This window comes from Eutrigla gurnardus, assembly GCF_963514095.1.
Source record: "Eutrigla gurnardus genome assembly, chromosome: 20".
Taxonomy (NCBI): Eukaryota; Metazoa; Chordata; class Actinopteri; order Perciformes; family Triglidae; genus Eutrigla; species Eutrigla gurnardus.
In genome coordinates, this window is record NC_139931.1 from 3,306,680 (window position 1) to 3,439,041 (window position 132,362).

Sequence of the window (132,362 nt, forward strand, 5' to 3'; positions counted from 1 at the left end):
TAATTGTAACATTTAAAAAAATAAAAAAGGCTTCAAAAAGCTCAAAATCCAAGATGGCGTCGATCAAAAACAAAGATCGCCAAACCAAGAGGAACCAAACTTTCTAACTCCTTTCTTTGACAAAGGCAGCCAGATCCAGTCAGTTCTTACCTTTCACAATAAAAGCCCCAGACATACACCAGTGGATTTCACTCAAAGCAAACTCCCTTCCAGTAGCTATAAAACAATTAACCTCCGACAGCCTGCCAGACGCAGCTCTGGGTGAACAGCATCCTGCTAGTTGATCCGTAGCCCATGATAAACTATTCAAACCTGTTATTGAAAAAGATAATTAGCATTGCCACCGGTATGATATGAAATATTGTCAACTGAGTGTTTTGCATTTTCTTGTAATGTATTCTCCCCCCGTGTGTGTAAAAGCCTTGGAGGTCTTTGTTCGAGGAGCTTCCCTCGATGTAGACCCCGACAATGTTTCATCCACTATGTTGCTGCTCGGTGCATAACGAGTTCACGCGGCACCCAGGGGTGCTCGGTGGACTTCATTGAGACACACGTCGGTCCGCTATGATAGGTTTCATCTCCATTTCCAATTCAATGACGAATCTCAACGCTGATTGCGTCATCGTGGCCTCCGTATGATCGCCTTCCCACAAAGGAGCTGCAATTCTGCCTATCTTTGAGTTTCAAAATAAAAGCTCAGAGGACAACGTGTACTGCCGCTTGCTTCTTGAACAGACATGAGGTCGGCCGGAGAGGTCAGCGTTTTCACCGCTGTGCTGAACTGTACAATGTCGTGCTAACAACTGTTTCATAATACCACGCGTTCTCATTTGAAAGAGGTTTTGACATTAATTCGAGAGTTCAAGGTGTTTTGAATATTTTGAAAAATGTATGAAAACCTCGTTCAGTGAAGCCTCGGGTTTCTTTGACCGTGATTAATGAAAACTCAGAATGTTATTCGAATGTTACTCATCGAAAATCAAATATTTGAGTTTGAATTTCAGGTGATATTTCCAGTATTAATATTTTTCATTTGACCGGTAATTTCAGCATAGAATTGATCTTAACCTTAACCTCTTTAACCTTCACCAAAACTTCACGGCTGCCATCCTGAATAATCAACTAATCATGTAGATGAAGAAATAAATCCACACTCCAAAGTTGATGAAATAATTACATTTGATATAAACGCAGAAACCGAATCTCTAAATGAAAATAATTAGTGGTAAGATGCATGCTTCGTTTCAGCACTGCTCCATTATTTACCATTATTAGTTATATAAATTATAATTCATGGCTTGGAGATGTTTGTGACTGACTTATGATCAACAAAAGTAATTTTTGAACCCATAAACAGGTTGTGATCTATCGCAATACATAAAATAAACAGCTGAATAATATTCAGCCAGCAGAATATTAACAGCCATTGATTAGCACAAAGCTCCGTCCTACTTACCAGACCTTTAATGCACATGGAAGACAAACTGCTCTTACACGCGTTGCCAGACAGTTTAAATTCCCTCCTGCTTTGATTAAGTGCAGCGAACGCCGATCAATACCGTCACGCTCTGCCGTTTAAAAAATTGAGATCACAGCAATCTGACACATAATTTCCCGTGTTGTTTATAGGCCTACGCCTGAAATCATTGCCTGATGACCAATATGCCGCGCTGCTTATTTGGAGAGTTTTACAAATGCACCTATTTGTTTCCATCCTCCATCACTGTCTTTTGCGTAATGTCTTTCCATTAAGCCGGAGGAACGTGGACGTCAAGCTCGCGAGAACAGACATGCGTCATAAATAAATAGCGGCGGATTGATTAACGGAAAAATAATGAAGCCATCTTTTTCCAGCGAGCCTACGGAGAGATTGATTCCTCCACCGCAGCACAAAGCAGAATAAGAGCTAATATTTCATAAAGGAACAACAGTGATGATGCTCACACCTCCTAATGAAACTTTACTTTTCACTCTTCAGTCCATTCCGTCTTCACCCCTCCAAGTCCAGAGTCCTTGAGGTGCACTAGAGGAAATGTTCCCGCGGAGACGAGTCCTTCTGCCGGCTGAAATCTAATCCGGCTGCATTCGAGGTTCGGCTGTGAAACGAAGCTCCCTTCTCCAACTAACAACACGTATGCTCTTAAAAATGCAGCACATATCAAAGAAGTGGGCAGCGGCAACATTATGGGAGAGGTGTTCTGTCCTCCGGAGACTCATTTGAATCATAGAACTATTTAATTTTTGGACTGGGGGGGGATTCAGCTGGAAGAAACTATTTCTGTGATGATGGGGATCAAGCAGATCACATGAATTATTAATCAGGGACATTTTGTCCCCCGATACCCCGGAGGAAAAAGTGGCTACCGCTAACACAATCCACATCTCATTTATTTTATGGAAAGTTATTAAAGTGTATACTTAAAATCAAACCGTTGGAGCGGGAAGAGAAACTGGAAAATAATGAATGTCACAGCCCAGATGTCAGAGAACAAGGCTCGCAATCAGAAAACACAGATTTACTGTTATGTTACATATATGCCAGATAGTCCACACAGGCTGGGTGAGACAACAAACACAGGACTTTCACCCAGGAGACCGCTCTTCGTGTCCCGTGCTGGAACTAAATGGGGCACCTAGCTTGAAGCTCTAAACTAACCAACTGTTTGACACGTTGATGTGAGTTTGTGTTGAATGTTTTTACCACGTTTGCCATCTTGATTTCAGCATGTTAGCATGCTAACATTAGCATATTAGCATGTAGACACATGACACAGCTGGGGCTGAAATGATATGTTATATTCAGGCTCGTAACTAGTTTGGAGTTCTATTCCACTGGTATAAGAGTTACTAGTGTTAGGATTTACTAGTATTAGGAGTTACTTGTATAAGAATTTATTAGGAGTTGCTAGTATTAGGATTTACTAGTATTAGGAGTTACTAGCGAAGCCCATAATGCCCCAGAGTAGTATGTTTTTTATTTAACAAGATACTCAGGATTCACTGAAATATTGCATGTTAGATATTTTAACCAGTAGGAAGATCAATATTCTCTGTAATATTTTGCAGTTTTGCATCTGCTTCGGGTCACAAAGTCACCTTTGTTTTTACTGCACTTTATCGAGACACACAAAGTTGAGGAAACGTCGGAGAGCAGCAGAAGATCTCTGAGAACAATTCAATCAAATGATCAGCCGTGTGCGTTACCTCCACGCGCTCTGTGTTTTCCCTTCATATTCACTAATATAACAGCCTTGAGAGAAATATTCGATCAGCGTGGGCCAGCGTGCTTGTGTTGATAAACGTCTGTGCCACATTACAGTGTGTGATGTAAACTCATTGCAACAACACTTTTGTTTTTCCTGTATCAACGCCGCCGGCTCTCGGGGCCTAAATTTCAACCCCAGAAACATCACTACAATTCAAAAAGCTTTGCACTCCAGAGGATAGAGCTGTTTTCTGTCGAGTGAGGATGCGGACGGCGCCCGCAGCACTCGTCTGTGATGGGGAGAGCTGATGAAGAAGTACAACGCCATGGCCAGCGGTCAGCAGTGTTTATGAGGAGTGTCATCGCGGCTGACAGCGTTCCCCGCTCTGTGATTCATACACTTCCAATCACAACGGGCACCTGCCGAGGAGTAACAACCGGCCCGGAGGGGGGGGGGGGGGGGGGGGGATTGTTCTAGAGCGAGAGGTGTCCTCGATGCCAGCAGACGTAATGACACCCTGTAATGTCTGGAATTCTCAATTCACAACATTTGCCAGGGACCCGTTTCAGACGTGTCAATCATCTGATAAAGAAGTCGTTTTTTTCTTACAGATACTTCGCTCCTATGAAAACTGAATATTTACAATCTTTCAGATGGACCTTCATACGACTGTGATGGCGTGACGATGGCGAGTTTAACTGAAGGGGAATCTACGACGGCGTATTCTACTGTAGGAAATTTTTTTTTTGCCACTTTAAAAACGAGTTTATTACGATGCTAACGACTGCCATTTATGCTAGCTAACTTCCCATGAATGTACGTGTTCATTTTTGTAATTAATCCATCACAACGTGTGACGACGCTTCGTTAAGGTCCTTAGGGTGATGATGGTTATTGTTGGTTTTCTTTATATGGGGGCAAATTGTCATCTTATGGGTGTTTATTGATCGGGGCGGTTGGGCTAAGATGCTAGCTGTAGCTTTCACTTGTTATCATAGCAACGGCAAACATCAGGTGAGGCGGAACCAAGGAAATTTGCGACTTAATAACTCAGAAATGTGCCACTTTTTTTCTCTGAATATTGCCCTTCTCTCTTTCAGCTCCGTTTTCTTTCATTGGCCCGAATACGCCGTCGTAGGATCAGTCATAGTATAAACAATAAAAAAAAACTCCTTATGAATCCTCCTCTCTTAATTGTTGTGTTGCCCATTAAGAGGCTGATTCATCCCCACATTTCACTCCTATGACTTCCTGTTGCAGTCAGATACACCATTAAGGGTTGAATCACACACCTACTGGTCTGTCTGTGAGACGGACCAGTATCACTCTCCCACTTGAAAGCCATCTTTAATTGGAATCTTCATTAGTCATCCGGGCTACAATCGCCCGTGGCACCCCATAAAACAGCCTCTGACACAAGCAGAGCTTTTAATGATTATATAATTAGCTCATAAATTGGTGATATATTCTGTTCTTGATTCTTTGGACAATTACGTTCACACATTTTCTATCACATTTCTCTATTAAATGGCTCAGTTTTGTGTTTGCAAAGCACAGATAAGACTAATTGGACAGTTGAGAATCTTATGAATTGATGGTATGGCTTGAGTTGCTTTTCATTTCAAAACGTGGTGTGAATTGATAAAAAGACCCCGTGCAGCTCTCGCCCGTTCTCTGTGACCTTCGTCAAGCTTCTCCCTAAAGTTTTTTATTTTTGCTTCTTTTTTTTTAGTTCCTTTTGAATTTGTGGGCAATTCAGAAACTCTTGAGCACACTTCACTCACACACACAAGGTGAAAATGTTGCGCTATGGTTGGAATATTAAATGTTTTTCTTTGACATTATTATAAATCAAGTGACCGCATTGAATCACATCCTGTCACTACTTTCAAGGTGATGACTGAGGCTGTTTTTGTAGAGAAACGAATCCGTCGTGTTCGGCCGGATTTTACGGAAATAATTCACCCATTTGACAAGAAAATAGTAACAAGTTCTAAAGTTACAAAGGATGCCGAAATCATACATTTAAATGTGGAGGTAACGCACGTATCGATACCAGCTGCATGTTTTATCAAGGGATTTAGTCCTGTGGTAACATTTCCCTGCCGTCAAGCTAATAAATGATAGAGCTTATCTTATGTTACCGTGGTAACGCAGTTCACTTTGTCAACATGATAGCTCTACTTGAGGGACAACGGAAGTCGGACGGCGGCTGACAGATCCTGTTTTTTGTAGTTTCACAACCATGTCAGAGAATTACGTAAAAAGTCGTAAAAAGGTTCTCACGAGAACCCGTGTTTGGTTTTGTCCGTTCTGGGCTTCTGTAGAAACGTGGCTCGTTCGACAATAAGGGAAACACATTTCTTCCTCTCAGGTGGTTAAACACTTAAACAATATATAGTGTTGAATATTATTGTCCATTTCTGCTCACAGCACATTTCCTTATTTAACACGTATGAAAGTGTTTTCACAGAGACAGTTTCTGTCCTACAGGGACGCTTGTAAAGCTCCAGCTGAGAAAATATGCATGCAAAACATTTTTGAAAATGTTATGCTAATGAATATCTTCCTTTAAATTCAACACTTGGAAATGTTGCTCAGTCAGGGTCGTAAATAGTTGAGTTATATTACTTTTATTATAGAAGAAGGACACATGGTGATATTGAAATAAAAAGGACAATGAAATAAATGACATCAGACTTTGACTACAGTGTAAACATGCATTTTTTTATGCTACAAAATCCTGACTCACTGTTGACTAATACTAACCAATAGAGTCACAAGGCTTCTATCTTCAGATTGCTGCTGTGACAACTTTAGACTTTCTGTTCTTCCACCATGTCACACTTTAGCGATAAGAACTCAGTATATCCTGGAAGAAATGGAAAAAGCAAAGCAGAGTCTTTATCTGTGGACATAGTGGATAAACTTAACCTCTGTCTGGGTGTTATCAAACTCCAGTGAGCAGCACCATATTTCTTGTCCGTGTGAACATTTTACCCTCCGGTCTTCTCTGAATGGAGCGCTACTGTATATCCCGAATCTCACGTCGGGACAAATGTTCCCTTTGCACCCGGCGTGTGCTGCCTCTGATAAATCCTTTAAATGACTCCGTGCTTGTTCCCGGAGTGAAACATGGCGGTCGCTCGCACGATTCACCCCAAACACAGGGTAAACCAAACGTGACTTGTGTGGAAACCAAACTGCAGTCCACACATGTCATGACAAAAATAAAAATGTGCATTTTCATTCATCAAATGTCAGAATTCTACGACGGCGTATCAGGGCCACTGTAGAAAAAATAAATAAATAACTGAGCCGAGAGAGGGGGGCAATTTCTGAGTTTATAAAGTCATATATTTACGATGCTAACAACCGGCGTTTATGCTAGCTAACTTCCCATGAATGTACACATTTATTGTTCTAATTAATACATAACAACGTGTGACAACGCCTTGTTAAGGTCCTTAGGGTGATGATGGTTATTGTTGGTTTTGTTTATATTGACCAATTTGGGTGTTTATTGATCGGGCGGTTGAGCTAAGATGCTAATGGAGGTTTTTACTTGTTGTCATAGCTACTTGTTTAATCTGTACACATTAGAAATAATCTAATATCTCAGCTCCATTTCTTTTCCTGATACAAATACGAATAATACGAATTCTGATCGGCATTCAATTCAAGAACGATTGCTTTCAAGTCGCTGCACTGTACAAAAGAAAGGGCGTTTGAAATGGCGGCGTAATGAAGACGTACGGGTTAAAACTGGTGTGGTTAAAAGTCGAACGCGTCGGGGAGGAAGAGAACGTGTCAGACACGGTGAAGGGCTAATTAATTAGAACGGGATTTAAGAACGGTTAAAGCGCCGGCTGATCTGATACGCTGGGGACGGCGTTTCTGTTAGACAGTCTCAGAGCAGTTAAAGGTTCTCCACCCATCAGTCTTAACCAGCGCGCTGAAATGAACCAGAGCACGGAGATTTGCACTTTCAACCCTAATTAAGATGTGTTAGGTGGGTCAGACGGGGACGATTCAGGATCAGCAAATGTGGACGAATGGAAGAGGAGGAAGGGATTCAGGTCGGAGGCACCCGAAGGGGAGCCTTCAATCCCAATTCTTTGCGATGCCTGCAATAAACACTGACCCTCTTGTTTTTCCCGACATCTGATGCAACGTGTGAAACTGAAATCCCAGCGCAGCAGAGCGGAGCGATTGTGGGAAACCGTCTCTGCATGTCAGTTATTGGTAAATCAGGTGGAGAATCAGAGACAGCTGCCTCCACTATTTCTTTCTTGTGCATGGAAATGCTCCTCACATCAGATATGCCCACTCTTAGACGGATCCAGTCGGGCGATGTGTCATTTCTGTCACCGGGATTCTTCTACTGCATCTGGTAAACATGTGGTAAACGAGTATTATGATGTACTCATGCTTTTTGTGTACCGATGCTTTATCTGAAAACGTTGATATATTACAGCTGAATCACGGTTTCCACCTACACCATTCAACGTTTATAAGTCTGTTTTCCTACATGCTCTCTGTCTAACATGCGGATGTTTTGCAGGTTTTCTCTTCACAATGTTCTTATTTTCGGACTCCCAGAGGAGTCGCAGTGCATCAACAATAGGTGGATCGGCCAAGTGTCAACATGTGGAGGTGCAACGGAAAAGAAGTAGGTCAACAAAGTCATTATGATCTATATCTGGTAACCGCGCATGTCTGTGCTGCACATCAAGTCGATATTTCACTGAATAAGTCAAAACTTTGACCTTCTGTGGCGCTAATGACTGAATAGTCAGGGGATCACAGTCCTGATGGTTCATCCCCTGGGGAACACGAGATGCCTCTAAATATATTTGGAACATCTTTTGCTTGATGCACATCATCTAAACACAGCTTTTTTATTTATATACATTACCATGACAATAGGTACCTCGAGGGTATTCAAAAATGAACTATTATTAATAATAATATATGTATTAATATAAGAAAGGGACTGGGAATGGGATGGACAATTAAACACACATTTTACTTGCTATTGTAGAAGCAAAAGTTCCCAGCAGAAAGCGTGTGTTCATCTCTATTGCCATGAAAAGGCATACTTGTTTGAGGATTGGGAAGAACAGCATAACCAGGTTTGACCCCTTATTTAATTATTGCATAATTAGACGTCCATCAAGCAGAATGTGTGTTAATAAGAAGGTAGGTTTCTAGGACCTGCCTGCCGTTGGCAGCGCTGATACCTTCTGCCCCGAACAGCCAAACTGATTTCACTGCAGAAAACTTAACAGCATCTTTTAAAAAATCTTATTTGCACATTAATAATTGCATGGGTTATTGGCCCTACCTACAAATCATGACTCTGTGCAAGGGGGGAGATTTACATATGCACGACCAGCAGAATGCAGATGTATTCCTCCGCCAACGCTATTAGGGGTGTTTCTCCATTCACTGCACATGGTTCGTGAACACTGCGGCATCCTAATGTGGTCATTTCGGAGGTGTGGTGCCGCTCGGGGCCCCGGGTCACAGTCTCCACGTCTCATCTGCTGGAGGAGTCGAGGACGCGAGAATGATTTGTTTGTGAAACACATCATAAAGTCAACTGGAGTTAATGGCGAGGCCGAATTGGTAACGTCTGACGCTGACTCATCTCTTAGTGGGATGTTTTATCTTTTGACGAAATGCAACGAGCAACATATGGTGCCGTTGGCAATCGCTGGAATGTCAACCTAAAAAAAAAACGCAGCAAAGGTCGGAGTGTAAAGAATCAGACCTAAGCGGCTCCGTGCCGAGTCTTGTAGGACGGCTTTCCAAAAGTTGTTTTATTATGAATTTCAAGCCAATGATCAGTGATTTGTGTTCAAATAACTGTGTTACATAAGTATGGAAGTTATGTGCCAAATAAGTCAATATTTGAGTTAAAGTCTTGGTGTTGATGAAGTACGGAGTAAATCAATGACATGGACAGAGGTCTCCTGGGTGAAAGTCCTGGTTTTAAACCCGTCCAACCTATGCAGAATTTGTTACTCTTTATATTACTTCAAAGGTCTCATGATTACGTGATTTACATATGAATAGGTATATATTATGAAGAAATTATAGTAATTTTCTTTTCATACATTTCAGGTGGAAACATTGCCAGAACAAAAGGTCAGCAGGTGTCAGAAGGTGTGAAAGCTTTCGAAAATCTCTCGTTTTAATTCAACTGACAGATTGTTGCTTTAATAGCGATATTATTTTTCAGGCTACATGTTTTGCACACGATGCCAACATTTCCTATCTACCTACCTAACGTGGACACATTCCTGCATGGCTCTTACCCACAATGCACCCACACAGACGCAGAGAGGACCTTCTCCAAACGCTGCTGCCAGATCAGATTGACATGGAGCGCAGCCTTGCAATTACACATATCTTAGTCAACAAAACATGCAAATGCTTCATCTTGAAAGATTTCTTAATACTGGAAGACGACATTTTGATACGAAGCCAGTGGCACAGTAAAAAAAAATAGTCCCTTTTATAAAGTCTGTAATCATTTTTACGGATCATTCAGATATTTTCATTTTAAGTAGAAGCTGCAAAATGTTACGTTTTCTAAGAATTCATGCTGTGCCAAGTTTCTGATGTGCTCTGCTGCGTATTTGTTTATGTCTTGGAGACAGAATATGTGATTTATAGTTAGACTGGTGGGGGTGGCAGCGAGGGAAGCTGTTATGTTCTTCCTTTGCTGCTTGTCGTGCGCCGCTGCTGTTCTCTCCAGCTCGCTGTATGTTCACCCCGATATGCACCCGCAGGCAGTACGCCTTTCATTATTTCTTTTGAAACTTTCATCTGAAGTCTCTGAGGGATTAGCCCTCTTGATTCCTGACACAGTCAATGAAAAACAAGCCTCATATACGGGGATGGCTTACAGCCAGGGAAGCCGTGCTCAGCCCTCCCTCCTTCCTCTCAGTGTGAAACTGTAGAACGCTTTACACAACAAGTGGAGGCTCCTCCCGCTCACTCTGACGTGTTGAAATGCAAGTGCAGAAAATAATAAGCATTTCATATTTGTGAGGGAGCTGTTGAAGAAGGTTGATGTCTCTCTGGATAAAAGTAGCTGCTAAATAAATGTAATTTAATTTGAACCTTTCACTCAGTAGCACTATTCAAGCTTCAGCTGCTATTATGTTTTTTGGTTTCCCAGCCTGCACTTAGGCGGTTTAGTCTCCGCGCTCTCATTATCCTATTTCCAGCAAGCAAAATCAGGCAAACTAGTGTTTCGCAGCATGATGCCACAGTGTTGGAGGGGAATAAATGGCTGGTAAAAAAAAAAGGGATGTTTTCCTTTCGCAGCTAGAAAGAGAACAATTCAGAGGTGGTGCGAAATATACAAATAGTAAATTAGTGTTTGTTTTATCTTTCTGTTCCCTGAGAAATTACACAACACAACTTTAAATAGGTATTTAAGTGGTAATTATCAATATTCTGTATTAAAACCCACCATGCACTACCTGCTTATACCAGACAGTAATACCACACAGGCACAGTTAGCGACGAGCCGATAGTGTAGGGACCAAAACCAGAGCTAAAAGTGAATATTGGACTTGCACTCATCGGATGGCTACAATGCTAAACAGTTTGGATGCTGGTGATGATAGCTTTAGTAAATGTTCCGACCTCGACACTGTAAACAACTAAACAGCGTTTCCGAGTCTCTTTTGGGATTTCCACGTGTAATGACGCGATTCCCCCTCGTTCTCCTCTGAGCATACTTTCGTCAGCACTTTCATTACTTTGCACTTTGCTACTAAGCAGGTGGAGCTAATCTATCTAGTTTGCCCTTCAGTTATGGTTTACTGTCCAGGGGACTGGACACAAGTGTCTCCAATAATCCCTTAATTAGGCAATGATGGACTATTCATTTAGTATGCAAAGCTGCAAATCTCCCCGTCCACTGAGCGGAGCCCTCTGCAGTCATACGGAGGCCAACGCTAATGATCTCAGCAAGTGGCAGCAATCCATTGGAGCGCTGCAGCAAGTGCACATTAATCTTGCGGGTGATCCAGTTGATGAATGACCCTGGCCCAGAAGCCCTGGCAGATCCCACCTTAATTATGCTGAGGGAGCCACACCTGGGAGGCACCGGGGGGACGTCTCGCTTAGTCAGGGCCGACGACTCGGGAGGCGGCCCGGGGTCCGGTCCAGGCGCCGCCTGGTTTAGCTGGGACACATGTTACGGAAAGGGCAAAGGGATGTCATCAATTGGAGACATTCTTCCACTGAAAGTGAACTATTTCTTCCAACAGAAGACTTTTACTGCTCTAATTGTACGCTATTATTTGGCTGTGCTCTGACATGTTTAAAGGGGGGGAGCACAGCGGGCAGAGTGTTGCATCAGTCTAACATCAACACCCTAAAGATAGCACGCCGGCACAATGGGAGGATGAGTGCAACAGAAAATCCGAATTTGTGAGTAAACAATAAAAGGAAAAGGGAAAGCAGAAAATCCTCTGCAAGCTGTTTGACATCCACATCTATAGGATTCTCTTTTTGGGGAACGTTCAAGGTCATATGAAAATAGTTGGGATTTTCATATTAAGAGGCAAAAACCACCAACGGAGAGTATTCCACTTTAGACATGTATAATTCATCCAACGCCGCAGTAATGACAGACTTGTTTTGAGTTCCTGTTTGGCGTGAGAGGAAGCTGCTTGCTGTTGTCAGCGAGCAGCTGAGGAAGTGTTGGGAGGAGATGAGAGGAGGAGATTGGGGGAGTGTTGAAATGAGTTTTTTGCTCCAAAACAGAGTATCGGTCAAATCCAGTTTTTTTCCACTGACACATATTAGCTATTGTTTTTTTTTTTGTTGCTTCAAGGCATCTATTTTTAACAACACTAAACACGCTTGGAATATTCTAAATCCACCACACACCGATGGTGAAACAGGCCGTATTAAAACACTTTGCGGTTAATGTGTAAGGGCATTGTGGTGGCCTCTCGCTGATCGTGTTGGGAATAGACGATCCACTCCGAGCCGCCTTGATTTACGCCGTCTTCCTTTCCCCCTGCAGTAATAGTCGCCTGGTCCTCACGTCCTCATAGGATGCTATTGAGCATACGACCCGTCTCATAGAGGTTATTGGATTTCCTGGCACAACAATCTCCAGTAGGGATAATTTGTCTCTTTTTTTCTTTTTTTTCTTTTTTGCAGCAAAGCCACTGTGACTTCTCCAGGAGCAAATTTGTGAAATCTCATTATCTTGCGTTTTGAAGTGAGGGTCGATAGGTAGATAGGTAGATAATGGATGTTTAATTTTCACATCCCAGATATATGAATAAGACAAAGCATTGAAACCTACCTACCTACCTACCTACCTCCCTACCCATCCATCTACCTACCTACCTACCCATCCATCCATCTATCTATCTATCTATCTATCTATCTATCTATCTATCTATCTATCTATCTATCTATCTATCTATCTATCTATCTATCTATCTATCTATCTATCTATCTATCTATCTATCTATCTACCTACCTACCTACCTACCTACCTACCTACCTATCTATCTATCTATCTATGTATCTATCTATCTACCTACCTACCTACCTACCTACCTACCTACCTACCTACCTACCTACCCATCCATCCATCCACCCACCCACCCACCCACCCACCCACCTACCTACCTACCTACCTACCAATCTATCTATCTATCTATCTATCTATCTATCTATCTATCTATCTATCTATCTATCTATCTATCTATCTATCTATCTATCTATCTATCTATGTATCTATCTATCTATCTACCTACCTACCTACCTACCTACCTACCTACCTACCTACCTACCCATCCATCCATCCATCCATCCATCCATCAATCTACCTACCTACCTACCTACCTACCTACCTACCTACCTACCTACCTACCTACCTACCTACCTACCTACCTACCCATCCATCAATCTACCTACCTACCTTCCTACCTACCTACCTACCTACCTACCTACCTACCTACCTATTTAATTGCTACATAGCAAACGTCCAACAAATTGGTATAACTGCATCCACCTACAATAAAGTTTGGACCCGAAAGGTCAGCTGGAAATGGGACAAAGCCCAGAGGAGTTCTCTTAAGGGCCAGCTGAATTTAATACACATCCATCACTTTTTATCCTCTAATTAGTCCGCCGTGTGGCAGCCTGGTCAACATCGGAGGGAAGCAGAATTATTGATCAGGTAAAGGATAGTATCTATCATTTCACCTCCCCAATCGACACTCCGGCCATTTGGAAACAGGGGAGAGGATCGGGCGGCGGGCGGGGCGCGATGAGAATCATGATTGCCATTCAAAACAGCGGCTATTTGTCCGTTCTCCTCGGTTAGTCCATCGACTAATAGACCTGTTGTCTGGACTCTGCAGTTGCGACAAGCAGCCGGATAATAAACACCACGGCGGTGGGGAAAATAGCAATCTGCGTTCAGAATCATGATGGGAGATATTATACATAGATCACAGGGGTTTCTGATCGTTACAGGATGACAGCTATTGCACTGTACATGTAACTGCAGAGACATATCTCTGTATTAGCGCCTTTATGGGATAACACATAATTGATATAGATCATAGTTAAACTTTAAAAACTACTTTCGATACAGAAATAGACATTACATATTATATCAGACTTCATTTATTGAATATACTGGCAATATCCATCGCAACCCAAACGATGATGATGGTATTTAGTTTTGACTGGATATTGTTCAATTATTAATACATCATTACATGTGATGATTATTCAAATGTAGCTGTAAATATCTAGAAAAACGCTACTTCCAATTTCTCTTCATTGTTTTTTATGCTGACGGAAGCAAAAACGACACCAAAATTCTACCGTCTGAAGCCGATTCTCTGCTCAACAAAGACGTCATTTCATGTTGTTTGGATTTCTCCTTCGTGTAATTTATCTCTAGTGGGAGATGAGTGGGATTTAATATGCAAAAAAAAAACTGAGATGATGCAGGACATGTTGTTGTCATGGATATAGTCCTAAAGACAAAAGCCTATGATTCCTCCAGGAGAATTAACAATCTGATCCCATAACTGCCGTCTGCAGAGAGGACGTGACGTGATGAGCCACGCCAGCTGTGTGCACATCTGTATACCAACAGAAAGGTGTCTCCCTTTAGAGGACTGAATGTTTGTGGCTCTTTTACAAAAATGCTGATTCAGCGTTGCGTTTGATTGGCTCTCATGTGTCGACGCGAGGCCACGTGGAAACCTCACCGACCCACCGGGACGCATCCGGATGAATTTGTCCACTGAGCTGATCCGATCTGTGATGTTGGAACGGACAAATCGATACCGTCAATCCCAGCGTCAATGAGTCATCGCGACAGCTCCCCCCGCCGAGCAAGTTCAGCGATTCAAAAACTGGCTTTCTAGCTACAATAACGGGCTAAAGTGATGGATAACTTAACTGGTTTCAAAGACGGGAGTTCAGGAAGTGCAGCTGTGCAGGAAGTAAAACCCGAGGACAGAAACCATCCAGATGTGTGCATGTTGGGCAAGAAAGGGTTTGTGGTTCTCGATGCATCAGAGGATTCGTTGGGGTTTGAGTGTTCGTGAAGAATGACCAATAAAGACACACACATCAGAGGGAAACACACACACACACACTCACACACACACACACACACACACACACACACACACACACACACACACACACACACACACACACACTTCATTTACAAATGATCTCATCAGTGCAAATGATCGTCGCTATAAATCACGTGAAATTGTACATTACACAGGAACAAGCTTAATAGCTAACTAATTCAATAGCTGTCGGCTCCCACAATTAGCCATAATTTGTTATTACTTTAAATGCCCCACTTTGTCCCCGTTTGGCCTTCAGCGTCTCCGTCGCCGCGTCGCTTCCCGTCAACAACGTGCACATCACTCACAACCGCAACGGCAAACATGAAAACCTTTTTTTCCCCCACGTATTCATTTGCTCACGTGTCATATCAAAGTGTTTTTTTGTCATTAAATCGGATAGATTAAGATCTAAAAAAACTCTGCATTTTGTCTAAATCCACTTTCCAGACGACGTCGCCGTTGTTTTAAAGTTGCATCGTTTATTCAAAATATGATCAAAACAACTTTAAATCAGTTATTTCTGTTTGTCTCATTTGACTGCATCACAAATCTATCAATAGGAAATTTAAATCTTAAACTCTTAAATCCAAATTCCTTGTAAATAGATAGAACTAAAAAGTCAGAAGAAGTAGAACATTGTTAAACTATAGTGACTATAATACCCAGAATGGCAGTGGTGTAAATGTGAACAGTTATTGTACTTGGCAGTGAAACTACTGTGTCTCTAAAGTCCTTGGTTCTATATGGAACAACAACAGTCCTTGTTGTTCAGCTTCCCTTCACATGTGCCTTAACCACATTCCTGCTTATATTCGATACGCTAACAAAATACGAATGTGTTCCCGGGTTTGTGTGATACGGATCCAAGGCCCAGAAATAACGCGTTGGATTGTCACATCCCTCACCGGGCGTCTCCATGTAGAGGCTCGGTGCAAATAGATGTGCGATCCAGCTTGCTGCTCCTGCAGAGATTCATTCTTTTCCCTGGAGTTGAACTATAAGTATATACTGTTGACACACACATACAGTCATCTTTTAACAATCCTCCTACATTAATTGCCCAATACTGCATAGGAAATCTGTTTTTTTCATCCCAATCTTCCTGCAGAGCAACGCTTCAAAACATTCATGAGGAAATGCCTTCAAGTATCACTCGAGGCACTTTCCTCATGAGATGTCCTGCAGAATTGTTACCTTCAAGAAATGCAGACACCAACTGTAGACTTCACCGAGCTTTCTTATGCATTTACTACTAGAAATGAGCTTCCATGCGGTCATTGTTTTGTGTCCCTCAGTCGTGGATCTTAGCGGATGGAGGTCACATCCTCCGTCTAATTGCAGTGTGATAGAGCGTCTCTGCTGCGAGCCCCCAGTAGAGCACCGGGGCGTGTTAGTGGCCAAAGTGCTCTGACTTAAATTACACTGTAGCAGTCGGGACGGCTGTACCTGCCAAGAGCTCCCCACAGTTGATCTCGGGGCCCACCGGACGAGAAGGAGTTCGCAATCCGGTCATTTCTTCTGAGACTAGATCTCCAGGTGGAGCAGCAGCAGCTGTGATGGTGTCCTGATGCAGTTTCACAGGAACTTTGAGATTTGCACATTGTTGTAACATGAAGCCATCTCTGGAGTGATGATGAATCACAATGTGACGGTGCTCTGTGGTTCGCCACACAAGCAGTGTTGTATAAGATGCAGTCTGGACTTTAACCTGGTCTGCCTCCAGGCTGCAGCCTCCAGAGGAGCGACGCTGACCACCAGTCGCTGCTTTGGATCTGCAGCCGGAGATATAAAACACACGCTGTGTACCGACGCCTTTATAGTGATATTTAAAAGAAGTGGTTTTAATATTGTTTACCCAGCTGTAGTTCTGCTGAACGTCCCTTTGTAGTACACAAAGATTCCAACAGGGAAAACAACAGCAGCAGCATTGAATGCAGTAAAACATGGTGGACCAGATGTATCATGTGGGTTTAACACACACACACACACACACACACACACACACACACACACACACACACACACACACACACACACACACACCGCACTGGAATAGTGTGGAGTCGGTGCTGCAGCCTGCCAGATGATATTTATAATGAATTACATGAATAATTCCGCCTTAACTGTGAGTGGATATTGTCCGGATTGGAAATCATAATTGCAGTGGAGCCGCAGACACATTGTGTAGCGAAAAAGACACATTTTTTAATTCCAGGTGTAAATGTAATATGGATAATTCATATCTGAATACAATCTGGACACGAGGCGCATGATAAAGAGGGGGCCACATCCACCCCGGTGCATGCTGGGTAGATGGTGATGTGCTGCTGAAATGATCCTGATTAGGAACCTGTTGCCTTTATGCAAAGCATCACGTGTTTATTTGATATCAGCCAATAAATCCTCTCCTTCACAAAGTGGCTGCCAGAAATTTAACTCACTTTCAATAAAAGTCCATCCTTCCTGAGTGACTGCTTGTTTGTAAATGCAAATAGACACAATCTGAGCGCTCGGCTTTCCGCGGGGACCGACAACGCCGCGCCGGTTTATGAATGGCTCAGATAACACACACAACAAAGGGAAGATAAAACGGGTCAATATATTTTTTCTTTCTGGTGCTCCGATAATAAGTTATCATCAGCGTTGAGCGGCGGCAGCCATCTTAATGACACTTCACTTGTGTTGTTAACGCGGACACGTTCGGCTGCAAACCCCGCTCCTTGACCGGAGTGTCTGAGCATGCTCAGAAGCGTCCGACGAGGCCGACTCTCAGACACGTAGGACGTCTGAGAACGCCGAGGATTCACAAACCGGCGGCGGTTTTCGCTGTTCGAGAGCTCTCGGCTTCTCCGAGTGGCAATTTGTGAAAGCAACAATTTGATGGAAGCCATTGAGCTCTCCTACGCTCTCTTGACTGCCAAACACCTGCGAACCATTGTGCTCCCAACACTTGTCCACGCTCCCCTCCCCCACACATACTCTCACCTGCGTGGCTCACATGGAGGTCGAGTTTACCAATAAAAAACATCATATTCCATCTTGGTTGGGGCTTAACATTGGAAATCAAATGAGAGTTGGCAAATAATTATGATCAATTCTGGATTATTTGTCTTTTAGAGCCAGTTTTCAACAAAAATAAACAGCAAAAGGTGATAGTGATACTCTTATTAGACGTCTGCATTAGTAGACTGATACTCATTAATATGCAAAAACAACCTCCATCACCTTTTAAGTTGAAATTGAACTTATGTGGTTATTTAAAAGCAGTTTTGGAGCAACATTATGATTTATTTAGAATCGTGTCTTCGGGACGCCTGATGAATGTGAGGGCCTTATTCCCTCTTTAAACTCTGTTTTTGGTCTCCACCACCTCCTGAGGGAAATATCACTCTCTTTAGCTGCCGAACGCTCCATCATGTCCACCACTTAGCTGCTGAGTGTGTCTGTTAGCCGGTGCTGAGCAGGTACAGTTGGTTTTTAAAGCCATTCTACAGCTGAAAAAAAAAATTACATGAGAAGTCAGAGTGAACCAAAATAGTAAAGCTGAGAGCGAAACATCGCCGCAACACGACAACGCTCTGCGATGTTGAGTTTGAGTGATTATTCTCTTCTCTTCACATTGAAGACAAATATCGATAGCGGCTTTAAGTTCAGTTTCATCTCCATCAGGGTTCACGAGTCTTTATGTCGACGGGATGAGAAGATGCATCGCCTCTCTCATTGGACGACATAGATTTTCTGATTTCGGTGGAAACAGAGACACTGCAACACGCCTTTGGCTCGTCTGCATAGAAGACATTTACAGCAGACAAATGGAGTCCAGTAACACACGTATAAATATTTCTCAAGTTAAAATACCAGATGCAGCGGGCGTTAATGGTTGGAGAGCCGGCGGCTGCTGCCTCTCCTGGTGTGTTGCAGGTGTGTGATGAATGAGAGTCTCTAATACAGGGAGACGTTTCAGTGGCATGCCATTTTAAATCCTCATATTGCAGCAACAACGTGCACAAGTTAAGGTCTAGTGAATATTCTCACCAGTAATTTTCGTCTGCACCCATGTATAATAAATTCTGTGTATAATACACCAGAGCAGCATCCCCCATCCACAGCACGGCCACATTCAGAAATATATAAAAGGAGAACTACAATTTAAAAAAGCAGCTTTCCTCATTAGGCCCATCCATCTTGATTCAGGTTTTTTTTTTTATTACATTTATCATAATAAACTTCTAAATGAGCGTTTTGCTCCACAGAAAGCCAGCAGGGTGCAGACATGAGCTTTCTGAAAAATGTAATCTCAAAACAATCTTCATAGTAAACTTTACAGAACAATGGGTATCGTAATTAACCCTCGGGTGTCACAGCGCCGTCGTGTCTCTCTCCCTCCGCGTGGACGAGGAGACGCAGCTCCCCCCCCCCCCCCAAAACGACGACTCCTTTCGCGCGAGGACATCTGACGTCTCGAGCCCTACTTGTGCACGCGGGTACAAGGGAGAAAGTGGGTGTACGCACACTAGTTGTGCTGTGTGGCTCCACGGCGCCTCGGCTCAGATGAGCTCACCCAGCCGATGCGCGCGCGGCGTTGGACCCGACCAATCTGAGAAAGGCGCGAGGACGGCGAGCAAAGCAGACCGGGAGTCAGTGGGAAGAGTGGATGCGTCTGTGCAAAAGGCTGCGGACTTTCAGCTGCGCAAAGTAAGAGAGCAGAGAGGGGGAAAGGGATCCGAGCCTTGTTAGGGGGGACTGGATGGATTGTAGGCTGCCGATGTGAATCCGGATACTGGACTTCGGGCTCATGAGGAGAAGAAGCCTACTTTCAACACTCTTCTTGTTGTAAAATGACAGGATTTGCTCCATCATATTGTGTCCAGTTGACGGCAGGCAGCTCGTTTGGAAGGGCGCCAGACCTCCAGCCCCTCAAATCTGCAACTTCGCTCCAATAAATTGTGACATTGTCTGTCAGCCTTGGAATAAGAAATCGATACTCAAGAAAAAAAAAAAAAGGGGGGAGAGGACGCGATATTCTTCCGGAATTTTAACGATCCACGTCCTTATAAATATGCGATTGGCTCGGATTGGCTCGGTTCGGTCCGGCTCCACGCTTCTTGTAGCTGGAGCGCCGCTGATAGTGACTGATTATTGCTGTTGATTTTGTGTCCATGCAAGACTCGGGGTGGAAACATGTCTGGCCACTTCTCTGAGAGGATCACTGCTATCAGAGATGGCATTTTGGTCCAGCACTTCGGTCTTCACCTCTAAAGTGCCCCGGAAAATCTTATTCATGTTCACCCTCTCCCTCTCCGTCACCTACTTGTTCTACAGCTTGATGAGCTGCTACAACTCGCTGCAGTTCCCGCTGCAGGAGAACTACGCGTACCAGGGGAGGCTGGCGACGGAGGAGACAACTTTTGTGACATTGAGGGAGAAACTTTACTCCGCGTCGCAGGGCTTGAACGGATTCACCGAGGCGGGGAGGACCACCGCGGCGGCGTCCGCCTCCGTCAAGGATCATGCCGAGGCCGAGCAGAGGACGGTGGACTGGATTAGGACTCAGGCGTCTCCGACCAAATCCGCGGCGGCGTATCACACCAGCGCGCTGGAGAGGGAGCGCCAGGATTTCAGCACCACGGACAGCGAACTCAGGGTGAACTGCACCATGGATTATGGGGAGAAGAAACTTCCTCAAGCCATCATCATCGGGGTGAAGAAAGGGGGGACGCGAGCCCTGCTGGAGGCTCTCAGGGTGCACCCTGACGTCAGAGCCGTGGGGAACGAGCCACACTTCTTCGACAGGAACTACGAGAAGGGGATGGACTGGTACCGGTGAGTTCACCACCAAGTCCGAACAGTGAATATGTGTGTTTTACAGGTCTTCATGCTCTTCCTGCAGGTAAGGGAATCAATTCACAAGAGAGTGAGATTGACAGGTAATCAATCAGTCACAGTGATGCTGCCTGCTGTGCCAATGCAAACTTTTCACTTTCAGCTTCATCACATTTTTATAAGGGATTTCTTTTTCACTTTTCAATGATGGGATTTTGTATTCTGCATTTTTTTTCCACTCCCGCAAGTTCAAATTTAATTCATCATACGGGACATGATGGCTGCCTGGAATCGTAGGGAAATCCATCCAACAACCTTAAACAGCAGTTTTGGAAAGTGGATAATAGTGCAGATATCATTTATAGAAACGGGTAAACCTCTGGAATGGTCCTTTAATAGACACTCACTGATTCATGTGAGTTTGCACCTCATTTCTGAATCATAATCCTCTCGACCTTTAACACGATACAATTGTATTGTTCACACACACACACACACACACACACACACACACACACACACACACACACAAGGACACACGCACACACACACACACACACACGAGTGCCACCGCATCGTTTCAGTCTCTTTTAAAAGTCCGATTTTCCGTCGGTTTGACATTTTGTTTTACATTGAACACAAGTGTTTTGTCAGATGTTAAATCTGAAATACAAAACAACACACTGAGAATCATCATATGATGTCACGTTTAATAATTAATATAACGTCGGCCTTTTCTAGACATTTTTTTAGTATATTCACAGTTGAGGGAGAATACTTATTTTAAGTATTTAAAGGAGAACCAGGAAAGTCTTTTGCATGTTTACTCTGTATTCTCTCCTTCTTCATCACAGAACATCCAACACTTCAACCAGCAGAACAAACTGCATGTAATCCAACGTGTAAAAGTGTCGCATTATCTGGAAGACCATTTGTCTTTGCTTTGCAGCCGATGTGTTTGCACCGCATATCACGTGTGCGATAACTGACATTCACTGAGTTCCGCTTTATTAGCCAGAGAACAGCCTGTTTATCATCGCCGTGTTTATTGGAGGAAAGAAAAAAAAAATCAATTTGTAGGGTTCACTTATGGTCAATTTGTCTTAGCTCAGGTTAGGCGTCGTTCTCATGACGTTTGACCAGAGGGAATTCAAGACTCTCTTCTAATGAAGTCAATGAGCTGACGAGGACGCCGCCGACTCGGAGTCCTGTCCTCTGCGTCTCTGTTGCGCCGGTGTTTGGGTTTGCCGAGCATCTGCTTTCATCTTGCTGCATAGACATGGGAGCTCTCGGCTGTTCATTTCGCCTGTGTTAATGCAAGCTGTTTCATTACACTCACGGTGAAAGGCTCATTAGACAGGAGGATGACATGCTTACATGAATAATAATAAGAATGCTCGTGTGTTTTCGGGGCCCCTGAGCCAAAGAAATCCCTAAAGGAGGTTTTTATTTCATATCTGCCATTGTGTGGAGCGTTCACCTCCGGATGATGCACTCAGGGAGGGAGACAAACACATTGCCTGTTGTCAAAGTTGATGGTTAAATGGTAGAAAATCACAACACTTTTTTTTCCACCCTCCACACAACAGACACTGATATAAAAATTCATTCCGACCACGTTTGTTTGTTTGCCTCTAAATGATGCATTATCCCACATCTCTCTCCTCTGTCTGTGCTGCTCGGGCTAATGTGGACTTAATGGAAGTGAAATTATGATCAGTTACAGATGTTTGCAAACCATTTGACATTGGCGTAGTTGAACGAGACCAGTGATCTCGTAAAATGTGATTCATAAATTTGGGCCTGTCGCCGTAACACCTGCTCCGCGTCGTGATGGATATGACAGACGCCGGCGAACGCAGCCCAAAAGGCATCTCGTGAGCGCTTACATGCGCTGAAACGCTCGTTGGGTCTGCGAAGCCAATGATGTCTCCGTGTTATTGCGTTGACTGGAGCTATTTGTCCCTTTACATATCAAGCTTTAGTGCTGTCGTGTGTCTGTGTTGTTGCTTGTGTTTAGTTGATTACTTTTCCGTTTCTTTCTTGCGTACGGATCTGAAGGACGGCAGGGTGAAGGAGAGTTCCTTCGCTGTGAATTAAAGAACGTTGAAGCTAATTAGATGTACAGTGTGGATACGTTGAGGTTTGCCTGCAGCCTTGGAGGCTCACTGTAAGCCATCGGGAGCAGAACACAGTAAACACACTGTAAACATGTTTGTGTCAAACAGTTAAATGATTATATTCAAGCAGTTGGTACATTTAAGTACAACTTACTAGTTTTGCAGTTAAATCAACAAAAAAATCTAAGTTAATGCCATTGAAGTTTAATCAGCTATTGCCTTTAAGTAGTATTGAGGTTAAGTTATATCAACTAAAGGTTTCAAGTTGGAGTTGAGTCAAATAGCAATATGTAATTGAGTTAACTAATTGTCTTTGTTGTCTTGACAAACAAGTTTAAGGCAGCCTGGTCACTCAAATGTTTACGTTGAAACAACTAGTTTACAGTGTAGCTGCCTTGTTCACACATGATAGGAAGTAACATATGTTGTATATTGTTGCTGCTGTGATCCGATGTCATGTGTCGGGTGCTGCTATGTGGCCGCGTCTTTGGCAGAAAGAGCTTTTAATCTCAATGTGACTTCCTAATTAAATACACTGCTGTTACATGGGACGTCGTGGCGATAATCCTGGCAAAAGTCTGACACGCTCAGACGTCAGTGGCAGTCGAAGAAACAATAAGGACTTATGAGCTCTTTCATGTAGGCAGCTGTGCTCAGGCCTCTCTGGTTCCACAGCCGCTGTGTTGGGAGTTAAATAAAACCACCAGCGTCTCGCTGAAGGAAACACAAGCAGCAGATTTACAGTCTCATCATCTACAAAGGCTGGACGTTTATTATATTAAAAGGAGTAATCATCATAACTGCACTTTATCAAGTATCTACTTCAAAATTCAATTACAGAAAAGCTGATCGGGCTTCAATGACGACCACAACTGAAACATTTTCTGTGCTTTTATTTTTAGCACAGTAAATCAGAATGGCAGAGTCGGATTTACTACTTTAAACATAACATGTTTTAAAAGATTCTCTTTGTGATATTCAACAGATATTTGCGATTCAAAGTGTTCACATTTGGTGGTCACAGCTGTCGCAGAAGCACGATGCCCACCTCTCCCTCAGGATAACACTGTTAGCTCAGGCTGCTAGCCGCCGGCTCAGCCGGCACCATGTTACCAACTTTGTTGAGGCACTAGAAATGCTCTGAATTTCAAACCGAACCTCTTTTAAGTCTTACTTTTACACTTAATTTACAAGAAAACTGGCCCATTACTGACTCAGTTAGCATGCGAACATGAAAAAATCCGTCGTTCTTGAAGAAGATGCAGAAATGCTTTCAGTTTTTTTTACTTCTGCATGTGGCACAGAGGTTTTAAACTCCCACAGAATAAACAGAATAAACACAGATTTCCATGTCCATAAAAACGTCAGCACAAATCCAGCACCCTTCTAATATTCACATCAGGATTCCAAGTTTAATGCGGGTCGGCTCTGAGCCCCCGTAGACGGGCCCAGATTGGTGATTGGTGCTGCTTCCCTGTTTTTATCACTCTTGGACAGTTTGTGCTGTGTGTTTTGGGCTTACTTGAACAAGCAATTAGCAATGTAGTGCCATCATTACCATACACAGAGGACTTTCACCAGCCAATTGGCGCTTCTAATGTTGCTTCTATTTCTGAGTAAAGAGGATGAGCCGCCACAGCAAGGATTTAACTCATCGGTTCTCTTGAGCAGACCTGGTGAGAACGCCCATCCTGGAAAAGGAAACCTCTGATGCATGATGACCAATACTGCAAATGGTATTCCAGCCCGGCGCCTGCATTCGTACGCTTTAACGGAAAGATAATGCGCCTAATAAATTGTGGTGAAAAATGTCATTGCCGATCGATCATACAAGAAGCTTGGTGCTGCTGTGGGTGAGCACTCTCAACAGGAATTCACACTATTCACAGAGCAGCCTGATGAGGGCTTATTAGTGAGCTTGACTGCTTGGTATTTTCATCATTATTGCAAAATGCCAAGCAAATGCAGTTTACATTAGTGCAAACAAATTGGGTTTCGAAGGAGCAACGGCAGAGTAAAAAAAAAAAGGAGAAAGAACAAAATAAAATAAATAAAGATATTGAACTTCTGTCAGAAAGGCTTTGCTATGATTATCACTGACAGGCACATAAACAATGTATGATCAATTACTGTGGAATCTTGTTGATAGAACACTCAGTTTTCTTGTTACACTATAAAATCAGAACATTCATATTTTTATGCACTTTAGTTGAGTGACAGTAGCACACAAATGCTACACTGCAGCCTTGGAAGCCAGCAAACGTGGATTCCAGAGATTAGCCTGCGTAAAGAAAAACTAATGTCATTGAAGACTGACAAGTGCTGGCTAACACCTTCATGTTAACACATGCTAACCGCTATCAGTCACAACAGAGTTTAACTCTAAATTGACTCCATTAACGAATGTTAAATGTCGCAGTCAATGAATACTGATGTCCAAATCGAAGGCTTCTGTAACGTTGCTAATGTTAGCTACTAGCTATTTATCTCTCCAATAGAAATAATTGTTTTAGAAGAGTTTATTCTTTTTGTGAGTGAATCAATGAATGTGTCCAAATTGCGCTAGCATTGGATTGCTTATTGAAACGATGTAGCTAACGTTAGCTGGCTAGCCGCAGATAACGGTAGTCCTTGGGGACCAAACAACAAAGAAAATTCCGCTAACGTCACATTTTCTAACTAATCCATCCAACACATTTTGTAATGTAGCACACTTGCGTTAATATTACGTTCATAAAGTAAAGTTTACTTCTATCGGCTGTTCAACTCGCGCTCATGTAAGTTCAGTGTTACTCAACCTGGCAACCCGCGAGCGCGTTAAACCATTCTCTCCGATAATTTCAATTCGGACTGCAGTACTCATTTCAAACACTAGCTGGCAGTGTCATATATATCGCTCCTTTACTCGGCAGACTTGGAAGTGTCACTCTACCACATTGTTAAAAATAACACCGTTTTCAAACGTGTCAGATTGTCCAATTTAGATTGATTCCAGTTGAAAAGTGTGTGATCAAATAATTCAGCGGGAGGAATGAGCTTTTCTCATCTATTGAGGCTCAATGGAATTCTGCTCTGCATTGATGTGTGAACTGGACTGTCAGCAAAGTGGGAGCAGTTACATCAGTCTTTTCACAAGGAGGAAGAATGGCTTTTTTTCACACTCAGAGCTCCTGGTATGGAGCAATTACGCTGAGGGATATGTAATAATGTAATAATCATATAATTATATGGAATTATGTTGTTTTTTTTTAGATTGAAGCATGAAAAAAACATTACGGTTTCAGGATCATGCAGATATATGTGTCGGTATAGCTTGGAGCTTTAAGCATATCCATATCTGCCAGAGGTGCAAAGGGTGAACTGATACGATCAAAGAGAATCAATGCAAGAGTCCGAGACGAAGCTACGTCGATGCAGAAACACAGATCCAAACCAAAAACAAAAGTGTGTGTGAAATTCATCAAAAATCAATACGTCTGTGAAACATAGGTCTTAAAATTTCAGGTAACTCTGTCCAGATGTCCTTGTGCTTCTGGTGTGTGTGTTTGTGTGTAAAAAATATAATCACATAACACAGAACAATAGACTTCTGCTTATGTTTGCAGGCCAACCCTGAAACTTATCATGAACCTGGATTCCTCAACCACAAAAACAATGGAAGTTTCTTTTTTTGTTTTTACCAGCGAGATAATCTTAACAAATGAAGCCCACGTTAATGATTTTTGAGAGAACAATCAGCGGAAGTACAAAGTGAACAATAGACTCTAAAGGAACTACACCCCCGTGTACACAAGGAGGCTGTGATGGCGGATTATTTTAGTATCAATTAGCCACCTATTAAGACATGTAAGATCTTCAAATCGTCACAAGAGACGTATTTTATATAATAGAAGAAAACATTAAAACCTTTTTAAGGTGGCGTGAAATACGGATCTTATTTCAGGCGTCTAAACGAAATAAAAAAAAGAACTCATTGAATTCGGAAGAGCAAAAATGCTAACTCACTTTCTGGATGAGAGCGCTCATGGGGAGAAATCAAATTTCCTTCAATCAGCTTTGAAACACAATGAATCTCCGTTTTTTGTATCTGCTTGTAAATCGTCTGGAGGGCCCGATCCACACCCGGAACATTACCGCCACATAAAACACATTTTCCTCTTAACAAGCCTTTTTTTCAAATCCACTCAAGCAAGTTGTCCATCCATCTAATATGTATATGAACAAGCCTGTTTTACAATCACTTCAAGTCCCAATTATTGTGTAAAAGCCATAAACTAAACCTCGCTCATAAAGTGTCCCAGTATAAGACTTTACAGGATCTAAAATTGATTTATCCACTGTACCTCATCAAATAACGGTACACTCCCAGCAGCCAGGAGAAGAGTCTACATGGTGGCGAAGAAACCCGCGTCCCGCTCTGCAACAGCAGCATATCTCCTGCATATCAAACCCCAAATATCCTGAATAACTTATCGCTCTGTCAGCCTGCTGCTCCTCGCTACAGCTGCCACCTGCTGTAACGCAGAGTTTCACCACAGACTCTATGGATTTGACCCAGTGTAAAAGGATTTATCGCCAAGCTCACCTGTTTATGAGGTGAACGCGTCGTTCATCAAAATCATGGTCCCACAGTCGGGACTTGGCAGCGGTAAATTCACCAGCATATTTTAAGGAGAAAGAAAGACGACGCAACAACAGCAGGTCACATACAAAACTTTAGTTTGAAGAAGTTTCATCGCAGAAATGAACAAAAGAAGACTATGACGCTCACTCTAGTCAACATGACTGCAGAGATCTGCATGTGCACAATGTTTCCTCCTTTGTCGCCGCTGCAACAGGGAGATAAATCAGATACTGTGAACCAGAGCCAAAGTTTTACTGAGGTTTGCAAGCTCTAATATCTCTGTGTTATTAAAATGACACTTTAACCCCCTATGTAATAAAAGCTGAGAGGATGTGCCTATAAATCTTTAGAGCCGTGTTTTTATCCTTCCAGGGCTGCTGAGGAACGAGAAGCAGCTTTTTACTCCAGCATACTCAGAAACTATTTTACTTATATTGTTGACTTAAAAAAAAAAAAAAAAAATCACATCCCCTCGATGCTTTGCAAGACCTTAAAAAAATATTCCTTGCCATTTCTAAGGACTTCCTACATTGTAAAGATGTAATGTGCTCTAATCAATAGATCCAGGAAACTTTTACCTCCAGGAAGGTCACACTATAGAGTGCATTCCCTCCTTGCATTGTCAAAGAAACACATCTTTTTCTTCGCACTGCCAAATATTCACAGCTCACTCTTTTTAAGAAAAAGAAGAGCAACATTAGTCTATTCACGGAGGCGTTGTTGTCAGTGTGAAGGAGTGGAACAGTGTGTGCTGCAGGAAGGGCTTCAGTGTAGCTGCAACCTCCGGTCCCGAGGACGGACCCGGTGACAGGAGGTGTGTAATGGAGACGTGGATCCACTGCAGAAGCCCGGCAGCAGAAAGTCTAAATCCAGTGTTTATCCCTTGTTTAGCCCTGCTTTCCCTCTCAGCCGCTCCACGGGCAGCTTAGCCCTCTGACTCCTGCCACCTGACTGGGAGCCCACGCCTCCACTCAGTGGGGAGATGGGGGGGGGGAAGAGCAAGGTGGGCCAGATCCCCCGAGTGGGCAGGATGCCATCCCCTCCAGCTGGGGCCTGAGCGCTGCTGCAGTGCCCCCCCTGTCCCGCGCCTTTCCCCCCCCGCCGTGGCAGAATCTGCCTACGCCTGATAAGACGGCGCCAAGACTCACAAGGACGCACCTCCGAGTGCTCCGTTGCCAGTGCTGCAGTTGTGGAATTAAACTTTTTAATTAGCAGCGTACCCCAGCGCTGTCAGGAGAGTGGACTGCTTCAGTACAGTTATTTTCATTGCCCACCCCTCTTTCCACTTGATTACACTCGCCGGCATCATGGAGCTGCGAGGTTGCCGTTACCACAGGAGCAATCATGTTTATTTCTTGTTTGAGGATCTGTTTAGATGCAGCACAGCGCAAGAAAATGACTCATTGCATCCCACAGCCGTGAAGAGCGGCCCCTCTCCTCACACACGGCGCCATAGAAAGGGAATTATAATGCTATTAAAATCTGCCTTGTTATTTACACGTTAAAAAAAGGTGTCGATTGAACAAATCACCTATTTCTTGGCTTCGTTAAGCTAACTGGAATCCAGCTACATATTTAGAGGCACATTCACCAAAGGATTGAGCAGCTAAACCTGCACAAATAAAACAAAACCTCAAACTCTGGAAATAGAGTCAACTATTTAGTTTGGAAGGTTTTGAAGCCTCGAGGTCGCCAGCTTGGATTTTTGCAACCAGTGAAGGAAGTGACCATATTTGGACTGCAGAGGAGCGACGGGTGGAAAACTCATGAAACCTCTCAAACTTCACTATGAAGCTTTTCCCACATGTTTTCTCATGACTGTAAGAACTTATTTAAATTTCATTTTCTGCAGATGGACCATCACATATGATGAAGGTATCAACATCTGAGATGAAAACGTCCCTTTTTGTTACACTAGAGACGCCGAGCTTCAGCACAGCTAATTAACACAACCGTTACGATGCTATTCGGTGGATCAACAGGGAGCCTGGTGCTGAATTACCTTTCAGGAGGGCTTTTTTTGTTGTTGTTCGGCTCCTTTTTTTCCATGCCATTCCAGGATTACAGATTGGTTTGATCTTATTGAAGCGATCTGTATTGTGACATGGGAATTATGTGAGACGTAATACGGCTCCATCCTTTATGAATATGGAGAAGAGGGAGAAAAAACCCTCCTGAGAAGTTAATGGGGATAGCCAATTTCATCCTGCCTTTGGTCCTGTTCAGAATTCATGTGCATTCCTTCTCTCTCTCTCTCTCTCTCTCTCTCTCTCTCTCTCTCTCTCTCTCTCTCTCTCTCTTTCTCTCTCTCTGCTGTAGCTACACTCTGGCGCTTTCAAGTGGAAGTCTATTTTACTCATGGTTAGAATTTAATTCACAGTTTTTCCCCCCGTCCATTGCTATGAAGTGGCCGTGGGTTATGGTTCACCATCAGGACTCATATCCACTTTATTTTTGTGTCCATCAAAGGGGGGGCGTATGAAATCCGGAGCCTCGCACCCTCCTCACCCCCCTCCGTGACAGAAGGGAGGACCTGTGTTTTCATTCCACGACGCACAAGATTGTCTGAAAAAATGAAAGACGGAGCTTCATCTGTTAAATTATTTATTTGGGCTCCAAAATAAAGTATAAGCTCAGCTGAAAGTCATTTTATGCTCAAAGGGATTCATCTCTCCCAAAAGATTATTTGCATGCAGCCGAAATTGCCGTGATGTGCCTCTCCTCCGGAGGAACAATGATTTCTGTTCGGCAGAATGCTGGTTTACAGACGCCTTTAAATCTCCGCAAATAGGAGTACCTTGGGACAAATACGCATGTCAATCACACTTGTCAAGATTCCAATTTTCCTTCCACATCTCCCAGAGCACTTGTGCACCTCACGCTCCTTATTGGCTGCGAGGGATGGGGGGGGGGGGGGTCTCATGACACAAGCTGATGCATTTGTTCAGTCAAAGGGAAAACCCTGACAGGAATGGTCACGGAGCCAAGATCCGGGCGCTGCTGGGAGTGTGTTATAAATGTGTGTCTATGAGCTGATAGGTGTGTTACGCTGGAGGATTGGAAAACGTTGGCTTCTCCCACATTATCATATGAACATTATGCAAGTATATATCTATATGCAGCAATATGGAGCAAGAAAGCCTTGGCCCTTTTTTGAGGAAGCAAGAGAAATTAGCATTGAACCCCTAAACAGAGATGCCATTTCAGCAGTTTTTTGTATTCCCTTCCATGGATTTTAATTTTTTTTTTTTTCTGGGATGAGATTGAAATGAAAAGTTCAAAGTGTTTACCGCGATGATCTCTGTTCATGGTTTATCTCACAGTTCAGCAACGAACCTGACAGACTTAATTCAATTATGGCCGTGTGATGTGTTGAGACTCCGGAGGTGCGTTTGCTAATTCCTCTGTTTACACCCCTGAGTCACTGTCGCCAACCAAGACAAACACATTCATTGGCTTCCAGGACGGTGTTTGCTGTGATTGTCCCGCCGCCTTTGAAGCTCCTCATAGCTTTATGTTGTTTACTTATTCATGCCCCTTTTCTTTCCCCCACGAATCACAGCGGGGCGTCGCGTTGGAATCATTTGAGCACAGTGTGAAAGCATGTACGCGCCGAGGATCAGATGTGTAAAACGGCTCCGTTACATATGACAGAGACGCTGGATTGGCCGCCGCTTCGGTCGGCGGGATCCTGTGATGAAACGTGTTGCCGACGGCGACAGCTCTCTCTGCGTTGGGGGTCATTAATAAGTTCGGGCTTTGGCCAAACTCTGGGTTAAAACCACGACATGCAAACGGATGCTATTAGGGATTATGCTAATTGCTAACGGCTGTTTCAGGAAGCGATTGTTTTTCCCGGCTAGTTTGGATTATTGGCGTTGGAGATTTAGCAGCGAGGCGCCGTGTCCTGCCTCTCCAATGAGCTCGTTAGCGGCTCTGGACCGTGACGGCGACTCTTCCCCTGTGGCTTCCTCCTGATGTATATTGTCTCCTATACGCTTAATGCAAGCGGCCACACACAATAAAATCAGCAATGAATTGTGATTCCGACAAAAGGGGAGAAATTAATAACACTTTCGGTTGAAACGGTGCTCATGATGGAGCGTGAGTGCTGCCCCGGGGCTAACGGGGAGAGTTTAGTTCGTCCTCTTATGTTTCCTGTTGTTGTTAAACGTTCACAAAAGAAACTTGCTAAAATACTACAAACACACTGCAGGACTTTGTTTTGACGTTACTGAAGAAATAAAAATGTAATTCTTCAGAAATTGACCCCTTTCTTCTAAGTGGTAACATATGACTAGAAATCAGTTTAGAAAACTTTTAATAATCAAACTCAGACTCGTTTGTCTGCAGGATCAGAATCTGAATCAGAAGCTTCATGGCTGCATACCATTCAGCATTTTGGCATTTCTGAGTAGTCCAACTTCTTCTGAATCAAACCGGTCTCCTACAAAATGAGATCCTCTTACAACTAAACTGCACTCTCTGTTACCGAGGGAACCGCTTCCTGGATTACGGTCACAGTTTGAAACACGTTGGTTAACGTTGGAAATTTAAACAAAATTAAAAGTTTTCTTTCAGGCAACAATAGTAGTTTCTGTGGTTTTTCTATACTTCTGTTCATAAACCAGTTTGTGATCCGGGATGTTTGACATGTGAAGCACGTGAGGAGACGGATTAGTCTCAGAAATAAAAGGAAAAGGAACAACAAAGAACTATGGGAACCGGAGCAACAGGAACAGAAGTGACTCACCAACTTTGTTATTTAGATCAAATTCAAGAAATGTACTGATGTATGTAAACAGGATCTGGTTTACACACGATCCCTCTTGCCTCCTCCCCTGTCGTTGTTTGAGAAGCTCTAGAAAGACCTCGGCTTCCTCCTCTTATCTGATTGGTTGGAAACGTCAGAAACGTGTCTTTTCAACAGAAGCTCTGACAAGGACACGATCCTGGAAACAAACAAGAAATTAGGGATGCAATGAAACCGCTCGACTCTTTAATCCAGACTTTAGAAGTTTTGGACAGATCTTTACGCCAACACGTTCGAGGCGGAGTGATCGATCGTTTGTGAATGCCATAAATAAATAGTCTGTAAAATTAGGATTTCTGATTCATTAAATGACTAACAGATATATGACACCATGTATTTTAATTGTTTTATAAGAAACTGAGATATTTTTAAAAAGCTTATGAAAACAAAGATATCAGATTATTATATAAAGATTATCAAAACAATATTAATAATAAAAAAAATATTTAAGCTGTTTTGTTTTTTAATTAGCTGGAAATGAATTAATTAATGAGGTCAGTGAGTTTTCTGCATTTCTGAATTTCCGTCACAAATTCAGAAATACCATCCACTCAGATTAGCAGAATGTGATATTCTGATAACTTTAAAAGACTCATCTCTACAGATAATAAAAACAGGCTTAAACTTCAGCATGCGTTTCTATTTGAGGAGTCTGTCGGGGACCAAACTGCAGAAACATACTATCTGCTTTGAGGCTGAGCAGGATTAGGGATCCTTGACTTCTTACTGAGTCTTTTTTCATAAAAGGTATTTGAACTGCGCTCGGTTATTCATTCCATGCATTTTAAGTACGCCCATGGAGAATCTCCCGATAGTTGCTCTCTACTCTAATCGACCTCTGGTTTGTTTCATGTCTACAAGACGGGAGGAGGCAGAATCCTAAGCATGAATTGATTTTCGAATGAGCATACATTTACTTTTTAAACACCTGCAGAAGACGAACAGGCCGTCTTAATTGATTGGAGTAATGAACGAGGACACGCTGCCCGTCTTTTGACTCAAGGTCACTTTGCCATCACAGTCTAAAGCCGGCATCATCTGGTCCCCGTAAAAAAGGGACCAACTCACCATGAAAGTGTATCTGGGGCCGAGGTGAGAAGGTAGCTGCTGTGACTAATGGGTTTATTTAATTCAATTTATTGCTTCAGCCGCTGCATCGTATGAGACATGCTGGTCACTGTAAGATTGAGCTTTTTCTCTGGTGAAAGAAAGAGAGATTAACCCTCGTTTCCAAAAGGGCAGAATACGTTCCCATGTCATGCCGGATTTTCCCGCTGAGATGGTTGGATGTATAAATCTGCAGAACTAAATGAATATAGGTTTGTGGTGAAATGGGCTTCTCCAGCTTATTTGGTGCAGGCCTTGTAATCAGCTTCACGCCGCGGCTGGGCTCGCCCGCTGGGAGTCGCTAATAAATGAGGGCTTTGTCAACATGTCCTCTGTCGGGACGGGAGGAACCCACTGGCTTTTGATTTCAAAAAAAGGCATTATGTGTCCGAGCAAAAATGTTTAGCATTCGCTGCTATCTTCAACATCTATTATGTATTTCTATGGATGGAGGATGACATTCTGTTTTCCAGCCTCAGCGTACTGCAATAATTAATTCACCCTTAATGCTATTATGCTGCCGACATGTCAGAACATATCTTCCTCTTAACACATTGTCTCCAATTAACATTTTCCAAATTTCTGATGCAATCTGAGGAATACAAATGAAGGCGTCCCCCGGCAGCTGCTGCTTCTCTCAGCTCGGAGCCAATCGCTTTCTCTTAAAAATTTGTTTTGTAACACGCCTCGTTTTTTTTTACAGGAATACACTCGTACGCTCTGCACATTGGGTAAACTCAACAGAAAGGCTTCGGGGTTTGGAAAATTAATGTGCCATGATAATTAGTTAAGCAACGGAGCAACGCCAGAGGAAGGAATTTCACACCTTGAGTTTAATAATATATAGTGTAATTTGCCTCGGTTGTAATGTGCATATGTTTATTCATGTTATTTCATGGTCCCGGTGCTGCATTGTCACATCTGAACAGATGAACTATCGCACGCTGGCACAATGGCAGCTCCTCGTATCAACACATCTCTATTGGAGGATATTTTAGTCCACCTGGTTGTGTGAAACTCTCATGTGGAGTGGATGCATGCTCTTGTCATATATTGTGTTTCTCTTGCATTCATTTTCAAACATCAGGAGCGCATTAATGCTTTCTGAGCTTTTCTTCAAAAACAACTCAAAATGTGAGGATATGATATTAATAAAAAACGAGAAAAATGAGTGGGCGTCACATTGTTCACCGCTTCACTAGTTTAGTGCACAACCGCTCGCTCCTCTGGTGTCGAGGACGAAGAGCAGCGCTTCCCTCCATCCTGCCGGGTATTTGATTGCAGGTAATTGCGTTCACCTGGCGTCCCAGGTGTAAACCACTTCCTGATTACATGCTCAAACTGAAAACCAGCAGGCCTTCAGGTCCAGAGGGCTCGAGTTGAGAAGTACCGCCTTAAACACTCATCTACTTCCAAAACCATTTCCTCTAATTGCTCTCTGCCAAATGAGCAAATGTTTTCTTTCAAAAACATCACTAAGTATTGCACTTCTTCATGAAGCCAGAATAATGTCATATATATATAATTTTCTGAGAGGGCTGATAAGAGGCGATGCCCCGTCCTCGATAAGTGCTAACCCACCGAGTCGGAGACCTTTTTTCTCTTGACTTCATTGCTTTTTGTTTCCAGAACAAAAAAAAGTTGCCTTGTGAAAGCTCCAATTGTGAAGTACAACAATGTCCACCGCATGTTCTGTCAATCCCTGAACGTTGCCTGAGAAAAGAACATTGCCTTAAAAAGAATTAATCATGCAGTCTCCTGTGGACTTGACATGTAAAACAGGAAAAGATCCGTCAACCACCAACTATGTGCGATGTTACCTGGGAGTCGGACGTTTAGGGAATAAGAAGCGTTGTTTTCACAGAAGTGCAGAGTTTCCTGTTTTCTTATCTTGGTGAGGTTTAGTACATTTGGGGGGAAAGTGATGAAAGGGAAATCTGGAACGTGTGCAAAACAATTTTCTATTTTCCAGCAGAAATGATTGAAGCTTTCTCAAATGTTGAACTACATATAATTTTGGGAAGTTAGTTTTTGAATAAAACGCACCACAAACATCTTTAAAGACATTCTTACGACAAGGTTTGATTTCCAACTTCAGAAATGGGGATTTATGTGCATATCTAGTATGGACTGTGGAGTACTGAAGACCAAAGTGACTCCGTCATCCCAACAAACTCAACCGTGATGCACAAAGGAGGAATGGACTTTGCATAGAAGACAACATGGACCTCATGCAGGAAACTAGTCTACCTGACTACCTGGCCCCTCCCTCTGCAGCCGCCGACCTCCTTGTTGTGGCGTTTTTCATATGAAACCTTTATTTCTTCATTTTGCTGAAAGAACATTCTGTTGCAGCCGAAATTTCCCATAGGACACAAGCTAATTATGCTAATTTACGGTCATCATGAACACCCGGTCCATCATGTCTTGTGAAGTTGGGATTGTCTGCTGAATGTGGCACACTGGTGCAGAGCGTATGAAGCACATGAACTAGAATGTGCTGAGCATGTATGATGGATGTTGTCGAGCATCGGCATGAATGTGAGTCATTACCGGAGTACAGGCGAGGTGGAGGCTACACGTAAACACTGGCCGGCTCAGGGGAAACGAGCGAGCTGACTCACGGCCTCGGCCATATAACGACTCTTTATTCTGCGGGAGGAAAGCCGTGGAGCAGATGGTTCCCGGCTGTGCTAGCGCTTCTGTTGGCATTTGACCAAATCAACACAACGCCACGGTGAAGTGGTGACAAGTGAGGAATTCATTTTGAGGCTTTTTTTTTCTTTTTTTGCGATATATGGGGGAATTTCGTCCAGAAATCGCAAATTAAATCGGTTGCCAGGTTTTATCAAACGTGTGCATCTCTGTTCCGTGAGGATGCTCTGAGGAGCTTTCTTCCTTGTTAGAGTTAACTCTGATTGTTGTTAAGTTTACCTCTGAGAAATGGTTGCCTCTGCTACGAGTAGCAAACGTGTTCAACACACTTAATTATTGCAGACAGATGCTCTGCACATTGACTCGCTTCCATATTCAAAGTCTCAATAAGAAACAGGCCAGCTTTTTTACAGACAATACGGTTCCCACAGAGACGATACGGTTCCCGCAGCGACGATACGGTTCCCACGGGGCGATACGGTTCCCACGGAGATGATATGGTTCTCACGGAGACGATACGGTTCCCATGGAGATGATACGGTTCTCACGGAGACGATACGGTTCTCACGGAGATGATACGGTCCCACGGAGACAATACGGTTCTCACGGAGATGATACGGTCCCACGGAGACGATACGGTTTGCATGGAGACGATACGGTTCTCAACAATACGGTTCGTACGGGGACGATGGGTTCTCACGGTGATGATTCGGTTCTCACGGGGACGATAGGTTCTCACGGAGATGATACGGTTCTCACGGAGAGGATACGGTTCCTACGGAGACGATACGGTTCTCACGGAGACGATACGGTACCCACGTTGCCCAGATGATGTTGTAGCTGAAGTAGTCCTCACCTGCTGGCTTAAAATGCAGAAATGAGAATGTGAAAAATGTCCAGTATAGTTAGAGGGCAAATGCAGGTTTTATTGTCCTTTTAGCCATGCTAGCAGCGTAGTTACAACAAAAGCAATATCAGTTGGTCAATCGCTGTGATATATTGCTGTGAAATTGTATCAGAATAATAATTCACTTTATTTACGGGCGCCTTTCTAACCAATAAAGGACACCTTACAGTTAAAACAGGCAAATCCAGTTGAGGCGTTCATGGTCCCCTAAGGATTAAGCTGCAGGGACTTGGGGGATCCGTTGTCCTGACACGTGACGGTGGACTACCGGCCGTCACTCCAGCCTGGTCCGTGCTGCTGTGGCGGTTTGTTTGCTTTGGAGCAGGTTCAGTGCCTTAGCCGTCCTCTTTATTACTGCTCTCCCTAATGCCTTGATTTAATGCTCTCTCAGAGGTCAGATATTGCGCTGGCAGCCACAGACCACTTCCTTCAACACCGCCCCATTAATAACAAGCAAATAAATCAGGGCGCACTGTGAATTTCCTCACTTGCATATCGGAGCCATTCCGAGTGCTACGGGGACATCTTTATTGCATAGAGGAGGTAAATTGCCAAACACTCATCTGTTTACACCTCAATCCCAGGTCCAAAAACGCGTGGTCCATGTCCGAATTAATTAAAGGTTCTACTCCCCGTGGGATGCTTCTATTTGCATTCCATTAGAAATCCTCGGAGGGCCTCAAATTGATTTGTGGAAGATTCATATGACCATGTAACGTTGGCTCGCTCTGCAAACTCTTCGACAAATTATTTTCTCCTGGAAAAAAAGGAAGAGCTTTTATTGTTTTCGGTGAATTCATGAAATCGTGCCGAGGAACGCGGGCGGACATATCCAGGCTTTGATGTGTAGCTCATAACATAAACTAACACGATAAAGTAAATTAGCTTACTTGTCTGCAACTAACCTGCTTAGAATGAAACGAGAGGTAAAGAGCGTCTCTGGTACGTAGTCAGAGATTTAGCAGCCGACTGTTTCCGACACAAAGGTTTCAGCTTGTGTTTCATCACTCAGTGCTGCGGATGCAGGAAGACAGAATAATTATCATTGTTGTCAGCATGTGTTCGTCTTCATTTGATTCCTGTAGAAACGTCGCGCAGCAAGCACCTTTTTTTGTTTTATTCAAGTGCAAATGTATCATCAAAACCCTCACGTGTCTCCAGATTCAACTTTGAATTATGCCAAATATCTGCTCTGGTTTCCCGGAGCGGTCGGATCGTTTGTAGCGCGAAAGAAACGGCCTCCTGCTGAATCTTTAAATGACTGAAATGACTAGAAAACGGCTGCGTATATATTTTACAAAACCCAACGTGTTGGTAACATTTTATAATAAATGGTGAATGACAATGGCAATGCAATTTTATTTGTATAGCACCTTTCAACAACAAGGCAATTCAAAGTGTGTCACGTAAAACATTAAAAGTATAAAAAAATATTTGAAAAAACATGAAAAACAAGCAAATAAAATAAAACAATGAATAAAAACAAGAATGTCAAAGGATTGAAAACATTTGTTAATTATTTTTAATATTTAAAGGTGGAATATACAGGATCCGATCCCTTTAATGGCTTTAAACATTATGAAGTAGATATTTGTAACACTTTGTTAACTATGCATAAACATTATTTTGACCACTTTGATAAAGTTCTAACTGATGATTATAATAGTTTAGTTAAATGGCTAATAAATCATCAATATTTAGATCATTAATACCTTCTCAATAGCTAACGATTGGTTTCTGGTCTATATGTCTTATATTTATAGATGTTTTACAAACAATTTATTAACGATTGCAAATCATTTTCCACACATAAGATTTGATATATGATATCAATAGTATTTATGTAATCAGAATGTAACAGTTATTCTATTTTATCAGCTATGATACAATATAGAAATTATTATTATACTTTACTTTACTTTACTTTATATGTTACTATTATTATAACATATTACTGTTGACTAAAGTTTAATTCACTCCATGTATTAATGACTCTTATTATAAAGTATGACAGGGATGTATTTTATCAATGTGTAATTTGTTTGCAGCATATATTGGATATTAAAACGTAAACAAGCTCAGACAGCTGCATCATTTGAAAAGAACAGATATGAAAAGAATTACTGGGATTATTTAGATTGAAATTCATAGTAAATGTCAAATCCCTGAAGTTTCGGTGTGTGCGTGTGCAAACGGGAGATAGGTTGCTCGTGTCCAGATCCATAATCTCTCTGCAACTTTTTGCAGAATTGCCTGAGACTAAATAAATAAATGCATGAAGATAAAGAAAGGAGAAAAAAAAAAAAAACATGCACAGGACACCGGTTCTATGCTTACACAGTCATCTATATTGTTTATGTTCCATTAATCTCCCGCAGCATTCTCCCTTCACTTCTCACATGAAAGCATAAATTGCTGCAGGCTTCTCTCATGCAACAACAGCTCACACGGGCCGCGCTGTAACGGAGGAGAGCGGCCGCCATATTCACGTAACCGCCTCCCCAGAGGAAAACAATCAGTCTGGCAGCGAGGAAAGAGAGACGGAGAGGACATCACTGCTCATGGTTGGAGAGATTTCATCATACATAATTATGCTGTTGTGGAAATAAATTTTTGCCTGGAGTGGAATATTCATTGCAGCCTCTTCTCTTGTGGAGTAATCAAAGACTCTGCATTAATTACATCCACGAAGAAAGGGTGATTAAAAAAAACCAACAAGTTAGTGAACTTAATGCAAATATGATCCAATAAGTGTTGGAACGCGGCCAGCACCAGCGATTCAATGAACACGATGGTCGGCCCCCGACATCATCAGCCATTCTATTTTTTCTCCCCACGCTATTAAAAATGAACAGACCCACTATGGCATCAGAACCAGGCGGCGGGGACTTCATCATGATTTGCGAGACAGCCAATGAGATGTGTCGGCGGGGCGGGCGTCCTCTCAGATGCTCAGATGTATAAATTATGCAGAAAGCAGCTCTTCCAATATTTATCTCCATATGTGCTATTTATCGCATAGGAGGGGAAGCAGCTGCGATTACACGACGTCACGTATGTAGATCGTTCCAATTACTCACGGACGTTTGAGTGACAAAAGAAGTGGCCAATTACTGTATCAGTTTTTCAGTTGTTCAATCACAATAATCTCATTACAAGCCTGCAGTTGGCTTAAGTGGATGCTAAGAATACAACTGGGAGGGAGGGGGGATGGATCTTGCGTTTTTCACTTCCATGCTCAAGTAAATTATGCACTGGAGCATTGTTTATCCATCAAACCAGGCCCTGTTCCAGCGTTCCACTCAAAGAAATCCTGAATTAATTGGCAACACCAAAGTGAAGACACAACAAACAGACAACTTTCCTGCTCCAGTATGTGTGTGGAGGGGGAGGAGGGGGAGGGAGGGAAAAAAAATGGCTTCCTTTTATGTCTCGTCCCCTTTGGTTCTGTTGCCAAAAAAAGAGTCTTTGACCTCCCCGCCCCGGTTCTCCGGTTCTCCTCGCGGCTCCGGGAAGGAAAATCCTCCTCACTGAAGTGAAGCGTCGCCGGAGGAGCTAAAATGAAGGATTGTGAACGGCGGTCCGATAATTGGGGTCCGCTGCTGCTCTCCGTCCTCTCTGATGTGGCGACAGGAAGGGGAATTGGAGTCGGGGAGAAGAGGAGCTGACTCAGCATCCTGTGTGAAGGATGGACACGCACTCCGTCTACCTTCTGCTCGTCTAATAACGGCACTTTGTTACGCTCCGAGGTGACTCGCTTAGAAACGTCGCGTGCGGCTTTCGCCTGCTTTGAAAGTTCTATGGCGGCGTGGAGAGTGCTGCTCATGCTCCGGGGGGGAGTGGGGGGGAGGAGGGGATCCGCTAAGTGGCGGGAGCAGTGTTTACCCATGAGCACTCAACGCGGTGACGCGTGCTTTCACTTTGACTAATAAATCATTGAAGGTCCGATGTGCATCGACGGGAACGCCGTGTCAAGTTTTGATACTTGATTAGCATTTCTGTCACTTCGCCTTAAGTTGAACATAACTCCAGCTGTGCAGCCCGCCGCCGCCGCCACCCGCTGCCCGCGGCAACGGCGAGCCGCTCCTCAGACTGACAGCCCGACGTTTCGGCAGGTGTGCTTTCACTCAATATGTGAAACAGATACGGTGATTTGGCAACAAGTACTTGCAGGCTGCACACAACGATTAGAGTCGGCGATTGCATCTGCTGCCGTCGTATTGACACGAGAAGAGAATGATCTATATTTCAGCTTCCCGTCTTTAAGGCGAGACACCAGAGGCCCAAACCTGGTGGTTTCATGCAAACCAACCAAAATACACCTTTTAATACACCGTCCTTTTCTCCATAGCATCAGATAATACCTCTTTTGCATATTTAACATTCATAACATTTCTGCAAATATCCAATAAATAAATAATTCATGTAAGTAATCAACTGGGGAAGTTTGATCATAGTGTGGTTTGACAATATGGATATTAAAATGCCATTTTCTCCCAAAAAAATCTCCACTTTGCAGTTTCATAAAGAGTTTTCATATTTCATCCGTAGCTTGATTTATAGAATATATGATTCCTTATATTATTCCTTCAGTATTTTCTGATTTATGGAATGATTAAAAACATGATCTAAAAGCTGAACCATGAAATAATCATTTTGTTGGTTTCAGATGATTGTGGAAATGTAAAGCAATTGTCTTAATGGAAGTTTCATCGTGGTATCTATGCGTCGGCTCCGCTTGCAGTGCCTGATGGGATACGTGTAGCGACGACGTTCCCCGCATCGCTGACTGACACCGTGTTTATTCCAGCATCAACACTCCAGCTTGATGATCAGCTGTTTCTGAGATCCTCACACGTTAAAAGCTGCAAAACGTTTCCGTGAGCGCTGGATGAACCCGTTAACCCTTCCTGTGTGTTTTTACACACATGCTTTATTTAGACGACTCAGCGACTTAATCACCTGTTTGGACGCCCCGGTAATGTGGAAATTATGGAGCGTATGATATTCAGCAGCATGCAGAACGCGGCTCACAACTCCCAGCAGAATATTATGTAAACAGTGTGCCTCGGTGGCGATATGGGAATTAGCATCCCGCCTCAGCGTATGTTAACCTGCGTCGGCTCGGCCCTCCATCTGTCGACGGCTCAAAACAGGAACTTCAACTGTCTTAGTTTAAACGTTACATCCCTCTTACATGGCTGTCTCTCTCTCTCTGATCCCACCTCCTCCATTCTGAAGATGTTGTAGAGTTTCAGTTTTAACCTTCAGCACAAGAGCTTTTTCAACTTTTTAAATCCCAAAGAGGGCAATTTATTTACAGCTTTACCCGAGTCCACACACACACAAGCTTCAAAAGTCACAGGGAGATGCAACACACATGCACATGTACACATCAACCACAAAGACGCTTCACTTCAAATATCTTCCATCTGCATGTTATAGTCCGATAAGCAGAAGGAAGGCAAGAGGGGATAAAAAAACAACAACATGAAGATGGAAAAAAAAAATCCAAACTATTCATGATTTGCGACAGTCGCTGCACTTGTTCAATAAAGAGGCTTGAATAGATTTGCACAGGCGGAGGACCAACTACGGAGCTGCTATTGACCCGGAGCGGGCGTCTGTCCGAGCCAAGTTGTTATACAGCCGGAGCTGCTGGAAGATGTTTTATTGAGTTTCCTTTCAGTGGAAACGCTCCGAGTGAACTCCAGCTCCGTCTGGTAAACACTCACGCCGTGTTCATGTCTAGGGCTTTTATTGTGAAAAGTAAGAACTGAAGTGAGTCTCTTTGGATTCGGATCTTCAGATCTTCAGATTCCACGCTGTGGTGCTTGTATAGTGAACATTAGGCATTTTGAAAACAAGCCTTTCTGGTTCTCAGTGTGACGGAGAATGAAGCACAAACATAAAATCATTTAAAAAGCGACAACAAAGACCCTCGCAGTCACACATTACATACTTAATTACATAGCTGATACTAGAACAGCCTCACATTGTTGACCCTCCCTTTTCCAGGGTCAATACGCTGCTTATCACAAAGTGTGCTTTGAAAAAGTGATTTAGACTTTTTTTTAAAGTTAATGTAGCAGTGACCTTGGAATGCGACTGTAATAGGTAACAAGCTCGGGCTCTTTTTTCATGCAAACCGTTAATATGGTAATGAGAGGAAATGTTAATATCCAACTTCACATTCATGGTGGATGTAGTGATGAAGGATGGATGGATGGATGGATGGTGGATGGATGGATGGATGGTGCATGGATGGATGGATGGTGGATGGATGGTGCATGGATGGATGGATGGTGGATGGATGGATGGATGGATGGATGGTGGATGGATGGGTGGATGGTGGATGGATGGATGGATGGATGGATGGATGGATGGTGGATGGATGGATGGATGGTTGATGGATGGGTGGATGGTGGATGGATGGATGGATGGTGGATGGTGGATGGATGGATGGATGGATGGATGGATGGATGGGTGGATGGATGGTGGATGGTGGATGGATGGATGGTGGATGGATGGATGGATGGATGGTGGATGGTGGATGGATGGATGGATGGATGGATGGATGGATGGATGGATGGATGGTGGATGGTGGATGGATGGATGGATGGATGGGTGGATGGATGGTGCATGGATGGATGGATGGATGGATGGTGGATGGTTGGATGGATGGTGGATGGATGGATGGATGGATGGGTGGATGGTGGATGGATGGATGGATGGATGGATGGGTGGGTGGATGGATGGATGGATAGATAAATAGATAGATGGATGGATGGATGGATGGATGGATGGGTGGATGGGTGGATGGATGGTGGATGGATGTATGGATGGATGGGTGGATGGATGGATGGAAGGGGCATGGATGGATGGATGGATGGATGGATGGATGGATGGATGTATGGATGTATGGATGGATGGGTGGATGGGTGGATGGATGGATGGATGGATGGATGGATGGATGTATGGATGGATGGGTGGATGGGTGGATGGATGGTGGATGGATGGATGGATGGATGGATGGATGGATGGATGGATGGATGGATGGATAGATAAATAGATAGATGGATGGATGGATAGATGGTGGATGGATGGATGGATGGATGGATGGATGGATGGGTGGATGGGTGGATGGATGGTGGATGGATGGATGGATGGATGGATGGATGGATAGATAAATAGATAGATGGATGGATGGATAGATGGTGGATGGATGGATGGATGGATGGGTGGATGGATGGTGCATGGGTGGATGGATGGATGGATGGATGGATGGTGGATGGGTGAATGGATGGATGGACGGACGGACGGACGGATAGATAGATAGATAGATAGATAGATAGATAGATAGATAGATAGATAGATAGATAGATAGATAGATAGATAGATAGATAGATGCCCGCTCACTGTTAGCACAGAGGCGGGAACACTTAGCCCTTTGTGATTGGTCGGATTCCCTCCCCGGTGGAGCAGCAGATACTTGGTTAATAGTTCCCCTCGACCCGGCTCACCCCTCCTTCATGTTCTGTTTGTTAAACCCTAATAAACACATTAGCAACACTAGTAATGGAGTCTCTCTCTCTTTGGCATCTGCTTTATGAATGTTTTTGATCATCGTGATTACTTTGATTCCGTCGCGTTAGAACTTCACAAGAGCAAAAATCCTCTTTTGAAAGCGGTGAGATGATAAATGTGTTGAACACAGTTTTCCATAGCAACAGTGAAGTGACTTCTCAGCTCAGCGATCCGGCTGATAATAAAAAAAACAGCTCTCGAAGCTGCACACTAACAGATTAGCCGAAGAACTGCCCTCGAATCAAGGAAAGTAATGAGTCTCGCTGCTCGGCTGGAGAACGATCCTGTAATTTGCCACTCTGTGATGGCGGGTAAATCGGGCCGCATATGAATGCAAGACGTACTGAAAGTCCAAGTCATCGCCGCTATTGTTCTCTTAAAGGGGCCACGTTATTCTGGCAGCGGGTTTAGAGATGAAAACGCTTGTTGTGGTTATTTCTATCCTTCGTAGGTTGTCTAGTTTTAATTGCCAAAAATTCCGTTCAGTCACCTTTTTATTCAAAATATTCCCAGATATGTTTGAATTTAGTCAAATGGCTTTTTTCATCAGATGATATTGAATATTTCAATCTAGTCCAACGATTTTGTCGGTTCATACATAATATTGTATCTCATTATCTGAAATCATTATTTGAAATTACCCTTCAGATTTGGAGAACACAGGTGAAATGATGATCCTTGAAAAGATTTTAGGATCATTTTATTACATTTTGATGTAAATTGTTTGTCTTTATTCAACAATATTGCATGTTTGAAATGATGTTTAACCAACCCACAAACTTTAATATTAGACAACCCAGTCAGGTTTTTGTGGACCGTCTATCAGAAACCATCACATCCTCACTTTATTCAATGTGACCTTTAAATGAACATTCATCCTTGTAGCGTTACCGTGTTATCATTAGAGAATAACGTGTCAGCGTGAAGGTTTTTAGAAACACGGCTTATTCTGTTTTTCAATTTGAAGCAAATCCATTACCTCGTGTGATTGTCTAATTTGTTTTCTGTCTTTAAAACCAGTTGTATATGAGCATAATTAGCTTCTAATATTGTCTTCTAAAATGAATGTATCAGTGGTCATTTCATTTATTTAATCAAGATTTCTCCCATAATTAATATGCAGACTCTGCATCCAAGGGCTGCTGGCCACAAAGAGCTGAATGCACTTTAATAACTGAAAGTAGTTTGTTTTTAAGGGAGAATGGACTAATACCTCATCAAGGAGGGAGAGAAAATAATTTCATACATAACAAAAACGTAATTATGTGTGTTTTGTAATCATTTGTGAATGTGTTTGCTTTACTACACTATGAACCAACTCAGCAGAGCGTGAAAAAGAAACCTCCAGCAGACGGGTTCTGGGTTTGGTGGTTTTTCTGAGTTGGTCAGAGAATAGATCCTGTGGGGCCTGACCCTTGCTTTAAGGCTTACGGCCTACATTGTATCGCACAAAGTAAATCTTCTTTGTCTTCCCCTCTGAGGGCTCGGAATCAGAAACATAATGGATACAAAGAGAAATGGTTTTGGTGGGGGGGGGATGCTCTCGGGCATGGTGTCCTCCTGCTGTAGCTTCTGTCTGCATTATAATGATATCTGAGTGTGTCCTTGTTTGGGACCCGGGGAGGGATCCAACACACACTGTCACACTTCATTTAAAACCATCGTCTTGGTGGAGACCGGCCTGTGAAGTCAGTCGGTCTCGAGATGAAAGCGTGACAAAGCTTTCAAACCGCCTCGTCTTCAGAAACAAAGACGAGTCTGACAGACTTTATATGTAACGGCAGCACACGTGATGATCAAACCGTTATGAAGCGCTGCAGCCTGCAGGGATGAAGAGTCACGGGCCGACCCGGAAGTGACTACCTCCCCTGAATCCCGGTGGATTCTTCCATCGGATTATTAAGCTTTGTGGCCGACAATTCTTGCAGGTTTTGTTCGGAGAGATAATCGTGTGATTTCACGTCACCACGGAGATAAAGGCGGACTAGTGTTAGTGTCATTTTGCCACTTGATAGCAGCTTGTTTCACATAATAATTCAGGGATGGGATATTTACTGACTTGGAAAAAAATCTCTTAAACTTGTGTAAAATAGGGGTGAGTATTGTCAAGAACCTCACGATACGATACATATCACGATACTTTGGTCACGATACGATACATATCACGATATTGCGATATAAATAAAGATGAAAACACAAGTACCTGTATATGTACATCAGATGATATTGATCAGAGGACAAATTCAGTCAAAACTATTTCATTCAAAACAGTCTCTCCATTTTATTAGTTCCCATAAAATTCACTGGAATAAATATTGAAACTAAAATGTAAAAGGATAAAGTACCGCATTCACAACGCGTCTAAACATAAATCTTTTTTTTTTTAATAGGTATTTGGAGTTGAAAAATGGATATATATATATATATATATATATATATATAATCGGTATCGGGCGGCAAAGTATCGCGATATACTGTATTGCCGTATCAATATTTTCACCCACCCCTAGTGTACAATCAGACCTTATTTCGGCCATCTAATCAAAACCTTGTAAAAAAACTGCTTAAATATGAATTAAATGCATTTCCAGGTTCCAGGACTTCATTCCGACTCCGAAAATCGTCGCAGCAAAGCAAAATTACATAATAGATCGAAATGTTTGGACTTGCTGGGAATTTAACGTTGTCTGTATATCAAAGACTTCTTGACAAACCGGTGAAACGATCCACAATGAAAAATAGTTGAATGTTAATTGGATTCTTTTTAAGCAGCAGGTTTATGGCTCTGCCTGCGTATCGGTCGGTGTACGGCTGTTGACTGTAGCACCAGTAATAGCATTTTACAGCTCGCAGCTGTACATCTGCCCCGCTGTTGGAGGCGCTGACAGGTTTAGTGGCACAACTGCATTAACCCGATCCTGAAGGAAAGAGCTGAGTCTGCCGCCCCCCCCCCCCCCAGTCCCCGTTTTCACAGACCGGACAAAAAGCTCACACATCAGATATCTGGTGAGTCTCCTCTCTGCAGCTCCGATGTCTGCTTGTTTTGAATGTAGGTTGGAAATATGTTTGAGAAAAACAGCTACTATGCATCACTATTCTAATTGATGTAAATCCAATCATGTCGTGCCTAGATTAACGTCTGCTATCAGATTCATTAGTGAAGGTAAAAACAAACAAACACGTATTAGCTCATCACATCATGATTGATGTGTTGAGTCTTCTTGTTGTCTTTTTTCACCTGGATTTTCTTGAAAAAAAGAAGGAAATACACTAGAATTTTAGCACACAATTCTGCTAAAGTGGCACATAATGATGTAAATGCCTCTCCAGTCAAAGACGGGTCGAGTACTTTAGTTAAGGATCTCCCACTCGCTCTGTGCGAAAACTTCAAACGTTGCATATATACTTTGTAAAAAAAGAAATCAATGACTTCCTCATTTGGCGGTCTGACACTCTGCCGAGGTTAGCATCTTCACACTCCCTCCCTTATCATTTTAAATAGAGTATAATCCCATTAAAGAATCATTTCTTTCTGAGGACACCGCTGCTATAGAGTCGCAATGCCAATTTGGTTACTGTTAACAACACTGAAGGTCATATATTTGGAGTAATTGTTACCCAAAGTCTGTGTAATTATATCTCTGAATAGCCAATTAAAATCCTTGTTAGAGGTTGAGATATTCCTTTTATTTACACTCTCTCTGTGGACCGTCAGCGCTCTTGTCATTCCTTAAAGCTTTGCAAGATTACACGTGCACGTGCACGTGCACACACACACCCGTCTGCTCTTGTCATGCTGGTTTAATAGGAGATTGCATAGAATTAGAGAAAAGACAATACGGGGTGTTTGTACTCCCCCATACTGGGGTAATGGTCTGGGGAAGCTGATTAAATATCATGGGAGCTTCTGTCCAACCGGCTTAATCTGGACAGTATGTGGGTGAACACTATTCCATAGCGTTCACACCCGCCCAAGCCACAGAAAGAAATTAGCCACACATCCCACACACTCGAGCCTTTCCTTTCTCTGCCATTCCTTTACATATCTTCTGTCACACGCGCTAATCATAGCAATTGCGGGAAAAAAAGCTTTATTTGTGAACGCCGCGGTTATTTAAGGAAGCGCAAACAACAGACACCTAAAGCTACAGGAAGAATCCTCCTAACGCGTCAGCAGCAGTGTCGGCGTTGGAAATCCAGCCTCCAGGTGGAACCGAGGGGGGAGGGGGGAGGGTCTTAAAATAAACCAGACGATTAAAATAAAAACAAGCAAAAAATGATCAAAAACTTCCAACGTTCATTCGACTTACGTGCCTTTTTATTGTGATAAATTCTTATTTTGTTTCACTGCTGAAATTAGTAATAATCTGATATCGATTTGCTGTCATCAATAAATCCCTGATAGCAGTGAAGGAAATCATCCTAAAATACAATAACAATCCGTCCTAGATTTCATATAATTTCGTTCTAATATAACGGGCTGTGAGTGATAAATCTCAGTAATACTTATTTAATATTCTATAATCCAGAAAGGTATTTAAAAGTCATATGAATTTGACTCAAAAGTGTGACATTAAAGGCTTCACAAACAGCCTGCTGGAGTGGATTTCATTGTATTTAAAGCTACTGCTCCACCCCTGGACACTCTTAAAGGAACAGTGTGCCCGTTTTCAGTCGATAATAAAGGTTTGCAGAGCGTCGTCCATCAAAACGCCAGAGGTCCTACAAACAGAAACGAGTGGCAACTCTATTATCAAAAAAAGAAGTATTAAATGCTTTATAATGAAACAATTTGATTTGGAAATCCTCAAATGTAGATTTTCAGAAATCCTCTTTCCAAAAACGTCCTTGTAAAATCCTCCGACATGTTAATCAGTAAACTATTTGAGGACCTAGCTCCACGCGGTAAGCCGTGATGATGTCATATTTCCAGCTTCACTGCGGCGAGCACAAACCATCCATATCTCCACAGTGACCCCTGGGGTTCTCCAAAGAGGCCCCTCCATGCATGAATGTATAGGGTTAGTGTTGGGAAGCTGCAGCTGATGCCGTCTCATGTCAGTGCATGGTTAGACCCATAATGCATTGAGTGCTCGCTTGCAGCTGGGCCGCGTTCCAATTCTAGCTTATTCAGGGTAACAAGAAAAGAATAACTTTTAATAAAAGGTAGAATGTGGCTTTTTGGTGAGTGTGTGTGTGGAAGGGGGGGACGCTGTCCCAGGGCGGAGCACACCAGAGAGCCCTCCGCGGCACACACACTAATCAGACAGCCCACTAGCTGGGACCCTTGTAGTCCCTGTGTGAGCGGCGTGCTGCAGGACAACCCGCCCTTCCATCACTGTCACACGCCGCACTAATGAGTGCCAGGGGTCACGGGGTCAGCGACTCGGCTGATTCGCCTGCTGATAAGTGATTTTCCGGGAGGGAATGCAGAGAAACGCAAAACAAGTGTTCCCCGTTTTAGTCTCTCCTCTGTCCCTTCTAAAAAAAATATGAACTTCGACCTCGTTCCATATGCTTAAAGATGACAAGCGATTATGTTTAAACTGTTATCTATACCTCGATGAAAGAACATGTATTTTCTGTTTAAATATACAAGGTGCATTATTATAACGTGTTAAGTTTCATGCATTTTGAGAACGTCGGCGTCGGTGTGATCACACCTCGGATGTGTTTTAACCTTAAGAAGTGTTCGACTCGTTATCATTCTCAGGCGCTTCGCAGGCGTCTCTGTTGTTCCTTAATGGCAGGATAAGTGATTCGAGAGTCAAAGAGCTTCTTAGTGATTCCTGCACGCCGAGAAGTGATATTAGCCCCCGAAAAGTCAATTACATGTGATTATGCAGCCGTTACTGTAGGAAAGAAACGGGAGCCGCATTTGTCTCACTTTTAGCACGTAATTACGGAGCGGTAATATCTATAGTGGGATGAATGAATTAAAGCGAGAGGTGTGCTGTCTGTTCACCGATCCACACGTTTAATAGGGTGAGTTTCTCACCTTTTGTGTAAAAGTTCTTAAATATTCTATATTCTTAGGTGTGACTTCCTTTAATGATGCCGTGGAGTCCGTATCTGTCTGAGAGAACGTCTAACAGTGGAGACGAGGATATGGTGTAATTATCCTATAGCTATAGAGCTGAAAACTGTTATTTCTTGCTGTGGATAGCTCCTCATCATCATGCGTCTAGCTCGTCTTCTTCGCTTTTAACCATGAAAAGCAGCAGAAAGCTTTAATATGACCTTAAACGAGGCCCAAATTCAGGAGGAAGATGCAGCGTATGAAATTTCAGGCATCAGACGGGGACGGGCGTGCGCTCCGATTGCACAGCGTCTCAGCTTCGTAATAGATCCACGCTGGATGCCTTTATTTTGGCAGGACATTGGATATTAGCGGTTGTCAGGAAGACTGGCAGTAGCTGTAATCAATCAGGTCGTCTGGTGCCAGGGGGGAGATGGGGGGGAGATAGGGGGGACGAGGGAGACGGCCGAGCCCAGAGGCTGTCCGTCCGTCAGCCACAGGACCCGTTCTATACCTGCACTGCCTCCTTGCATGCGCATAAATGAAAAGGTTGTTTTAATTAGTTGGTGCCTCCTTGAAGTTTATTCAATTTTCGTAGCGTTTAGTGTCATTAGAAGTTGGTTAAATAATGCATCAGATACACAGGGAAGAGTAGGTTTGTGTGTTCCCACTCAGAGGACTTGCAAATACCCCTGAAAGATTTAACAGTTGGCTCTGCTTTTACATCGGAACAGTGCCAGCCTAGTTCACAGGAAGAACTCAGACACACATCAGGTTTTAGTAGTCCACTTCATAAAGGGGGTCCCGCTTGGTGGGGGGGGGGGTGTTATTAACCAGCCTCAATGGGACGGAACCAGTTCAAAGTTAAATGGAAAATACAAAAGGAACAAAAGAATACCCGATGAGTCCCGCAGAGTTCCGATCAGACGGCACTTTCTTGGGTCCACTTATTTTTGGTCGAAGACATTTTTTTTTTTTACAGTGCAGAGAATGTGCGGTAAAAAAGTTGTGCACTCGTTTTGGATTCATTTCGAGATCATTGCACTTGATTTATTCTCGCAGGAGGATGGAGGCAACATATGCTGTTGCAGGTGGTGTTTGTTATGAACCCACCCAACAGCAAGTCCATAAAACTAAATCCATTAAAATTTCCTCCTGATTGTGTCGGTATTGAATAAACACGAATAAAAACATCTTGTAGGTGCAGCTGTGAGAGTAAACACTGCCAATAAAAAACAAAATGTGGGTTTTTTTTTTCATGCTTTTCAGATGTTGGAATATATTCAAGAAATCACTTTTCCAAAAAATGAAAGGCAAGTGAAGTTGCTATCATTAGTTCTTATTGTCAGTTTCTTTCACAAAACTCTGATTATGTATATTAAGCCGTAAATTAAAGCAGATAATTACTTTTAGGTAATTTGGTTATAAGGTTATTTTTTATTTAGGAGCTCCGTGAACACTTTAACACCATAACAATACAAAACTAATGATATAGTCTGTAGAGTTCCTTTTAATGTCCAATGCACATTCATCCTTTCACAAACTGCCATGATGTTCCTGTTTTCTTGAAATCATATTCCGTGTGTGTGTGTGTGTGTGTGTGTGTGTGTGTGTGTGTGTGTGTGTTTAGCTGCCAGCCCATGAATGATGCATGTGCATGTAGAGCTGCGGGCGCTTTCTAATAGTGACCCGGCGTCGCGGCGCTGCCAGGACTGCGAGGAGAAGAAAAGTGGCAGGCTGTAACCGTGTTGACATTTTGGAGTGAGTGATCCACAACAAATGCCCGTTAATGGTGTGTTGCGTTTCATGCGAGTCTGTTGCATTCTGCTCAGCCACAACACCGGTCACCCGAGCCGAGCCGACGCTCCACCGAGCTGCACGGACCACCTTTCCATTTCACTCTGCATGAAAGACGTTTAAAAAAAAAAAAAGCTTTCTGGTTGACAATTGGCAGCTTTCCATGATGGAAATATGGCTTCCATGAGCAACATATTTATTCCAGTTTACACTGGGAGTGTTTGGTAATTTACTGGAGGAACCGCGGCTCGTAAATGGAGATGAATAGATCTGATATTTGACAGTTAATCTGGATATAACCCTTTTTAAAAATGGGGGGTGCCCCTCTTTTTACTGAAGATGTGAACCACGTAAACATTAGTTGTTTCAAGGCTGTGTACATACAATAAACTGGCAAGATCGCTGATTTTACAACATTCTCACCTTAAACGCTCAGCAGTCCACAAACTTATTTTTACCCTTGAAACATGATTCATAATGCAGTTTTATCCCTGGGGATCATAATTCTTCGGCGGGCTGTAATAGTTGTTGTTGAATTCTTGTTCAGCTTGATCCGACATTTTCAATTAATGTTGTGTGATTCCCGTCCACCGCGGTTATGCTGCTTTTTTCCCACAATAAATATCCATTTTCATATTTTAATCGTCTTAAATATATATATATTCCTATTTTTGACATTTATAACAAATGTGTATCATGTTTTTCAAACTTGTCTGAGATGTAGGGGTGTGATGGGAGCACCTCGCCCCCTCCCCCTCCCCCACACACACTGTTGCCCTCGGCAATGCCTGCATCACTTATACTTCGAGCCACCACTGGGTCCTCAAGCTGAGACTCCCCATGAATACCAAATGCTACCTTCTAGATTATACTTAATTTGTGCCATTTATCCTCTGGGAGAAGAACGATTCACACATTGTATTTTCTTCAAGAGCTCCAGATAAATCATGATAATGAGAATAATGTCGGCGTATTGGAATAACACGTTATAGTATTCCTTTTCAGGCACAATAAGACTTTAAGGAAGGTTTCTTCAATGCGCCGACTCCCATTATCATGGAAAACTCTGGATTCTTAGCAGATTATTTATCTTACACGGCTCTAATTGAAAACGTGAGTATTTTCCAATGGCGGTTTCTAATTGTTGCCATGTGAACGGGGGAAGATAAAATGCAGCTGCAGGTAGCAGCTCCGGTAGCAGACTGGAGTCCCAGTTATCTGTGTGTGTGAAGAGAATTCTTACATTCTCTGCCCCCATGCATACAAATAAAAGGTAACACAGGACATTATCCTGCCAAAGGTCTAGAAATACTAATTACCTGCTGTTTACTGGGCTTTGTACACCCCACCTTTCTTGGGACAATCAATAATTACACACAAAGGCCGGGGGAATGAAATCGCCCTGATAATCATTAGCATGAAACAGGATGAAGTTCATTAGCGATTCTGTGGGCATAGTGTGTAATATCCAATATCGGAGACAACTAGCTCTGTTCTGCCTTTGTCTTTTTGTTCCCATCCGGTGTAGAAGCCATGCAAGTCGCTAGTCTGTGACAATTTATCACAGCCTCACAACATGCAGTCCAGTATATATATATATATATATATATATATATATATATATATATATATATATATATATATATATGTATATCGTATCATCATCATAACAGCAAGATGAGCTGCTTGTGTTACATGTCCTGCTTTTAATAGCCAGACTAATAATGAATGTATCCTAGAATGACAGGATTTGTTTCAGGTGTCTCCTTTTAATATGTCGGATAAAATATGAAATGTAAAGGTGACTAATGAAAAAAAATCACGTGACGAAAGAAGTTCACATTTGCCACCCTTAAACATCCCAGAGCTGCTGATTGATGGATGATATGATTGGTTGAAGGGGTCGATACCACCTGATGTAAGCAGGTGTCTTATCTTGAAAAACAATTCAAATGCCACATTTACACAACGCTGGGTATTTAAAGATACAAATATTTCCCCCTCTCCGTGTTCAATAATAACGTTGTACACACTAGATTGTTTTCAAAACGTTTTCATTTCCATAAACCTGCATAAATACGCCGTCGACCGCCATCATAACCATGCCATCATAACCATGCCATAATAACCATGCCATTATATCCATGCCATCATAACCATGCCATTATATCCATGCCATCATAACCATGCCATTATGTCCATGCCATCATAACCATGCCATCATATCCATGCCATCATAACCATGCCAAAAGCCATGTCATCATATCCATGCCATCATAACCATGCCATCATATCCATGCCATCATAACCATGCCATCATAACCATGCCATCATATCCATGCCATAATAACCATGCCATCATAACCATGTCATTATATCCATGCCATCATAACCATGCCATAATAACCATGCCATCATTACCATGTCATCATATCCATGCCATAATAACCATGCCATCATATCCATGCCATAATAACCATGTCATTATATCCATGCCATCATAACCATGCCATAATAACCATGCCATCATTACCATGTCATCATATCCATGCCATAATAACCATGCCATCATATCCATGCCATCATGGTCAACATGGACGTACATATCAAGTTAAGTATTTTCTGTCCCATACTGTGACGTTTGGGAACCTAAAACTTCGTTTCACCACACGCCGTTTTCACAAATCTCTACTTCGGCCGAAGTTTTGAGAAATGATTGTGAAAAAAACTCCAAATATTTTTTTCCTTCATATAAACTTGGTCTTAAAAATACAAAGGAATTGATTTCCTCACAATTTGTTTGGAATATGTTGTTAAAAAGGGACACAAAATGACCGGAGATGATTGATTAAATGTGCGTCTTGTTTTTATTATTTCAGCTTGACATGGGCTTTTAACGTAACTCAATGACTAGTTGGGGGCATCTGTTGTGTGGAGACTATTTAAACGTGTTAAAGCAGAAATCCCGCGTGTCACCGTGGATGCTGCGTCGTCGGGAACATGCTCCTGCTGCATGCTCCGACATTACACTGCATGGCTGCGCCCCTGTGGCACAAGAAAGCTGCTTTCAAGCTCGCCCTGGACGACACACACAAAAGGGCCGCGCATGCAGAAAATAAATAAATGAAGAGATATGTTAAAAATTGACCGTCTCTGCTTTTTACTCCCTAAGTGACCAAGTGCCTTAAAACCGCCACTGAAGCGTTGGACGGGCGAAGTAGGCCGGCAGCCGGGACCGTCGCTTACTTGAGCCTCGCTTGCTCTCAGTCGACCGCAAAGACAGCGAGCGGAGGGGAAAGTACTCTGATTACTTTTAGAAAAGTAGACCCGGGCATTACTCTCTCAATCTCTGTGTGTTTGCTGGATGTTTTACAGTCTGGACAGTGAACCCCAAATGTGTAACCTGTTTATTTACTTGGCACTTAATTAGTTTGTGGAGCCACATTTACTGAATATTAATATGGAATTGCTTCGTATTACTGTAAATTATGTCAAAATGTCTCATCAGCTAGACTAATTATATGCACATACTGCTCATTAAATCAAGTAAACTTCAACGGCATAACTGAAACACTGTTTGAAAACACTGTGGAACATCAGTTTTGGAAGAAGTACTTTACTTAGATTTACTTAAAGGGGACGGATTCATATACTTGTATCTTTGGTTTGTAATATATTTACTTGCTTAAATATATTTTTCTTTTCTTGAAATACACTTGTATGTCAAGGGGTTTGAACTAGATATTGTTTTATTGTAAGAGGTTTTTATTTTATGTGAATAATCTTAATCAATTTAACTAATTTCAGTTTCATAAACTATAAAAACAAATCATAAAATATGCAGTACAAGTACCTGAAAAAGGATGTCCTTGACTAAATGTAATAGTTCCACCCTATGAAAACAGCATATACACATTTTTGTCCTCCTTAGACTCAACTGGACAAAGACACCATGATGCATTATGGGTAAACTACTGGCCTACGGGTGAAAAATGAAAATAACACCTTGAGAATTAAAAGGTAAAAGCTCACCATAGTTCAATGTCTCCTTTAAAAAAAACGTGAATGGGTGGCTGGATTGTTAGCAGCACCGGCTTTCATCGATTGGGTTTGAAGGAGTCTGCGATGGAACAAAGGGAACCTTCACATCCTCGTCCCGCTGCTCTCGGTTTACATTCACATACGTTCATACACATCCATACACATCCAGCTGAAGTCAGGGATAAAGACATTCACTCGACCGAAATGCTCGGCTGCTTCCCCCCTTTTTTGAAATGCCTCTTACTTCTGGCGAACCCATTGGAGAGCACCGTCCGTGTAAAGTGTTAAATGTGAGGAAGGTTTGCCACATCTCCACATGTCAAGAGGAGAGAGAGGGAGGAATCTTAATTCATCACAGGAAAAGGCCTTTGCACCTCTTTATCAGCCGCGGAATGGATATTACAGAGCTGCTACTTTTTATAAGAAGGAATTGATGGAGGGTATAAATCTTTTTTCTTTCATGGGTAAATGTTACTTTTATGTTCAGATAATTCCTGGAGGAGATAAAGTCTCCATGTCCCCTACATGTGTGCTGTTCTGGCCTTAATTAGAAAAGCAGGCAGTTTAAACACTTGTGCAATAATTGTAGTGCTAACATTTGCACACAAATGGCAGCGAGTGCACACTTTAGCTGCAGAGCCCTTACTCAAGGCTTTCTCACCGCATCTAATGACGGACCCATGTGGGATAGAGATGGATCAGGCCAAGAAAATCAAGCCCAACCCTACCCGAGCCGGTGAACATTCGACCCGATCAGGCCCGAGGGTAGTGGGTCGGGCTGGGCTAGGGTCGGGCCGGTCTAGGGCAGAGAAGCTAAACTCGAATGCGGGATGCAGCAACGAGCTCTTAATGTCACAACAAATGAAGCCACAGTCCAATATTTGAGTTTCAGGGTCTTTTTGATAAAAAACGTACCTGGATGAATATAAAATAAAGTCTGCAACAATAACTGTTTTACAAGCAATGATCTTGGTGTTAGGCTGAAGAATTTGAAATGTAAATGTACAAATATATCAATGTTAACAGATGTCCATCTTCCCCCCTGAAGGCTGTTTTCCTAGTTCTAGTTCTGCTTCTAACTTTCAAAGTGAAAGAGATCATTTGCTGTGTGCTGGGGGAAGCCTCGCTCCACTCTAGTAAACTTGTGTCTTTCAACTTTTCCTTCTTTGCAGCCTCTGCAGTAAATCAAATGAAAGCATTTCTCTTCTTCTCCTCTCCCGAGACGTATTTTGTTTCACTTTTCTGAAAATCACACAGTTTAGTTCAGGGTTTGAGGGTGTTGTGAAACACTGCCGGGGGAAGAAACCCCCCTTTTGAAACAAATATATATTTTTCGAATTGGATTTGGAAACAAAATGGGGTTTCGTATTTGTTTCGCTTTGTGTTTGGTTAGAAATGCCACCGTGTCAGCGAGCCGCCGCCACCATCGTTAAGGGCGGTTGGTGATGAGCACAGATAACCTTTCAGGCCGCCGCTGTCTCTTCATCAAGTGTCCCAGTCGGACACGAGGAGCGTCTCCACGTCGAAGGCCGCGTACCCTTCCGCTGACACTATCTCAAGTGGACAGGAACGGAGAGCAGAAAACATCGCAGAAGGAACGGATGGCAGATAACACTGATCAAGGAGAGAAACAGGATCCTCATTCAGAGTCGTTCATCATCACCTCAGTGAGATACTTAACATCCAGACGCCTCGAACGTTACGCAGCGCTCCCGTTTGAACCAGAATAATTAAATGATTGTATCTGTTTATCTCCCAATCTCTTTCATTTCTAGTAGAGTAGTAACCAGAGGACGGAAACACATCGGGAGTCTGCTGGTGAAGCGTCCCAGCTGGGCGAATACAGTGGTGACCATCAGGGTACTATTTAGGGATTTCTCAAAGTCTGAAACGTAAACTTTAGATAAAAGTGGACAGTCACCGTGACGACAACCGTTGGTTTGGACTAGCGTTGGTTTGGACTAGCGTTGGTTTGGACTAGTGTTGGTTTGAACTAGCGTTGGTTTGGACTAGTGTTGGTTTGGACTAGCGTTGGTTTGGACTAGTGTTGGTTTGAACTAGTGTTGGTTTGGACTAGCGTTGGTTTGGACTAGTGTTGGTTTGGACTAGCGTTGGTTTGGACTAGTGTTGGTTTGGACTAGCGTTGGTTTGGACTAGTGTTGGTTTGGACTAGCGTTGGTTTGGACTAGCGTTGTGAAGCCTCCAGTTTGGCATTTTGGCGGGTTTTTTTGGAACCAGAAGTGACCATATTTGGACGAAAGGGTGGAGCTGTAGAGGAGCGAAGCCCTGCAGGGACAGGTACCGTTAGCTGCTAGCAGAAGCTCGCTAGCTGGCTAGCAGGCTGGGTTAATAAGGTGCAACTGTAATTCATGTTAACTGTGATATTAATATGATGCCAATTTTAGCGAACAAAGTAGCTACGCCCCTTAAATATGCTCAATAACTACTTAAATATAATTTAAATATAATGCAAAACATCTGTCGTTTTTATGGAGATATTTTTGTGCAGTCATGTTCCCACAAATTAGGACAAGATGCAAACATTTAATGTTGGAAATATTTTGATTTAATCATTGTGAAGATGTACAATGTGATGTAAAAAGATAAGAGATCTCAAAAACGGTAATGCTGCAGACTCTTTTCAAAAAAGGGGGGAAAAAGCACTTCCGTCCTGTGACCTCATTAATTACTGAAGCACATATCAGTAGAGACGCTGCACCATTACTAACACAAACATGAAGAAACACCAGCGCTGACCTTAAGAGTTTCCATGCCATTAAGCATACTGAAGCTTTGAGCAAGACCGGAGCTTTTAGTGTCTTTTCACCCCGGGCGTATTGCTTACAATGGCAGAACACTGTATTTCTATTTTTTTAAGTCCCTGTCTTATTCAAGGGATATTTTCAGAGACCTCTGTAAAAAAATGCCCTAAAACAGCGTAATAAATAAATAAAAACACATACTGGATTGCAGTTTCCCTCCTCCCCCCCAGGTCTGATGAAAAACCCCACTGTAGTACATCCTCTGTTCGGAGGTATGACAATTTAAGAACATCCTTTGACAGGGTTGTTTACTCTAAGACATGCTTTCAGCAGCAGCTAAGATTGTTTGCTTTCTCACTTCCATTCAGTGTTTATCCATTCTGTCTGCCGCTCCCACCCGGATTAGCTGGAAATCTATGTGCCAGTTTAAAGAGGGGTTACCCTACTCGACAGTTTCCCCCCCTATCTCTCCAAAATGACAAATGCCATCAAAGAAACTTGGAGGCAATAACAATATTGTTTGGCTTGCAGTTTTGCTGGTAATTAAAAAGGGAGGGCAGCCACCTCCCTAATGTCAGAGGGATTTTGTTATCAGCTCGGGGAAGGTGCGGTGAAATGAGTCCCCATGCACCATAGTCTTAACCATCCGTATCTGCCTCCTCAGACTCCGGCTTGAGTTGCAGTTTTAGACGAGGTTGCCACCTCGAGACCCTGCGACTCGATCATTGGAAGGTCAGCAGCAAACGGACGAAGAAGAAGAAGAAAAAAAGGGGGGACAGATTGTGCAGCCACCTCTCAACAGGACTCGTCTCATCTCGTTTACAGCCCAGCGGGTCGTTTTCACGGCCGCCGCGCTTCGGGAACGTGACGTGGTCGACACTGACAACTTGAAATGTACATAAAACACAGCGAGATCCGCCGGCCGGGAGGAGAAGATTCCTTGTGAGATGCTATTTATTTATTTTCACACCTAGTATTCCTGACAGTGTTGTCACACGGCAGAGTCTTGCTCCCGAAGCTTCCAGGCTCCGGTAATGAGAGTGTGATGACACACTATTTAACGTCCACAGAGCTATACGGTGCATTTATCAACACAAAGCTTCTCAACCTGCGTTTAGAAAGGCAAATGTGTGACATGCAGCTCCGGGAAGCTTCATGTAAAAGGTTCATCTACAGAGTTAGCGTTTTCTGAATGTGACGTGGTGCATTCGTACGAGCCGACCTTACGGGAAACAAGAGAATGTTCCAGCTCGACATCCGATGTCCTTGTTACTGTGGGAACCTCGTACCTCACTGTCAGGTTTCTTGTTTTTTCTTTTGTTTGGCGTTTCTGCTTCTTAACGAAGAAAGACTGTCATGAAAACGGTTCACGTTGTGCTCCTTCACTCTTTTGTTCCGGTGAAGGTAAAAGACCTCAGAGATGGATATTTTATAGTCGTAAGAAATGGAAGTAAAAAGTGTGAAAATATGCTTGTTGGTATTTTGGGTGGATCAGCCTTTAAGTCAAAGAGGTTTGAGGAGGGCGAAGACGTCCTTGAGGTCGTCCTTTGAATGGACGCCTGGAAACAGAGAAAGTTCATCAGCTCCAAATCCCACATGCAGACCAGAGGTCAAAGGTCTTCTGTGAGATTCAGACTCCAACAAAAGGACACGTACAGTCGCATGTCTCCGTATTGCATTCCAAAATGTGAAGCACTTCTACACACGCGCTGCTCGCTAGCACTTATTAACATCTCTAGTAATGGCTTTCTCACCCGACCAGCTCCGAGCCGATGGCTGTGGTGGTGGTAGTAATTTACGCCGCAGGTTTCTGGATCTCAGTCGTGCTAAAAGTGACTCTCCGTATGAAGCACACACACACACGTAACACCGGTACCGGGTTTCATGGGGACCGGGACTGGATCCAAAAACCTGAGCGTCATCCTCTGAAGTGCTACATCACCCAAACAAATAAATAAATGAAGCCGTGCTCTCTTCATCTGCAGCTCAGTGGCGTAATTAAACCTGCCGATGGATATTGAATGATATCAGCTGTACGCTGCGGACGCTGCCGGCTCGACTGACGATTCAATACATTCAGGCCTCATTGTCCGTGCTTAGCAGACACTTTGTTTCCATCAGTCCCTCGTTTTCATATGTGTCCTAGTCTTTAAATAGTGAAGGTAATTAGCCAGTTTCATCATCATCAGCATCATTCAAATTTTCCAAAAACCAGACGATGCACTAAAAGCTGAGGTCAGCAACACTGGAGAAAGAAGAAGCTGGATTCTGAAAGTACCCAAGCAGAAAAACCCAAGAGCTTTCTGAAATGCATTACACACCCCATCTTTAAGATTTCAGAAATAAGAGATGATCTGCTGAAGGTGGGAAAGTGAACAAAATGACCACCTCTTCTCTATTCCCCAAGCTCTGCTTTTCCTTCCCCTCGATCCTCGCTCTAATAGTTTTTTTTCCCCCTCCCTCTCTCTTGCTTTTAGTTTTATATGACAAACCCCCTCAGTCTCTCCCCGCTCATAAAGCTTTTAAACATGGATAGCGCCTGCAGAGGGCACGGAGGCCCACGTGGGAGGAGAGAGTCGGTGACCTCAGGTGATTTTGAGCACCTGGCACTCAGAGGAGACGCTGCTCCGCTGTTTTCTTGCTCGGCTTTTAGGCCGACGCGAGCTGCAGCCCCACTTTCTCCGGTCTGCTGATGAATTCCTTTTCTTCTCGCCAGTTCCCAGATGTGCCTTTGATCACTGTGTCTATTTTTACTGTCTTTCATTGTCACTAAGAAGTAAGACTAGGACACACATAAAGAACAGTGTTTTGCCGTATTGGAAATCTGGAGGAGACGAGTGGATCTCAGACACAGATGTTTGACATCAGCGATGTAAATTAGCGACCGTATTCTCATTTAAACCTCGGAAATCATCGAGGTTGCACTCATTTGCAACGATGAGGAGGAACAGGCTTTGTCGCAGCAAAAGAGGGCAACGCACCGAGGTGAAGTGGTTTGACAGCATCATCGTGAATGTTTTAGGAGAAGTGGGAGCGTCAATGTTGAGAATGTGTTGCAGATAATTCATGTGTTTGGTGCACAGAAACTGAAGTCAGATTTCCCAAGTTCAGAATAAATCTGTGGGATTTGAAACACAGTGAGTTTGTTGGATCCTGTTCCAGTCCAGCATAGATGTTATAGAAAAAGGTGAACGTCCAATAAGGGATTTATTGATTTGTTTTTTATGATGCCTTTGTACCAACCAACTCTGTTACATAGAATACAATGGCGATTGGGATCTCCAGTCATAAATCTGAGGGCAGAATGAGACAATATTATCAATATGAATTGTAAACAGAACAGGGCCCATAATGGGTCCTTGTGGAACACCTTTTGTTTATGGTATAAAATCTGATTGGACATTTCTGGCTTGGATGCACTGAGATCTTTCAGAAACATAATCCTGAAACCATCAAATCCAAAATGACAAAGTAGAGAATGATTAACAGGCAGCAGCACAATGCTTCCTCTTGTGCATACAAGGAACAATATAATTCACAACTTCATTAGAAGCAGATATGGTTCGATGCGTAGGTCTGAAACCAGAATGGTGGGGACTGAGAACAGGATATTTTGAGAGAAATGCTTTGAGTAGGTTTGTCATCAGTCATTCCAGGATTTCTGCCAAGCAGAAAAGTTTGAATATTGGCCAATAATTGAGATTGCTGTTGCCTCCTCCCTCGTACAAAGGAAGCACATACAGACTTCCACATACTGGGATTTACACCAGTCGAAATGAGAAGATTAAATACGTGTTTATTTATATATATGCTGGGGTTGATTTCCTGAGAGCAATGGTTTGTAATGCATTAGGTTGTAATGCGACCATGCGAGCAGTATTAATAGGTGTGGGTTCTGTTTACACACCCTGACATAAATCAGCTAAGTGCTTATTAAAGGCAGATCTTTTTCTGCTCACAGAAAACACCGTTATTATATTTTACATGGGCAGGTAAAGAATTTGTGGTCTTACTTTTCATAGAACTAACTTCCATCCAGATTTCCGAGTGCAAAATGAACTAATTATAAATAACAAACTTGCTTTTGCTTTCCTTCCAGAGGCTTTGCAATAACTTCTCAGCTGCCTGAAGCCAAGCCAATGGGCTGGCTCCATGGAGCACCAAGCAGGAGACGGAAGCTCGGGGAAAACCAAGGGTTTGACCTATTCTGAGCTTTTTAAGGGGAACATGTTCATCCACGATGGCAAGGAAGTCATTTGAGAAGTAGTTTAATGCCATTTCAGCATCAGGGGTTTCAGAGGTAACATAAAAGTCACTATGATAAAGGTCATGGAAACAGCTTGTTACATTTTCTTTTGGGACAATAACTGGGCACTGATTCCAAGCTCCAAAACACAAGTGGCAACCTTTGCAGGACTTCTGTCCGTGAAGACAAGGCCTATTAATGTGGATCTATTATGTTTTGGGATCGGACCTGATGGAATCAAGTGTGAAAGGTTCAAAGGACTGCACGGTTCTGAGAAAGTGTTCGATAGCCAATCAAGATGAAAGACACCAGGGATTATTATTGAACGTACTGAGAGAGTAGGGGATCCAGTTGATACCTATAGATGCCAACCACCACAATGGAATCGCTAGAGCCACATTCAGTTGTCACGGCAACACGTTGAAAGCATTTAGATACAGTAATCACATACAGGGTTGTATGTGACAACATGTGACAGTACAATAGATTGTACCCGTACATTGGCAAATCAAACGTATGCATTCTTAAAGCCAGGTTGCTCTGGTAACCAGAATATGGTATTATGGTTTCAGACCCTGTGATACCAACGTGTTTAAATCTATTCTATTCTATCTTTCCCTTGCTGACACTAACTGGTGACGGTCTAAAGGCAGAGTGAGGAGGAGATTGTTTCCAGGTTTGGTGCCATGACTGACTGCTTGAAATGATGTAGATCTGTTGCCGAGGGGGGTTTGTTTGAAACCGGCTCCGTGTCGTTTCCGTCGGTGTCGGTGCCGACTCTGATGATAGAGTGGCCTTTCTGGATTGTTAGTGGAAATACGGAGGCGTCCACCATGTGAGCCTTCATCGCTTCCTGGCTGCTCAGCAGACAGCACATCACAGTGCAATGAAAGAGGCAAGCAAACAGCCGAACACAGCCTCTTTATGATTTCCATCACAGTCACGGCACGTTTACAAATCACAGGCTTGTTTTACATATCCTGGCGTGGAGACGTATGCGTCCGGGCGCTGCAGCGTTTTGGTGAAAGAATGCGACGACTCTTTGATTTTTCCAAAAACCCAACACGGCTTCATATTTTCCCAGGATGCATTTAGTCATAGCTCATTTGGTCTGAGGACACTTAACACGCTCAATTAGCCGGTCTGCTTTTTTTGCTGTCATTTATTTTAATAATGATCATTGTCTGCTTCATTCTTGAATAAAACAATCATGGATTACGGGGTGAAAAAACACCAGCTGATGATCGCTGCGTGATCACTTTCCAATAGGCCGCTCCCAGCGACGGTCTGCCTCCGGTCACGTGCCGACGAGCAACGATTTAGATGTCAAAGAGCGGCTCTGCTCACCACGCCGGCGTGCTAAAGCAGCATAGGAACATGTGAGCGGTCAAGCATGGCATTAGTTTCCCAAATTCCCTGAATTTGTTGGGCTTTAAAGGATTACCAGGGAGTACACAGCTCAGTGCTGCTCTACGATTTCCAGATTTGTACATTTGTAAGGGTTGATATTTACAGCCCCCCCTCTTAAATCCACGGCTGCCTTTTTTAAAGTCTGTTAATCTACTCAGGTTATGCATCAAGGGCAAAACCGCCACTCGCCAACATGTTGAACCCGGGAAAAATACAACACGGGATGGACAAACGAATCTGCTTGTAAAAAACAGAAAGGAAAGATTTGTAATATTCCTTCTGCTTTCTGTCCAGACCAAATAATACCTAAGATTAATAACACTCCATAGGTAACCATAGGTGATTTTTCTGAAAGGGGTAAGCAATCATTACATGACTCCGCTGCATGACACACTCATTTCTTTTATAGATCAAGATTATTCCCTTCATAATTCAACTTCGGAGGAAATGATAGTGTTTCCCCACTTGGTCATTGGCATAAACCCCCCCGCTCCCTGAGAAAATGTAAATAAACGCCATAAACGACTTAATGTACATCATCCTTCACAGCCACGCTCATAAATAAACTCGTGAAGCTTTATAATTCAACAGCGATCCATTAAATGCCTTCTCAAAGCTATCGCTCATTAACGGCTGCTGAAAAATTCATAGTGTTAGCATTTAAGCAGCAGTTAGCAATTAAGGGCAACAGGGACAGGCACTGCAAATGAGCCGGAGGCGATGAGCGCTGTGATATGTGGCTTCGGACTAATCGATGGATATTCTGTTTGTCTTCCTATGAAAATAAACAAATTATTTCTCATATTGACCGCGGCTTCCCATCGACAGATTTAGCGTTGTTCTTCGGCGAGTTTTATAGTTTGAGAGTTATTAGTGTGCTGTTGCTCAGGTCTGCTGGGTCATTAATGCCATCTTTATTACAGCGGATGAAAAAGCAGCTCTTTTCCCAAAACAGTTGTAATATTCCCTCATTTCACTGAGCTGTTATGTGGTTTATATTTGTATTATATCATTGTTTTCTCTCTCATTTGCATTTGTTATTTTCCGTGTGAGCAGCGATGCCCTATGATGAGAATGTAACAGTTTTAAAGTGACACGCAGCCTTCAGTTTAGATTCATGACGTTTTGGTAATAGCCTGTTGATTATGCTCATATTTTTTAACCTTCTTATGATCCTAAAAGCTTATTTCCTTTTCTCCACATGGAGTCTCATGAGCTCAGAGTCGTACAGAATAAGCTTTTCATATTTATTCACAACATTTAAATATAACACAAGGTATCTGTATAATTAGTACCCAATCACTATTGCAAAAATGAATTGCCAAATATTATAAATGCAAATTTCAAGAACATTTGCCACCTACTTAATGTTAAACTCATTTTATTTTGAAAAGAAACGTTGGCCGACGTTTGAACCTCCCATCTGCTGATAAATTTGCATGACCTTAGAAAACGTGATTATTTTATGTTTTTGTTGTTGTCTCTTTCTCTTCATGTCTTTTTTGCCCCCTCCAATAAACAGATGGCCTGTATGAACCTTGCTTATTGTTACCATAGTAACCACACCGTGTGGATGCTAGCTTCTCCCTCACGCAGGTTCTGGGTGGATATGAGGTCAGAGCAGGTTTATATGTTCAGGATATGTTCATATATTGCTTTGTGTGTGTGTGTGTGTGTGTGTGTGTGTGTGTGTGTGTGTGTGTGTGTGCGCATCAGTAGACATGTCGCTGCTGCTGCTGCTGTGCCTTTTATCGTGGCTGTCATGGCTGTCATTATCAGGCACATTTCATCCCCCCCCTGTTCATTTTAGCTGTGCCATTTCATTCCTCCCTCCCCAGATGGAGCGATAAGAGATTAAAAGTGTTTTTGACATGTAGATGATGGACGAGAGGAGTGAATAAGCCCCCGCAGGCTCACACACTTCAGACAGGGTCTCAAAGTAAAAACTGAACAGAAGTTACATCTTCCAGCGGAGATTAAAAGAAATTAAGAAATGCAACAAAAAAAAAGAAGAAGGATTTTCTACCTTGATGTTACGAGATCAAATAAAAAAGGAAGTTGTTTTTCAGAGATAATCTTGATGTTTTTATTGTATATTAAATTGCAACACGGCAGACAAACATCATACCTCCGTAAAGAAGATGGAGGCAATAACAGATAGCAGATAAATCCATATTGGTGTGGCTGACGTTTGACCCCGGTGGACTGGTCACTTTAGGTGAACTGAATACATCTCTGTTGTGACAAGATCTCTTATTAGTCAGTCCATTCAATATGTTTACTTATACTTTACAGCAGAAATGCACCGTCTCCTCACTATTCACATATCCAAACCTTTTACTGTCAACACGTAAGTGAAAAATCCATACGTTCACATCACATTAGTGTCGTCGGATTATTCACTTACGCCATTTCAGACACACGTCTTACGGCGTACGGCTCGAGATCTGGGAGCGATGATTTTAAGGAGAAGACTTGATGAACGTCGGCCGTTATAATAAAACATCAAAAGGATGAAATGTAACAGCTGTCAGACTACCACACCCATGTGTGTGTGTGTGTGTGTGTGTGTGAGTGAGTGTTGTAACCGCAATGTTAAAGTTCTGCTCTATTTTTCCTGGCGATCATGTCCTCTCACGGGGCCGTATTGTTTTGCTTGAATAGCCCTTTGTGTCTCCATCGCAATGTGAACAATCCATTACTTGGTCAAATACGTTTGTTTTAGTCGAGAAGACAAACATCCATATTTTATGATATTGTTTGTTTCCCCGTCTCTCCTGTGCTGAGGGCCGTGCCGGCTCGTATTCCTGCATTCGGATCATTCAGATTCAAGTGTGTGTTTTAGTTTTGGAGGTAATCTGGGCTTTAATGTGTCTGACTGATTAACCTGTTAAACTGCAGGCACGACCGCCTCGCAAAACTGACAAAAGGCGTCAATAATTCAGCATCTGAATGCTACAGACTGGAGATTAATGTTGCATTCTTTGTTGAGTTGTAGCTACTACACTACATAAACTCCCATATTGCACCGGGGACATCAGCTTTTATGACAAAATAACCCCCCGGAGCACCCAGGGCCTCAAAAAGTATGATTGGTTTGCAGGAGCCAAAGCAAAGACAATCATGAATAACATATTCAGACAAACAAAACATGTATAATATTCAACAATAACGCTTGGATTTTAGTAAGAAGCTGAGGAAATAAAGCCATGTGGGTCCGACTCAGCAGAGCTGTCGGATGGATCCTGACAGCGGCTCGATCGATAAGAACACTTCATTTGAATATCCGTCACTTAATCAATCAAGGTTTAATTCTTTTATTCACCCTGCATTCGCTACTTATTATCCAATCAGTTTAAATCTGAAAAAAAAGACAGCAGTTCCTTCAGTTTAAACCATGCAGTCAGCTTATCTTCTTTCACAACCGCTGGGGATTTCATGGCAAACTCAATTCTCCTTCCATTTCTGTCAAGCCGGTTGTAGCTTCACGTTCTTCTCCCAAAAAAAAGCACTTCAAGTGTGCCAAATTTGTAAGTAGTTTGATTCAATAAAGCTTTTTTTTTTTCAATTAGTGTCTCCTGCTGGAATTAGCAAAGACTTCTAATGTAATACAGTTCCAGACGTGTAAATATGTCATCACTTTAATTTCTTTCAGAACAGGAACAGAAGGTTCACGTTACATTGGCCTTTTTCCGCGCTCTGCAAATTGTACAAATTTCATTCACCTTTCCTGTGTCTATATTAGCGCTGTTAGCATTATATTTTAAACTCGAGCAAAAGGTTAATCGAGTGCAGAGGAAAGAACAAGCGCCGGGTGAAGGCGAACGCCGCCGGCGCCTGGCTCCCGTGTTGATCCCTGAAAACAAGGTTCATCCTATTTCTGCTAAAGCCAATGAAAAAGTAGGTGTGTTGGAAAAGATGTGAGGTCAGTTGTTTGCTGCTGTTATTGAGCATTATGTGACACAATTTGGGGTTTTATCCCCTTTAAGTTATCCTGCAGTTGTTTGTGCAGGAAGACCAGCGAGGCAAGTAATTGGAACTGCAGGTTAATTTGAATAGGGAATAGAAAGTCTTTCTTTATCGTCCAACCTTACAGAGGCCCTGTGTTGTAAACATGAAAGGCTTCAACAAGTGATTGCTAGAGAAGGGCCCGGGGTCACGGCCCGCTTGCCCTTCCTGCAATATGTACACCCGCAGATCCCAGGAAGGCACCGTGCGGAAAACTTGACAATCGTTGGAAGAAGCAAAAGGTCAGAGGCTTTGATGCGAGCTAACTGATGTCATGTGCCAGGTCTGCCGAGCTGCCGAGCTGCCATGCCAAGCCGCTCAGCCTCCCCAAGAACTTTGACTCTACAACAGACTAATTGCTGTGAAAAGTGACCTGATAACCTAACGTCTTCCCGTATCAGTCCGTGGCATATTTATCTTTAATTGGCTGCAGAGATTTTTTAAGGCTCCTGATCCGTCCTTTATATTTCAGATGACATTTTATTGCTTTGACTGACATTTTTTTCTATTCACAAGATCTCACACGACCCCTCCTATCAAGACAGCTATCGAAACACTCCTGCCTATGCGGGTAATAGCCTCGCCATCCCTTTGTGCAACCTTTGAAATGGGCTCTACTCCGGAGGAATGACAGCCGATTAGACGAGATTTATTCCAATGTTAAAGTACAACAAGTAGTTCACGGCAGTGCAAGGGGAGAATGGAAACGCAGGAGGAGAGTGAGCATTTGTCTGTGTCTTGGCAGATTTAAAAATACTCCGGGATTTGGCGATTGTTATGCAGAATGGAAGGAGGCTATTTCAGACGCTCTTCATGTGGAAGGAGAGCCATGTCCTATAGAAATGCGAGTTGGTTGATCGGTCTCTGCTGACTCTCGTTGTAATGACTATGAGACTGATGTGCAGCAGATCTGCTGAAATCACATGGCGTAGGAAGGGAAGTGCTGTTAATGACAAGCGAAACAAACTTCTGTGGGCTGTGTCCAAAAATCACTCACTGCTCACTATAAGCACATCATTTTGTAGTGCTTTCTGGATGTACAGTGAGAATTATGATGCCATAGTGGAAACATAGTGAGTAACCATGGTAACCACCCAAATACAACGTATTTTACCATCTCAAAGGGGAAATGTTAGAGTGGAACAACCCAACGCAAACGGCCACAAAGGACTTTTACAATGGCAGCGTAAATCGCCTCTGTTTTAACCTTTCACAATAAAAGCCCCAGACACATACTAGGGGCATGCTAGGAAACTAGTGCTTAAATTTACGCAAATTGCATGTCAGTATTTATTATAGGTGTTCAATTAAACAACAGCTATGATGTCATTAACAGCGTAGAGAAAATGACCTGAGTTTCCACATCTTACTTGATGTGTTGTACTGAAAAATGTTTTCCTTTTCATGCTAAGCTACGCTATCTCTAAAGATGAAGAGATGGGTATCAATTTCAGTGTATTTCCAGAAATGTTGATGTATAATTTTGACCAGCTCATTATTTGTTAAATATATTGCGACACGTGAACGGACTCAAACATAATGCTGTTTATATTCATGCTGTTATGTCACTTTTTAATCAGGTTAAAATCTTAAAAAAAAAGGAAGAACACCATTTCAACGGTTAAAGCTCAGGATTAACTGTTGGTTCTCGGCGGAGATGACACAGCTAAATGATTTTGACACAGATAATGAAAACAGTAAAACGCCACGGATTTAAGTGTCAGCACAGCTGTTAATTATTGTTTTCTCCAAGGCGTTGCCCCTGGGGTGGTATTGAAGAAGACTAGCGTCAGCATGTTTAGGACAGCTTATGTTAATTGAAACAAAACAGTGACAACTAGCTTCGTGCTACTTCCGTGCCAACAACTGTGAGTGTCTTGGCGAGTGATGTATTGAATTCAAATCAAAACTTGGAGGTCACTAGAACGACTTCATCAACATGTTTGGCAAAGTGTGGTTTGGTTGAAGCACATGGTTCATTGTGCTTACATTAAGGTGATGCGACTGTGAAGAAGAAGAAGCTTTGAGAATGAATTGAACAGATTTTTTGTTGTTTGTTTGGGACCATTGTGGATGTGTTTGAGGGGGGTCGCTGTCCTTTATGAAAAACTACCAGCTGTGGGTCAGGAGGGTCTAACTGGTCTCTTTTGTGTTCCTTGTGCTACTGCAAAAGGGACGACAATGACGCACCCTGACGGGTGTTCAATGCCACCTCAACAATAAGTATTGCAGCCATGTGCTTTTGTCACAGTCGGGCCAAACGGCAGCCAGACGAGCGCTCAGTCACTGAGCTGGCGGGGTTGAGGTGGAGGATCGTCTGGGGCCGATGTGCCCGCTTAGAAAGATGGCAAGAAAGGGCGTCATCAAAACATGAGTGAAAAGCCTTGTGGAGCATTTGAAACATGTAATTACGCGGGAGGAAGGAGGTTCTGTTGTGTTCACTAACGGAGGGAAGTCATTCAGGATAACATATAATTATGTAACTGATTTCTGCTGAGTCATGCCCTCAAATAGTGATCAACCCATCGTAGTTTAACAAGGCACAGCAGGCAGCTTTACATTGTTTTATCCAAAAACATAAAAGGGCGAGGCCTTTTGTTTTAGTACGACCTTTGTGCAGCAGGAGGAAATGAGTCAGCATTTTTGCACCTTCCCTCTTCTTGAAGGCGGTTTTGAATGTTTATCTGATTAGATGCCTGAAATAAGGTATCTGGTTAAGACAAGCAGAGGAATTTGTAAAGTTTGTTTTACAACATAAAATACGTCAGTAAATAGCTGACTCGTGAATTTTTCGAAGGACGCCTCTTCACAAGGCGAGACCATAGAGGCTGCTGGGAGCTTTAAACGTCATCACACATAGTTCTCATACTAGTTCCCAGCTTTTACGTTTCTTTAAAAAGGCTAAGTGAGACTACGTCGTCTATCATTAGCTTTTTACATCTGGTGATTGCATTTACATTTGTGAATAAAACATCATAAACTTGCCTTGCCAGAGACCTTATTTTCTGCAATAATCCAAAATAATAATCCTGTTAGCTTTTTGTCGAGGGAACGAGTGCAACGAGAACTTCTGGGTTACGTGGACAATCAGCGGTAGTCTATTAGCACAATATCATGTATGTAACCATATGTTAAACATTCGACTATCTCAATATAAACTGTGCAGCGTATACATACAGCAGAGCTCCTTTAGATTAGTTTTTTTTTTTACTTGCCTGTGTTTCTCTATCAGATTACACCGAACATCTGCTCTGAGAATAACAGGGAAATATCTCGGGTGCACTAAGTTGCTAATACTAATCAAATCAACATAATAAGTGTCTGATTTGATTACCGGCATGTCAGGGACATCAAAAAGCACAGTCTAGATTGAAGAATTAACCTTTAAGGTGCACAAACACACTACTTAGACGTTTTAATTACCTGCGAGTACTTACAGAATGTCAGAAAAGTCTTTCCCCCGCATCAACACCTCGTCCCTTTAAAGGCCTCTTGGGTTTGCTAGTGCCTTCACTTTTTGAAATGAATAGGGATCACAACTATTCAGAGTAGTCGTCTTGGTAAATAAGTCAAACCGCACATTTTCTCTGCCTTTGAGCACTTAAGCAACATGAATAATTACAGGCCTTATTGGGAATGTCTGACAACGTGGTCATGAGATTGGCTGAGTTTGTCACAAGCTGCGCATTAAGTCATCATGAATAAGGAGCTGGTATCTTTATCAATAAAACACATCTTTCTCTCAGCCCTTTGTCATTCTGTCCCAGAAACGTCTGGAGCAGCTGTGTGGAGACCTTTGTTCCCTCGTCTTCGCTACCAGCTTGGGACAAAGATGGGCTGAAGAGATGCAATGACACGCTGTCATGCCTCCTCCTTTCATGTCTTAGGGGATCACTACAGTCTAATTCCGCCTTCTCTCTATTAGCAGAGGTTTAGTTTTCAACACATCTTGTGATTAAAGGTTCTCTGGCTCTGATTGGACCTTGTATCCAGGAAGCGGTGAGATAAACAACGCTTGTTTGAGATACGGCTCGACGTTGGTTTATGATCATTCAATGTAGAGAAGAAGATACTGGTCAGAGAACAACTTCTCAACATGTCCCAGTATGAATATGAGGAAGACGAACTTGGAGAAGTTGAGTTGTATCAGTACGAGCCGGATATTCACACAAGTCCGAGGTGTAACTTTCAGCCAATCCTTTATACGTTGGTTTATGATCATTTAATGTAGAGACGAAGATACTGGTCAGAGAACAACTTCTCAACAGTATGAATATGAGGAAGATGAACTGGGAGAAGTCGAGTTGTATCAGTACGAGCCGGATAGCTTTTTACACAGGTGATTTGGCGTTTCTCTGTGTATCACTCCATAAAGCAGAAAATGCTGTCATTTTGTTATGAATCAAATGTTGTATAAATCATGGCTATGAATAAAATATGAACAAACCGCTCTGGAGAAACCATCAGAATATAAATAGGATTGAACCTGGAAAGTCCTCTTCAGTAGCACTTACGAACAGCAGAGCCTGAGAAAACAGATATTGAAAACAACAGCTACAACTAAATGTGTAATTTGTATATATATTTGTTTTTAATTAGTCTGAAAGAAGACATATTATAGCCCCAAATTGTTAAGCGTGAAAAGCATTGTTTTTGCCTGTAATACCAAACAAATATAAAGAGGGGGGAAGCATTGCATGAATGCACATGAGGCTTATCTTTCCACCGCTGACAGGCCGGAGGCTGGTCACTTCAGGGTTTTTGTTTGACATGTCCGTATCTTTAGCTCTGAGAGAAATAATGAACATCCAGAAGGAGAATAAAGCATCTTTTAATAGCCTGCCATCTCGCTGAGGTAAAAGTCAATGTGGAGACCATTTATAACGAGGCAATCATCAGGTGGACTTCGTGATAATATTGTTTCTGGTAATATGGCCTGAAATTCTCCTGGCTCACTGTCAGACCCCCCCCCCCTCCTTTATCCCAGACAAACAGCACAACTCTCCCTGAGCATCTCACAAACAGAAAAAAACAACATTACATTGACACGATTCATTCTCCGCAGGCTGCCGAGGCCGTGAAGCCGAGTTTGACTCGCGATGTGATCGTGTGAACAAGCGAGTGGAGGATTAATTGAGGGGAAAATTCTTTCCGTCAGGCTTTCAAACCGCTATGCGCCGATATAAAAACTGTCCATTAAAAACATTAATAGCTCGACACCCGTTGCAGCTCATCTGAGATTATCCACTCTCGGTTTCGTCATTCCTTCAAGACACGAGTGGTGGGAGGCCAACAGTTTGATGTTTTCCAGTTCAACCCATGAGGCATAAATCCTCGTCGCGTGGACGATGGCGGCGGTGCGTCACGATAATCACAACAAACATCTGCTCAGAGGAACGGCAGGAACTGACACAAATGATTAAACTGTGAATGCGTTTCTGCTGAAACAGAAGAAAAACAAGCAGAATGCGGCGTGAAGAACATTTCATAAATAAAGCCTGTTGCCCGGTTATTAGAAAGCTACGAGGAAGAGTACACTCATGTGTGACTGTTGACCCTTTCGTTTCACAGTTTAACACGTGTGGTTTAGAAAGCCAGAGGTTTTAGTCTGCTGGTTTTGGGGATCTGGTTCCAGCGTGAGTGAGGTCCACCACTGATGTTGGGTGAGGAGGTCTCACAGTCGGTGTTCATCACAAAGGTGTTGGATGTCATGGAAACAGGAAAAGTTTCTTCTTCTTGGTCCCCACAGAATTACAAAGAGTAAACGTGTTGTTTCAGTCCGGCTTTTATGTTGGGGTGTTGTGTCAATGTTGGTTTTATTGGCAAATATTTTCTGTTATGATCTTCATGTGACATCTTTTCATTTATGTTTTGAGCTGAAAACTTTGTTTATTCTATGAAGCACTACATATTTGCATGAAAACAAGTGAACATTTATTTTTTTCATTATCATCACGACAGCATCATATATTACGGTGTAACGATACATTTATTTTTCCTTCATGAAGGAACAATAAACCCAAATTACAGGAAACCAGAGTATTTCAGAAGAGGATGAAGGATAAATAAATATACAAAACACCAAACTTTTTGAAACAGAAGGATGAATATGGATTGTGCTCAAGTTTTTATGTGCAGAAAGTCAAACACTCGTCGTTTACTTGAAGGCATTACTGTCGCTGAGGAAATACACGGCGTGTGATGTAAATGTTTGTATTCTCAAAATAAAGAGTCACAGTCAGGTGGAATAAAACACACAGCAAATGAAAGAGCAGCAGTATTTTCCTTCCCTTTAGCTGTACACCGGGGCCACATTCACACTCACATTTCTGACTGCTGGAGATAATCATACATCACTCGCAGAAACACTTTCCCTTTAACGTGTTTCTGGCATTTCAGCGAGCCGAGGAAGTCACCGGAAAGGGCCGTTGGCGGCGCGGTTTTGTGCTTCCCCTTGCACATTTATCGCCTAAACAGATGATTATTGAAGAACATGTGGACAACATTGTGTTGTGAGTTATATCTGAACTTCCATTACCACATTATAAGACGTGTCTGCTATCAGGGAGCTGCAAAGTCCACCTGCTCACTGCTTTTAAAGGAGAACCAGCCCTCTATACCCTGCCATCATGAGAGTATATCGCTTGTATGTGCAAGAGTCTTTAGGCAATTAATTCACAGCATAACTTTACACACCCCGGTGTCCAATTTGATTCATGAGAGCGGATTGATGGTGAAGCGACATCCTTCAAATGACCGGAGTGTTTCTTTTATGCGCCGTTAAGAGGAGGGTTGGCGTTTCGCTGAGGAGGAACGCGGTGAGTTTAAGGATTGGTCAGCTTCAAAGACTTGTTTTTTCTTCTCTCGGATGATAAATCAGTAAAGAGCTCACAGTGGTTAATGATGTATGGTACCACAGAACTCCTCACAGCGCCTGGCTGAAGGACACCTGGTCCACCGGCAGAGATGAAACAGTTTAAAGTCCGGTTGCTTGTCTGCCAGGAGGGTCTTTTGGTCCGGTTTTAAGGCAACGCTAACATCGGAAACATCACATTCTCTTAAATTATCTCCCTTAATGAGGAGCAATGAGGGAGTGGAAGTAGGGAGGGGACAGTTAGCAGCATGTAGGCAGTGTTCTCAATTATACATTATATGATAATAAGTGTATAAATAGCTGGTCATATACATGCATCGAAAATTAGGGAATAATAATGCAACAAAAAATGATGTTAAGGGATGTAATTAGACATTAGGGGCTACAACACATAACCTGGGATTCCTCATTATTATAATCAGTGGAACACCTTCAGCGTGTCCTGCTTTACAGTGGGAAGAAGCATGGGAAAAAAGCCGCAATGCAGTTTGCTCTCCCAAATCATCTGATCACTGTGCTTAATTGAATACTGATGTGGAAAGCAGACAGCCCGAGATAGCGCTGAGGTTTTCCGGCAGTAATTAAAACACGCTTCCTCGGCCCGTATGGAACCTTAGCGTTAGCTCGTCCGTCCTCCGTGGCCCAGCCGTCTACCTGCTTTAAAGGGTTGCTTATTGATGAGGGACGTTCATGGTCAGCAGGAAACGTGTAGAGCTCTGCAGTGCGGAAAGTTCATCCAGTGTTGTAATTAAGTAGGGGAGATTTAAGGTCAGAGCTCCTCCCCCTTCTGGCTACAAGCAGCAATCACACGCTAAAAAAAACGTACACGGATTTCTTTGCTAGGCGGCACAGAAAACAAACAGTTCATTTACATTTTAACACACGCGGGACAAGAACAACAGGAAGTTGGACCCAACAGAGCGTGGAGTCGAACACATTGCTTTGCGAATATGCATTTATCAGTTAATAAGTACACGGGGACGGCGTGGTGCACCGTTTGCCTCGCGGTGCATTATCCAGTCAGCAAGTTCTCTGGCAGAGATGCGGGCCAAGTAAACCGCCGAGCCATGGCACCGATTCTGGTAGGGGGACGATGTACAAAACCCTGAAAATGCCGTTACCACAAGCCTTTATTTTTTTTAGGATTCGATTTCATCCCCCGACCAGAGGAAGCTGGTAGGAGATACTGTTTATGTTTATGTGCAGCGAGGCGACCGGTGTCGAGAAGTGATTTCCTCACCAGCCACCATATGTTACCCCATAGCGTCCGCGGTGCCGGGCTGACTTTCTACTATATGACCCGCAGCTGCTTATCTGGGCTTCTTGAACGCCTCTGGGCCTCTAAAGGAACGGTGACGCACACATGGCGATGGCCCACATGTGTTAAAACAAACCGTTTCCCAGCCAGTAAGCTGTCTCATGTGGCACAACATGCTACGGTTTGGACCCTGGATCGTGTCTGGTCTCATCCGTCACACAAAAAAACCACCACGCCGGCTTGTTTTAGTTTTATTTCTCTCGCTTGCCGACGGAGGAAATGTGACCTTGTGATGCTCAGAGCGGTTTGTGGGAGCGATCGTGTGTGACTTCAGCTAAGGAGTTAATCACTGGATGTGTTTTTTTTTTTAAATCCACCCATGCCCCGTCCCAAATGGGCCACGCAGAATACCAAAACATAAACCGTCATACTCACAAAACCATGTTATTATGCAAATCCCAAGAACGCACGTCGGACATTTAAATAATGGACAGTTTTCCCCGTTTTAAAAATAGTAGAAACAATGAAACCAACATCAGAGGATATTTAAAAACAACATAATTCATTAAAGTTATTTTGTGCTCCAACTACATGATAATTAAAACTGCAGGGTTTTTTGTTGTCTTTGCACTTGTCCAGTTGACACGGCAGTGAAGTGGCTGAAAACCTCCCAACGGAGCAGCTTCTGTTTGTGTGTTTAAGGCGGCGGACATCTTTTTGTGTCTAACACCCTTGTCTTTTAAATTAAATTGCAAATTGCTGTGTGACACTGAAGCACTCAGTCATTCCATGAAATTACTTTGAGAAACCATTTGGGTGAAGATGACTTGACTTAATTCACTGAATGTTGGTTTGGTTCCTGGGTTTACTTTTATCGTTGCCATTTATTCAAAGAAGTATTAAGTATTTTGTGACAATTCAAATTGGAATACATTCAAAAGTGTGATAATTAGAATTTAGAAAAAAAACGTCTTGCTGTGCAGTTTGAATGAAAAGTACGAGATTATTTTTCTCATGCTTTTGTGAAATAGATTTTATTCAGGTTACGTATTGCTGCTTAATTGAATTGCAAGTGATCGTCCGTATACTCCCAAAATAGTGCAAGGAACATGTGGGGACAACAATAGATAAAAGCCTTTGGAGATTAAGCTTTAATATTCAGTTTATTCCATCTAAACATTTGACACATTTCTCTTTAAGCTCTCCCTTTGGCAGCCTGGATTACACAAGTTAATCTGTGCAGGCTATCTCTAAAACATTATCCTGCGTTTGTGTCGAGGTGTGTTTACGGCTTCACGTGTCAAACCACCACTGCTGGGGAGGAGTGCTCAAAGAAGCTGCTCAGAAAGGGCTGAGGGCTACGCCGGGATCCATTCAAGGATTACATCCTCGTATCGCCTCCCATCTTCAGTATTGAAAACCATGCGAGATGTTCACTGGGTTGCAACAGCCATTTCACAGCCGAGGTGTTCATTTTCTCACCGATAAAAGGCTATCTTCCCGTTAGTTTGGGGCTGGAAACCGCGGGAACAATGTGAAACAGACGTAATAAACAGTTTAGAGGTCCTGCTGAGGGATTTGGTTGGCATTCTCCCCAATATTATGGAAGTTCTCATACCATTGTTTTTCTTCCTAATGCTGATTTTGATACCTGGACTTGCAGATCAGCTGATATGAAGTCCTAGAAACTCCGAAACCCGAAACTCCACTTGGATGCATCATAATGCAACTTCCGTTAGCCTTAGCCGTTAGCTTCGTTTTTAAACCAAGACTATGAGCTTATTTCATAGATAATCCGTATTGTCTTTTAGTTCATGGAACGGTGCTTATGGTGGTTGACTGCAAATACAAAGACATTTAATTGATTGGTCGTTAAGTCAGCAGTCTCATGTTTTCCACTTTGTCAGTCGGGTCCTCTTCGTAGCGGCGCTAATCCCCTTTTGCAGGTATGGAACTCCAGCAGGAGAAGCAGCCCGTTGTGATTAAGGTGTTAGATTAAATCTTACAGCGATTAAATAACCAACCGTTATATGACTGTGGCAAATTAATTTCCCCTGTGTCATGTCAGCACGGCTAACACAGTGTATCTATAGAGCCAACCGTGAGCAGATATTAGCTGTAGGCCTGAAATATCCAACCTCCTGCCTGGCCTCCGCACCCTAAAAGAGCTTTTCCTCATACTACAATAGGAAACACTCGGCTTCTACAGTTAGTGAACTTCCCATCGTAAATACACCCGTCACTCAGCACATTTGAGTGATGTAAGTGTGGCAGCTGGGGCTGTTAAGCTCGTGTCAAATGAAAGCACGCTTTAGGCACCGCGGCCTGGTCCGAGCCGCCATTAAGATTGTAAGCGAACAGAAAATCCATCATGAAAACAAGCTTTGGTGTTCGTGCACATATGATACCGAGAGATAAACATCTTATAAATGGCAGCCGTTCACATGGCAGGTGTACTTTTTTAGCTGGCTTTTTTTTTTCTCCCACTAGACCATCTGAATTGAGCAATCTCTGCCAGCTAAAGCACAATTTGGATTAGCAAAAGCCCCACTGATAGGTCAGCTTAGCCCGTAATGGAGCAGCTTAGGCCTTGTCTGCATGATTATAACATTCTTAGCAGCCTATTTCCATGCATCCAGATGTTACAGCAAACATCTCTGCCTCCCTTTTAAAGGCCGACACAAATTTAGATCACAGGGACACGAAATGATGCACTTAAATGCATACAAAAATATTTCTATATGATGCCTTTTGACAAGAGATCTAATTGTAACTGTACCGCTGATCTGATGAACGTCTTAATCTGCTTTTGTAGCTTCAAGCAACGCTCATTCATTTGCCACATTCAATTTATGGCACGAGTTATTATCTCGGACGTGGTTTTTGCTGAATCAAAGCGTCATAATGTCAACATTTTTCACCGCTTTAGACACACCAGACATTTTCAGCTGTGACCCTCCACTGGCACTGTAACGCTGGCATATGAGGAATGTCTTTTTAGTTAATTGACATTTAGCAGCTCAGTCGTTTTGTTCGCACTTTGCTTTTGAATTGTCATAAATCCTCGTCCAGGCGCTATATTTCTCGAACCTTTCACTTGTGAATTATTTTCAGCAGCTCCAGTCTGTGGCTGCGCTTTAAATAAGAGCTCCCTCTAGACTGTTCCAGCTGCTCTGATAAAACAGTCTGATGATAAAGTGAATTATCCCCCACGTCAGAGATACTAGTGTGTGTGTGTGTGTGTGTGTGTGTGTGTGTGTGTGTGTGTGTGTGTGTGTGTGTGTTTAAACCTTGGTGTGCACCAACGATTCAAGGGTGTATTGTTAAATGTACAATGATTCTCAGCACAATCTATAAAAATGCCAAGGCGGGGTTAGAGGTGTTGCAGGTAGTGGTGTTGTCAATGACAACGACATTTGTTGAAAAGGAGATTTTTTATTTTCCTCTTGCAAATGACAATGTGTGAATGACGACGGCGTATTAGCGTCACTGTACGAAGAAAAAAACAGAGCCGAGAGAGGGGGGCAATATTCAGAGAAAAAAATGGCAAATTTCCCACTTTATATATAAACAAGTTGCTTGGTTCCGCTAACACTTGATGTTTGCTTTTGCTATGACAACAAGTGAAAGCTACAGCTAGCATATAAATAAAACCCAACAATAACCATCAACATCACCACCCTGAGGACCCTAACAAGGCGTCGTCACACGTTGTGATGGATTAATTGGAAAAAAAATGCGTACATTCATGGGAAGGTTGTTAGCATCGTAATAAACTCACAAATTTGCCACTTTTTTATCAGAATATTGAGCTCAGAACATCGCCTCCATTTCTTTCTTTTTTTTTTCTCCAGTCCTAATACGTTGTCGTAGAATGCTTCATTATTTTCAACTGGCTTAACGCGTCTCACCCACGTTAGAGGGCTGATTACACTATGCACTTCTCATTAGACAATAGCTCATTGTTTATGGGTTCATTTCTTACTTTTATAGACACCGAGAGTTTTTTTGCCCCCGACCATTAAAGTGAAAGCAGCTGAGCGGCAGGCGCTGGCGGTGACTTCTCCAGCAGATTGCTGCAGGGCAGCTCACAGCTGTATGAAGGCACAACACCCGCGAGGCAATGAGATAAATATTGTGCTTGTACATGCACAATGTAATTGTACGGCCTCTAAACACTGGGTTTATCCTTTTAAGGTCACGGGGATAAAAATTCTGGGCATGCATACATCTTCTTGTTTGGTTGATTGGTGTCGTGTTCTGCTACGTTTCTATATAATTAGACTTTTTAAGGGATACATCTAAGCAGCTGATTAAGGTCGTATTTCTAATTTCTAAAGGGTGAGATTCTTTTTTTCTTTGTTTCTGACACCATTAACATTCTTAATGCCATTGAACTTTTATAATGACACAAAGAAGAATGGGGAATACGATTGTAAGTACTTTAGACCAGACATGATATTTTCATATCGTTAGATATTCGAGCCCCTGATCACATTTGCTGCTCCTGTTGTTCAGGAAGGACGAATGTTTAATGTTGAGTTGGATGAGTTCATTTGATTCCAATCCTCCACAGGGCTCTCAACGTGGTGACGGCTGTGCTGGGGGTTAGCAGCTAACAGTGCTGGCAGAGCTAGTTTACCTGAAGGGGCACAGAGAAGCTCAGATAACAACACACACAGAGGGAAAGTGCTCTGAATGCCATATAGAGAAGTTTTACAGATGATTTAGGAAAGTCTTTCTAACATCGGATAACTTCCCCATTTTTGCTCCTCTATCACTTCAAACCAACATTAATATTTTACAGCGAGTACCAGGGTGGGCCCACCTGCCCGGATGACCTCTCACTGCAGCTGAAAGGAATTTAACTTGTGCCACAGTGTTTGATTGGTATTTAAAGGTGCCTTTGTGACTACCCACCACATCATGTCTATTAAACATGAGTGAGATCTTTGTGCAGAGAAACAGAAGCACGGAGCCGGTTCATATCTCATCTCGGTAATAGATGTGCTCCTCTCTGCTTTTGAACGGTTGTTTTTCCAAATGCAAAGACGACTCACGTCCTCAAGCCCATATGTGTGAGATATTACACCGCACATGTATCCGGGGCCAAGGTGATATTTAAAAGGCTTAACACATAGCTCCGCTGCTCGGCGAGAATGTCATTACCAGGAATAACAGTCTGACGATTTACTGACAGCCACGTTTAAAATGATATACGGTGTTTACAAAGAGCTATCAGCGCAGGATCATAAATATTATGGTGATCTGAAATCACAAGCAGCAGGCTTCCACACTACACCCACTACACCCATCTCACCTCCTCCAGAGGGGAAATCATTTCCGTTTGTCACATTTAGTTGCTGACCAGTTGCAGCTGGAAATTGCTGACCTGACACTTCACATATACGTTTGGATTTTTTTTTTTAAACTCATTTTAAAGCGCTATTTAAATAGTGAGATCAATACACATTCAATGGCTCACCAGTATCAATGTGCTGCTGCAGATATGGCTATTAGAACAAGGGGTCAAACGGGAGTCACAAGGCATCACTGCTGCTGCTGCTGCTGCTGCTGCAGAGAAAATTACAATTCAATGACAATTTCTCTTCAGTTATGACTCCGCTGCCGTGAAAGGAATTCATTTTTTTGGGACTGGAAAAGAGGAGAATGTGACAGACTGTAGATATAAGCCTTGTGTGTTAATGGTAAGGTGACACGTCATCACACAATCATCAACTGTTTTTTCGTTTTTGCTACCTTTTTCAAATAATCTGATGAAAACGTGACCTCGTCTTCCTCGGCTCAGGATGGAGGTTGGAAATTCATCTGCTGAGGAAGTCAAAGGAAACCGGCAGCATGAAGAATCCATACAGACGGACTCTTGAATCGTATTGTGTTCCCTTTTAGTGGGAGTTCCACTTGGCTAAGCTAACCCCCCTCTTCTGTGGATCAATTCATACATATTTCAGGGCTGCGGATGAAATGTGACTTTGTCATCTTCATTTCCTCGCTCATTTTAATTCATGACAAAGTACGAGACTCCCACACCATTTATCCCTGTGAGTTTCCTGCCGAGCTTGAGGAATGGTGGAGCTGTGCCGGCTCTGTAACTTGATAAAAAGGCATGTTTACAACTAATAAAAAAACAATAAAGACGTCCTTCTATATTGTGATGTATGACTTCATGATGATAAAAACAACACATTTGAACAGATTGAATTTAATGTGGAACAAGAAGGCGGTTCATACATTTCCACCCCGATAACAACCATAGCTTGTAGAAGTGGGAGAAGTGCCCGAGAATCATCCAGCGTTCTCACTCCCAGGGAGTCAAACAGGCAGCTTGGTCAGTGCTCCTCTGTGTCCGACGATAGCGTTGCCATGGAGACACTGCTATAACTTGTGTATGCGACGCAGCAAGCTTTCAACAAACTTAAACAGACTCGCGTCCTTATTACTCAGTCGGCGCAACTAATGGAGAATAAAGTGGGTCCACACAGGTGTGGGGGGGTCAAACAAATAGAGGACTTTGGTCCAGGTGACTTCTGTTCATGTCCCTTGCAAAACCAGTACTTAGTCATGTGACGTGACCCGTGTAACCCAACTTCCGAAGACAGGAAGTTTATTTTGAAAAGACATGGTATAACAAGCGCATAGTGATGATTCACCTGAGGTCATATAGAAGCTTAGTGCTGCTGATCTATTTGTGGGATTTTGGGGGAATTGAGGGATTGCGGTGAGAAAGTGTTGCATCATCAGCAAAAGTGCTTGTGTGGCTGCCGATTGAGCTAACAATACTCCCAAAAGCATATATTAATCAAAAGGAATATTCATAGTTTGTCACAGTTTTAGATTTGTGGAGTTATTGTTTACCTGCAGCAGACTTTGCATTGTTATTCACACACTGTTGGAAGGCAACAAAAGCATTTAAGGAACACATAAGGACAAGTAAACAGTCGACTCAGAGCCGGGCGTCCCTCAGGGAACAGTGTAAATACCTAAAAGGTTGATTAAATATGTAGAACCAGCCGTGGTACTGCCGACATTTCCAGCAAGTTTTATGACACACATTACCCTTTTTTTTTTTCGCAATATGAGAAATGGCAAATGTAACAAGTCCCTGATGTTCCCTGATGTTCATCCTGACATTTTGTGAGTTACCTTTAATATCTAGAGAAATGGAGAAAACTTCTGTCTGTATTACTGGATGTGTGCTCTCATGTCTGGGGTTGAGTTTGTGCAGCCTCCTCCTCCTCCTCCCTCCGCAGTGTCGCGCTGACCTACAGCTTCATAATGAATTGGAGAAAGAAATGGAGGGAAAAATGTAACCATGATAAGTGATTTCCTCAAACTGTTCGGATGTTTAATGGATCGAGCTGCCGGAAAGAATAACCACTTGGATGTAAAAAAGGAAAAAGACAGACAACCTTTTGCCTCCTGGATACTAAGTTCAACACACATCAGAGCATCACACACACAGAATCAGGTATCCGACAGCCTATAGTATATCACATTAACCAACATGGGGGGGGGGGGGGGGGGGTGCTCTCTGTTGCATGGACCGAACTCAGACACAGATGCTGTTTAATTTGGTGTCTTTAATGACCGGTTTATTCCATTTGTTTCTGATGATGGCTTCAGCCATATGGCTCCGTCCTGATGGAGAGCAGGTTTTATCTTCAACGTGTTTATTCCACAGTAAATTGATGCCCTTCAATCTTGTCATCTTGTCAGATGCTGCATCCCTGCAGGCTCGGTGTGTGTGTGTTCGTGTGTGTGTGTGTGTGTGTGTGTGTGTGTGTGTGTGTGTGTGTGTGTGTGTGTGTTTTCAGATCACACTTGGTCATTTTACTGCTGTTGATGAAGCTGCTTAATTCAAACACTCCTTTCTGAAACCTGGAGAACATATCGTGTACTGAGGGGCGATGCGGCAGGACTCATGTTTCATGTTGCAGACTTTCCTCCGTAGTCAACTTCAGTGAGATGATTGGATCCCCGACAATGTTGGGCATTTTTTTTTTCCTCAGACAAGGAAATCTATCATGTTCAAACTGTCATATTAATTGGTTCTGCTTAACTGAACCGGATCTGCAACATTTCCAGGATGTAAATTTTAGCCTTTGACTCGGACGTATTCAGGTGTGACTTCCAATTACAGTTGGCCGTTTTTCTGCTTTTCTTTGAGCTTAAGAGGATGTGTGGGATAAAATAAAGGATGCAACGTGAACAAAGGTACCAAATACGTCGATGTGTTGTGCTGCAACAAGCAGGGTCCAAACTTGGCTTTCTTGTAATACCACTTGGACCCCGAGGGTCAAACTTTAACATCACTAACTGGATATTTAAAATAAATTAAGAAGAACACAGACATCGGATGCCATTGTGGATTGACTGGCCTGTTGGTATTGTGATCCCGTGCACGTACAGATGTTATGTTCTATAGTCGTCGTCTCTCTGTGTTCCAACTAAATCAATAAGTCACACTGACGTTTCTTCCATGGAGGCTTGCTGCCGCTGCAGACCTGGGACCAGCACATCACCACGGCTTGTTTTTCCACCGGCGACATCGATAACATTGAATATTGAGGGCAATTGTGATCAGTTGAATGAGCTCATCCAAAATAAGGGAAAATAAACAAAACGGTAAAAGAAGAGAAAATCTTTTTTTCCCAGCGCCATTATGTAAACATTTTATTTTGTACTGTATGTTTCTGCTTGTGAGGAGCCGTTTATAGCCAGTGTGTGATGTGAGATACGATCGCTTCCATCTCCTCTCTGGACTTTAATCCAGTAAAAAATAATTTTGCAGCACACACACACAGTAATGGACTAATGATGCTACAGCATCGCAAACATCCCCGTCGTTTCCTCTCGTCACCGCGTCGCTGTATTTCATGTTTTGTGTCCAAAGGGGATCCGAACACGGCGTCAGATCTCCCGGTGATGTGGGAAGAGAGAGAGAGAGAGAGAGAGCGGTACCTGGCTCGCCCACTGTCGGAAGTGGGGCGGTCTTTGGGGGAATCTCAGGAAGAGAGTCGGGAATCAGGTTTTGATCAGGACCAGCTGTCACTTCTGTCCTCCGTGATTCTGGAGGCCGTCCTGCAGAAGGATGACGGGCGTATTTAGAGCTGCGTTGGAGTTCATTAGTCTCACTCTGGTATTGTTCCCACGGTTCCACAGAGACGGAAACTAAGTGAGCAGACTAACTTCACTCACGAGAGAAGAACAATTACATTTTGGGTATATTTATTCCACGACAGGTAAACTCGTTTTTAATCTCGCCAGGCTCAAACATGTAGTTCCTGAGGAGGGGAAATGTGTCTGTGAGGGATGGACTCATAGATACCGTATGTAGTCTGTAGGGGTGGCTAAAAATATCGATACGGCAATATATCGCGATTCTTTGCCGCCCAATATCCTTTTTCATTTTATTTTCAATATTTATTCCAGTGAATTTCATGGGAATTAATAAAACGGAGAGGCTGTTTTGAATGAAATAGTTTTGACTCAGTTTGTCCTCTGATCAACATCCTCTGATTATTTATTTATATCGCAATATCATGATATCGTGATACGTATTGTGAACAAAGTATCGTGATACATATCTTATCGTGACTAAAGTATCGTGACACGTATCGTACCGTGAGGTTCTTGCCAATACTTATCATGATATCGTGATACGTATTGTGAACAAAGTATCGTGATACATATCGTTTCGTGACTAAAGTATCGTGATACGTATCGTACCGTGAGGTTCTTGCCAATACTCACCCCTAGTAGTCTGTGATCCATCAAGGTAACAGACCACGGAGGTGAAGCAACTGACAGCAGTAAACGTGTGTTTAATAGTTTGAGGAGATTGGCTTAACAAGTATCTCATCTGAAGTATCTTAACTGTTGACTAAATAAGCAAAATAGTAAGTCAATCATTCATCAGTATTATTGTTGATGGAGTTTTTTATTTACGTGCGTTGATTGACAGATTGACCTACACCAAGTGACATCACCTTGGTCCAGTTAAGCCCACCTACTTCCACCAGTGTGAAGTGCCGAGTGCAAATAAATAAAGAAAGAAATAACGCTGACAGAGAAAATATATTTTTAGGGCCTCAAAAGCCCTCAAAATATCAGCCGCCTCCGTACTTCCGTTCCTCCTGAAGTCACGTTATTATGGTACGGATGTTTGTCATACTGCTGCTTTAAGAGACTATATATGAATGAATATGAATCGATATTCATAGGTTTCACTGCAAATGCATGGAGGAGACGTAGTTCTACATACAAGGAAACATTCATGTTAAAAACCAACCCAACAATTTAACCTACGGTAGGTCTGTTACATAACGACACCCGGCGGATTGCTTCGAGTCTTCCCACCCCTCGCAGGTGGGAAAGGTCAGATTCACGCTGAGGAAAACAAAAACAAACCCTCCACCATTACTTCAGCCTGATCTGGTTACTGACAATGGCAGCGCACTGTTGTGTAGTGTTTGTTTTTTCCTCCTTAAAGCTGCACCTTCACCGTGACAACACAATACCTCCCACTCCATAGCAGACCCAGCAGACCCTCTGATCCGGCCTGTAGGCTGCTGCTGCTTCTTCTCTGTGTGCCAAACATGTACGCATCCACTTGTTGAGAGCCGAGTGAACAATGACTCATTTGACCGCCGCTTTTTTTTATTTTTTATTACCCTCTCTCTCTCCACCTCCCAGTAAACCAACGTCTTTGTTCTTTGTGCTGCTGTAATCACAAACATGTCACTCAGGGTGTAATAATAAGATTATTCATTGCAAACTGACCACAGTATCTCTCACTTCAAATGTCCTGGCTGACTGTTGTTGATGAATAGCCGCTTTGCACCCCGGACTCATATCTGAAATCGGACTCAGGGTATTACCTGAATACAAATGTCTTTCATTATCCGTCCTATTGTCTGCCTTCGCTCACGGTTAAGGTGCTGCTCTGCTCACAAAATGCCAGATTCTTTTTTTTGCTTGTACGTAGAATTGACTTTCATCCGCCATCATCTTTTATAAAACAGAATGTTTCTCCTGCAAAGGGCAAAGACTCTGCCGATATTGACACATTTCACACCTCAATATGATTATTTTTATAGGAATCATTTAGTGGATCACAGTCATTCAAAATGTCCTCTCCCCGACGACTCGGGAGCTTATTACGAGTGGCCTCCTTTGGAATAATTGATCGTATCTGACGTGACATGGAGGAAGCTCCACCGATTGATACTGCAGCCGAACCCTGATCAATCCAAACGAGAGAAGGGGGGGAATGAGAGAGTTTATTAGAAACAACTCTCTCCTCTGGAGGAACCCTCTTCCTCCAGAAACAGCTTGCACCTATTAGTATCTGGGAATGTAAATTAGCCTGATCCCTCACCTCATCATGCCTGGAAATATCCCCCGTCCGCCAGTCTGAAGGAAACATAATGAAACATTGAGTTGAATGCCGGGCCATGTTCCAGAGCATCTTTTTTGCGGTGGGCGTTAAGGCATGCAGAGTTGTGATTATCTAGCCAAGATAAGTTTCTGTCTTAAGATTTGCTGTGATTCGGTTTTCTGCACGAATCAGCGTCCGGCGTCCTCCGGATCGGGATTTCACCTGGAATAGATTTCCTTCCTACGCCGTAGTACACAACCTCAGATTTTCTGCTTTCATTATGTATCTGTCTGCATGAACTTTTACCTCCGTTTAATGAATCTGGTTGCAAGCCATTTTCCCCGCAGTAACGTAATGAGACAACATTCATCTGTTTTCCAGGGAAATTTAATGACTCAATTATTTTCTGTTCAGTGAGGAATCAAAGAATCATATTCTGCATGAGCTGCTATTAGTGGGTCTGTATTATTGACTTGCATCGCTCATAGCAACAGAGGTAATTCCCTTGCATGCCGTTAAAAGTTACTCCGAGTAGGAGCCTTTATCGTCACCCTGCTGGGTTCTTTATGTAAATAAAGCTTTTTCACGTGTGTTGAAACGCAGGAAATGAAATGCTACGCGGCGCGGCCTCGGTCAGAGGCAGTAAACAGCAGATGGTCGGCGGGCTCCTCTTTAGCGCTATGGATTTTATTTACCTGCCCACCTGAATGACCCGTTTGGAGCTCTGCAGCTGACGTGCATAATAAAAACAGCCAGAGTGAAGAGTTTGCTCTTGTTTACTCCCCGTTCCACTAGACTGCAAGGCCAGAGGAGTCATTCGCTGCCGCGCGGAGAAATTAGCTTGTTTATCAGCGCTTTTTTTGATTTCCGTCCCGCCTCATCGTCCCGCTGACATTTTCGACGGACATGATCCATGACTGATTCCCAATCAAAGCGGAGTCTCGGTAACACAACAAATATTCCGGCTCGTAGCAGGCTCCGTAGTTTCCGTAATTAGATGCGTGATGATTAGCGTCGAGCCCATGAGGACAATAGCTTGTTATGGGCACGCCTTCAAAATAAAGGTAACCTTGAACGTTGTACATCTGTCCCGTCAATTGGTTATGCTCCAAAGATGCACGGCACATTAGCGGGGAGACAGCTCGGGTCCATACATGTCAGATGTTTCAAGGTGATTTGCTGTGGTATATCTGAGCTTTTTTATATATCATATATGCATGCACGGTAATGCTGCACCCTCGGACCACCTCCTGCACCTCAGAGTCGAGTTAAATGGCAGAAGGAGTCCTTGAGAAGGTTATAAAAAATCTTTAGCCATTCATTACTGTGAGGAAGGAAGTGTGGAAAATGATGGAATATAATGAAAACTAATACTCTTTCTGGTCACCATGCTATCAGTTGATATGTTTAATATCCCATTACGGAGCCCAGAAGTAACCACAGTTCTATTCTGTCAAGAGACAAACATAATCCAGAGGGAAATTACCCATCAGGAAGGCAATACTGTTACTGAGATGCAATTACCAGGCCACTTGTGAGACTTTTCAGCCCGGCATCCATGGGTGCACGTGTGTCAGGCGTGTGAGGCCGGTCGATATGTGCATAACGCCTCTTATGTTTTGCACAGTAAATTGGATTCTTTGCTGGAGAACTGTTAATTCAGAATGTGTCCAAGATGCAAATGATTGATGTGACTTCATGGTTACAGCTGTAGGTTTGAGGCGCAGGGCGGCCTAATGGAGGGAAAGATGCAAGGAGGAAGTTATTATGGAGAAATTTATGCACCGACTGTTAGTCTCCAGATGGAATAATTTGGATTTTTTTTTTGGGGTGGTTGGCTGTTTATACATTAATTTTTTTCCAAGCAAACACAACTTAATTTGGGGAGGAAAGGAAAACAGTGTGCATGTTCTGATTCAGTTTCACTTTATTATTATTATATCGTGGAGCTCCTGTGCTCGTGTTGGGGAAGTAGTGAAATATACAGCGTGTCTCACCGAGGATTTAATGTACCAATTTAGCGCTGAATCACATAGCCCACAAACAAAGAAAACAGCAAGCGTTGGAACGAACATCAGTGTAAACATTTGATAAGGATTTTGCTCCAGGCGAACGCTATGCTTTATTATTGAAACTAAAATAGAAAGTGTGGCTTCCGTGCGTGCGATGATGCATTCGGCGTCGGATCCTGCAACTCATCCTCCACGCGGAGGAGACTTCATGATGTTTGTGTCGATGGCGTACGGCTTTATCCCCGAGATGAAGTCGGGGAACATTCCTATTGTGCTACAAATTATCACCTTGGATCTGATAATTAATCACAGCTGCCTTTCAATGAGCATCCCCTAACCTTAAACGCAGAGAGAGGAGAAGAAGCAGCCTTCACCCGTGCATGTGCAGAAGAAACTGACTGTTCAGAGTGTGAGCCTTGCATGCATAATAAATGTATGACAAAACAATACCCCAGGCACCCCGGTATTAATGATATGCAGCAAACTCATTATTAAAGTTCCAAAACAGCTCCTGGAGTAACACAGATGGAGTCAATTAAGCAATGAGCATACTTGCTTGCCTGCCGTTTCATCTTCTCTTCTTTTATCTCTTGCATATTACTCCATGGATGTAATTAGCTGTATGCCCCCCCCCCCCCTCCTCGAAACATAATGTCCAGTGTTAATAACCGTTATTTTCACTTGTAATTTCAGATAATGCACTGCTTAATAAATGTACCACATTTGCCTGCGGTGTGTCCTCGGGTGTTTTGCATCGTGAGGTGTGGAGAACAATGCTAAGCTCTTCTCTCTCTGTTTGGGTTCTCAGAGACCTGATGCCCTCGACGCTGGAAGGCCAGATCACCATGGAGAAGACGCCCAGCTACTTTGTGACGAACCATGCCCCGAAGCGCATCCACTCCATGGCCAGGGACATCAAGCTTATTATCGTGGTGCGTAATCCCGTCACCAGAGCCATTTCAGACTATACGCAGACTTTATCCAAGAAGCCCGAGATCCCCACCTTCGAGGTTCTGGCTTTTAAGAACCGGACGCTGGGTCTCATAGACGCCTCGTGGAGCGCGCTGCGGATCGGAATATATGCGCTCCACCTGGAGAGCTGGATGCAGTATTTCCCCCTCTCCCAAATGCACTTCGTCAGCGGGGAGAGGCTGATCGTGGACCCCGCGGGCGAGATGGCCAAAGTGCAGGACTTCCTGGGACTGAAGCGCATCGTCACGGACAAACACTTTTACTTCAACAAGACGAAGGGCTTCCCGTGTCTGAAGAAGCCGGAGGACAGCAGCACTCCCCGGTGCCTCGGCAAGTCGAAAGGGAGAACTCACCCCAAAATCGACCCGGACGTGATTCGGCGGCTGCACAAGTTCTACAAACCCTTTAACATGATGTTCTACCAAATGACGGGACAGAACTTTGAGTGGGAGCTGGGGGAGGACAGCGAACCCCGCAGCTCTCAGGACTAGCAGACTGCGGCATCGGGCCACGACGCAGCCACACCACCAGCCTTCTCCGATTACAAAAAAACTAACTCCTGTCGTCTTCGCTTCGTCTTCAGAGGGAGTGCGTGAGCACGCCAACCACGGCCGTCGTTGCAGTGTCTGTATCCATTAGCAAGTTTACTGACATGCTTTTATCTCTGTCTCTCTCCCCCTTCAATACTAATGTCGTTGACGATGATAGCAAATCATTATTGTACATACTAAAAACATAAAATATATTTATATTTGTGAAAAGGAGATGATTTATTCCTTTTTGTTTTTAAAAAGCATAGAGGTGATATAAAGAAAAAAAATCATGTTGACTATGGCAATGCATGCGATAAGTTAAGTGTCCTTACCTCATGAGCCCTAAGGCTAAATCTGCCTGTTTCTTCTCCCTTTACTTTCCTGCCGTTTGTTGCCCTCACGCCCACTCACCAGCCTTCACTACAAACACTCATTCTATTTCAATGGCTGAGGCCATGAAGTGCTCTGTATTGGGGGGGGGTTTTCCCACACTGTCCTGCTGCTTGAGGAGAGAAAAGAGAAGAAAAAAAATGATAGACACATCGTACAATAATCCTCTGACATGCGCTCATCTTTTTCACTGAATGGAGACAATCCTGTTTTTTGCAAGTTTACCAAAGTGTTAATTTTCCTCAGCGTCAGTGTTCTCATTAATTGCACACACATTCAACGACACAGCTGATGTACGGCGGCCATCATTCAATTATTGGACTGTTTCACCAGCGTAGTTGAGCATTTGCATACTGATGGCCGTGCAGTAGATTTGGGGCGTAATTACAAATACTGGCTGTGGATCAAACCATTCTGCATTTTGACTAAAAAAAAAAAAACATCAGTCGACCTCCTGTTTGCCTCCTGACCCTCCTCGTGTCGGAGGAGGCGGAGCACAAGTTTGTTAACAAACATCTGCCGCCGCTCTTCTGTCGTTAGAGATTAACGGCGTGTTTAAATCAGCCGCTGGAACAATGTCAATGTCAGAGAGAGATTCTACATACATGCCCAGGTAAATAAGCCATTACTGTATGTACTTAACGTGAATGAGATGATGTGTGGCAGGGAAATGTGCTGTAATCAGAGGTTAGACTCACCGAGCCGATGCTTTGAAAACAACAGGGTTTTTGCTGTGAACTGCTCCTTTACATTGACCCGTCACATTCTCATCCCTCTGTTTTTTGGTTTGTTTTGCATAACTTGCAGTGCGTCTGTCTGTTGTCTCTGGACTTTTCATCAATTGAGACAATCAATACAGTCAATGAGTCAATAAATACAGTCTGCTACACATCACCGGCTGCTGCAGCTGATGCATTGCTCTGTTAATCCTCCGACCGCGGACGCTCGGATTGGTTCTCTCCCTCGGCAGACCTCTCCGTCACCCTGGGGAGGCCGGCAACCAGCAGCTACTTACACGGAGCGATTGATTCAATCAAAGTAAGCGCTATACGAGCCTTTTGTAGCGCCGAGCCTGAACACTTTCCTCTGAGTCTCACCGTCCCGGAGTCACCGCTTCCACTTGGAGGCTGTTTTTCTGTGCAGCCACCCCCCCCCCCCCCCTCGGTGTTTCCTTCCCAATCTGTCTGGCTCTCTGCACTTTTACCTCCTCTCTCATTCTCTCACTCAAAAAAAAATCAGCTTAGCACTCTATAAAGAAAAGATACCTACAAGCAAAAACATGCTAATCATACATAAAAAAAAAAAGCAGATCACTTTTCCTGAACAGCTGTTGTGAGGCTCAAAGGGGGTGGCTCCGGCCGCCGCCATCTTGGTTGCGATGACATCATGAATTAAATGGGTGGAGCTTTGGTGGAGTTAGGCCTGGGTGATGCAGCAGAGGAGAACTCGCCCCCCCTCTACAGCTAGCGTGGACGGGGATATTCGCTCTATTAATTGAAACACTTTTCCAGGCTGTAAACATGTTTACTTCTGCAGTGAAACTGGGCATTTCAAAACGGCGGGTCTACGGGGGATTCTTCCACTTTTAGAGCTGTACTTTCTGGCACTTCTGCCGTTGGCCACACTTTTTCCAGCACCCGAGGCTGCTGCTTAGATTCAACAAGCCGTTCACATTTGGCTCTCCTCCCCGTGTCACCCACAGGCTAATCAGAGCGTACCAACCCCCCGACCCCAATCAGCCAATCAGAGCAGACGGGGCTTTAATTGACACATAGGTACAATTAAACATTTAAAGCCAAAAACATGTTCAAGCGTTTTAAATTCATGTTTTTTTAGAAACACATTTAATCCACCTTTCCAAACGAGACCGTCCCGCCTCCTCGGTGAGACAGAAACCCACAGAAGAGGACTCCATCTTCCCCATCTATGAATATGAACTCCTGTCATTTGCATTTCTAGGCTCCCACACACGAGGGAATTCCTCAGCGAAGTTAAAAACTTGGATGGAGTCGCTCATTAACAGAAACACACACACACACACACACACACACCTTTTCTCTTTTCTTTTGTACCTCTTGCTAGCTTTAGTCTCAGGCGGAGAGCTGTGATACATCCTGAGAGAGCTGCAGTGCATGAAAGGCATGCTAAGCTGCCCTTCATGTGTTGCTCCCGGTGGGGGTCACGCTGCGCTACTCGCTTCCTCGCCGTCGCGTAAAAGACGACTGTGATGATCGAGGAGCTTCGCCCGCTGCGAGTGCCTCCGTTTCAAAAAAAAAAAAAAAGTACAAAATTCACGTTTGTCAGTCATTACTTATAATTTGGCAGAGAGCTGGAACGGTAATTTTAAATTCCACCTGTTTAGCACCTTGAAATGACTCTCTGTGTGCATTTACTGTGTGTTGAAAGTGAATCCGTGTGTGAGAGGTGCTTTAAAGTGTTTACTTTTTAATCTGTGATTATATAACGCTGGGAAAAAAAAGAGCTCAGCCTGAATCAAACTGTTGATTCTGGCTGCAGGAACATGTTTGTAGAAGCAGTTGTGACAGACTCGGAGATGTAAGGGAGCTTGGCAGGAACACACAAGGCAATCTGGCAGAGGCCACGTGGAAGTGTTTAAATACTGACGAGCTGCAGGTGAGGAGGACACCAGGTGAAGGGAACGAGGTGATTACAGGCTGAGGACGTGACCTGAAGCACCAGCAGAGTGATAATGAACTACCAGTGAAATGAAAAGTGCATTTATTGGTCATTTATCTTTTGTTTTATGCAAACTATATGTAAAAAACAAAAAAACTGTTTTGGAGTAGATTGTTTTTCCATTGAGATCATCGTGAAATTTCTGTCTTTTTATTCCGTAAAATGGTTTCAAATGTTTGATGACTCATCAAAAAAACAACATTTTGTGTGTCCGGCTCATATAAAACCCCATTTGTGCATCATTGTTAGCTAATGGATAAGGAGAACGTTCCCTTCCTTCCCTCCCTCGTCCTCCATCTGACAACGGGGAGGTGTGTGTGTGTGTGTGTGTGTGTGTGTGTGTGCGTGTGTGTGTGTGTGTGTGTGTGTGTGTGTGTGTGTGTGTGTGTGTGTGTGTGTGTGTGTTTGGGTGTGTGTGTGCGTGTGCGTGTGTGTGTGTGTGTGTTTGGGTGTGTGTGTGTGTGTGTGTGTGTGTGTGTGCGTGTGCGTGTGCGTGTGTGTGTGTTTGGGTGTGTGTGTGTGTGTGTGTGTGTGTGTGTGTGTGTGTGTGTGTGTGTGTGGAGCCAACAATCAGATCCAGTCAGATACAAAGGGTTTAAATCCCTGTTGTAACTGCACGGCGCTCAACTATTCTGTTTCACTGTGGAACACGTTGTCGTATAAAATCACCAACTTCTCCGAGTTCACACTGCCGGCGTACGAATCCCATTTTATTTGTCGGATCTTTTAATTTCTGGAAATCCGAAAAGACGGAAAAAAGGTTTGAAATCAACGCAGCCTGTAATCTTCTCCCTCCTCCACCTGGTCCTCACCAGACCAGACCTCTCAGACCAGACCAGACCAGACCAGACCACTCAGACCAGACCAGTCAGACCAGACCACTCAGACCAGACCAGACCACTCAGACCGGACCAGACCAGACCACTCAGACCAGACCACTCAGACCGGACCAGACCACCCAGACCAGACCACACCAGACCAGACCACTCAGACCAGACCACTCAGACCGGACCAGACCACCCAGACCAGACCACACCAGACCAGACCACTCAGACCAGACCAGACCAGACCACCCAGACCAGACCACACCAGACCAGACCACTCAGACCAGACCAGACCAGACCACTCAGACCAGACCAGCCCAGACCACTCAGACCAGTCCAGACCACTGAGACCAGACCAAACCAGACCAGACCAGACCAGACCACTCAGACCAGACCAGACCAGACCAGACCACTCAGACCAGACCAGCCCACTTCCACGCGGTCTCGTTGAGATTGTCTGGTTTAACAGCCGAGGCGTCTCAACAGTTGGGAATCGTTCCAAAACAAATAACCACAAAATGAAATAAGCCTGAAATGAGATGCAACTGTACACTCTCCCAGCGCTCGTCTTCCTCATCCGTAATGAAATCACTCATTTTCTTTTCTTTTTTTTTTTCTCTCCATACTGCATTTATCTGCATGGAAACGTTCCCATGGCGGCTCACTCCCTCGTTCCCATTCAGCTGCCAGCAACGCACCGCAATCTTATTGATCAGCGAATTAAGGATTAAGCTCAATCCCCCCGCCTCGCACTCTGCACTCATCTTCCTCTACGTTCTTTTTTTTTTTCAATAAATATCTGTGTTCAGGTGGAAAAGGGTGAAGCGTGGTCACAAAGTGAGGACAATGCATTCGCCGGTTGCCAAGGACAACCTGTACGTCGGTGACTGAACATATTGAGATTCACAACCGAACCGTAAACATCCGTCTCCCCCGTTCTCTTCATTTCCTCACAGCTGAGTTTCTCATGAAGCGTGGACATTTATTTTTAAGTGTTTCAGAGCTGAAACTAGTGTGGAAGTTGCTTCATTACAAAGTCCATAACAAGAAGACTGAAATTGTTTATCAGGTCAACACATCCTGTCATTTTCCACAGACCAGAGTCCAGAAGTAATCATTTCATCTGCTGCTGCTTCCTGAATCAGGAACGTGCTCTTCAACCACCTCCGGAGAGGAAAAGCATCCTCTCGTCTAAATCTTCACTCCAAAGCTTGTTGGGGTGATTTTTCCATCTCCGATTCCTGCCGATTCTCACGCTCCGGCCTGCGTGAGGTCTTTAAGGGGACCAAGATTTGAGTCATCTTTGGGTTTTGGCTGCAGTCTGGAAGCTCCGAGGAGTTAACACCGGAGTTGGAGGAGTCCAGTTTCCACGTTACAGATGTCAATGTGACCTCACAGGTGACCTCTTTACAGCTCATTGAGTGTTGGTACGCAACAATTTAACATTCATCAAAAAGACCCACTCATTTAGTTTTTTAGAAAAACAACATGTCAATTAGTATGCATCACAAACGTCTTATAAACACGAAATATAAACAAGAACATGAGCATTCTTCATTCGGTTTCGTAAGTGAGTTATTTCTGCAGAACACATTTGTGCAAAACAATAAGCTAGTAAGTAAAAACGTGTGCACGTCCATGCAAATGTTATTACACGCGATTAGATCAAATCAGAGTTCTGCTTCGTAAACTGTCAACACATTGTTAAATTTAACGGTAACATCTACTCCTTTAAGAATTAATTTCTGATTCCTCACAGCTCATGAAGCAAAATAACTCATTTCGTTCGAATTCACTTTCGCTTCCATGTAAAGTGAATCAACGTTTTGTTTTCCAGATAATTCTCCTCTGCCTTTAACTGCTCAGTCATTAAATCACAGTTCTGAGTGAACTTAGTTTATTTTTACTTAAGTATTTTGCAAAGTGCAAATTTGGATGATGTTGGAACCAAACAGAAAGTGTTCACAGCTACTGAGAGCAGATCAGGCTGCTGAAAGGTCAGCACACTGACAGAAGGTTCGCTTTCTGTTAGCAGAAAACTATTTTTACCCTCCTTGTGTTGTTGATTTATTCCCTTTTCTGTGTTCTCTTAATTAATGAGCTGATGTGTGTTCAGTGGAAGTATTGTGGGATGTTAAAAAGGCCCACTTGATTGAAGATACGCTTCAAAAGCTAAAAAGAAAGAAATATGCCACGCAGCATCATCTTCTCACCAATTAAACACTAATCACTGAAAGATAAACCTGTTGATAATGCCGACCAATAATTGAGGCATACATAATTAATGTATGTTTAATGAAATCGGCAGAAAATCGCATCGGCTCCTCGAACTGTGCCGTGATAATGTGCAGTAATCCCAGTGAATGATATTAACCCAGTAGTCCCCATTATGCGCCTCCATTAATACTCACAACAACAACAACAACAACAACAACAACACACACACACACTGATTCTGGGAGTTGAGTTCTCATACGTGACCAACACTGTGCTTCATATTTAGCATCAGTTTTGTTCCCGTCAGCAACGTTCGGTGTCGGTAACTGCTGGTTTCCTGTGTCGCGTCTTTTCAAAATAAAATGCCAAACAACTAAACAAGAAGTTGAGCCAACAAAACCAGGTTAGGTTTAGGAACACAGCATGATTGCGTTACTTGACTGACAAGTTAACAATCAGGTGACTAGTGAGCAGCTTGGAGGGTTTAGTGTGCTCTGTTTATTTCATGGTCTCTGTGATCCCTTTCCAGGCTTCCTTATAATTAGATCCCCCTATGATGTCCTAGTCGCATAGGACTAGTATCACCTGGGTACTTCAAGTAGTCCGTGATCCTATTCCATGTGGATCATCTGCCATGTCCTTAATTTGCAAAGTAAAACATTTCACTGCAGATTATATTTCCCCAAACACAAAGGTCATGAAGAAGAATATTAGTTCTGTGCAAACCGCCATCTTGGTGATTCTAGTTTTGGCAGCAATTTGGGTGCAAATTGGATCGCATCTGGTTCTCAGAGCAACAGGTCTTTGTGAATATGATATTAACATAAATGTCTGTATACACTTTCAAGCTCATTAACTTCACTTTAAGTTCACTTGCTGCCTTGAAATCGCAAGTTAACTCAACTTGAAGACCTTTTGTTTCAGCTCAGAAATTAAAGTACATTTATTTGAATTAACTACAATGCTCTAGTTGATTGAACTATTAATCATTAGTTATTTCTACTTCATACTAGGAGTTAAACAAATAATACATTTATATTATCAATGCAAGAAAACGTCCCTTTCTTAGTCACAGAAACACATATTTCTGTAATATTGTACATCATCACCATGTCAAGTTAAAGTAACTTGACTATGTTTATGTGACTCACCATTTCAAGTTGAAAGGATTTATATTCCAAATTTGTTTCGACTGACATCTATCAGTTAACTTGACTGATAATTTCAGAGTTTGCTTGTTTTCTTCTAACAGAATTATTGCAGCTTATTGTTTGTTCAAAATGTGAAACACATTATACATGAGCTCAGACATTTGGTGTTAGTACACTAATACAAAAAAGAAGAAGAAGAAGAATATCCCCATATCCTTATGAGGCGTGTTGTAAAGAGATAGAGCAGAATCTTTGTGAATATTGCAGAAGTGAGCTTTTAAAAGTCATTTTCTATTTGTTTATTTTAGTTGTGATAATGGCGAGCCCTCAGCAGGCAGCGTGAGTCGGCCCGAGGCAAGCCGTCATAGTTGGATTCAGTGGTATTCTTATCCAGGAGCCAAGTCGCCGTGTTAATGAACCCGCTCTGAAGTTCTGCTCAGAGTTGGCTGAAGAACAGCTTTATATTTATGAGCCGCGGTGCCAGAGGACAAACAAGCAAACATCAGTGTCATGAAAAATATCGCATTCTGAAGACGCTGCGCTCGTTATTCAGGGAAGAAGTTAAAGTCTGCATTGATAGTATATATGTGTATATGTGTGTTCACAAACAATGTCAGTATGATGAGTTGTATCGGGGCTGAACTGTCAGGATCAGTAGCGTCGCCCGGGAGGAAAAATATGGGGCATTTCCTCCAAGAAATTAGGATATTAGGATATCAGACATTTGCTAAAAACTGGATTTGCATAACTGGAGTCATTTGGAGTTTGTTAAAAGAAAGAAAACAAATGGTGAAATGAGCCAGATGTAATATTAGTGTTGTGTGTCAGACAGACAAAGATTTGAGCTTTAATGGCACAAAAGCAGAAAAACAGTTGATTTTAACGATGATTGTGTTGTGAAAATGAACAATTTCATGATGTGGAAGTAAGACAGTGATACTAAGGAAGGTGCAGACTGAGGCAGGCCGGCTTCATATCGGCTCCAAGTTAGAGCTTTGTTGCACATTAAGTGCAGATATTGTTATTATAGTGATTTAAGAAGCAGTTTCTATCTCCAAACAAGTGGATACTTCAGTTCATATCAACATCCACACAGTATAGTTTGGAGAAAGACGGATTCACTTAATGTGAAACAAACAAGAATGCACACGACCTCCGCTTGACCTTTTTTTTCCCGCTCCCCCCTTTTGATACGTCGCTTTTTGTTTCTTCAAAAGCCCGTTTATTGTGTTTTCTCACTCCTCTTTGCTCCTCGCTGCTGTTCCCCGACACTCGGTGACATCCTTCACATAGAAGCTGACAGCTGGATGACACTCAGCAGCTCCACACTACGATGTAGACGCAGCACTACGACAATTTCACAACACTCGAAACACTAAAAAGGAAATGATCCTTATGTTTCACCATGTTCACCTGTAGGGGATTCTAAATGTATTGAATTGAACATATCCTATGTCATATCTATATCTGAAGATGGAGTTTGTTCATTTATCATTCATTAGTCGTGGCAACAGTAGACTTCTTTAATAGTAGATTTATGAATGTCATTTCTGATTTATGGATACAAATGAAGATATATCTTAAAAACCTTTTAATTTAGGTAATCAAGTGGTACACCTTCTATCCTATTCACAGATTATAACTAAGGAGTACCAATAGTTCTTTCCAGGAAAATGATTAGAAAATGAAAATGAAATAAAAATGAAGCATCACCAATGTATTTTCCAAGATGACGGTCTTAATTGTCGTGGCCTAAAAGTAATTAAATTTAATGGAAACTTCCCAGGGTTGTTAAACTCCAAATTAGGCTGATCACAGAGAGCTGGAGGTAACCAGCTGACTCTCCTACAAACACTTAGTTTATGTTTCTAATCTCCAGAAAAATCTCACTCCGGCGTCGGGCTGCTTCTAATGTGGGATTTCACTTCTGTTGCAGATTCACTCTGACTGGTTAACTTTGAAGTGCTGCTCAAATGAAGAATTGAAAGATGAATCAGCGCATCTCTGGAGTCTTCTCTAAGTACTGTCTGACTCCCTGCCAATTAATAACCCAGCACAATTTTCTGCGGAGACAGATTTCATGTGTGTGAATCACTCCCAAAATCACTGTGGGGACCTGCTGATGCTTTAGCTCCTCCAGTCTGGAAACGAGGCTCTGCAGCGAGACCAGAACTTTTCAAATCTTTGGGAGACATTTTATTTTAAAATAGTGGAATAGATGTTTTATTGAAAGAGGTCAGATCAATACCCTTAAGTATGGAACACATTTCTTATTAATGCTATTTAATTGCATGAAGTCTAAACTAGTGTGAAGGACGTTCATTGGCTGTGACCTCCAGCAGTCGGGGTCGCTCGGCTCAGGTCGGGGCTTCAACGCATGCATTATTTCTCCCGTCGATACGTCCACCTTCGCCTCTCTGAAAGAAGACTAATTTCATTACCGATGCACGCAGGTAATGATCTCATTAATTCACCGTTGATTCATTTTCAGCCGAGTGGATATTAACCTTTTGCCAGTAATCATTAATTTTCCATGGGAGAGGTGTGGTGTGTTGTGATTGGAGCTACGTAAACAAAACCATTAATAGGCTCGCCGACATTAGAGGTCCTTCATGATGTCCAGCTGACTTCTTCCACTCCGATGATCGATTCATCGACGCCCTCCCTCCCGAACACCGACGGGGCCTCCTCGCCGCAATCTGTCGCCTTAGCACGGAGCCCGTTTGGCCCCAGAAGTGAGGATGTGTTGTTTTGTGTACTCATGCATGTATTTCGGGGACAATTATCATGCTCTGAATACTCATACTGCAGCACAGCACCTGGCCACTCCGTCCCTGTTTGCTTCAGAATAAAAGCATTGACATTTAAGGGCGCCATTATTAATCATTTCAAAGTTTAAAAAATGTTTATTAACTTTTATAAATGTATAAAAGATATTTTTACAGTACGTAGACATACAGACTTATATTCAGCCTCTAGACCCAGCTGGTATAATTGTGATTTATTTTCTCCCATTACTTCTAATTAGAATGATTATAAGGGCCGATCATTCAAACTCCACTGAAGAAGCCAAATGTTCACAGAAAAGCTCACACTGTGCAGCTGTTCTTGGAACCCGACCCACATCTGGGTTGAACCCCCCCCCCCCCCCCCCAACTTTCAATTTCCTGTTTTTGCTTGCAGTCCTCCTCACATGAGCCTCACTTCAGCTGATGGGCCTCCACATGACAACATCATCACACTCATTCATGTTTCCGGCCGCTCTGAAAAGGCTCCTGCAGTCGTCCGGTGAATCAGGCAGCAAACAGGGAGACCTACAGAAACCACACAAGTGGGGAAATATGTATTCAGATTGGTCCGGCCCGGTGTGGTGCAATAAGAAACGCTGAATGCAACGTGTTGATTGTATGTGGAGGAGTTGAGGATGTTTGAAAAGGACACAGCAGGAAGAAGAATCGTCATATTCATGCTTCAAACTAACTTCTGAAGAGATGTTGTCATTTCCAGCACAGGGAAGCAGCGAATGGACTCACGCCCACCTTTTATTTTGTAAAAGAAAACGCAGCGAGATGACTAAACGTGTCACGATGAGCCCCACGACTCGCGTGGACGGCGTCTGCTCGTCTCGTCCCTCTGTGTGTGTGGTGGCGTACGGAAGCTGGATTCTGATGACTGTGAATGTGGACCGTATGGACCGTACGGTGGCGGTGGAGGGGGAATGGTGTACTTTGCGTGGAGAGAAGAAAGCAGTGAGTGTGTTGCTTTGCAGCGAGACTGAACGGAGGAGGGAGCGTTCACACTTCAGGGAGACCAGGAGCCCACTGTCTGGCACTAATGAGAGCATTTGGTGTGGGGGAAAGTGCCAAAGTGGGAGCATTCATTTTCCAAGTTATATCCCAAAAATATGAAATATTTCAGAAAACAGTATATGCATTCAGTAGTTTATTCTGTTGTATGAAATGTACCTTCAGTCAAATCTTCCAGCTGCATCCTCTTCCACCTCGTCACTGGTTTACATTTCCCCGTCAACATGGATTTCTCTCCTCTAAATGGGACTAAATGATGGAGCGTCCACCGCTGCACCGTCACCACCTCCGTCAGCCGGCAGGTAAAGTTTGAGCGATGAAGAGCAGGATCAAGATTTTTCCATCCAGCTGCACTGATGACGGAACGTATCCCTCCACCTTCAACCAGGACTCATTACACCTTCTATCATCGAAACGTAGTCCATGAAGTCTTAATTATTCTCTTACTTCTATCGTGGACCCTCGACTGACTACTTCCAATGTTTGACCAGATTTGGAGGTTTTTAAAAAACAGCAAATATATTTTTTAAAATGTGGAAAAAAGAAAAGAAAAGAACCAATCCTGTCTTTCTACAAACACTAACCATGAGATTGCAAATGTAAAAGTACAAAATGCTGCGTTCACTAAACATGCACAGATGCATTCATGTGCACATGTATTTTTGATTCTTGCATTAACCCATTTCTTTAACGTTTATTCTCTCTCAGCTTCAATAACACTCAAACCCCCTCCTTTACTTAACTTTAGGTCTCAGCGGTAAAATGTACCTTAAATTAAAAAGAAATAATAATTAAAAATTGGATTTCTGGAACAACATGCAGCTAACAATTGCTCCGATTAAATCTTTTCGTGTGTTGCAATGTGTCAATATGCTTGTGCGCGGTGGGCCGAGTCTGTTGCAACCATTGCATCCCGATGCTGACGACGCATAAATGATGCAAGACTCAAAGTCATGGCAGGTTCTCGCCTCCAGCGATCCGACTCCTGAGCAAAAACAGAGCAGACCGGTGCTAAAGTGAAAACTATGGTCAGTGCATGAAAACATCATTAGTCTCCTGCAGAACCAGGGCACATTGATTTCACTGTGAAGCATCATGTGTTGCAGTAGAGACGTTAACAGTGACGGCATACAAAGAAGGAAAACGAGGAAAAAGATATCGAGCAGCTGTGTGTTTCTTGGCCGCGTCCCGGTGGGAACCAGGTTCGAGCAGGTTTTCCGTGTAATGAACCTTCGCGGGATTACGCGGCCGTGTGCAGGTATTCCCAGCCGGCCCGTCCACGCTGTCAAACAGCAAGCGATATGTTAATGTCTTTAACAAATAAGACCATCTTCCGTCTGCGGGAAAACACCAATTTGTGTATTTTACAGCTTAAACCAGCTCTCCAAGGTTTGGTTCATCATCAAAAAGGGAAGAATTGGATTTGCATTACCATCTCTGCACACGGAGTCTGCAAGCAAACTGCTCACAGAGGGAACAGAAACAGATTTTCAAACTTTTCGGCTTTAAATGCTTCTTTTTTTGTTTCAAACAAAAGAGCTTACATTGGAGTAGAGTAACCTCTGTTCCCCAAAGTTGTTTAGATACTCTACCTTCATTTGAATGTATGTGTGTGTGTGTGTGTGTGTGTGTGTGTGTGTGTGTGTGTGTGTGTGTGTGTGTGTGTGTGTGTGTGTGGGGTGGGGGGGGCTTATCATTTAATTGAATAGGAAATTGACAGCATATGAAATCACAGCAGATAGTCAGATGAGGGCCGCTGTGCAGACGAGGCAGAATAACTGCATCCCATGAAGGTTTAATGGAAAGACAGAGCAGGTGGGGATTCAGTGTGGAGGCAGGCTTTATGATGCGTAGCTGGGAGGAATCCAATACATTCGTTACAGAACTGGTTTCCACAGCCGTATACAGTATACAGTGTGTGTGCAGCTCCCAATTAGAATGTGGATGGATGGCTTTCACCGAGCATAAACACTCCTCGTTGTTTCACCGATATGCAAACAGCGCGTATACAGCCGGGAGAGGATCCGGCTCCTTAAATTGAGACTAAATTCATTTTGTAAGGCGGCGAGCCGGCATGCAGTGGACTGAATAAAGCTCACCACTCTGAGGGGAGTGTCCAAAGGCATTTACAGTGTTGTGACTTGAGTGGAATGGAAGCCTGAGGCCATGCACAGACAAACTAAAACATTTTGAAAACCATTTCAGCTCCTGAAAAATAAAGGACTTTTCAACATCACACCTTGAGATGTGTGTTTTTTTCCCAGAATGAACGGCTGCGGCACAAGGACGGCGGTGTCCCGTCACGTCGAGGTGAAAATGCATTAACGCGGTGCTTTTATGCATGTATTCACCCTAAGGGGTATGATTAATAATTATAATAATAGCTCTACATGTCGTGACACGGCCATTAATAGTTATTCCTATATGGCGGCACAGACACACAAACACGCCGCCCCAACATGCAGACCTTCACCTTTCTATTTTAACTCCACCGGCAGGAGCTTCTAATTATAAGTCTTTGACTTGGCTGAGTATCAAACCCCATGAATCCTCCTTCAACCGTCCACTGTGTGGTCATCATAGCTAATATTATATAAGTCAACAACTCCTCTTGTAGCTCTTGTTAACCTCAGTGTACAAAGTGTCCACGCCGATCTTATATCACGTTCATCTCTGAATATGAACCGATAAAGGGAGGAGACGTTTGCTTTCATCTGTATGCATCATATCACTGTGATTTCTTCAGCAGGAAATACAAAAAAATGAAACATCAGAGGTTTGTAGGTGTTTTTTTTTTTAAGAGGTCAACATGTACTTTCTGTTCCTTCATCACAGCGGGAGACGAGTCACTTCTCATCAAGGTCAAACAGAGAAACAAAGACTGAAGCCAACATGAAGGAGGAGAAGAAGAAGCAATGAGAGCCAAAGTCAGAATGAAGAAATCCTCACAATTCAGGCAGTTTCTATCCGGCGACCGTAGGAATCAGAAAGGAAGCGGAGGAGGAATTTAGGGGGAAACAAACAAACACAGGACTTTCACACAGGAGACCCCTGTGTGAAAGCAAAAGTTATCAATGCTTCAAATTGACTTTGGATTGAGAAATTAATCAAATATTTCTAATTTCATTGAATTGAAATTGAATTTGAAACTATGACTCAGGGTCAAAGGTCATAATGTTAATAGCTGGAAAACAAATATCAACTCATTACTGTACATTCTAGGGAAATCAAATATAAGTATATCTGTTTTCACAGTTATGATGCTACATTTTTCCGACCGCTCCTCTCTTATTCTGGTATTTTCTCTATAGTTTTGAATGAAAAATGTACAATAATGTTGTTGACGTCTCAGATAAACACTGGCGTGGAAGCAGGAATGTTGTAATGTTCAGCTTAGTCCCGCGGCTTAAAATCGAATGTTTGTGAATGCTTCCCGAACAGTCCGTCTGCTGTTCACGAGGCTCCGAGACGCAAGCGTGTCGATTTTCTGACGACTCGGGGAAACCGTTCTGTGCATACCAAGAACACATCTATAGCGATAATATTTGATTTAGCAGGCAGCGGGTTTATCTGCCTCACAAATCAAGGTTATGCTGAGCGACGGAGGATAACTCATCCAATTTCTGTCCAAGAAGCGCTCACTCTCGGGATGTCAAAAGAAAACGGGCTCTCATTGGCTGCGGCGTGCCGGGGATGACGAGGTCAGGATGAGGCGGCCGAGGAGTCTTAATTAAAAGTCGCTGGTGATACGACCCAAATTCAGCCCAGCCGGTCATTTCTCCGCTGACAAAGAATCATTACATTAGATGTCAGAGTGGATCAATATTCTGACAGGGTGAGGTTCCCTCGCTCCCGTCTCCCCCTCATCTCCCCCCATCCACCCCCCCATCCCTCCAAACCTGCAACCTTAAGCAACAAGAGGGATGAGGTCAAAGATTTGTTCAAATCAGCACCTCCATCTCTGCAGCTGAGACGGGGGGAATCACTCTTCGTTTGTCAAGGCAGACTGCAGCAGCGAGGCATCATTAAATTCCTTCTCACTGCTTATTGTGCATAATTCATATTCAGCCGTTGAAATATAAATGTTGCTGTATTGCAGAAACTCTGCTCGACCGAGGCCGGAATCAAACCCCCGAGTGGGACTTCTGGGTTGAAGGGGGGAAACGTACGGGCGAGGGCTCCTTCGGACGATTCTGGATCGCCTGCAGCAAAATCAATCAGGATTGTTATAAACAAAGGCGGACCTTTAATTGCTTATTATGTGAAACTTTTTTTTTCCTCATTGGGACTATTATTTGCAAAAAGATTGATTGCAGAGAATCTACAAAATCTTCAATTAATGTTCCGTTCTAAATTATGTATTTACTGAATGTCAGTTAAACAATAATTAAAGTAGTGGAACGAGATTTTAACAATAATGTGAAAAAGTTGGCTGATAGTGATGAAACCGATCTATGGTGCATTTTAGCGTTTTTCAGCTCATTATTTCGGGCTTTTACAGCCTTAAATGTTACCGTTGTGGTTGAGTCTCACGGGTCTCATCGATGTAGTGTCCAAATGCAGTTGCCGAGAGGCAGCGTGGGAAAAGACGCTCGGTACGAATGAATGAAGCGCTTCTAATCCCCAAACCAAACCGGGTTCATTTCATTTGGATGGTTACTGCTGCCGCTCCGACTTCAAATCTGGCAACGCCAACGAGCCAAATGATTCGAGTTGGATGATGACAGATTTTTTTACAGCTGGAAGGCAGAACTGGTACTCTGATGCTGTTCTTTCTGCTTTACATATGAAGCGATGCTGAAATCTCAGCTTTTCTCTCGTCTTTATCTGGATATTTGATTATTGAGGTAACCCAAAAGTAATGGGAATGTATTTATTAACTTTACTTTAATAAATAATGCTTGGATGATTACATGTTTTAACTGATAATGAGGAGTTTTAACAGAAGGCGTTTTTAACTGTTACGTGTAATACGACAGTTTCCTAGCTGGTACAAAATGTGCCTTTTGTTTTGCAGTATTTTAAACCCTTTTTTTTTTATTTTTCATTAGAATTCATCATATAATTCCTTATTTCCTGTGAAGTTTAAACAAATGGCTACAATAGAACCCTGTTCGCTGTCCGTGGTGCTGAAATATTTCCGCCCTGTGAAAGTGAGCGTGAGCTATATGTCTGCTGAAAACCATTTCCAGCAGCGTCGAGGGTCCTACATCACGTCACATTGCCACGCCACAGCTTTTTTTTTTTTTTTTTTTTTGCTGCAGGGATGACTGGTGGATCAATACGCCGTCGATGTGTTCCCGCCTTACTCACAGGGATCTCGCTCCCCCGGCTTTTCCCCGGCGTTTAGGTGAAGCCGCTCCTCTTGTGCTCTGATCCCTACAGAGTGATTCACTGTCCCATCTCTCTCCTACATCCTCCCAAATCCCTTTAAGTTGGCCCGCTTTTTCCCCGAAACATTATCAGTCAGCGAGCATCGTGTTCACCATCAAGCGTGAAGCATCATTTACGGAAACATTACATTTTCCAGCTGTTGGTGCTTTCCTGCATCAAAATGAAAAAAAAGAGAGACTGAAACGCCACCTGTACCCCCAATAATGGAATTTGATCTTCTCTGCATGAAGAAAAGATTTGAGAGATTGGGTTTTTTATCACAGACTGCTATGGGACTAGCACTCATGTGCCTCCAGGATTAGATGGCGAGGGTGTGTGTGTGTGTGTGTGTGTGTGTGTGTGTGTGTGTGTGTGTGCATTCACTTAGCAGTGGCCTTGAGAGCAGGTTACTCCCCGGCTGTATTAATGATGGGAGTGCAGGTTGCTGTAGTTGATCCTATCTGCGGCGCTCATCCATTCCAGCTTCCATGTGGAGAGAATGCATGTAATGAATAATATACCACCAGACTAACAGCAGGGTAATTACAGGATAATAAATGCACCTGCATTTTGCCCACAATGTCAGTGAAAAAAAAAAAAAAAAAAAAAAAAAAAATCTCAGTATAGTTGCAATATGTGCTTTAAAGAGCAGCGACCAGGTTGTGTATTAATGGCGTGGGCTGGGCGGCGTCGTGATGAGCGTTTTGTGCTGCAGCGTTGAAGTATTGATGAATAGATCGCCAAAGGGCGAGCTGAAGTTGTGCAGCCGGCAGCCCAGAGCGATAAAAGCAGGAACAATACAATAAAGCTATATTGACAGAGGTATTTAGTTTGTATTTAAGTGCCGTGTCCGCTGGGTGTCCGGGTCACTGGATTTATCAGACGTCACAAAACACACGCCCGGCTTTCACCCATTATAATAATAATAAACATTAAATGCAACTCCATCTGACATAAACACATCCGAGGAAAAGCACGCGCATTGGTTTGTTTTATTATAGAACAATAAATCACACAAAACGAAACGAAGGCTTTCCTCTCATGGTGATTCGAACAGTCTTTAATTTTGGAACGTTTTAAATTCATAACGCGGTCGTGAAAAGTAAACTTTGAATCCCCTGAAGGAAAAGAGGACGGCACTTTAAACCCAGGATGAATAATAAAAATAAGAAACTTTTATCGTCGGTGCTCGGGCGTTTTCAGTCACCAATCATATATCAAACAGTGTCTAATATCCTGATTTAATATGGATCCTCCTTATCACGACGATGAGGCAGCGTTTATAGTCTCTTTCTTGAAAAGATTGAATATGATTTCTGTGATGAACACAAACAGATGTTTATATAGACCACACACTGTGGCACACTATCCTGGTGGTATCGACGTTAATGATCCGATGGCAGCATAGAGGCTGGAGAAGGCTGTGGCTTTTATAATCGATGCATATTCCTGTATATTTCCCATATCATTATGGGATGGTGAGATACAGCATGTGGACATTTTGCAGCAAACGTATAGATCCCGCTGTATGTACACTATGGATCGGTTTAATAGAGTGAAAGACGGTCGGTGACCACTTCAGGACACTACAGTGAGCTCTTCATGTTTATAGTACGGATGATTCAATCAATGAAGTGTATTTTTTCCCGCCCTGCCCTGCTCTACTCCCTGATATACTGCAGCTAATCCACATGTTTGGACCGGCCGGCCTGTTGTTGTGTTTCACTGTAGGATTAAAAAAAAAAAAAAAAAAAACTCCCCCTGATAATAGATTTACAATTGCTCATATCCCTTCCATTCTTTCATGCTGCACTCTGGCATTTCTATTCTACCGTGTCACCGTGATCTTTTAAAATGCAAATGATTTTTAGATGGTCGGTCTTTTTTTTTAAATAAAAAAAAAAAAAAAGCAGAGAATGCCTGCGATAGAAAGCCCACCGTGTGTTGCCGTGGGCACGTACGCGAGGCGTTTGTGGCTCGGTGGTGGAAATTGTTTTTCAGCAGTGCGAAGGGCATTTTCACCATCTGCTATTGTGCCATTGTCAACCAGAATCAAAAGCCTGGGAGTGGATCCTTTAGAACATGGTTTTCAGGAAAGAAAAATAATAAAATGCAAAATGTAGTCATGCTAGTAGCATAACGGGGATGGTAATACCACATCTCTGTCCAAATATTGGATTGATCGCCATGAAAGTGTGCAGACAGATTACATATCGTCTTCCCGGAGGTCGACCTTTGTGGTTTGGGGTGAAATATATCAGCAAGTATTGGACGTTTGCCAAGAATTCTGTGACACACATTCATGGTCCTCTGAGGATGAACTGTCATAACTGTTAGTGATCCTCCAACATCAGGTATTCCCATCAGCCTACTTTACAATTAGCAAATGTTAGCATTGTAGCATACTACCCTAGAATGCTTGAAGACTCTCAGGGTCCTAAATGATGCATTTCCACTTCCTTTATTGTCTGTTCATTCTGTTTAAACCCGTCACGGATGTGTTGTTCAAAAAAGGCAGCAAGCTTTAATACCTTTAAGAACTGACAAGAAGCAAAACCTGAGGAGGATCGAGAAAAAAACAGCAAAAATGACTAAAAAACACCCAGGATGCAACGGTGAAGATGAGGAACAAATATCAAACACGGCAGAAACAGACGGACTAAATACACAACAAACTAATTAGACAACGAGACACAGGTGGGCCACATTATGTGCTGTTTAACTCACGGAGCAAAAGAGGGATGTCCAAATAAGGTCCTATTTCCTGTTTCTACATAAAACATGCGTTTGTTCCACTGTGGTCTGGAAATATGCTAAATGCTTACATATAATGATTTGTTGTTTTATTTTTGTTTAGGGTGCACGCACACACACACACACACACACACACACACACACACACACACACACACACACACACGCACGCACACACACACTCACGCACACACACACACACACACACACACACACACACACACACACACACACACGCACGCACACACACACTCACGCACACACACACACACACACACACACACACACACACACACACACACACACGCACGCACACACACACACTCACGCACACACACGCACACACACACACACACACACACACACACACACACACACAGCAGGGTTGTGGTTTGCAGGGCTGCCAATAAAGCCTCCTGAGCTCTGTTGGATGCTTCTATGCTGCACTGTTACACTTCAGTGACCTCAGCAGCAGCGAGCGCGTTCACTAAATGACAGGACCCAAGTTTGCTAATGTTGCTATAGTTACTCTTCTGACAATTGACAGCGTCGCCCTTTTTTTTCTTTTTTTTTTTTTTGATGCGGGCGGAGGCAGAGCTGGATGTTTATTAAAACAGTGCAGTATATTACAGTGTAAAGTCGGAGCAGGGACTCGGCGGTGCTTCCTGCATGTAAACGCAGCATGAATCACACCTTTTCAACATTTATTCAAGGCCACATCTCCGCTTCTGCAGCCTTTTGCTGACAGTTTGCTGTCAGGTTACACAAACAGAGCTTTCATAAAATAATCATGTTGTTCAGGAGGAGGAAGGTGAAGTACACAATATGCATGTCATTAGAAAAGCCCCCAAAAAACTACCTTCCTATACAATAAAACTGCGTAGTGAATAACTTTGAAGGGAAATATTTTTGTTTGCTTTTGACTTATCGCAAATACATTTCAAAGGAGGGTTTGGAAGTCGACTCCAGATGGAGGAAGGTTTAAAGAGTTCACCTGGAGACATTTTTGTTGTGTTTTGTTACAATTAACTGTAATCTGGCATGAAATGAATTTCCCTAGGATCAAAATATCATTAATCATAAGAGCGGCATGTACCTTTATTGTTAATAAAGTACATTTTAAACTATAACCACTGCCATATACTAATAAATGCATTCTGCCTACTGTTCCCCGTCTCTCAGTTCATCCTCCTCGCTCCTCTGTTTATCCAGATCTGGTTTGGTTACCACGACGACGTGTTGGACTCGCCTCCTCGCCGGCTGCCCGTGATGCAGCGAGCCCGGCTGGGGGAACTACTGGGCCACGGTGACTGAGGACTGACCTTGTCCCGGACAATCTTTCAAAGTTATTGAGCCAGGATGGTGATGACAGTTGAGAAATGCTGGGCTGCACCGCTGAGGATATATCATTGGCTAAAATTGTCTTCATATTGACCTCCTTGAAAAGAATGAACTCATTCGCGAGCACCCAGGAACAGCTGGTGTGTGTGTGTGTGTGTGTGTGTGTGTGTGTGTGTGTGTGTGTGTGTCCAACTGCCCAATTTCACATCTTATATGAAGCATTTTGTCCACATCTCAGCATATATTGTATAGCAGAAGTGGACGCTTTGCATTGTGGTATTTAGAGTGCTGGAGGATTGATGATGTTTACGGCGTGGAGTCAGAAATCTCCCTATGAGGCGTTCTGGTGTTTTGGGTGATTGCAGACTTTACACAGGGACAAACAGCTTGTCATCGGCTGGCAGCGTGTCGGCCTTTGAAGCTCATTGTTTTTGTGCACTGAGATGATTTCCCTCGCCTGAAAGCGTCGGTGTCAACATTCGGAAGTGGGTAAAGGCGAGAGGAGAGAGGAGACCTGTGTGCTGTGTTTCTTCTGGGTTTTTTTCCAGGGCATCATAAACCTTAACCTGCTAAATAAAAATAACTGGAACGCCATACATCACCTGACGTCACCGCCCTCCAGCAGCCACCTCCACCCTGTGTGACCCCCGACTCAAAGTTTCATCACTCACACTTATTTATTGTATTGTGTTTGCAGTAATAATGTGTTCTGTATATCAGGATGATAAAATCAATCCTTGAGTTCATGCTTTCCACTTTTAGCATCATTTCTAAAAGGAATGCTAATCAAAAGCAGGAAGACACTCATATTTTGGGAGGATTGTATATGATGTCACTCTGGAGGGCTTTGGAACTGAACCAGGATCTGTGGAAGACAACAGTAAGCTCCCTGTCTGCAGCAAACACACTATAGGAGCACACATGCATGTACACTACAGGCAGGACGTCAGTGTTTCTGTTCTGTTCATCGGATGCTTCTTTGATATCACAAAATATGGTAATAATGGCCTAAAATGCACTTTGAACACGTCTTGGAGTCTGTATTGACATGCGATTTTGATAAGAGCATAAAAAAATACAGATAACAAAAAGTTAAAATGTATTCTGTCACTAACAGATACAAATCAGACTGTTTCACTTATCAGGTCTGCCGTGTTTTTATTAAATCAAAGTATTTTCAATAAGAATAAAAACTTCATTTATATTATTTTGTTATTCGTCTTGGAATAAAACCACAGGAAACAAAGAGTAAATGGTGAAGCGGATGATGTCAGTCTCTCTTTCAGTCTGCTGTATGTTGATGACACTAATTGTTCCGTGAAAACGAGACGACAGGAAATAAACACTTCGTCTTGGCAGTGTTTGACAAAACACAAATCCTTTTTCAGCGTTATTCTGAGGAGGAAGGAGGAAATATGTCTGCCTGCATCCAAGCTGCAGAGGAATCAGGACAAAGAGATTGTGGCTCCCGTGCTTTATGATGAATATTCTACCGTTAATCACTAATTCAGTATTTCTGAGGCCGGTCTTCCTGCAGCCCGTGGGTCTGCTCCGCTGCTCCGCTGCCCTGCTGATGTGAGTGGGTGAAGACTTTCTGTCCTGACTCTCTGCAGCACAGCCGGGACGTTGCTTCTCCACATCGCTCCGCACCGCTGAGCTTCGCTGAAGGAACTGGAAGACTTTGGTCCGAGGCAAAGAAGCCAGAGATGAAAGCCATTCCTTCCAGGGAGGATGAGGGAAATTTAGTTTTTTAGTTATTTAAACTGTGATATGCAAATGAACCCTCAAAAAGATATATCAAAAAAACAGCTAAACAAAATAGTTACACAGCACTTTTTTTATCTCTCGGATTATTGTTTCCCTACAGATGTTGTGCAGTTTATAGCTAGAGGCAGTCCATAATGAGGAGAATGGCAAAGTGCAGCATTGCTGTCCTTTTTTCTGTGGACGTTGAGTTTATACTGATGCATAAACGTCCTCCATGTATCTGTTATTAAGAGACGTCCAGAGAATGAGAGTCCAGCGGTGGCACCGAGAACCAATCAGCTGTCTCAACGTTATGTTCATACAAAAGTGACTTTACATGAGGTGCCTTTCTCATGAATACATGTGCAGAATAAAAATAAATAAAACAATCCAGTGATTTTACACCCTGAAATAAAGACGACAACCAATTACGTTGTGTGGAACAACTACAGGGAGTTCCTCTCCTCCCGTTTTTCAAAATAAAAGTCTTTAAATGTTACATCATCAACTGTTTAAACTGTCTGAAGGCACATCTGTACGAATGATGATAAACTGAGCACAGGAACTTATAGATTAGATATGATGACAACAATTTAAATGAACAACATACTTTTGAAAACTGTAGTTGTAGTACAAGCTATGTTACAGAAGGTAAAAGTATGTCAGGCATGCTACATGAAGTCAATGACACATCAGGTCCAGGTGCCCTTATCTTCTCCCGAATGCTTTTTTTTTAACTTAAAATTCGGAGAATATGTTCAGCTGCTTTGGTCGATACCGAGCCTAAAGTCTGTTCCGCAGAAGGCGAAATGCAAAAATCCACCGTAAATCCATGAGTCCAATTAAGAGGCACCGTAGAGACCTCTCGCCAGGATTTGTTTGCGATAAGGCAGAAAAAAAGTGAGCCGAGGCTCTGATTCCTAATCTAAAGATAACACTCAGGTGCTATTATTGTGGAGCACATTTGGAGACAGTGGCAGGTTTGTAGACTGAGTTTACTTACTGGAGTAAAGGACACTTCCTGTCCAACACTTTGTCTCGTGTCTTTGCAACCACCATGTAATATTTCTAGTGGCTCGATCATGATTGTCTAACACTAAACCTATATTACAGGCATGCATCACTTCTCATAGAACAGGGTTACAACGAATGCTTAATAGTACTATGCTAATTACAACTTGCACTTTGCAATTTAACAAATAATGTTAACATCTCCAACTACGGCAGGTCTGACTAACACGTTTGAAAAGACAAACTCATTTCCATTGTGATCAACAAAATTCATTGTTTCATTGTTCATTGTTTCACCACTTTGTCACTTTATACTGTTTGTTCTTTGATTGTTTCTTTTAAAGTGTATCTTATGTATGTACGATGTCCTTGAGCGACCAGAAAGGAACCTTTTAATAAAATGTATTATTATTATTATAATTATTAATGTTAAAACCTCACATGTGTGTTGGATTAACAGGCTATCAGGTGTTATTTTATACAGATGTAGAATGACATTGGTATAATTTGACATTGAACAGACATATTAAAAAACATATTATGGCCTTTATCTTAAGAAATATGTTCAATTCAGAGGCATATTCCAGCAAACTTCACAATGTGTGAAAGTACAAGTAAAACTAGTCAAATTAAACAATATAAACTTTGATTTTTCTTGATCGAAAAGCATTCCGGTTAAAAAGCCCACACTGGGGTAAGTTGTAGGACTTGTAGGGTATTACTTTTTAAATTTATGTTTTTGTATGGACTCATTGTGGTGTGTGCATGTCTGCATGAAGCCTATTACCATGAGAATGACCTGCAGTGCAGAAAGCAACGAGTCACATTTGAATGGAAACTTCTTTTTCCAGAGCTGTTAATTTACAGTTGTGTCGCCTCATGTAATCCATATGAAAACACTTCTTCTGCTTTAATACTGTTGTGTCTCTCCTTTGTTATGTGGATTCGAACCACCTTTGTATTTGAATGCATCCAACTCCACAAATGTTGACCCGTTTTTAACAAATTCTCCCGTTTGTGTGAATGAATCAGAGGCCTTTTTTCATAGTCAAAGTAAAAGCCAAGCAAACACAAAACTCTGTTTCATCCGTTTAATATCAAGGGAGAGGTTGTTCTCCAGCACAGATGGTAAAAATCCCCTTTGAGTTATAACCTTGTCCTCAGGACAAAATATGTAAAAGGGCCGGAGAGATTTCCCATTTTTATAGGACATAAATTCAGCAATGCGGTGCGGGAGCTTCGCCGTGTTGAACGTTGCATTTAAACTTTGGTTTTCATCCCAGACCGTAAGTTACTTGATGTTCACGTACAATTTAATCAAGATTTTTGTGAATCTTCAAAAGTTTGTTGGCAACACTGTTGAAGTAATGCCAGTAAGTAATGACTATGTTGTGTTTCTGTCAGGTAGCCAAATGTTTAACACATAATTATTGGCAGGAAGCTTTACATTATCAGTATGCAAGATGGCGTCTTGGGGAGGTTTCATATCTGTTACAATTATTTCTCTTCCCTTTAAGCTTGCTCCAAATAAATGGCATCAGCCGTCCTGTTTTTTTTGCATCGACAGCTCCTTGAATTGCCTAAGGGCAGCACGTTCCCTGGTAGAGGCGTGGGGAAGGTGTGGTACGACTTACTTCTTCTCTCTTGACAGATTATTCAGAATTTGAGAGAATTTAATCACACAATGTAGCTTTTACATAATTCAAGGGTTTGAGAACTATTTGACTCTACGGAACTGAAAACAGGTTGATTACGGTGTTCGACCCTCGGCGACAGACAGGCACTTTCTTTAGAATTTAAAATTCAACCTTTCACTGACAAATTTAAAATAATGATAATAACAGTAAAAGCAGATTTGAAATATTATTTTCCTTTACTCTTTTTATTCTTTATCACTTTGAGTGGAAATGTACTGCTTTGGACAAAATCTAGCATTATTGTATTTTGCATCCGCTACTGATGCGTTCGTTATTTGCATTGTCAACCCTGTAAATGTCCCCAATGCGGGACAAATAAAGGACTATCTTATCTTTATGATAATAAAGGAAGGAGTAGCATAGTATTGTCTCATTTACCAACTAAATTCCATGTGAAATTAAATTAAACATTAAATGTTTTATGAGCTAAACCGTCAGTTTGTAATGTATCTTCTTTTTCTCTGTTTCTATATAAATACCTTTTAAAAAAGATGTTTCTCCCACTCAGATTCAATAAATAGCATTTTAACATTCTTTCATTTTTATCCCTAAATTATGAAAATCCGCTAGTCAGAGGCAGCAGTGCCGATGACTCAGGGGCCCTGAGACAGCTGTTTTATTCCCATTTCACCACACACCAGTCTGGAAGCGCGTCACCTCTTAAATCCCAGGTCTCGTGAGCTGTCGGATTGTTCCGCGTGGGAAGAGAGGCGCGATGAAGACGAGTTAAATCCGATGCGTTGCTGTGATCAGCGAAGCAGGAGAAAAGTCTTCAATTAAATATGTTTTACTTCTACGTGTATCGCTGAAATTAAGTCCCAGGGTTGTCGGTCGCCATCCACCGGCAATTCTCTGCAGCAGGTCGTAATGAGAAGGTAGAAGTAATGCTTTTCTTATTTGTTTTATTTTTATTTTGGAGAGGGGAGGCATCAAAAGGTCTCAAGGCCAGAGTAAAAGCCAGAATGTTGGGGGAGTGACGTGAGTAATTTTGTCTGGCCTTTGGACGTTTGTAATGAAGACCATGAACATGGAGAGAGTTTCATACCAAGGCTGAGCAGTATGTTATATATATATATACACTCAACAAAAATATAAACGCAACACTTTTGTTTTTGCTCTCATTTTTCATGAGATGGACTTAAAGATCTAAAATTCATTCCAGATACACAATATTACCATTTCTCTCAAACATTGTTCACAAATCAGTCTAAATGTGTGATAGTGAGCACTTCTGCTTTGCTGAGATAATCCATCCCACCTCACAGGTGTGCCACATCAAGATGCTGATCTGACATCATGATTAGTGCACAGGTGTGCCTTAGACTGTCCACAATAAAAGGCCACCCTGAAATGTGCATTTTTTTGCTTTATTGGGGGTCTGGGGACTCAGAACCAGTCAGTATCTGGTGTGACCACCATTTGCCTCATGCAGTGCAACACATCTTCTTCGCATAGAGTTTATCAGATTGTCAATTGTGGCCTGTGGAATGTTGGTCCACTCCTCTTCAATGGCTGTGCGAAGTTGCTGGATATTAGTGGGAACTGGTACACGCTGTCGTATACGCCGGTCAAGCACATCCCAAACATGCTCAATGGGTGACATGTCGGGTGAGTATGCTGGCCATGCAAGAGCTGGCTTCCAAGAATTGTGTACAGATCCTTGCAACATGGGGCCGTGCATTATCTTGCTGAAACATGAGGTGATGTTCATGGATGTATGGCACAACAATGGGCCTCAGGATCTCATCACGGTATCTCTGTGCATTCAAAATGCCATCAATAAAATGCACCTGTGTTCTTCGTCCATAACAGATGCCTGCCCATACCATAACCCCACCACCACCATGGGCCACTCGATCCACAACATTGACATCAGCAAAGCGCTCACCCACACGACGCCACACACGCTGTCTGCCATCTGCCCTAAACAATGTAAACCGAGATTCATCCGTGAAGAGAACACCTCTCCAACGTGCCAGACGCCATCGAATGTGAGCATTTGCCCACTCAAGTCTGTTACGGCGACGAGCTGGAGTCAGGTCAGGACCCCGATGAGGACGACGAGCATGCAGTTGAGCTTCCCTGAGACGGTTTCTGACAGTTTGTGCAGAAATTGTTTGGTTATGCAAACCAATTGTTTCAGCAGCTGTCTGAGTGGCTGGTCTCAGACGATCTTGGAGGTGAACCTGCTGGATGTGGAGGTCCTGGGCTGGTGTGGTTATACGTGGTCTGCGGTTGTGAGGCCGGTTGGATTTACTGCCATATTCTCTGAAACGCCTTTGGAGACGGCTTATGGTGGAGAAATGAACATTCAATGCACGAGCAACAGATCTGGTTGACATTCCTGCTGTCAGCATGCCAATTGCACGCTCCCTCAATGCTTGTGGCATCTGTGGCATTTTGCTGTGAGACAAAACTGCACATTTCAGAGTGGCCTTTTATTGTGGGCAGTATAAGGTACACCTGTGCACTAATCATGATGTCAGATCAGCATCTTGATGTGGCACACCTGTGAGGTGGGATGGATTATCTCAGCAAAGCAGAAGTGCTCACTATCACACATTTAGACAGATTTGTGAACAATGTTTGAGAGAAATGGTAATATTGTGTATCTGGAATGAATTTTAGATCTTTAAGTCCATCTCATGAAAAATGGGAGCAAAAACAAAAGTGTTGCGTTTATATTTTTGTTGAGTGTATATATATATATATATATATATATATATATATACTCTGGGTTTCTGAATTATTCACCCACAACAAACGATGTCAAAGTCCAAATTTAAACAACCTTTTAAGAACAGGTTAGCCATTAGCTGCTAGCTCCACACTTCTGTACACGATACATGTTTGCTAATGCGAAACCCTCCAGACTGCCAGTAATCACTATACCACTTAGAAGACCATTTAGAATAGCACTCTGTTACATCGCCAGATGGCTTAAGATCTTTTAATGTCGGAGTCCTACACGACAGCAATATTAAAAAACCTCCGGAGGAGCATCTGCAACCAATCACGGTGAGGGAAGGCTCTCCTGCTGGTCAAAGACTTTACCCTTGTTTGTTCTCCCTGAATATTCTCCACACATTGTGCTTGCTAATCCGATGTCGCTAATGCATCTCCAAAATACTTTCATTTGCTTTCAGTAATGATGCCGTTTGGATTCCAGCACTTAAATTAGCTTTTTTTTTTTGTTAAAATAAAATGGTGATGGTCTGTGATCTCACCAAAACAAAGTGCCAGCTGTGCCAAGCAGAGGCTATTTGAAGATGTTAAGGTTGGAGTTGAGAAGAGAAAGCTAAACAGTCACTCATATAGTTCTTACTTAAAGCATTCCACGTTTATCATCGCCCATCTTGTGAAATGTGAGAATTGAGTTCCCTTCATATTGCTGAGCTGAAGGTGGAGTGGATGGAAAAATGTCAACAAATGTATAGGTAAAAAATGTCATATTTGTGTGCAAAAGAATACAGTGATCACATCCCTACAAGCAAAAATATGACTAGAAGTCTGGCAGCCTCAATAAAAGGGAACCCAATAAAAAATAACAGCAACAACCAAGGGAGCAATATACTTCAAAACCAAATCAGCTCAAAACACTCACAATGCAGAAATCTATTTATTGTCGCCGCTATGACAATCAGCAGCATAAATGTATTTAATCTTTTTATATACTAAAGTAGTGCACAGGTGTGAGTAGCATTAGCATAAGAGCACAAATTAGCAGCTGTAGATAACAAGATTGTTTTTGTCCAAGCAGATCTGCAGAGAATAAATAAACAGCCTTGTAGTTTCATGTTAGCATGTTGCTAAGCAACAAAAAGTCTTAACGGACCCAAGATCTGCACATGTTAGCACCATATTTCAGCTTGGAATGCATCCACAGGAGATGCAGAAGTCCTCTCACGGCGTTTCCTGTCATTCTGGCGGCGAGCGATCACAACCAGAACGCCGTTAGCGTCCCAGATGTCGGAGGAGGAGATTTCTGTTCCGCAAGCAGAAGTCGAGATTTCTGACAGGTTCTGTATTGATTATTATTGTTTTGTGTTGCTACTGAGAGGCAAAGTGTCACATATCTGTGGTTAACACGTTTGTCAGAAACAGATGTGGAGCATTGCATCTTGGGAAGTGTTTTTCTTCGTGTTGCTCAGGTTTCAGTGGAGAATTATGTAACTCAAAAATAAATGATTCATCATGAATGAGTGTATTTTGAGATTCGGAGAGAAACAGGGTTTTTTTTGCATGTTTTATGTATCAGCAAACTAACAATGGACAGATGTGTCAATTCACTTTGATTTATGAAGCAACTTTCATATGCATATGTCATCTTTTTTCTCAGCAAAAATTCCACAGGCAAGTAAAATTTGCTCCCATTCGTCGTGTGAGCTGAGAGAATAATGACAACGATGTAATGAGAACAAATTGACGGATTGTGGTGGAATTGAAAAAGCTTAACTTTAATGTGGGGGGAGAAAATAAATAGATTTGGTGTGGATTGTCAGCTTTTATTGTTTAGATTATTATTATTGTTCACCCAGTAGGAATGGAAATTACACTATTAAATAAATTACACTATAAAACTCCCAGTTTTTGGCATCTACATCCACCACGGGCTGCTGCACTACATACAAGATTAGATTTGATTTGTATGACAGTTAATAATTAACAACTGTGTTCAAGTGGCTGTTTTAGGGGGAAAAAAGACAAATTCTTCATGCCAACATCGGATTTTAATATTTTGTACTGAAAGCTCTTAAATACTGTTAAGTTTCTAAAGTTAACTTTCACAAAAACAAAACCATATAGGGCTACAGTAGATTATGTTTGTATATTTGTTGTTTTCTGTCCTCGATATGTACTTGGATGCGTTTTTCCTCCCGTTCTGTTTGGGCTCTCAATAAGTTTGTTCATTAGCATTTCACACAGCACCCAATGCTGCCCCTTGAGGCTCCAAAGGTGCTGCAGTACACAGACTCATTATTTGCTCTTTGTCAACTGAGACTTCATTAAAAAAGCTAATTACAGATTTTAATTAGAATCCTTGGATTATAGCCTTATACTATCAATATAATAATCACATCCTCTTATGACCCTCTCTGTTAACTTAGCGTCAGTAGCAACATTTAAACATCGGGAATAATCCGACAAATGTTTGTTTGCATTCAGAAGTGAATGCCAGGTTTTAGTTATTAATCTGATTGTGTAAATGCAGAATGCGACCGTATTTCCATAAAACACATTGACTAAAATACTAACGGCTTGATTCATGATCTCAATAAACCCTAAAAGTGTGTGAATTTATTTAAATCTTGCACACAAATGGTAATAAAAGGTTGTGAAGTACATATTTATCATATTTCCACATTTGGTTATTTGGATGTGTGTTTGAATGAAAGGGCTTTCATTGTATTTCTCTGTATTGGAGAATGACTAATGCTGCATTCACATGGAATCAGACTGTTTTATTTTCACAGATGGATTCATTTTTACTGTTCAGCCTCTTTCATTTTGTTTTTTAACAGAGTGCCAGAATGACTGTAATTGTGGTATAAAGCAGAAGCATAATAATAGGTACCATGGATCAGTAGTGAGGCATATCCGACCCCGGATCCTTCACGATTACATTCCCATACAACTAACCTGCATTCTGAATTATGTGTGAGGGGAACAAAAAACACAACAAAACAATCCACACATCATGGTTAAAAATAAATATGTTGTTTAAGTAACATATGTGAGTTAAAATAAGACATAGTTGGCTTTTTGGTTCATATGAGACATGAACAGAGGACTCCTGGGTGAAAGTCCTGTCATAGTTTGACCCTGCCTGACCCCTCCCAAGGACAAAAACAATCCACACATCATGGTCTAAAAATAAATATGTTGTTTAAGTAACATATGTGAGTTAAAATAAGACATTGTTGGCTTTTGGGTTCATGAGACATGAACATAGGTCTCCTGGGTGAAAGTCCTGTCATTGTTTGACCCTGCCTGACCCCTCGCAAGGACGGCCATAGACTATGATTAGGAATGTAACATATGTGAGTTAAAATAAGACATAGTTGGCTTTTTGGTTCATATGAGACATGAACAGAGGTCTGCTGGGTGAAAGTCCTGTCATTGTTTGACCCTGTCTGACCCCTCCCAAGGACAAAAACAATCCACACATCATGGTCTGGCTCAAAATAAATATGTTGTTTAAGTAAGTGAGTTAAAATAAGACATTGTTGGCTTTTGGGTTCACATGAGCCATGAACAGAGATCTCCTGGGTGAAAGTCCTGTCATTATTTGACCCTGGCTGACCCCTCCCAAGGACGGTCATAGACTATGTGCAGCTCTCCTGTATGGGAAGAGGATTTTTAGGAGACCAGGACGGCGTATCAGCGTGGTCAATATGTCCGTAGAGGAGCAGCAACAGAGGGTGGCCTCGGCCGCTACATGGGCTTACTGAAGGGAATAAAGTAATCCACAGACTTCCAACTGGGAGTGAAGGTAGTGGGAGTTTACCTGAAGTGGCTGAGCAGCATTGTGTCCACTGCTAACAGGAGTGCAGTCTCCTGTGAGACAGTCGGCGGCTGGCTTGCAACCACTAATTTCCCCTATCGTGCCACGAGTGTGTCGGCCTCTAATGTGATGAAACCAGCCGAGTGAATAACAGTGTATCGCGCTGGCGCTGTGCCAGAGATAACACTGTGAGGCCAGCTGAGACGCTTGCCTCTGTTGCAGAATCTCTCATGAAAAAGTCAAACACACCCCGCGTTTCTGCACCGAGACATCCAGTCGTGCTGATAGCAGCTGAGGGGTTTAACGCCGCTGCATATTTTAAAAGGTGAAAATTAGAGAATAAAGCAGCTGAGGATTTGGACGCCTGGGGTGTTGGGTCAGCCTGCCTGTGGTCTGTCCAGATCCAGACAGCTTTGCCCCCCCTAGGGAGGCTGCAGATGATCCAGCTCGGTGCACGGACCCTGATGAGGGTTTCTCTGACCCACAGAAAAGTCAAAACATAACAGGGATGTTTTTGTTGAGCATTCAAGGTTGTTCATCAGCAGAGAGGAGACATTTGCCAAAAAATGAAAATCACTTTCCATTTTCTTTTTTCTGGCTCTGTAGTGCAAACATTAAAACGTGAAGGTCCCTTTCTAGACCGGACCTTTCACATTGATGGTGGAGCCACATGGAAAATAATGTGTATTATTTAAGGTATTTAAAGAAAATAGAAAGAGTGGCTCATGTGAAACCAGAGCTGAAAGTTGTTCATAGACAGCTGAATACATTCAGAGTTTACACAACACCACCTCAATTCTTGTCATTATTTTCTCCATCTGCTTGTTTCCCTATAAAACTTTTGCTCCCTCCTGACCCGCAGTGACCCCCGTTCCCACCCGATGGCTCCGCCCACCTCCTCATCTGTTCCCATTCCCCTCATCAGCCTTGCAGTATATATTATCTATATATAACCAGGGAGACATTTGTGAAACAAAGAAGGGAGGGCTTTAAAAAAAACAAAAAAAACCAAGGAAAATATCACACCCATATAGATGATGAAGCCTCTTAGTCTGTTTCTTGCAGCTGTTAACATTTATGGAATAATTGGAAATTTGAATAACACTATTCTGGAACTTGAACTTCATTTGAACTGAACTTGAATATTTTAATCCATTTTCTTTGTAATTCTCTTAGTGTGATATTTCCACTCTTGTGTTGTCCTTTCCTCCTGCAGACACAGACGGGGGGGTCGGGGGGAGGGAGGGGGGGGGGGGGGGGGGGGGGAAGTGATCAAACACAACAAAACAAAAGGTTAAATGCTAATTTAACATCCCAGAATTAAATCCCCCTGTCAGTTCCGTGGAAAAGCGCTGCGCAGCCGTGCGTGCCGAAGCACTTATTTATAAACTTTAATAGAAATTAATCACAAAATGGAACAGCACAATGCGCTGTCAACACAATAATAGGCTCCAGTTTCTGCCTACTTGTGAGAAAACGGGCTGCTTTGATGACGGACCTCTGAGTTTTACCCACCCTTCTCTGCCAACCTTCGCCCGGGAACGGTAACCGTGATGAACGGCAGACTGAAGCATTAGCCCCGTGTCATATTTGTTCCTCGCTAAGCGGCCCAGTCAGGTGGTCCGCCTTGCTGTTGCCGGCCTGAACCTCAGACTGCTGCCCTTTCGTGTAATCCCTCCCTGGTTATCTGACCCTCTGTTCGCCTGCTTGCTTCCTTCTCTCTGTTTTATCCCGTAAACTGCAGCTGTTCTGTCTCTGGCTTGTGCTTTTGGATCCAAACCCACCTTTACTGAGTCATTACATTTTCTTGTCAAGCACCAGCTGCCTCCGAAACATCTTAGTCATTGTCTGCGTGTTTTTTCTGCACCCTGCAGGCTTACATAATGCTTTGTAATAGAAACACGACACCCCTAATCCGGAATATTTCAATTAATTTTGGGGTTTTACTTGTGACAGCAGTGGGACGCCAAAAAAAGCAAGGATTTATTTTCTCATTAAATATGTACACATGCATCCAAAATTAATATATTTTCACATATAATGAATTTAAAGACATGCTGCAGACCTATTAGCATAATTATTCAGTTCCACCAGTATGCATCAGCTGATATTGTTTTATGAATTTAAACAGAACATTGTTTGTCTAACTTGTTGCAACACAATAATGTTTGATTATAGTAATTAGCTGGTAAATATATATTATAACCCTAAATCTCAGACCGGCTGCATTGCAGAGTTAGGTCCTTTAATGCACGGCGGCCATCGATACGTAACACACACACACACAATCACACACACACACACACACACACACACACACACACACACACACACACACACACACACACACACACACACACACAGTGATCGCATTATACAAGACAGAGGAAGCAGTCAAGGTACAGTAGCCATTATGTGCCATTCCAGTGAGGGAATATGAATAAAGAATATTGTTTTTCCGGAGAGCTGATAATAGTCTCTTTGTGTGGAACGAGATGCGTTCACATGCTCTACTGTCACTGTGACAGTCATTAGTCTTCAAAGCATTAACTTTAAGATAATAGCTGTTTTCAGCTTTGCAGCCGTGCACCTTTCAGATATTGTGATGAGTATATGCAACATAAGGAGGATTTTCTCCTCCTGGGTACTGTATAATGAATGTAACCTTGCCGTATATAGTTAATATACAGTATATCCATGCATATATAGCCTACATACGTGCAACTCCTAAATCAATCAACTCTGTGATGATTGTATCAAGGCTGTTGTAGCAACCTGTCAATCAGAAGGTGTCGCCTACAGCGCTTTACTGTAGATTGGAGTATAATTTACTAAATGGACATCATGCTTTATTGAAAATCACTAGACACTGGAGATTGAGACCATAAACACAAAAAAATAAAATGTTTAACACGATAATACATCAAGTGAGAAGTAGGGTCATTTTCTCACACACTTCCATGCAATCGGACTTCTTTCTGCAACAGGGAGTCGCCCCCTGATGGCCAGTAGAGAGAATGCACGTTTCACATTGCAAATTGTCACTTGTTTATCTAAAAAGCCTGATTATGCAAGCGTGGTTAGAACGGCTCTGTGCTCACTCCGCCTCGCCGATACTTCATTCGTATGCAGCCACTTTCATCGCTTGCCCCAAGGAGAGAAAAGGTCCATATCATAGCTGCTTCTCCATCGGCTGTTTCAAAGGGAAGCAACACAACTCCAAGGAAATTCAGATCAGTGCAGATGGATTAATCAATGCTTTGGTATTTCACAAAAAAGGCTGCATTGAGTTCAAAGGAGGGGAACTTGTTAGCCAAACCCACATGGGGTAGCCTGTACTATCTTCAGCTCCTGTGGAGCTGCAGCCTATGCGTCAGGTATTGACATTTCTATAGACTCCTCTGTATTGATCTGTGTAAAATGTAGGGGGTTTAATTGAAGTAAGGAGTCATAATAAAACCGACAAGGCAGCTCACACTATGGTTCGTCTCCGTCCACGTCGCCCTGCGGTGCCAAGCGCAGCGGAGAGGGAGCGCTAGGTGCTAAAAATATGAAATAAGGACACGTGTCTCCTCTTGCATGTAGCGTCCTCGGAGACACACTTCCCAGCACTTAACTGAGATCTCCCGCTTAATTATGCATGTAATATGTTGTCAGAGGAATTGTCTCGAAAGTGTGTGATCCAGCTTTTCCCCCGCCGTCGCTACAAGATAAGATTTATTAATTGCTTAAATAAGAACTCTTTCTAATGTCTCGCTGACGTATGTGCTGGAGGCCCGGCTCCTCTGATACAAGGTCGCATTGCAGGAAACATCCAGTGGACTGAATCCTAAACAAGCGTCTGGTGCAGCAGGGGTTCATACCGGATCATCTTTTTCTAAAACATGAGGAAAACATGAGGATGTTTAATTAGAGCAGCTAATATAGGATGCAAGGTCGCAGTAAATTGGCTCATATAGTCGACAGTAGACTCAACAGCTGGGAAATTTAGCTTTTGATTGATGGCAAATGATTCTATTCTGGCTGGTATTGAGAGCGACTGCTGGAAATGTCATAGAAACGTATTTGAGAGGATGTTTTCATTTCATTGATCTGCATTCCTCCGCTGACATTTTGCCCCAGCAAGCTGAATTCTGAGGCTCAGTATAGAGAAGTGGTTATTCTGTGAGTTTATTTGGGTTGTTTTGAGTTTGTGTGACCATCAACAGTGTTTCAGGCTGCTCTTCATCTCAGATAGGATGGGTTAGAAATGGGGTTATCATCCATCCAGAAATTACATTTTCTTTTATTTATTTCTTGTCTTCTGATCGGAGGTTTCAACATTGAAAAACTAAATTTGGCTTTTCATTCAAACTGAATGTTTAACACAAATGCGATGTGTGATTAATCCGACCTTTACACTACCTCACAATCTAGAAGAAATGTTCTTATCGTGAGTTTTAATTTGTAATCACTCGGAGGCAAACCCCCACAAGTCTCTCCGTTTCAAGAAAAGAATGATTTTGTTCCTATATCAAGGGTGCATCGCGTGTTTTTGAAGTCATTTCAAAGGATATGACAGCTTTAGAACTTACGAAGCTCCCAAACAAGATTGTGGTGTACCTAGGGCGCCGTCGCTTTTTAGTACTCCAAACACGTCATACCGGAGCACAACAAGGCTGCCGAGCCTGAATGCTTAATTTGCGGCCAGTGGGATGCTTTATCCAGAGATATAAACAAGTGCAGGCCCTATTGCATGCGCCGTCACGTGGGGGTGAGCATGGCCTGAATTGTTAAACAGCGCATGGAGCCTCCTTGTTAACCCCCAGAGCCAGATTCCAAGCATCCATTCAAGAAAGTCTCCAGACCTTGAAAATCAAGTTGTGCATAGCAATTGCAATCATAACTCCAAGGATCTGGGCAGAGCTATGCACGTCAAGGTTTTTTTTTTTTTCATTATGTTTGACTCTTGGCATCGCGGCAACAATACCCCGTGAATTCAAATGGCCGGGACCAAAAAATGGAAAGACACAACTCATACCTCATATCATCAGCATAAAAATGATATCCTGCGACTACAAATGTGAACGGTTGATTAATTGTTCTGTTTTGCTTCGTATGCTTGATATTATAATACAATAATACTAATATATTGGCAAGCCATCTCGTTGCAGACTCTTACAGAGAACATTCTCCATCTCTCTATCGAACCAAGAGGTGAGTGAAAAATAATAATAAAGTACAGACTTGAGAGCCTGGATTCATTTCATCTCATGTGTCATTAACTTCCTGTAAATACTCCCGTCCGTGTGATTCATTACTGGAATATTCTTGCTTTGACTGAACATTATTTAGAGCCCATGTGATGTATGAGTTTAGCTTTTATTGCATGTCAGATTTACACATTGTTGTTCACTGTATTACACTGTATGCCAGTGTTTGTATTGACCCACTGGCTTAATCTAATAGGTGGATAGGGAGGCGGAAAAATGCCAATACTTTTCAGTCATGCAATCTAAAAACCACAGAGAAATATACATCTTTAAAATGCATGTTTAACACATTTAATATTATTCAGTTTCGAGACCCTCACTTGTCGTAGCACATGATTGTACAGATCTTGCAAAATGAAAGCACGTATGTGTCTAATATTAGCAAATTTGATCAAATGATCAACTTCAATTATGAGTCTATATTCAAATTATTACTGCAGGTGTCAAATTGAATAAACATCAATAGTGATACATATCGTCTTTATCTTTTACACAAAGCGTAGACTTCATAAATTTGAAAAAGAAAATGTAAATTTGGAGGAAGGGAACTAAAGATAAAAGTGTTCCTGAATCCGAGGAGGCCGATGGAAGCAAAAAGCAGTTGTCATTTCTGGGTCATTCTGTTCAGCCAACGAGGACACAGATAGAGTCTCAATTAAAGATAGCATCCATCGCATTCTGTCAGTCCTTAAAACGTTACAGAGTCCGACATGTTTGGATCGCAGAACGACTCCATTCCAAATAACACTAAATTATTCAGCCTGCGATCACGTGGAGCGAGTTTCTGTGCAGATTTAGCACATTTTAAACCAAATGTGTGTGTGTGAGAAAGATGCACATGAGTATAACGGTAACATTCCTGGACTTCCTGTCTGGTGTCTGCTGCAGGACAATGCCAGCAGAGGCTTTTCAATCAAACCTCACTCACTAATTTGACTAATCAGCATGCCTTCAACCAGACCGAGAGGAACAAATCAGCTTGTGTTGAGTTTAAACCCGCGTATCTTCCAGGACACAGGACTGGACACCGCCGGCTTAGAGGAACCATGGCAGCACATCTCGCTGATCCGAGCCCTATCCGTGTACAACGGGCTGGCCGAACGCTCGCCACATTCAAATCATTCCTTGGCTCCCTTCCTGAGTCGTGACCGCGGCGTTTCTTTTGATGATGCGTTCATATTCAACCGGCCCTCCGCGTGTGACAAAGCTGTGTGGATTCACATTTAGGAGACTTTATAGTCCGTCACAATGTGATAAAAAATAAAATAGCGCTAACAAAAACGGAATGGACTTGACTCCAAAGCTTCCAAGTGAAGAAGCCTTTTTTTCATTGTATTATTCTTTTGAATCAAGAATTCTTATTCTTCATGTTCCCAAACAGAATTTGTTAGCATGCAGATTTCAGTTCAACAGCAGCAAACAACATCTGGGGAAATCAGATGGTGAGGTTTTAGGTGCATGAAAAAAAGTGTAATATGATTAAATCTGAGTCCAAGTTGTAAAAGTTGAAGGTGGCCTGGATTTCCATATTCATGACCTCTGTGTGTGTGTCTGGTTGGAGGCTGCATATTCCCAAGTGTGCCTCCAAGGCTGGAACCAGCGCGCTCAAAGTGGCTCTTAAGTGTGGATCCGGAGGTGGAGGAACTGTTGGGGGTGTTGTTATAGTTACTGTTGGCTGTAAAAGGCTTTACAGCTCCCACTTCTTCACTATTGTTGAATTGATACCTGTTGTACTTAATTAGGTTTTTGTCACAGCAAGTGTTTGAAAGTTTAACAAAAAAAAAAAAAGACAAAAGAGCGACGCATGTGTTGGAAGGATATGGATGCTAGAGCCAGAATCGATCTAATTTCTGGAGATAATTTCCCTTCTTCCTGTGCTCCCTGTCTTTATGCTGTTTAGATTAGGTGTACGGTTATATAAATATCTATTTTTCTTCTATAAAGAAGCATTTTATGGAAGTAATTGCCCTCATTCTGGGAAAGATGAACCAGTTGTGGTTTAGATTTTTGTTTCGTTTTTTTGTTGTAGTTGTTCAGAATGTTTTTTTTAATAAGATATGAGCATGTGATCACTTGTTTATTTCATTTTTACTGTATTCTATACCTGCCTCAAAAGTTAGCACCTAGCTGGTAAACATATAGCATTTAGCAGATAATAAGCTAAATTTGTTGGAGATGGGAGAAAATGAGACAATGTTGGACTTACATTCGCCAAAAAAAAACTAAAACATGACCTCAAATGAATGATAACCTTTCCCCAAGTATGCTAGGTGTGTAAATGGACGGCTGTTTGCTAACAGGTTAGCAACAACAAGGTTATTTTGTACCAGTGTGATCATAAAAAGTGTGTAGGTTTTGAAGAAGCCTGATCCTCTAATAGCTTCATTTGCGATGCAAAAGCTGAGAAAATGGACCACGACTTTGCCTCTGATGCAAACACGTCTTGAAACTGAATCATTTGTAGGGAAAGACATCACTGATCTGGGCGCCCTGTTGTCCATAAAGAGCAAGTCATTCATTACTGTCACCCTTTGAAGTACAAAGCCCTGATTGCTAATGTGAGGGACACAATCACCATGCAAGCTCCGAACCCAGCAGATGTTCTTTAACGCCCGCTTCCTCTCACTTTTTTCGTCATCTAAATGCTGCAAATCGTACGTTTTCATCCCCCTGACTAATGCATTTTGTGCTAATGTTATTTTCTAGGTGTTTCTTACACATAAAAAAACGCTGATGTATTTGTTGGAAAACTCATATTAGAGATGTGATCCTGGGGCGAGCGCTCTCTCTGACAGCCATGTAAAATATCTGTTTACATCACAGCTTGACAACAGTGCGCTGACATCTCCATTTCCCATGTGACCATGTGAAATAACCCTGTCAAAAAATATATTACAATCCATACTTATGACATTTTGTTCTCTTCAGTCACACAAGGTCACCGGGGGTCGGCGATGCAAACGTGCCCTCCGGCGGCGGTGGGAGGAGCCTTTTGGTGCAATTTGCTGGTGACGTCAATAAACAGTGACAGTTCGAGTACAGTTTAGGCGTCGTCTTTTCACCCTCAAGGTGGAATAGACAGAATATATAAATCAGTTCCTGCTCCAGTCTGAGAAAGCCATGCACCACTTATTCAACCCATGTAAACTAGACGAAAAAAGGGAGGGAAAAATCCCTTAACGGCATCCGACTCTGTGAGCTTTCAGTCAGCATGTATTAGATTTATCACTTTCTTGTCCCTACACCTTGTTGATGCCTCCAGAGTACGGCTACAGTGGGATGGGAGGGGAGGCCTAAGCTGTGACTATGACATCTTTCCCGGTGCATTATCTTCACACTCAATCTCCTTGGGGTGGATGGAGTGCACGGAGGAAGTGCTTCCACCGGTTAAGTCCTAACATGTAACCAGACATTGCTTTTAGGGGTCGGCTGTTAACAGGGTTGACAATGCTCTTTTATAGCCTTCAGATTGAATATTCCCCGAGTCTCCCGCTGCAGAGGCCATGTCATTACAGCTGATAGCTCCATTATTTTTTGAAAGAGTTGGCAGGACTTTTTTATGTTTTGTATTTTCCTTTGCACTTAATGGCCGTCGGTATTCCTTTCCTTCAGCGTACGTACTTTCACAAGGACATTTTGGCTTGTGCTCTCCATGGTCACTTTGCATATTAGGCTGCTGAAGACATTAAAACCTCAAGTTTCTGAATATGAGGTTAGTTGGATTCCAAGTGTTTTCCAAGTACCAGATTCCCTTTAGAAAATCACT

The 132,362-nt window shown here is 42.7% G+C and overlaps 1 protein-coding gene across 1 annotated transcript; it reads left to right on the top strand.

The window, feature by feature from the left end:
• The first annotated feature begins 19,379 nt into the window (after positions 1-19,379).
• hs3st4 (heparan sulfate (glucosamine) 3-O-sulfotransferase 4) lies at positions 19,380-93,053 on the top strand. The gene is made up of 2 exons (XM_084036635.1): positions 19,380-20,686; positions 91,136-93,053. The coding sequence occupies exons 1-2, from the start codon at positions 20,085-20,087 to the stop codon at positions 91,788-91,790; spliced, it is 1,257 nt and encodes a 418-aa protein (XP_083892761.1). The 5' UTR covers positions 19,380-20,084; the 3' UTR covers positions 91,791-93,053.
• The last annotated feature ends 39,309 nt before the right edge of the window (positions 93,054-132,362 follow it).

Bases quoted from the DNA above. Each gene is read 5' to 3' on its own strand.
- hs3st4 (XM_084036635.1), top strand. From the start codon at position 20,085: ATGGCATTTTGGTCCAGCACTTCGGTCTTCACCTCTAAAGTGCCCCGG. The intron at 20,687-91,135 runs GTGAGTTCACCA...TTGGGTTCTCAG, and splicing joins AAGGGGATGGACTGGTACCG to AGACCTGATGCCCTCGACGC.